The sequence below is a fragment of the Mirounga leonina genome, unplaced genomic scaffold, assembly GCF_011800145.1.
Source record: "Mirounga leonina isolate KUSES-001 unplaced genomic scaffold, KU_Mleo_1.0 Mir_82, whole genome shotgun sequence".
NCBI lineage: Eukaryota > Metazoa > Chordata > Mammalia > Carnivora > Phocidae > Mirounga > Mirounga leonina.
The window spans coordinates 25,352,099-25,459,094 of NW_023270825.1; the positions used below are offsets into that span (position 1 = coordinate 25,352,099).

At 41.3% G+C, this 106,996-nt stretch overlaps 1 protein-coding gene across 3 annotated transcripts; it reads right to left on the reverse strand.

Annotated features, from left to right (window-relative positions):
• Positions 1–23,556: 23,556 nt before the first annotated feature.
• On the reverse strand, positions 23,557–77,959 carry GPATCH2L (G-patch domain containing 2 like). Of its 3 annotated transcripts, none has more exons than XM_034993060.1 (10): positions 77,895–77,959; positions 74,924–75,595; positions 59,751–59,815; positions 56,608–56,784; positions 54,997–55,076; positions 51,631–51,689; positions 48,636–48,690; positions 46,545–46,630; positions 34,343–34,437; positions 23,557–28,296 (listed from the first exon to the last, which is right to left on the reverse strand). In XM_034993060.1, the coding sequence occupies exons 2-10, from the start codon at positions 75,583–75,585 to the stop codon at positions 28,136–28,138; spliced, it is 1,440 nt and encodes a 479-aa protein (XP_034848951.1). In that variant the 5' UTR covers positions 75,586–75,595; positions 77,895–77,959; the 3' UTR covers positions 23,557–28,135. The 3 variants fall into 3 exon arrangements, with proteins under 3 accessions (XP_034848951.1, XP_034848954.1, XP_034848952.1); XM_034993063.1 differs by lacking the exon at positions 48,636–48,690 and adding an exon at positions 48,747–48,786; XM_034993061.1 differs by lacking the exon at positions 77,895–77,959 and adding an exon at positions 77,366–77,469.
• Positions 77,960–106,996: the final 29,037 nt, after the last annotated feature.

The following is a 106,996-nucleotide window of genomic DNA, read 5'->3' on the forward strand; positions in this document are numbered from 1 at the left end:
ACTTTGGACACTGAGGCTTAGGAGAGCTTCCATGGTTGGCCATACTTACTCCACACATGTTGTCACACATTATTGCTGGAAAAGTAATGCTGTTTATGACTCCATGGGAAAAGAACAACTCCATGTCTAGAACTTTCCTGAAATCTCTTCCCATGGCTGTTTTCATCTGTATCTTTTAATTGTAATAAATCATAGCCATGAATATGATAGCTATCAATGAGTTCTGTGAGTCCCTCTAGTGAATTATCAAAATTCAGGGCAGTCTTGGGAACTCCCAAACTTACAAGTGGTGTCACAAGTGAAGGTAGTCTTGTAAACTGTTCCTAACTTTGCAGTTGGAATCAGAAATGAGGGCAGGGGCACCTGGGTGGCTCAGTCAGTTAAGCGTCTGACTTTTGATTTCAGCCCAGGTCGTGATCTCAGGGTTGTGAAATCAAGCCCCACATCGGAATGCACACTGGCTACGGAGCCTGCTTAAGATTCTCTCTCTCTCCCTTTCCCACTGCCCCTCTCCCTCTGCCCTTCCCCCTTGCCCCGCTCTCTCTCTCTCTCTCAAAAAAAAAAAAAAAAAAAAAAGCTTAAAAAGAAATGAGGGCAGTCTTATGGATTGTGCCCCCTCTAACTTTGCATGGGTTATTTACAAAATAAAAAAAATTCCTGGGAACAACAGAATAATAGTTTAATATTAGCAGCACTATGTGTTTCACATATGCAATATTATGCAGGCATTAAATACAGCACTTATAAAGAATTTATATATTGATGGGGGGAGGCTATGTAACATGTCCAGTGCAAAATATTTGATGCATAGTATTATTACTATATGTATGTCAATACTGAAATACATGTAGAATAATGTCTAAATGAATTATACCAAAATGCCAATGAGTAGCTGTTTTGGGGTGCTAAAATTAAAAGAAAAATTGTATATTTCTAAACTTTTCAAATGGTCTACAGTATGCCAATATGTATAACTTACTTTGATAATCAGAAATGTGTGTGTATGTGTGTGTGTGTGTGTGTTTAGTTTCTAAATTTTAGCCATATTAGCAGCGATGGTTCCATAGCATAAGAAAGATAGCTCTTGATTGGACCACTCTCAAAAGCACAGACCTATGAAACTAAAGATGTCACCAAAAGGAAAGGGAGATGAAATGTAAGGAGATCTAAGCAGCTGCAGGTGTTCTGACAAGCACAAATATAGAGGGTGGAGAGAAGAAACACAGAACCAAGGACCTACAGAGCAGGGAGCATGAAGCGCAGAGAACAGTGACAGGCGGTGCTAGGGAAGAGATGTTCATGATAGTAGTTCATGTGAGTCTCTAACAGTTCATATGGCCTGGCAAACCCTTTGGATCACTTCCAGGTTAGTACTAACTAAGGCTTCAGTCCTCGATTGAGGCAAAGGGATCTTGAATTGATAGGGTGCTCAAGACACTTCCCCAAATAATGCACCTATTCTCATGGGATTCTGTTCTTCAAAATCTTGGCAGAGTGGAATGTGAACAAAAACTAATAAACAAGATGGGTTTTGGTTTAAAGAGTGTCAGAAGGATGAAGCCAGCAATGAGTTGAAATTTGCAAAAAAAAGAGCCAAAAGCATCAAAAATGGCTTCTGCTTTTTAAAGTTAAGTTTAGGGCAGTTGGAAAACAAAGATGACAGGAGCCACTGTTTAGGAATGGTGGTGATTTTTATCAGAAAGAAGGCAGAACTTCTATACCCCTAATTTACTTCCATTTTTTTCTGTCAAATAACATCTTCTACCATGAAATGGGTAAAACAAATGTTGATAAGAGTGAATTAAAGCCCTGAGTGAAGAGATTATAAAAAGTGCACCTGTTCCCTAGCTACTCTAATGAATTAAAGTTGCTTACCTCAATGAATTACTTTCCAGGATGCTGATAACCCTTGCAAATGGGATTGCTAAATTATTGTCAGGGATCTTAGAGGCAGCCAGGAGAACAGAAGATTCTAGAAGATGGAGGTTGGGGCTTTTATAACAAACTGCAGCCTAGATATAATGCATTACATTTCACTAAGCATTTTCACACAAATTCTTGTTTGTTCTTTGCAATAAACAGTATGGTTGGATCAAATTAGAGAATAAATGCTAAATGGTAAAGCCCCAAACAGAGGTTTGGACTTATAAGTAGGATAGATTCAATTATTCCATCCATCTTACAGATGAAGACATTAAGATTCAAATAGACTTGCCCAAGGTCCCATTGCTAGTTCATTTTGCAAATACAGGGGCTTATTATTGACACCCACGTAAGAGTTTTAAATTCTAAATAACCTCCAAAAGCACTCAGAAAACAAAATGGCAAACACTAGGATGTTATATGGATTCACTTACAACACACACACACTTGACATCATTTCTATCTTTGCCATGATTATTAGACTCTTGGATATGGTATATCTGTAATTCAGCAAAGGATTTCCAAATCCCCTCCCATCAGGCACAATGTTGGGCTGTTCCTTAATGGATGGAAGAAGGATGTCAGAAGAGGTGCCAACCAGGAAACCCGGAAAATTGTGTTCATGGAGCTAGAACCTGAGTCAGGATAGGCTGGGTCAGAGCCTGGTAACTCTTTTTTTTTTTTTTTTTTAAGATTTTTATTTATTTATTTGAGAGAGAGAGAATGAGAGACAGAGACCATGAGAGGGAGGAGGGTCAGAGGGAGAAGCAGACTCCCTGCTGAGCAGGGAGCCCGATGTGGGACTCGATCCCGGGACTCCAGGATCATGACCTGAGCCGAAGGCAGTCGCTTAACCAACTGAGCCACCCAGGCGCCCCAGAGCCTGGTAACTCTTAAAATTCGTATCTCATTTTTCTTATAGTTATATTGCTATAAGCAATAGACTCTTCATCCATTGATGGGAAACAGTGGACTTTCCTGGGAAAGTATCAGTGAACTCGAAGAACTGACAGGAAGGAGGAGTGGCAGGGCAAGGATGGGCAGGACTTAGCTGGCTAGAAGAACGGTCTTGTCAGGGCACTCCCCCTGGAATGTGTGCATTTGATGTTGTCTCTTGCTGTTGGAGGCTGTCCTAACACCAATCTACTCAAGATTAGAAGTTTGGGACAGTGAATCCTGCTGCTTTTTTATTTTAAAAGCATTATTTTAAAATAAGTCCAAGGGATGTCTTCTGAAGCCAGCAAAATGAGTCTTTGGCTAAGTGGACACAAGTACAGAAAATGGAAGTGGATGCTTCCCACTTATTTCTGAGGTGAAGGGTGGGGGATTGGGCAGGGACAGGGAGGCTACTCAAGGAGTTTGAAAGGGGAAGGGCCACTGGCATGCTTCTAAGCCAGAGCCTTTGATGAATAACCAAATATAAGGGTTAAATCTAAAGGGACTTAACAGGATTGTGAATGGCAGAGAATCAGCAGATGGGAACCAAGTGGAAACTGGGTCTAAGTGAAAGAAGCGGGAGCATATGGAGAGGATACTAGGGTAATGGCCATGAGCACCATAACAGATTTCAGTTAATGTAAGGAAATGCCTTCTAAGAGCTGAGCTTTCTGACAATGGATGAACAATATTGGTAGGCAACAGCATTCAGGCAGCCATTGAGTTTACCGGGAAAATTGTAACAAATTCACACGTCAGATGGGGAATAGGACTGGACCACAGATTTAAGTCCCTGTTAGTTCTGAATTTCTGTGATTCTATTGCAAAACGGTAAATACATAGCCTTCTTTTGCCTGCAAGCATAGCATCCATCATGTTAGGGAACATCAATCCATTATGTAACCCAGAAATTAAAGTTCAGTAAAGCTGCTACTAAGCTGCCATGTTGATAGTTAGCCAAGCTCCTGACACAAGAGTTCAAAGACACTGAAGTCTTGTTTTTTCTTGATGCCCATGGAGAGTTTGCAATCACCTGGCTGTGGGTTGCAGCCCTCTGGATGGAAAGCATGTCTGAGTCCCTGCCTGTGTCAGGAGACAGATGGAAGCTGGCCACATGACCCCTGGTCCCACATCCATTCCACCAAATGGAGAGACATGACAAGCCTTTTATTTTCAGGACAGAACACCATTGATTATTCCCTGTTAATGCTTCCCTGTCGATGGCGGGCAGGGACTAGAGGGAAATGGAAGGATGTGATATCCGGGCCCCCCAAAGGGAAAATCAATGATATGGTTTGTATTTCATCCTAGGATAACCTCTTTCTCTGAGTGCCAACCCACAGGCCACTGTTTCGCTCCCCACCAACTCCTCCAGACATTGTCACATCCTCTTACACTCACCAAAGGACGGGGAGGGAGAAGAGAGGACAGGAGAGAAGGACCAGGTGCTCAGAATTATTAAACTCTGCTTTCATTCTCTTTCAGGAATTTACAGTCACTAACAGGCTACAGCATGCACAGAGACTTCCTCAGCAGGTTCAGATCAGAGGGGAAGAGCCTACTAAGTCAGCCAAAGAAACCCTTGTCTGACTTATTACAGATGCATCCAGCAGTCAGCTCATCTCAAAGGATGACCTTGGAAAACGGACAACCTAGAAACTGCGTGCCCCCTGGCACAATGCTGAAAGTTACAAGTTCAGAGAAAGAGGCAAAGACTTGTATTGCAGGGAGGTGAGAGGCAGGAAGCAACCTTTCTTTGTGTACACACACACACACACACACAAATCAAACACCGGAAGTGTTTATGTTCCTCCCTCCCCAAAAGGAGCCCAACATTTGAAACAAAATGCTTGAGGATCTTGGATTTAACAGAAAGGGGAATTTTTGTTCCCTCTGGGGTCTCAGGATAAAGTTAAAGCAATACTACTTTATTGTCTTAGAAGTGGGGATGCAACCAGTAATATCCTGATACCTAGAGCTATACTCACCTTTTGGTTCCAGATAGGGCATTTTATTAGCATTTAACCTCCTCAGTATTGCAGCCCCATAGACCCACAAAGTGGTGTTGCTTCTGGAAAGCTCTAGGATTATCTATTGCTGTTTTCCCCCTTCACGTAGGAGTTACCCCAGGAGAAGTGAACTGACTTTTCTCCACTTACCTTACTCCCTGGGGCCGAGAATCATGAGCTGAGCTCTCTGCCTGGGAACGGCTGGACCAGGTGACCTCCAGTGGGCTTTCCAACTCTCTGATTCCGTGTCAGGTCCCTGTGGTACAGACCAGAGTGGTGGGACAGAGGGTCTGTTTTCTGCTTGTAGGGAGAATGGAGCAGCTCGTGTTTTGCATACCTACACAATGTGGATAACCAAGTCCACTAGAGTTGTAGCAGTGCATTGCTATATGTATAGGATTGTATGTGTTAAAAACATGAGCTAAAAAAGAAAAAATAAACAAATATATAAAACAAAACAAACAAAACATGAGCTACTTTTTCATAACTTAGAGGAAAAGCTTGTATCCTAGCAGAAATAGGATTAATTCTGTTACTCGTTTCACAAATGACTTATAAACTATGCTACCAGTGAGGCTGGGGAACAGGAACATCCTAGAAGGGTCTTGAGGCAGTGTCTCTATACATTCTTCTCCCCATGAGGGATCTGCTTCATGCCTTGGACTCTACCCCCCTCAGCTGGTCACAGTCATTTGCACCTGGGTCCTTCTCCCTGGCTCCTCTGGGGCTCCATCAGCCTCACTTCCCTGCCACCAGGGCTCATTCCTCCACTCCACATTGATCAGACAAGTGCCCAGGACCTTTGAGTTTGGGGGGAGGGGTGGTAAAGACATCTTTGGGCAGTCAATTAGTCCCATACCAGGGATATCCTGCAGGGAGAGACATACCCTCATCAGAACAGATACTGGCCAGAAGACTCAGGGGCAGGGTCCCACTGCGGCCTTTGCTGTGGAAGTTCCTTTCCAAACAATGTGGCAAATTATATATGGCCCCAATGGCCTATTCTGAAAGCAAATGCCAGGAGTCCTCAAGGATCCCCAAACCGCAGGGAGGGAGGACACTTCAGACAGCCTAGGAGCGAGGGCCTTGTCCAGTACTTCGTGCCCAGGTCCTGAGCTTAATGGGGAAATGAGATCGATACATGCCCTGCTCTGGGCTCTCAGACATACCCCTCAGACACACAAAAACACCTATGTTCACATACATTTTTGTTTGATTGTTTTGTGTTGTTTTTATTGAATACAACATACTTCCAGAGAAATGCACAGTCATAAATATACAGCTCAACGAATCTTCATAAAGAGAACATACCCACTAAACAAAGGCAAGAAGATTACCAAAACTTCCAGGGGCCCTCTGTCTCCTTCAGTTAATCACTCACACCTACAGGCAAGCATGCTCCTTACTTCTAACAGCAAATTTCATTTTGCTTGTTCTTAACCTCATATAAATGGAATCACACAATATGTTCTCATGTATCCGGCTGCTTTGCTCAACCTTATGTTTCTGAGATTCATCCATGTTGTTGCATGTGGTTTGTTAATCCTCATTTCTATACAGCATTCCATTGTATGCATATATCACAATTTATGAATTCATTCTGTTGATGGACACTTGTATATTTTTAGTTTGGTCTGCTGTGTATGGAGCTGCTATGTGCACTCATTTTGGTGCACAGAGGTTTACATTTCTATTGAATATATACCTAAGAGTGAAACTGCTAGGTGGTTGGGTTTGCACCTGTTCAGCTTTAAAGGATAGTGTCAAATAACTTTCCGAGGTGGCTGTACCAATGTACATCTTGCCAGGTTTAGGGGAGTACCTGTTGCTCCACATCCTTACCAGTCCTTGGTTTTGTCAATCTTTTTAATTTTCAGCCATTCTGTTGAGTGTGTCATGGTATGGCATTGTGGTTTCAATCGGCAGTTCACGAATGACTAATGACATTTAACACTTTGTCATACATTTATCGGCCATTTGGATAGCCTCTTCTGTGATGTTTTGTCCAAGTCATTTCCCCATTATTCTGTTGGATTATCTGTTTGTTTTGATTGATTTGTAGCAGTTTTAAAAACAGATTCTGGAGGCAAGTCCCTTGTCAGATCTTTGCATTGCAGGTATAATCTCCTACCCGTGGCTGGCTTTTTTATTCTCAATGGGGTCTTTTGACTTTAATGTAATCCAATGCATCAATCTTTATCTTTCTGGGTAAGACTTTTTATATTTCAAGAAATCTTACCCTACTTCAAGGTATCAGAGATATTTTCCTTTTTTTTTTTCTGGATGTTTTATTGTTTTACCTTTTCACTTTTATTTTTTAAAAAAGATTATTTATTTGAGAGTGAGGAAGAGAGCAGGGTGGAGGGGCAGAAAGAGAGGGAGAGAGAGTCTTAAGCAGACTCCGTACTGAGCACGGAGCCTGATTCGGGCCTTGATCTCACGACCCTGAGATCACAATCTCAGCCAAAACCAAGTCGGTTGCTTAACCGACCGCACCACCCAGGCACCCCACCCTTTCCCCTTTATGATGCAATCTTTATGGAACTGGTTTCATTTAAGTAGTGAAAATAGGGGTTAAGATTTATATTGTAAATGAATATCCAACTGAGTAAGCACCATTTACTGAAAAGGTCATCTACTCCTTACTGCACAATCATGTCACTTTTGTCCTTAGCCAAATGACTATATGTGTATGTGTATGAATCTGCTTCTGATCTATTTTGTGCCATTGGTGTATCTATGTCTGCACCAATAATATGACATAGTACTATAGCTTTATAAGAAATCTTGATACCTAGTGGTGTAAGTCTTCCAGCTTTGTTCCTTCAAGAATGTCTGCTCTATTCTTGGTCTTTAACGTTTTTTTTTTTTAAGTAACCTCTATGCCCAATGTGGGGCTTGAACTCACCACCCCAAGATGAAGAGTCCCATGCTCTACTAACTGAGCCAGCCAGGTGCCCTGGTCTTTAACCTTTTTACATAAATGTTACAACTAGCTTGTTAGTTGCACCCCCCACTACCCCAAAAGAAACCCAAAATGCTGTGATTTTGACTGGGATTGCATTCCTTCTATAGACTAATTTGGAAGGAATTGACATTTGAGCTTTTCAATTCATGAACAGAGCAAATCTCTCCATTTATTTAGGTCTTCTTAATTTTCTCTCAATAATGTTTTCTCTGTAAAGGCCTTGCACATCTTTCATTAGATATATTCTCAGGTGTTTTATAAGCTTTAATGCTATTGTAAATGGTATTTAAAAATTTCATTCTGTTTATTATTTATTCATATTCTGTTCACAGTATTTACAGAATACAGTATTATAGTATATATATATATATATATATATATATATATATATATATATATACCTTGAATTTGGGGACTTTCTATATTTATATATTTCCAATACTCCTAATAAACAGATTCTTCAGGATTTTCTACATAAACAATCATATCATCTGTAAATAAAGACAGTTTATCTTCTCCTTTTCAGTCTTTATAACCTTTTTTCTTGCCTTATTACAACAGCTACAATCTCTAGAACAATACTGAATATAAGTATGATTAGGAGGTATTCCCAATCTCAAGGAGAAAGCTTTCAATATTTTGCTGTAACTATGAGTTTTCTGTAAGATATTTATAGATGGATCTTTACCAGTTTAAGAACATTTCCTTCCATTTAGGTTTGTTGAGTATTTATCATGAATAAGTATTTGATTTTATTAAAGCCTTTTTCTACATCATTCTATTGAGATGATCTCATTATTTTTCTCCTTTATTATGCTAATTTGGTTAAATACACTAATTTTTTTTAAGATTTTATTTATTTATTTGACAGAGAGAGAGAGACAGAGAGGGAACACAAGCAGGAGGAGTGGGAGAGGGAGAAGCAGGCTCCCTGCCAAGCAGGGAGCCTGATGTGGGACTCGATCCCAGGACCCTGAGATCATGATCTGAGCCGAACGCAGATGCTTAACGACTGAGCCACCCAGGCGCCCCTACACTAATTTTTAAATTGAGATATAATTCATATACCATAATGTTCATCCTTTTAAAGTGTGCAATTCAGGGTTTTCAGTATATTCATAAAGCTGTGCAACTGTCATCAGTATCTAATTCCAAAACATTTTAATCATTCCCAGAAACTCACTCCAATCCCATTGTTAGTCACTCCCCATTACCCTCTTTCCCCAGTCTCTGGTAGCCGCTAACCTACTTTCTGTCTACATAGATTTGCCTATTCTGGACACTTCATTTATAAGTGGAATCATATAGTATGTGGCTTTTGTGTCAGACTTCCTTCACTTAGCATAATGTTCTTACAGTTCATCCATGTAGCATGAATCAGCATTTCATTCCTTACCATGGCCGAACAATAGTCCTTCATATGGACATACCACATTTTCTTTATCAATTCATTACTAGGACATCTGAGTTGTTTCCACTTTTTGGCTATTATGAATAATGCTGCTATGAATATAGGGACATATATATATATATATTTTTTTTTTAAGATTTTATTTTTTTTATTTATTCATGAGAGACAGAGAGAGAGACAGAGGCAGAGGGAGAAGCAGGCTCCCCGTGGAGCAGGGAGCCCGATGTGGGACTCGATCCCAGGACCCTGGGATCATGACCTGAGCCGAAGGCAGACGCTTAACCGACTGAGCCACCCAGGCGTCCCTAGGGACATATATTTTTAATTCTTGGGCACATACCTAGTGATAACATTTCTGGGTCATATGATAACCTGCATTTAACTTTTTGAAGAACTATCAAACTGTTTTCCCAAGTGGCTACACCATTTTACATTCCCAACAGCAATTTGTGAAAGCTCCAATTTCTTGACATCCTTGTCAACACTTGTTATTGTCTGTACTTTTTTAAGGATTTTTTTTTTTTAAGTAATCTCTATACCCAATGTGTGGCTCAAATTTATAACCCTGAGATTAAATATTGCATGCTCCACTGACCAAGCCAGACAGGCATCCCTGTATTTTTTCTTGTTTTTTTCAGTTTCCCTTTTTTTTTTTTTTTTAGTTTAAGGGTAGAATGTAATGATTCATCAGTTGTGTATACACCCAGTGCTCATTACATCAAGTGCCCTCCTTAATGCCCATCACCCAGTTACCCCATCCCCCCACTCCCCTCCCCTCCAGCAACCCTAAGTTTGTTTCCTAGAGTTAATAGTCTCTTATGGTTCTATTATTGTCTTCTTTGTGGGTGTGAAGTAGTATTTCATTGTGATTTTGATTTGCATTTCCCTAATGAGTAACGACGTTGAACATCTTTTCATGTGCTTATTGGCCATCTGTATCTCTTCTTTGGAGAAACGTTTATTCAAATCCTTTGCCTACATTTTTAAAAAGATTTATTTAAGAGAGGCAGAGTGCACGCACGTACATATGCATGCATGCATGCATGCGTGCATGCGTGTGCGCGCGGTCAGGAAGAGGGGCAGAGAAAGAGGGAGAGAGAGAATCCTCAAGCAGATGCCCCGCATCTGACATGAGGCTGGATCCCAGGATCCGAAGATCATGACCTGAGCCAAAATTAAGAGTTGTACGCTTAACTGGCTGAGCCACCCAGGCGCTCCTCCCTCTGCCTATTTTTTAGTTGGGTTGTTTATCTTTTTGTTGTTTAGTTCTAAAAATTATTCATATATTCTGGATATTAGACTCTTATCAGGTATATGAGTTACAAATATTTTCTCCTACTCTGTGGGTTGTTTTTTCTTTTTCTCGTTACGGTCTTTTGAAGCACAAAAGTTTACATTTTTGATGAAGTTCAGTTTATCTATTTTTATTTTGGTTGCTTGTGCTTTTGGTGTCATAAGTAAGAAATCATTGCCTAATGAAAGATCATGAAGATTTATACTTGTATTTTCTGATAGTTTTATATTTTAGTTCTTACATTTAGGTTTTTTATCCATTTTAAATTTTTGCATGTGGAATATGAAGAGATCCAACTTCATTTTCTTGCATGTGGATATCCAGCTATCCCAGAACCACCTGTTGAAAACACTGCTTGATTTTGTAATATTAAGCCAACATTGTATTCCTGAAATAAATTACATCATTGGACTCTACTTACTAATATTCTGTTTAGGGTATTTGTTAAGTATGCTCAGGAGAGGTATTGGTCTATAATTTTCATTTCTTGTAATGTACTTGTCACCCTTTGGCATTAAAATTATGGTGGCCTCAACATGAGTTGGGAATTGTTTGTTCTTTTTCTACGATTTGAAAGAGTTTGTGTAAGATTAGTTTCATTCCATTAAATGTTTAGAAGAATTTGCTTAGTGAAGAAATCTGGACCTGGAGATTTCTTTATGGGAAAGTTTTAGTTACAGATTCAATTTCTTAGCTATAAAACATTCAGATTTTCAATTTCCTCTTCAGCTGGGAAACTGTTTTCATAGAAATTCTATTTCATGTAGATTTTCAGATTTATTGGTATAAAGTTCTTCATAATATCTACTTAGAATATTGGTAACTTGTACCTTTTTTCTTATTTTTTTGATCTAGTAGTTTTTTTCTTGCTAGCAGTTTATCAATTTTATTAGTCTTTTCAAAAAAACCCAGCTCTAGATTTGATTTTTCTTATATACTCTTTTCTTTTTCATTAAGTTCTGCTATTACCTTTATTATTTTCTTTACTCTTCTATTTTCAGATTTAATTTCCTATTCTTTCTCTACTTTTTCAGATAGAAACTTAGATTGATTTTTAGCCTTTCTTCTCTTTTATTATATGCAGATTTAAAGAAACAAATTTCCCTTTAAGTATAGCTTTAGCTTTGTTCTTCAAGTTTTGATATATCATTATTTTTATTATATTGTCTGTCAATGTGATTTTTTTTGAATTATTGGTTATATGGAAGTATATTGCTTAATTTCCAAATATTTGAGGAGTTTCTGGTTATCTTTTTGTTATTGATTTCTACCTTAATCCCACTTTGGTCAGAGAACATATTTTGGATGATTTCACTCGTTGGAATGTGTTGGGACTTGTTTTAAGGATTAGCATATGGCAAATTTTGGTAAATGTTCCACAGGCACTTGGAAAGAACACGTATCCTGACAATGCTGGTTGTAGTACGCTATGTGCATCAGTTAGATTAAAGGTATTACTTATGTTTAAATCTTCCATATTGTTAATGATTTTTTCACTGTATTATCAATTAGTTACAGTTCTGTATTTTTGCTGTTTTGAAACTATAGTACTAGGTGCATCAAAATACAAAATTATTATGCCTTCCTGGTAGATTTTTTTATTTTTAGGAACTGTCCTTCTGTATCTTTAGTAATGCTTCTTGACTTACATTTACTTTGACTGATATTGTATAGCTACATCTGCCTCCTTTAGGTTAGCCCTTGGTTGGTGTACATTTTTCCATTCTTTTACTTTCAACCTTTGTCTTTACACTTAAAAAGTGTGCCTCCTTGGGGTACCTGGGTGGCTCAGTCGTTAAGCATCTGCCTTTAGCTCAGGTCATGATCCCAGGATCCTGTGATCGAGCCCGACATCGGGCTCCCCACATTGAGCTCCCCACATTGGGCTCCCTGCCTCAGGCTCCCTGCTCAGGCTCCCTGCTCAGTGGGAAGCCTGCTTCTCCCTCTCCTATTCCCCCTGCTCGTATTCCCTCTCTGTCTCTGTGTCAAATAAATCTTTAAAAATAGATAAAGTGTGCCTCCTGAAAGCAATATATAATTAGGTTTTGAAAAAATTTTTTCCATGTGGTAAGCAGCCTCTTTAAGATGATCCCAAATGATCCCTGCCTTCTGTATTCGAGCCCTTATATAATCTCTTCCCTTGAGTGTACACTGAAACTAACTCACCTCTAGTGAATTCTAATGATCAGCCATGTTCATAGGTCATTTTGTATGTAATACAAGTTTATCTATATGAAAAATTCCTAGGATTGTTGGGTTAAAAGATGTAATGTACCTTTGTAATTTTGATAGATATTGCCAAACTCCACAGTTTGTCCTAATTTGTGCAATATGTGAAAGTGCCTATTTAACCACATGCTCACCATTATAGTGTGTTATCAAGCTTTATTATTTTTGATAGGGGAAAAATTTATCTTATTACAAGTGAGGTTCAGCATATTTTCATATGCTTAAGAGTCATTTGTATTTTCTCTTCTATGAAATGTCTGTTAATTTCTTTTGCCCATTTTTATATTGGATTGCTGATCTATTTCTTTTTTATTTGAGGGGATCCTTTTACATTAGATAAATTAGCCCTTATCTTGATGGAGTTAAACATATCTCACTCAGGTTCTCATTTGCATTTGCTTATGATGCTACTGTCATGAAGAAATTCTTTATCTCTACAAAGTCTCATCTAGCAATCATTTCTTTTAAAGCTTTTGGGTTTTGTGGCAGACTCAGAAAGGCCTTCCCCACTCTTAAGTCATAAGAAGATTTTCCTTTTTTTTCTAGTACAGAGTTTTATTTTTTATGTTTAAGTCTTAGAACTGTCTGCAAGTTATCCGATATAGCAGTGAAGTATGGATCCAACTTAATTTTTTTCCAGAACATTACCTAGTAATCTATCTCTACTTCCTGAATAATCTTTTTCCCATTGATTGAAAAGCCACCTTTATCATACACTCAATTCCCATATGTATTTAGATCTGTTTCTGAACTGCTCTGCTATACTGATCTGACTATTCACATATTATTACCAGTTTTAATTGCTGTAGATTTATAAATTTTAAATATCTATAGTTAATCTCCCTCTAACAACATCCCTTTCTTTCTTATATATTCTTGGTTTTCCATATGAACTTCAGAATCAGTTTGTGTAAATCTTTTTTAAAAATCTGATTATATTTTTATTGGATATCACATTAAATTTATAGATTAACTAGGGAGAGGTGACATCTTTATGATGCTGATTGTTCTTATGTATGAACATGGTATGTCTTTACAATTGTTCACGTCTTGTTTTGTGTCCCTCATTAGTATTTTAGAATTTTCAACAAATAGTATTTGAGTTTATTCCTAAAGATTTTATATCTTATGTTTATAAAGTAGGTCTTTTCTTTCTTTATAGCTGTAATCAGACATTGTGTATATAAAGGCTGTTGATTCTGAAAATTAATTTGGTAGCCATCTAATTTATTAAATTCTTATTTTGTTTCTAAGTTTTTGGTTAGTCCTTTTTAGTTTCTAGGCTGACAATCCAATTATCTTCAGCAAGTTATAATTTTATCCTCTCTTCTTAATTTCTTTACCTTTAATTTCTTTCTCTTGTCTAATTGTTTTGTCTATGTCCTGAAGAACAATTTTAAATAATGGTGATGATTAGTGGACATCCTTGTCTTGTTTCTGACTTTAATGAAATTGTTTCTCTAATTCTCAATTAAGCATGGTGGTGGCTTTGGATTGAGATAAATATATTTTATCATATTAAGGAAACACCCAGCTAGTCTTAATATTAAATGATCCTTGTGTTCCTAAAATAAACCTCACTTAGTCAAGGTAAATTACTCTTTTCTGGAGCAAGCCTGACTGGGTTCAAATCCTAGAACCATAACTGATTAGCATTTGAGTTCAGGCAGAATACTCTCCTTTCGACTCAGTTTCCTTCTCTGAAAAATGGGGATGATAAGAATAACTATCGCATTAGGTTGTTGTGAAAATCAAAAACAAAAAGTTGAGCATCTTTCCACAGTGCTACTGTGCTACTGGTTTAATATCGTACAATTAACCCTCTGATCAATTTAAAAATTATCCTGGTATATAGTGTGAGGAACAAAGCAAATTTGTTTTTTCATATGGCTATCCAGTTATCCCAATACCATTCATTCTGAAAATTAAAAAAAAATTTTTTTAAGTAAACTCTACCTCCAACATGGGGCTCAAACTCCCAACCCCAAGATCAAAAGTCAAATGCTCTTTTGACTGAGCCAGCCAGGTGCCCCTCCACACCATTCATTTTTATAGTCCATCTTCCCCCCCACCGACTTCAGACACTACCTTAATTGTATCCTGAACTTCTGTATGCAGTTGGGCCTATTTCTGAATTTTCTGTTGTGTTCCATTGGTCAGTTTGTCTATTCATGTACCTGTACCACACTTTCAGTAATAAAGGCTATAAGCTGTCATATCCTTTCCCTTCCAGTTTTCTTAGGCTAGTCTTGCTCATTTGGTCTTCCAAATAAACTTTATAAGCCAGAGACATTACCACCATTTTGGTGGGTCACACAAAATCTTCCTACGAAGAATATACAGTCTCAGATTTCAAACTACTGACTAGATGATTACAGGACCAATCGAGTTTTCCATTTCTTCTGATTGAGTTTTGATAAATTATCTTTCTGGAAATGTGTCCATTTTGTTTAAGCTTTCAAATTCACTGGCTAAAGTTTTTCATGGTATTACTTTACTATCTTCTAGATCTCTTCTGTATTTATAACTATGTGTCCCTTTTCTTTCCTAATATTGTTAGTGCCTTCTCCATCTTTTCTTAATGCTGTTAAAGTTTTGCTTATTTTATTTGTCATAATTTTTGTTGATTTTTCAATCGTATGTTTATTTCATTTCATTAAATTTAGATCTTATCACTATTATTTTATTAATTTTGCCTTCTCTGGGTTTATTCTGTTATTATTTTACTAATTGTAAGTACAATGTTTAGCTCATCAATTTTCAGTCCTTTCTTCTTCTCTGACTTAAACATTGCAGACCATATGTTTTCCTCAAATTACCCCTTTAGCTGCATCTCAAGAGGGTTAATGAAAATAGAATTTTCATATAATTCAGTTCTATTTTCCAATATCTGTTAAGACTTTTTCATTGGTTCATTAGTTTAGATATGCTATGAAATTTCCAAATATGTTAGCAAATTCATTTTTTGTTACTGACTTTTAAATTTTTCATCGTGATTACAGAGTGTGGTCTACGTGTCTCTAACCTATGGAATTCACTGAAGTTTGCTTTATGGCTTAAGAGTCAATTTTTGTAATGTTCAATCGGTGCTTGAAAATAATGTATAATTCTTCAAATTGTTGGGTGTGATATTCTTTTCATGTCTGCTAGACCATAAGCTTATTATACTATTTAAATATTCTGTATTCATAACAATTTCTGTCCACTTGTCATTATCAACAACTAAAGTAGAAATTTTAAACTTAGTTTTGCCCATTTTTGTTTATGTATACTGAGGCTCTGTTATCAAGCTTAGTTGAAAATTAGTATGTTTTTCTGGCAAATTGAACCACTTATCAGTTATTGAGCCAACGTTTGTTATTTCGTAGAGATTATCTTTACTTTCTCTGATTAACTTCCTCTTATATTTTTTCCATCCTTTTACTTTCAGTCTTCCTGTGACTAAGTTTTGGATGTATCTCTTATAAACAGCATATAAGTGGATATTTAAAATCTAGCATTATTGACCTTATCTTTCAACTGGAGGGTCTAATTCATTAATGCTTATAACTAATAAATTTGAATTCTTTTACCACCTTATTTTGTGCTTTTTCTCACCTTTCCAGTTTATTGTCTTTTTACCACTTCTTTCCCCCCTTTTAGCTTAAATACTGTATTCTCTATATTTATTCTTTTAATGCTTGCCGCAAATATTTTAACATGTCTACTTACCTAAGGCCCCAAATTAATAAGATTCTTTAACTCCTCCTGAACAACTGAAGGGCAATAGGACACTGTAACTCTCATCACCCCTTTTCAAAGTTATGTGTTTTTGTTGCCTGGTGTTTTGAAGCCTTTCTTTTATTTCTTGAAATATATTTAAAACATTTCGTTTATACTGTGTGCCAATAAGTACAATATCTAATGTGTTTGAGTCTGATTCTCCTGCATGTTGTTTCTAATGATTCTCACTCATAGTTTCTTGTTTCCTTCTTTCGTTTGTGGTTTTGACCTGTGAGCTACCCATATTCTTTATAACTATCTGTGGTAGTTCTTTGATACCGTGACTTAAGTTTCGTTCCTCCTGAGAGAATTTGTGTTTGCATCTGCTAGTCATCTAAGGTTATTACTGACCTGGGTCCACTGTAAATTAAATTCCCACTTGCAGTATTTTGGACCACACCAGTAGAATAAACTTAGGCCATAAGCCTCTATAAGGGACAACTTGTTAAACATTTTTAGGTTAAAACAAACTTTTCCTCCACCCACGGCCAAGGCCAAGAAAGGCCTTGATGTTATTTCTGCTTGGTGGGTTTACTTAGTATTGATGCTTACGCTGTGAGTGTTGCACTTTGAGGGGCCCCACTTTGTGGGAGATCTTAGGCTAAATTCCCTGCATTGAGCAGGCCCAGCTTTATCTGCTACACTCATCACAGTCACCATGACAGAGGCTCAAGGGGGCCAGGTCTCTGCAGATACTTTCAGAGTGAATAATGGCTTTCATCTCACTTGTTGCCCAAAAGTTCACAGCACTTTTGACCTCCATAGGTTCTTTCATTCCTTGTTACTGTTCAGTGCATTTAGAATTTTTTTTTTGCCCTTGAGGATCAATGATAAAACTCACCCAAAAAGTAAAAGAATTCAGTAAGGTAGCAGGATATAAAATTAGTATACAAAAGTCAAAAGTCTTCCTATATAAGAACAATAACCAAGTAGAAGACATAATGGCAGAGAAAACCCCATTAGTAGCAACAAAAAAGATGGAATACTAGGGGATAAACTTAACAAGAAATGCATAATATCTATCCAAGGAAAAATTTGAAACAGTCCTGAAAAAGCACAAAAATAGACATGAACAAATGGAAATATATCCCCCATTCGTGGATAATTTGGATAACTCAACATTGTAAAGATGTCAGTTCTCCCTAAGTGAGCTAGTAAATGTAATGCAATCTCAGTTAGACATATTGATACTAAAGTTTATATGGAAAAACAAACATGTAAGAAGAGCCAGGAAAACACTGGAGAAGAATAACTGTCAGAGGACTAGCTCTATCAGACATTTAAACATACTATAAAGTTTCAGTTATTGAAAACAATGTGCCACTGTGCAGAAGCAAATAGCCAGTGAATAGAATTGAATGCTCAGAAACAGACCCAAGTACACATGGATCCTGGATTGAATCCTTAACCAGAAAAAGGACTTTACAGGGAAAACGGGTGACACTGAACTAAGTAGGTAGTTTAGTTAATAGGATTGTGTCAATGTTAATTTCCTGGTTTTGATAATTGTACCATGGTTATGTAAGCTGTTAACATTAGAAGCTGAGAGAAGGACATATGGCGACTTTCTATACTATTTTTGCAACTTTCCTGTAAGTCTAAACTTATTTCAAACTAAAAGATTTTTTTAAAAAAAGGTTTTAAATCAAGAGCTCCAAAGAATGTGGTGAAGACGCTCTGAGTCACACTAATGTGGAACACCAGAAAAAGGGCCATACATTACCACTGTTGGCCCAAACCACTACATTCGTTCCATTTTACAGAGTTCAGCTACATATAGCATGGTATTAATGAGACCAAAATCATGGGATCAATGCTTCGTATGGGACAGCTGCATTTATCCTATGGACACTTTCTGCAGCATTGAGATTTCAAAGATTGCAAAGTTCCTCCATCTAAAGAGTGTAGATTCATCAACACAAATTTACTGTGGCCACTGAGGAAAAAAAGCCCCAAATGCATATTTTAGAGTGGCAACTTTGGCTACTGAAGAACAGTACTAGGGATTAAGACTACCACAATGTGCATTAAATTCTACCAAGATAAGGCAGTTTAAGGGGAATAACCTCAAACTGGCATCATGATAGAACGCATGAAGAATTCAGTCAGCCATGGTGCAAACTGATGATTTCCAATTCAGCTTAATCTACTCCTAAGCATGTCAGTAGCTCCTACAAAGAGACAGATCTGGTTGTATTTCCCAGGGAGGTGATCGAGGAGCCGGAAACCTGTTCACATCTCAGTTCCAGCTTTGTCTGCAAAATGGGCCAGTTGCAGTAGGCTTTCCAGGACTATACAGCAGAGGAATACCGTGACAGCTCTCCTAATCAACAAGCAAGCCAGTTTACACAGGGTCCTTCACTTTGTCTCCTGCCTACTTTTCCCTGCTCCTATATGCTGTCAGCCATACCAAAAGACTTGCAGTGCCCTGTACAAACCATGCTCTTTATGCTGGGTGGCCTCATCCTCTCTTCTTAACTTCTGTTCATCCTCCAAGACCCGGTCCAGTATTTTTTAACTCCTCCCTCTACCCAGTTTGAGTTGGGGTGCTTTACTCCTTGCTGCCAAGATACCCCGGTATTCTTTCTCAAAGTTTATCATTCTACATTGTAATACTTGCTTTGTCTCTTCCTCAGAAGACCATGAATATCGTGACAACAGGAATGCCCTTCCTCTTTGTACATTCAGCAGCTAGCAGGGTGCTTGACATAAAATGTGTTCTACTCACATCTACTGAGTGAAGGGACATTTATAAAGGTCAAAACCGTTAAGATGGCTATCTTGGCTAGCAGCTCTGTAAGATGTTTAGCAAGATGTTCAGCACAGTTCATCACTAACATTAACAATCCAAAGTACATGTCCTTCTGGCTTAGGGATCCATTTTGTATTGGCCTACAAAGGACCATATCTGTTTATTGCCATAGATTTGGAAGACTTTATTGACTTTTGCTGTGGTCACCTCCAAAACCAAGAATAGGTCATTTTAAGAAGATGCCACAGAAACTGCCGATCTTTCAGTGATGTAGGCACAGAAAAGAGATGAGCCCATTCATAGTTGCTTTGATAGAGAAACAGCTCACCAGGAGCTACAGGTAAATGGAGTAAAAGGGTGTCACAAGACACCCAGTTCCAGGCCCAGTGGCACCCAGTTTATTTCAGATATAGATGGCCACCAACAGTTCATTTATATTGTGAAAAGGGCAGCACAGGGTGTTACTAGGAACAGAAAGTCTAGCACCAAACAGACTTGGATTTTGAATGCTGGCTTACACTGATTAGCTTTGTAACTTTGAGCAAGTTAATCTCTAACTATAAGCATATTTCATTGCTTTAAAACATATAAATTTACCTACCTTAGAGTTGTTGAAGATTGAGATGCTGTTGACAAATGGCATATAATAATCACTCAGTTTAGTCATTATTACTGTCATTAGGGGCTCTGGAAAGGGTCAGACTGGTTTCGTGCAGAGTATATCTAAGGACCTTAGGCAGCGGCCACCTTCCCCAAAACGTCCCTGAGGAAGACTGGCTTAGTGAGTGCTTAATACACGTTTGTTGAATCAGTAAATAGGACAATGGCCCTCATGGACCTTTGTTATTCTTATCAGCTGTCCAGCACCTGAACTGTTCTTCTATGTTTGAGGAATTCCTCCAACCCCATCAGAAGCTACACATTCCAGATAACCTCATTCTCACTTCCTGCAGCTCGGACATAAGCACATGAGTACTAATCAGATCCATTCATCCCAGACTCTGAAACAGAAATTAGTGATTCAGGGAAGTCAGGAACACACAGGATCCCTTCTGGTGAGGGTGGAACCCCTACATATAGTTCCAGAGGTACCATGTAATGATAGTAATAAAGTAGAAAATCAAGTTCCACCTTAGTATTAGAGCTAGGGCTTGAAACCCCAGTAAATATTCTCTAATAAAGTAAGATCCAACATGGTACCAAAGGTCAAAAATTGGTGAGGAAATGAGTCTGTCTCACCCCCTAAACCCAAACTAAACTCTTACAGCAGCAGAAAGTAAAAAACTGAAGTGAGCACTAGATGGGGGTAGCCTCCTTGTATGAAGAAGTGGGCCCAGGTCTCCTTACCAGTCCAAGATCCTGGATAGGAGAAAGCAGAAGAGGGACCACAGTTCAAGCCTGACTTCTTATGAATGGCAACCCCAAGAGTACATAGGGGTGATCCATCTTAGAATCTAATGTGGTTAGCAACCTTCCTACCTCAGTGGGCCTAGAGGAGGGACAAACAGACACAAAGAGAAACAAAGGAAGAAGCAGAGACCTTGAGCATGTTTTCCCGTACGTCTACAATGATTAAGGAATGTAAATGCTTCACTCTAAGTCCAGGCTTTAAGTCAGTGCATTAGGTGGTATGGCAAAGGAACTCATTAGTACATAGGTGTTAACTGAAGTACTGGAGGTGAAGAAAGGGACATTCAGTCTGTGTTGGGACTGCCCACCTGTGGAGACTGAAAAAGCAAAGAAGTGGAGGAAAAAATCAGGAGAGCAGGGTCAGAACAGGCAGAATTCCAAAAAGGAAGTGGTTATATAGTATGAAGTCATAAGCATCAACCAAAGGGCTGAATTTTGACAACTGGAAATCACTGGTGAACCCAGCAAAAACAACTTTAATGGTGATGAGTATAGCAACCAGGTTTTGGCATGGTGGTTCTCAGCCCCAGCTGCACCACTGTTTTAAAAAGAATGAAGCCTGTCCCACCTCCCCATTCTGATGTAATTGGTCTGTAGTTCAGTTGAGGGAATTAGGATTCTTTAAAATCTCCCCAGGTGGTCCTCATGTGCAGCCAGGGCTAAAAACCAATGCTTCAGTGGACTGAGAATTAATGAACAGGAAGTGTAAGTGAGGGCAGTATTTTAGTGGTAGTCAAAAGAGTATTTTCGTTTCAAGAGGGAATCTTTAAACATGTTCAAATGCAGAGCTGTACGTGCCAGGAGTGAGAAGCTGTAGCTAGACTGAGCAAGGCATCTGATCAGAGAGGGACTGAGGGCATTGAAGGGATTTGTGTTGGGCAGGACAAGCACAAGAAAGGTGAGGAAGCGTTGTATGTAAGGGTGTGCAATGGGGGACTCCTGTCTAATGCTTTATTACCTGTTAGGGGATGGGGGAGATTAGCTGCTGAGGCTGAGAGAAGGTGGGGGTAAAGAGTTTGAAATGGCCACAGTCTGCGATAGCTACTGACTACAAAACTGGGATATATACTGAGAGCAGTTTAAAGTGTTGCCATGATTTTGGGGTGCCAGAAGTTTGCATAATCATGACATTGTTCATGGAGAAATACATGGCCCACTGGGAGGAGCAAGAGGTAGAATCTACACAAAGTGAAATGGGTTGATTTCAGTCCAAGCCACCAAGGCCACTTGTAAGTTCTGGTATTTTATTCTTTTTCAATTAAAAACATTTAAATGAGAGATCTGCAAGGGTCAGAACTCACTTCTAGAGAAAGAAAACATTAATTTTCATAATTTCCATCTTAAAAATCTTTTTATATTCCCATACCTTGAAAGCATCTAGTAACAACATTTTTGGCCAGAGGTGTTTTTTAACTGGTTTCCAAGATGGAAAAGAAAAATTACATGGGGGCGCCTGGGTGGCTCAGTCATTAAACATCTGCCTTCGGCTCAGGTCATGGTCTCAGAGTCCTGGGATCAAGCCCTGCATCGGGCTCTCTGCTCGGCAGGAAGCCTGCTTCTCCCTCTCCCACTCCCCCTGCTTGTGTTCCTGCTCTCACTATCTCTCTCTGTCAAATAAATAAAATCTTAAAAAAGTTTAAAAAAAAAAAAAGAAAAATTACATGGTGTTTTAAAAAGACTGCAAAAATTGAAAGGAGAGCTTAACAGCTTACACATGTGTGTTAATCATGTTTTTTGCTTTCTGTAATAATTACGATGTTTTAACAGATTAAAAAACCTTTCTGGCTGGGAAAAAACTACCTCTCCCAGGGCTGGCTGATTCTTAGAAAGATAGCAAAGGACTCAGCCAGCAGTATGTTTTCGATGTGCAAACCAACCAGGTTCGATGGAGCCATACCCCCTCCATCTGACCTGTTACACTCCAGGAAGCAATCATCCCAGGGCCAGGTACTAGGCAACCAGAGACTAGATTATAGCCCAAAGGCCCCAGAATTAGTTGAACTAGCCATTTCTAGACTGTTCACCCTGCCCTGCTTTGCCTTCTTAGAGGAAACCCCAATAAAGGCTCTGGCCTAAACTTACTGCTTGCTTCAGTCTTCTGCCTCCTGACCCAAACCTGGTGCCGTCCTGTGGTCCTGCGCGGCAAGCCGTGCCTCATTTCCAGGGGAACTGTAACTACAAACTTTTCTTTCAGTGACACAGACCTCTCCGTGCCCTCACTTTATCACCTTTATAAATCAAGCCCCGGGCACAAAACAAGATGAACACCTGAGAAATGATACCAGAGAACTCCTCTTTGGCCACACGAATTCCCAGAGAAAATTTGGGTTTGTGGGCTTAAGTCATAAATTAGAGCCTAGCCCAATTCATACAAATAAAACCTAAAGAAAAAGTGGTTGTGATTTCATTTCAAAGCTTTAGGATTAGAGTACCGTATTCTGAAACACTGAATCCAGGAGTCGGACAAAAAAATAGAACATGCTGTTGCTATTGGCCACCAAGCCCTGCAGAATCACTGAAATGTAAAACAAAGACAATAGGGTGTGATTGAGTGGATCACTGAAAATTGATTTTTACATGCTCTGAAGTACCGAGATTAAGTCCTAGCAAAAGATCACCAATAACGCAACAAGTATTTATTATACAATACTAGGTACTCAGGGTGGTTTTTTCTTCCAATTATTTTCATTTTTGTGAGCCATACCTTAAAGACTTCATCATTATTATGCTGGAAAATACACGACATTTTCCCAGGAAACGAAAATGTAATGAACAAATATCATGAAATCATGGATAGCAGTATCTTACACAAATGTTTTACTGTCTATTGTGAAAAATGACTATCACTCACAGACTAAAAACTCATTGTTATATTTTAATCCACTTTAAAGGTTGTTTCCATCCATCTAAATATGGCCTTGATGGCAATTTTCTCCACATCATTCTTTCTCAACATTTCCAGATCTTTTAGGGGCTTTAGGGAAAAAGTATGGGAAATAAAAACATTAACAGTTTCTGCAAAGAATCATATACAAAACATGTCTATACTTATGGAGGGAAATATAAGTGCACCTCAGAGCTTAGGGGGATGCCAATATATTAAAATGCTTAGGTACAGCAAAGCCTGTGGTTCTCAAATGTCCACGTGCATCAGAGTCCTCCGGAGGCCTTGTGAGACTGCCCGGCCCACCCTCAGTTTCCGATTCGGGTGGGTCTGGTGGGGACAAGTATGTGTTGCTGCTGGTGGTCAAGGAGCCCCAGCACCCCTGTTCTAAGCATCTCCCCTTCTCTTCCTCATGCCTTCTCATTTCTGGACTTTGCCAAGATTGCTTTCCCTGGTCAACATCTTCGGGATCTGCCTCATTCTTCAATACTGTACTTGAAAAGTTTCTATCCCCAAAACTTGGCAATTTTAGTGTTTATCATGTCTATTTGCAGAGGCAGAAAAATTTCTCCTTTTGGCCATAAGTTTATCTTGCCGGACTTGTTAAGAACCTTTCAATCCACACTGTTCAGCGGGATCATTCATTTTCCTTGCTTCTTTCCGATGTTGCTGTTTCCAGGCATTTGACATTCATCTGTTTGGGGATCTTAATAATAGTTTCGTGAAGGCATCTCTGGGCCGCTATAGTAGAACCCACCAATTCCCTCACCTTCTCCCTGTGTGCCATTTCTGGATGGGGTAGGAACCCATTCTGACTGCTGCCACCATCTGTAACTCTACTAGCTGGCACGACCAGAGCAGGAGATAAGGAAATACTGACAAGTAAGACAGCTCAAGCATTAACAAAGGAAGCAGGTGACACCAAGAGCAAACTGCTTTTACCATCCCTGCCGCCACCCCGTGAATCATGACATATCCCGTAAACTGTGCCCTGGACCAGACCGCATCCACAGCCGCTAGAGTGAGCACTCTGTTCTCACACCGGCTCACAGAAGGTGCACCGGACCTACAGAACACTGACTGCAGTTCCTAATGCTGAGATTTCCACAAAGCCTTCTCCCCGGGAAATACAAAGTATATGGCCCACACCACGGTAATGAAGCCAAACTGAAGAAAAGACCTGAAATGAATCAAACACCCCCGGAGCCCAAGTGGAGAGGCCACCCCATGAGCAATGACACTGTGAGCCTAGCTCCTTCTCTTGTTCAACTCCAAGTGACCTCTGTGCTGGCTCTGCTCCTGAGGCTCCAGAACTTCCAATGCTGTGGTCTAGACTGCGTTTCTGATGCCGAAATGCAAAGATAGATCACAGCCCTCTATGTGGGATTCATAAGTAGTTTAATTACCTATCGTCAGTGTGGAGCTTTACTCATTAGCAAAGGATGCCACAAGCATCACGGAACAAGAAATTTTGTTTCAGCTTTTGGTCATTTTGCTGCCAAAATGGCCTTGTTTGCAGCCTGTTTCACAGCCCAGCAAAACAAAATTTTCAATTGCATTTGATTTCAAAAGAATTCAAGGTTAAATGTGCCTTATTGATCAAGCACGCACCACTCAATAAAAATCACACTCTGCCTCTCCTAAATTTGGCACCATGTAAACAGCTAATTCCCTCTTCTGCACGTTCTTACCAAAAAGCAACCCAAGAGTTTTGATGCAAATGAACTTGTTCACTTTAAAATGCTGCATCTGAAAAATAATCTCAAATTCCCTTAAACTCATAAGCAAAACTAATTTCTATGAATGATGCTCATGTAAGTGGATAATGTCTTGACTTTTGCTCCTTGTGGAAAATACAGAAGATTAGGATTCAGACAGACTGTGTAGCCAGCTAGGATAAATCAGAAGCCGAAATAAGTAAGAACGGTGGAACTCAGCTTCAGTTACTACTTTTAGGCAGATCAAATAAACACGAGCTCAATGATTATCCTCAAAGGAAGTCACGCTATCAGTTTCTTCAAGAGACTACAAAACCTGATTTTGAAATTGTATCTTTTGTTGAAAGGTAACAGACTTTACTCAATGTATGACATCATACACTTTGCTATATAAAAAAGAAATTTAAAATTTATGATTCAAAAAACACTCAATTCCAAGGTTATTCCTCTGGAATTGACTCATATAGAAAACAAGCAAAGTAAGTTGGTTAATAATTCTGTCAGCATGCTCATGCAGCAGCTTAAAATGAGCAGCACAATTTACAACCCTGTGTTGCAAAGTATTAATAGCTATTTCTTAGGCAATTAATTTTCTTCCCCACTTATTACAGGCAGATATGGCATTTTTGGATAATCCCCATGGGATGTATTCAAAATATGTAGAAAAGCATGCCCAAGAAAGATGATAAACACTCATGACACACTGTTTCAAAATTATGGGTCTCCGAGTGACTCAGGTCTACCAAGGAAAAACAAAAGATTATAACCCAGGGCAGAGGAAGTCCGAAAGTCTGGGATTTTAGTCTTGGCTTGATCATGTGACTTTTGGGCAAGTCGCTAAACTCTGTGACCATTCTTGTCTCTCTAAAATAGCAGTACATCATCCTAGAGATGTTTAAAATGTAAATAAAGTCATATATATAAATTATTTGTAATCACAGGTAGAAAGGAGAATTGCCAGGCAACAAGATTCTATCTGAACTGTGGAGATCTGAATAGGCCATGATCACAGGACCCATCTCTGCAAGAGCCAGAGCTTAGTGCAAAGAAAATAAAATTATGTCCATGGATTTTTTTTTCCCCTTGAGTCCAACAAATATGTTAGAAATGTGTCTTAGGACATGATGGGAACTAGGTAAGAATGCACATATGACAATAAAACCCCCCTTCATCAATAAAACAATTTAGTAGTGCCATTTTATATTCAACAGGCATTTTCATTTTCTATACTGCTCTGGATGTAGCCCCAATGGACAAAAGGAGAACTAGGGTGGCTCCCAGGGATGCTGGTTTGGCTTTAATGCTACTCCTCACTTCATAATCTCCATGTGCCCCTCCCTCCACCAGACTCCTCGTTATGGACAATTGACGTGTTCTCCCTCTTAAAGAAAGTGCCATTTTAAATTAGCTTCAAGTCCCCCCTTCCTACTAGATTCACACCCACCCATCAACAAGGAAATCCTGGAGTTAGCACGGATAGGTAAGGACTATCATTTTTAAAGGGAACACGACAGAGCAGCCGACCCTCACATTGTGTGTGAGGAAAAGGGACAGCTGCACTTCAGGGATAGGAGGCTCTGTCCCACTCGGCACCTAATTCAAGCACAGAAGATATCCAGGGGCAGGGCTGGGAGTTCCTCTGGAACCTTACCAGAGAAGTGGGCACTTAGAGAACAGTTTCTCTGTATTTCAGAGCAAATGTACTCAATTCGTACAAAAAAGAACCCTTCTGTCAACCAGGCCACAAATGACAGACACTCTGGATAATACTTTTTTAGAAAGGGTGGCTTTTCTCCAGCAGCTCCAGGCAGTCACTTATTCCTCATTTTGACAAAGTAGCATCCAACTTCAGGCATGGCCGTATATATAACTCCACATGCAGCTGAGCCGTCATAAACACACCAAGTATAAAGGCGTGTCAAAAAGACATTTTTCTCCCCGAAGTATGTCCCCGAGAAGCCATTATTATAATAGAGTGTGAATTTCTGCTGCAGGTTATTCACCTATAAGCTAACAATAAAAGTCCCATTTCATACATAAAAGCTTATACTGTGACATGAAGTACTAAGACACAATCCACTGACTATTTTAAGTTTGCTGAACAACGAAACCATTTCTTCATTATATTATGAATGTACATATCCTCCTGCGGGAGAACACCAACTCTGGAGATGAGGCAAAGTACAGTCCAGCTGCCGGAGATCCCATTAGGCCATCCAGAAAAATGGAAGAAGCTTCCTTCCACTGTCCGTGTTGCTGGTGTCTCCTCTGAGGCTCCCAAATGAGAACTTGGTGAATTTGGCTTATTGGCACTCTCAGTGAATCAAGACCAGGCTCAAAGGCAAACTCTATCTCCTGTAAACACAATTCCACACACAGGTCTCAACTCAGTGTTTACATCTGTCTAGAACTGGCTACAAATTTGGGACTTCCTCAAATGATGTTAAAAGCTACACATGTAAAGTATGCAAAAGGAGTTACTAGTTTTTCAAGAAAAGAGACATACCTGCAAAAAGCAACAGCTCTGTGAAAGGAACTGTAGGTAGCTGTTGGGACAATGACAGCAATGTAACAAATATAGCATAGGATGACCTTTTTTTAAAAAAACTGCTGCTGCAATACTTTACTAACTTTAAAAAAACAAAACAGAACAAAACAAAAACAGATTTCCACAACATGATTTTCTAAGAGAAAGAGTCCACTGCTTTGTTTGAAAGAAGGGTCACCCCGGCGATGAAAGGATTGGGAATGTCAATTACGATATGCAAGACTCCGCGGTACCACGTCTGGGATGCGTTTCACAACACCCAGTAGCTCCTGGTGGGTGGAATCCTGCTCTCTAACTGTATCCAGGGCTCTTTTCTGGTGGCATTTTAAAAAACGTCGCTGCAGCTGAGTCAGTGGCTTTCTCTGCGGCAGAGGTCCTGACCAACCACTCAGGGTTTGGAGGTTTCTGGACCTGCGATGCTGGTGTAGTTGTTTCCACTACATCCACATGAACTGGTAAGGTGGTTACAATAAAAGGAAGGAAGAAAAGATCAAGGGGAGACAAATTAGAATCAGAGACACTTCACTGCACAATTCTCTGAATGCTTTTATTTTATAACCTATGAACCCAAGGAGCCACATAAGGTTTTTTTTTGTCCTTTCCAAAAAAAAAAAAAAGAGGCAAGATTTCAGTGAGAGTATTTCTCTACCTGAGAAAGTGTGTTTAACTGAACAAATAAATAAATTCAATTGTACAAATTCATAATGCAGTCATGATCACTTACTGAGCACTTATGATCACTTACTGAGCACTTATGAGCTAGGCACTATGCTATGTAAATACTGTCCAACCAGAATCTGTTTTCCTAATGCAAACCCTTGCAAGTAGGAACCGTCATCTCTATATTCTGGATCAAAAAAGTGAGGCAGAGAGACAGCGGATACACTGCTCAGGGACACAACAGAGCTGATTAAGTAGCAAGATTCAAGCTGAGATACTGGACTTCAAGCCCTAGGCTCTGTTACACTCCATGCCTCCAGTAACACAGTACTTCCAATAAACAGCATATCATAAGAAAAATCACACAATCAGGCCCAGTGTTTTTCAACAAGGACACCAAAGACATTCTGGACATGATCATCATTGCTTGTGCAGGGCTGTCCTGTGTATTTTAGGACACGTACCATTCTGGACCCCATCCAGTGAATGCCAAAAGCATCCTCAGTCATTGTGATGACCAAACACTGTCCTCCCATTTCCAAATGCCCCCTGAGCAGAGTGGTACAAACCACCATCATGCCCACTCTGTTGAGAGTGAACGAATATACACCAAAATACAGCAAAATCTAGACAATTTTCATTTTTACCTTGTCACTCAATTAATTCCACTCCTAGGAATGTAACCAGAATAGTAATTTTCAAGTTGTGGGTCACAAATCAATTTAGTAGGCCATGACCAGTACTTTTTTTCTTAATGGAAAGGAACAGGATATATCAGAGTGAATGCAAGAATTTATTTCAGATTTATATGTACACTCACATACATATTCGAACATGAATTTCTTACTGTGAGTTACTGCAAAAAAAAAACAATCTGTAGGCTATTACTCTATGGCACGTATACAAGAGCTTCTTGAGGGCAACAGTTTTCAAGCATTTTGGAACCTCAACCCCAGCAGCAAAAAATACATTTGACACCACAACCCAAATCTCTGTCTCTCCCTCTCACACAAACACGTGCACAAGCACTCACTCACTCATATTTAGCTGAAAATAAATTTCATAAAACTGTATTTACCATTACTATACGGTATTCAACCGCAGCGGGGAAAATCCCTTATCCTAGGAAAACTGGGGTTTTTTTGCTCTGTATTTTTTACTATGGTAAAACACACGTAACACAAAATTTACCAATTTAATAATTTTTATGTGTACAGTTCCATGGCATTAAGTACATTCACACTGCTGTACAAGCATCAGCACCATCCATATCCAGAACTTCTTCACTCTCCCAAATGGAAATACTGTACCTGTTAAGTAGTAACTGCCACTCTCCTCCTTCCCCAGCCCCTGGCAACCATTATTCTACTTTCTGTCTCCACATATTTGACCATTTGAGGTACCTCCTATAACTGGAATCATACAGGATTTATCCTTCTGTGTCTGGCTTATTTCACCTAGTACTATGTCTTCATCCATGCTGTAGCATGTCAAAGTTTCCTTCCTTTTCAAGGCCAAATACTCCTCCCCTGAATGTATAAACCACATTTTGTTTATTGATTTATCCAGCAATGGACACTTGCGTCGCTTCCACTTTTTAGCTCTTGTGAATAATGCTGCTAGGAACATGGATGTACAAATATCTGTTTGAATCTATGCTTTCAATTCTTTTGGGTATACACTTAGAAGCGGAATTGCTGGCTCATACGGTAGTTTTATGTTTACAATGGTGAGGAGCCACCACCCTGCATCCCATAGCGGCTGCACTATTTCATGTTCCCACCGCCAATGCCCAAGGGTTCCGATTTCTCTCCATCTTTCCTAACATTTGTTGTTTCCTGGTCCTTGATATAGCCATCCTAAGGACTGTGAAATGGCCCAGAAACACTTTTGCACATGTTCTCCCAAAGACCAATGCAGTATTTTTCACAGTAGCATAAAATGGGATATAATCCAAATGTCCATCAGGAATGTTTAATTATAATATACTCAGCATAGTCATTCAATGGAATACCATTTGCATATGGTGGCGTAAAAAAAAAAAGGATTTTGGCAGGACAAAAACGAATAATCTCAAAACATAACTGGGTGAAACTTATAAAGTAAGACATTCCATTTACACAAGCCTCCAAAAAATGCTAACTAAACAATGTATTGCTTAGAGAGCTATATGTCTGTTAAAGCTAGCTGAAAAAATTCCCAAAGAATGATAAATGATTAACAAAAAACCATATTCACGTAACCAAAAAACTGTATGAGGACAATGGTTACCTACGAGGACAGTGGGAAAATTTTAAAGGCGATGTTCATGTTCTTAAAGTGGAGGTAGGTACATGGATATTTGCTATATTGTTTTTCTTGACACCTTATCCATCTTCTATAAATGTTCTTTTATAACCATTCAGTATTTACTAAAAAACATTTTTAACTTTAAAAACCATTTGAGGGCGCCTGGGTGGCTCAGTTGGTTAAGCGACTGCCTTCGGCTCAGGTCATGATCCTGGAGTCCCGGGATCGAGTCCCGCATCGGGCTCCCTGCTCGGCGGGGAGTCTGCTTCTCCCTCTGACCCTCCCCCTCTCATGTGCTTGCTCTCTCTCATTCTCTCTCTCTCAAATAAAATCTTTAAAAAAATAAAAATAAAATAAAAACTATTTGAATTTTAAAAAGGGGCAGTAAGAAAAAAGTAAAAAGGGGCAGTAAGAATCTGCCTTATGATACCTGAGGCAAGGGCTAACCTACAATGGAACTACTAAATCCGATCACAGGGTTAGAATAATTTTTAGAGTAACTGTTTCAACTTTAAGATTCCATTCACTTATTCAAACAAGAAATACCTAGTGAGATCATTCTCTGTGCTGAGTACTATTTTAGATGCTCAGGGTACAGAAGTGAGCAAAACAGATAAAAATTTCGGCTCTCACAAATACATCTCTAGCATCACTGGCCTGGTATTTGGAATTTGATGTAACTAGTTAACAGATTAACAGCTGAGTACCCTTCCAACTGATGCTCTAAGGACACATATCCTATCCCAGAGACAGGAAGGTCAGAAGAGGCTCGGGGGATGCCCAAAATAGTAAGGGCTCTGAATACAATGTCTTATCATCCCCCAATTCTCCTTTACCTAAAAGCCATGGGTTTAATTTTTGAAGGAATGGGATTTGTACACCAAAGGCTCCATTCTTGTCATTCTAATCAAGAAAAATCATCTCACGGAAATGAAATCTGGCTTTCATTGAGTTTCTTACGCTTCTTATAGCCACTTCATCTCAAATCTTAGAGAAAATACCCCGTTTTTTCTTTTCCAACCACATTTTTAAAGAGCATATAGAGCCAATTCACTTCAGCAGGAGGTATAGACTTTCCCTGTTCTGGGGCTTTTGAAACAGAAGCAGGTTCTTACATGGTTACTCGCTAAAATCCAAGGGTGGCTCTGTGTACCAGGTAACTGTAGGTTATAAAGTCATAAAGGGAAGGGGAGTGGAGATAAAAAGAAGAAAATAAAGGTGCTACACTTCAAGAAGGATCTACTTAACGACCCTAATGAAAAGGTCTTTTTCCCTGGCCTTTCCTGAGTGTTAATATAAAAAGACAAGGAAGACAAGCTACTCCTTTCTGCTCTTCACCTCTCTAGCCTTATTAATACCTTTAAATTCAGTCAATCTCAACTCAAAACTTTCCACCGGCGGGGGAGGGGAAAAGGGAAAAGATTTGTGGCTGCATGTTTAAGAAAGAAGCTGAATTCATCACAGTGACAGGGGAGAGTGTTGGCAGAGATCTGAGCTATTTATTCTTTTAGGAAAATCCTATAAAGAATGACACAAGGAAGCCTCTATCTGCAGTCTTGTTCATCACGCCGGTGAAGAGTCAGATAACAGATGTACGCAGCAGCGTGATTTAGTGCCAGGAGCTGGCCCCCGATGTGTATTAATACAGCGGCAAAGCGGAACGCACCTCTCTTCATCACTCATTTCTATAAAAGAGGTGGAATCCGAGATGGCCCGATGTGAGGCAGAGCAAGCCCATTTGTTCTACTGACTGATGGTGCGGGCTCGGGCTATGTCCTTCACCTCCACGGGGCACTCAGGTTGTGGATAGGAAAAAAAGAAAATGTTCAGTGAAGCAGACCTTAGTCAACAAGTGAGAGGAGGAGCTGGGCTCAGGAGGAGAAGTGCTGAATGCCCAAACCTCGTTTAATCCCTCCCAGTAACATTTCCTGCTTTGAGTGTGGAACAAGGTTTTTAAACTCTTCTCAACAGTTCTTGTCTTAGGAACAATTAAAAGCTAAAAATAGAAGCTAGATATTGAGGGGGGGAAAAGAACAAAAGATACAAGAGGGGAGACTGTTGTAATGCTTCCAATACCATAAGGCTGGATTTTGATGCAGTCAGTTTGGAACCAATGCTACCTTATACAACACAGAACACCTGAAGTGTGTAACAGCGCAGCTCTCGAAGTCAGAGGGAAACCGATTTGACCTTGGCTCTGCAATTTATCATCCACGGGACCTTGGAGAAGTGATTTAACCTCTGTAAGCCTCAATTTTCTCATGTGTAAACTGGGAATAAAAACAGCATCTACCTTTTAAAGTTGTTGCAAAGATTAAGTGAAATAATGCACGCAAAGTAATCAGCTCAGGCCATGTCCATGTAGAAATCACTGGAAAAAATTTACTATAATTATCAGACCTGTGATTAAGATTGTCCAGTAAGAACCATTATCAAGCAGTCACCCCAAACAGAAGCTGAAAGAAGTCGATTTTAAAGTATGCTGAAACTTACTAAGTTAAGGGAGAGAGATAGAGTTCCCTTCTCTCTGAGGTCTATTCTTCACTCATCAACTGCTCTGATCTATATAATATATAGTATTTTCTGAAGAAAATAAAATAATCTATGATATACTCAATTTCCTCAGAGTGAATTCACTATCATCAAGAAAATAACTGTACTTCTGATAGGTCCTACACACAGATATGATCTTTTTATCCAGAGCAATTTATCCTCAACTGTACTGAAATAACACAAAAATTTCCTGATTACCGATTATGTTTAACTGTCTTCTCCAAACTCCAAAGAAAAATACCTACAAACATCCAATATTCTTTCTGATATAAATAATGACTACCCCCCATTTTTTAAGGATAACATATGTAAAGGGCATAAATCATAAGCATACAGCTCAATGAATTTTTACATATGCATATACCCATGTAATTCCTACCCAGTTGATGACAAAGAGCATTTCCCAGAAGACTTCTGATTATGTCGTCTCCTGGTCACTACCCCTCACCAAAGATAACCACTATTTCGGTTTCCAACCAACTGGTTTTGGCCAGAAAACTGCAAGGTTTTAACTTGAAAAATAGTTTTTAATTAGAAATTTCATGACTAGTAGAGTATTAGTACTCCACTACACATAGTAACAGTGAGAATGTATTGTACTATGTGCCAAGTAAAAAAGTAAATAAACCCATGTGGCTCCTTGGCTACTGACTAAAACTGCCACCCTAACTGGATTTTCATGACCACAGACCTAATTTCTTCTCTGTGCTAGAACAAAAGCACAGATGACTGAAGATTGCTAACTGTAGAATACCGGGATTCAAACCCAAAAAAGCCACATGACACTGTGAAAAAACACAGACTTCAAGGTTAGAGGGAACTAGGTTTGGATTCTTAAAATGTGTGTGACCTTGGGCAAATTACATCTCACATTCTTATTTTCCCAAGTAAAATGGGAATAAAATGACCTACCTTATCATAAAGGTTATATATAAAACATAATTTAGTGCCTGACACACAGTAGGTGCTCAATAAATGATAACTACATACAGTTACCTGCATTTGGGCTGGACAGAGATGCTGTGGCCACAGGTTTCCGTTTCCTCTTGATGTCACGTGAACATGGGGGTCCCAAGTGTATGTTTGCCTGTCTGCAGATACAAGAAAGAAAAAACATTGTTTTCATTTTTAATTCTTATTGTAAGACATTATGTTCAGCCCAGATAAAATCCTTGACCCATTATAGACATACACTAACAAGACAGGCATCGTTCTTTGTCATCAAGTGTCAAGTACAAGATTATTCAGGATTAATCATAACTCATTCTTTATGCACAGTATATACCCATTTTAAACCTTTTACCTAATTTCAGAATAGCAGACACTCAAAGATTAATTTCAATAAATGTATTTCATTACATGCTGATTTTTGTACAATTATTTTTCATAAAAACTTTAACTGCTATTGTTCTAAACTCACTAATGAAATACCTATTCCCAAGTGGTAATATATTGAAAAGTTTAATGCTGCATGAATACCGATATTTGCATGGAATTTTAATAGGAATTTAACCCTTCTATCACTATAAATCTGAATTTTTAACAGTGTCTGTATCACCAGTTAAGTAAGTTTGATTTCTGTGATTTTTAAAAGTATTAATTACTTGCTAATAATATATTCCCTCATCTGAATATTCAACTTATTTTAAAAACAGTGGGTGTTCCAAAGCTGGAAAAAAGCAACAGATTGCCTGAAAGACAATGGACTTTACTCTGCAACAACAGCTGGTACGCTTTTTTAGTTGCCCACTTCCTCCTTCCTCAAACTACACAGATCCTACCCCTGATTAAGGACCAAGTTGACTCTCACCTTTACACAAAGCTTTCCTTGAACAGTCAAGGCCTTACTGACCATGAATCATTATTTAACTGGTATACATATATCTTGTTTCCCTAATGAGGCTTACTCCCCTTGAGAACAGGGACCATGTTTATACTTCTTTCACAATTTTCCAGTGATCCACCAACCTCAGCTCAAGAGGCACTTAACTGACAACCATTAAGTATCTGTTGACAAGAACTGATACGAATGAAAGTTCTAAAAACCAAATAGTCAACTGTACACTTAAAAGTGGTTAAAATGGCAAATTCTATGTCATGTATATTTTACCACAATTTTTTAAAAATAGTGAGAGTATGTACATATAAAAAAGAATCTAGTAAAATTATACCAGATGAACTCCTAATTGGTAGTCTTAGCTGGGGATTAAGTCTCACGGCTTAATGATCTTAAAACTAGAACCTCAGTCAAATCTAAGAGCACCTAGTTAGTTAACAAAGCACCAAGACAACCGCTGAATGGACAAATTTTCCTATTCAGAGGGCCCCCAATCTGGCAACTTCCACAGTTTAAAAGCATACATGTATATACATTATTTTCTCTACATGCAAAAGCTTAAGAATCAATTCACTTTATAAATGAGAAAAGATAAGAATTTAACTGAAATCATAAGATTTCTGGAATGCACAGAACGCTACAATAGGCAGAGATTTACAGTATATAAAGCCCGTGTTTTGGAAAATTCCATCCAAGTCACTCTGTATTGATATCCCTCTCTTCTATATGGAAAAAGAGTTAACTTTTGAGTATCCCATGAATAGTTAATTCTGAACACCCAAAGTGAAATGTAAATATAAATGTATAAAGTAGGGGAAAACAATTCATTTTTCATACCTTACCGAAGTCCTGGGAATAAATCAGCATGTTGATTTAATAATAAGAAACACTGATGACAGAATATCAAAGGTAGAGAGGCCTTCAGTCTAAATGGAGAGAAGGTAATTCCCTTTGAAGTCAAAGACACAGAAAAGAGAGTGACCCTACAAAATTTTGGTTTCTGTCAAAACAGAGGAATGTACAGAATAGGGCTTCCATCTTTTCCACAAATAAGGCACTTGAGTACACATAGATCCAAACTCAAAAGCTGGCCACTTTGCTCTATTCCAATCATGCTTCTCCTGAAGTACTTCAGAAAGACAAACAAGCCAAATAAAGGGTAACAGTATATATTCATGCTTCTTTCTTCTTTACCTTAAGCTTATATAATAACAGTATATATTCATGCTTCTTTCTTCTTTACCTTATAAAGGACTCTCCAAAACTTTTTAGATTAAATGTTAACATCCTTTCTTCAAACTAAACTATGTTATTAGATGTCAGGATAGTGCTTACCCTTGAGCTGTGGGGTAGAGGGGAGGAGGAACAGTGGCTAAACAAAGCACCAGGAGCTTTTGGGCTTGTTTCTGGATCTAGATGCGGGTTACTTGAATGTGACTTCATTATCCTTCGTTAAGAAGTTTCATTAAGGGGGGCGCCTGGGTGGCTCAGTCGTTGGGCGTCTGCCTTCGGCTCGGGTCATGATCCCGGGGTCCTGGGATCGAGCCCCGCGTCAGGCTCCCTGCTCGGCGGGAAGCCTGCTTCTCCTTCTCCCACTCCCCCTGTTTGTGTTCCTGCCCTTGCTATCTCTCTCTGTGTCAAATGAATAAAATCTTTAAAAAAAAAAAAAAAGTTTAATTAAGGGGCACCTGGGTGGCTAGTCAGTTAAGCATCTGCCTTTGGCTCAGGTCACGATCCTGGGATCATGAGATTGAGCCCTGCTTTGGGCTCCCTGCTCAGTGGGGAGTCTGCTTCTCCCCCTCCCTCTTCCCCTCCCTCTGCACTCGTGCTCCCGCTCTCTCCCAAATAAAATCTTTAAAAAAAGTTTAATTTTAAAAAATGCAAAACAAAAAAACAAAAACATTGCTTCTTCAAGATCAATGCAAAATGCTGAATTTTATGAGACAGATGCAAATGAAAAGTATAAGAACAGTACTCAAAGGAGTTTTAAGATATTAATTCTTGGAGTATCCACTTGGGCTGAACGAAATAAATACTGCCTTTTATTTATACACCATCCATCATTTTCACAGCTTTGCATGTTTGATATAGGTCAGTAAGACGGTTAAGGGCCCTATTATTATCCCTCCTTTACTGACCTAGTCAGTAACATTTATCTCACATTTTCAAGAAATGGCACATTTGGGAATAAAAAGATGAAATCATTTATGTACGAAAATATTAAAATTTTTAATCATTTTAAATGGAAATATGGTGCTTTTTAAAATGCTTATTTTAGTAAAATGGAAGTAAATATTAATTACCTACCATGAGGCATACAGATTATTACACTGCACTCACTACATCCTGCAGCGTCCTTAGGGGGCTACTATGAACGCAAAGGCTCAGGTGATCCTTCCCAGGCCCCACCCCTCTGGGCCATGGTTCTCAGATCCCCACTCTGCCCTGCCCAGTGATGGTAAGGGCTTCAGGGTTAATTGTCCCTACATTAAATGACCCCTGACTGCTAAGTCTCCAGCCTGTTACTTGTTCCTGCGGTAAATGATCTACTTCTACCACCCTATTCCCACTCTTAATTGTTGGCCTGAACATTCTAAATCCTTCAAATTTTGTAAATTCCTCTGGTGATAACTTAGGAAAGAACTGAAGGCTTTCTAAGGAACCCAGGTAATAAAGCTTATGAAGTCAACCGCCTTATTTTGTCGTAAAAGTATGTATTTTTGTGTGGACTATTTCCTTTCTACTCAAAGAGCTTTTTTGCTTCTTTCATTGTTCACTGCTTTTACTGAGGTGTTGAACAAAAGAGACAGTCTCTTCCCTAAAGGACCTCGTAGCCTAGTCCTATTTCCAGCCACACAGCTTTTCTAGTTACAGAATCTGGATAATAGAGAAACTGAGGCAAGGATAAAGAGAAGCCACGTTCATTCCTAAAACTCAGCTTAATGCTCCTTCCCTCTTAACACATTTCTCTTAGGACCATTTCCAGATTGGAGAGCTATTTCATAAGAAGTTACATAACATCACACCTTAGGTCTGAGTACAGAAAGGATATTTGTCTCTCCCTACGTACCTTCCTAGCAAAGATCTGGGAAAGGAAGAAGAGAAACAGTCAAATTATAAAGGACAGTAAGACATTTTCCTTCTTTTTGGTTTTAAGTGAACACTAGTAATGGTAGAGTTCACAGCTTAGGAAAATCTATTTTTCCCTTTGAGGGCTCTGTCTGCCTGGGAAGAACCTTGGAGGACAGAGAGGGAAGAAGACCCAGAAGCCTGGAGACCCAGAGCCTGGGGAAAGCACAGAGGAAGCTGAGTGCTTGAAGCAAGAGGATTTAAAGGAGACAGGAAATGGACCCTGCCACACTGTATAGCACATTCTGAGCATGAGGACACCCTGCTCAGGAGTGGAGAATAATCCATGCGGCGTTGGAAGGGTCCCTTGTGTTATTTTGGGGAACATGAGCATGGGAGTATGCACCTGCTGCAGCCAGAGCTTCCTACTTGAGAGGCTGTTCCAATTTTTGTGTGTCCCCAAATAATTGCATAACAATAACTACAGACATAAAGAGTGAAAGGGAAATAAAAATAAAAAATTGACCTCCCCCACCCTCATTTTCACTTAGTAGTTGGCTCCCCTTCTTCCCAGTGTGTTGTTTCTTTAATTTGTGTTATTTTACTCAGACAGTATCTGTCTACTCTCACAAGACAGAAACTGAAGAGGGTCAACACACAAGCAGTTGTCACAAAGGGCAGGGGAAGTCGGAGCCTCCCCTTCTCACCAACACACAGTGGGTAGAAAGGGTAGAAGATTTAATTCGATTTTTAAAAATTCTTTGTCAAGAACAGTATATAGTCGTTCCTGCACTGCAAATCATGTGCTGTGTGTGGAGGGCAGGGATCTTTCAATTGCGCAGGGAGCAGAAAGGCTAAGTATCAGTTAAGCTGAAATTTCTACCAAGTTAAAACTTCTTCTCAATTTGAGTGGCAATGGTTATCAGAATCCCGTAAGGAGATTTTTACGAAATATGCATGCCCAACCATGCTGGGGTGAGAAAAGAACCAGTATTATGCTTACTCTGAAATTTCTCCTCAGGGAATTCCGAGAAGCTTCTACCTGCTGTGAAAATTACTGAGTTAAAAAAAAAAAAAAGCCAAATTCCCAAAGCCAACCTAGTTAATAAAAAAGATCTAAAAATTTAACCTAAAGAATAACAGAATGATTAAATGAAAATTAATTTAAATAAAAATGCTATTCCCTAGTATACAAGCAATTACCCTAGAGAAAAGACAGGCTACCCTGGTTCTGTTTCATCTGATCTGGGCCTCGGGGTCCTTGGGACACTCCTCCTGTCACAGCCTAAGTACTTCCCTTAAACACACCACATTCTGCAGCACTGGCCGAAAGGAACTGAAGAGGGGTGTGGGTGGGGGGTGGTGAGTGAGCATTAAAAGCAAAAAAATACATTCTTTAAAAATTCTTACTTCAGGAAAAGTAACTATATTCACAAATGTGAAGGTGAATGCTGAAGATTAGCAATTAATTGAAAGAGTATTCTGTATAACTACACATAAACACAACATTTCTATTTCACTTTTTAGTGCACGTAACTGAAAGATCAGGTGAGTTGTTATAAAACTGCAGTGTTACTTAGGAAACTGGGCAGATCACTATGTCCCTGGGGCAGGAATGTACTTTTAGGGGAAAAAAAAATTACTTTGAGAAATACATGCATGTTTAATAGAACCAATGTTGGCAAAAAATAACTGAAGTGGCTGCTTTAGATTTAGAACAAAGATGTTTAGAGTCACTCCTAAGGAGTGGAAAGTCTTTACCTGCCAATGGCAAGCCAATTTAAGGAACAGTTCACCTTCAAAAACTTACTCATTTTAAAAACCCATTGAGGGCGCCTAGGTGGCTCAGTTGGTTAAGCGACTGCCTTCGGCTCAGGTCGTGATCCTGGAGTCCCGGGATCAAGTCCCGCATCGGGCTCCCTGCTCAGCGGGGAGCCTGCCTCTCCCTCTGACCCTCCCCCCTCTCATGTGCTCTCTCATTCTCTCTCTCTCAAATAAATAAATAAAATCTTTAAAAAAAAAACCATTGAAAAGTTCACTTTTTTAATATGGGAAATAAAAATAAAATCTATTGTGAGAAGGTACTTATTTGCTGGTTTTTTTTCTTAAGCACATACAAACAAGTAATAACAGGAAAAAAATTATTGATATTTCTAAGGACCAAAGGTCATATATATCATATATTCCAATTATTCTCCTTAATTACTAATCTATTCCCCTCAACTATTGTTAACACAAATTTATGGAAGCCTACCCTGCGTAAAGCACTCTGCTGGATGTGAAGAGGGACACAAAAGATGACCGAGCCGAGGGCCCATCCACCCAGAGCTCACAACATAGTGAAGAAGGCCGATGTGTAAAGAACGAACAGATACAAGACACTGAGCTCTAATCAAAGAACAAAGTGCTAGGGTAAAAATGAATGAAAATAGGATTAAATCTAGGGAAGTAGAGAGGCCCCCCTCCTCACATGTGATTTTATCTTCGGGGTTGATGGACATTTATGAAACACCCGGTAGGGGAACTATTTTCTCAGACTGGCACACAGAGGAAAGGGTCCAGGCCTGACACTAGCTGCAGCTAGCGACAGAAAACCACCTCACAATCAGAGGACACAGAGGAGGCTTATCTAACAGGAAGAGATCCCAGCAATTCCAGTAGTGTTTTCACTCAAACCTAACCCTCAGCAGTCGGTGACGAACAGCTCACTAGCACCTGAAAATTCCCGGCACTCTTCTTCCCTTGGCCCGGCCGAGGTTGACAGACCATGGAGTGGTGTCGTGCCACCCGCAGGAGCACAAAAGTTCTCCGTCGACTGGAAAGCTGGGTCTATTCCAGTGGCCAGAGAGGGAAAATGCTTTCTTCACTCTGCTTAGGCAGCAAGATGCCAGCCAGCTGAGAGGTGGTGTCGACAAGCCCATCCAGGGCAGGACAAAAGATTCAAGAGCTGTGCACTTCTCTGGAAAGGAAGTTCCAGTAGGACTGGGCAGCTTTAGGGACAATCTCCCAGCAGAAACATTTCCTCCCACATGGCCCAAACTAAGGCGCTACAGAGGGGGGCAGGGCTGCTGTGCATCAGAGTAGCCCCAGCAGGTCCAGGACTAATAACAGGTTCTTCCGCCTAAGCCCTGAGGTGAAACCCGAGGCTGTTTACTAGGGCTCCAAAGGTCAAAATTCATAGCGCGAAGGGAGTCTTCTTCTCGCTCTTTGAAACTCCTTGTCAAGTGGCACAGCCAGCTGGGCACACAACTCTGATATGCAGATCGTAACGTTTGTGAACAGATTAAATGAATTACAATGAGCACAGCCTATCATATTTCAACTCTCTGATGGGCAGGAAGGTCTCTCTTTTTTACCCCGACACTGTCCAAATGCCTCCGCTTATAGTCCATTTGAGGCTATTTAAGCACCTCAAGAATCTATACGACATCTCATTAGCAAATGACTCTGGAAGCCAACCTGAAGTTTATAAAACTGCAGCTATCCTAAGGACAGGGCAGGGGTAGTGGGAATGTAACAAAAATAATCATATTAGCTTCCAGTATGCTAAGTAGTCAAATATATGATTTCATTTTGATCCCCACTAGGCCAATAAAAATGAGTATTTCCATTTTAAAGGTAAGAAAATCAAGGTATAGGGGTGTTAAGTCATTTGCCCAGATAAAGCCAAGAGTCTTACTGGGGACTGCCTCACACTAATACCCCCTAACGTGAGATTAAAAACTTAAAGAAGGAATAAATGGAAGTGGTGATACATTACCATATCACCACCCGTGATAGAGGAAAGGTCAGGAAAGTGGAGAAAACTCAACACTGCCACGAGACACTCAAAAACCACAACTGGTGACTTGTGCATCATACAGAGAGATGTAACGTTTGATAAGTTCTAGCAATGGTTTTCTACAGCAATCATGGTAAGAAAAGCTATCCTTCATAATCAATAGATCTCTCATTTTGGGAAAAGCTGCCTCCAGCACTAGCTCCTTATTACCATTCTAGAACGGTGTCCTTGACAGCAATACCACTGCAGCTACCCAAACACCAATCACACCATCTGCTGCTTGAGCAGCAGCAATTCCTAAGGCCGGGAACAAGTATTACTACTTTAATACAACATCCCAATACCAGCAACCAAAACAACCAAACCAAAACAGCTGGTTTACGAAGTTCATCCATGCACCCTGCCAACTATCCCAACACCGACCCAGCAAGTCCGCCCATCAGTGAATCACTAAGTGCCGGGCACTGTGCTAGACAGTGACGTTCTCTTCTTCACTTCAGAAGCCCTCCAAACTGAAGTCCAGCATTCCACGTCCCATAAGAACTCACGCACCCAATACCAAATCACAGAGCTCATGCTGATTACAAAACAGGATTTCCTATTAAGAAAATTACAAAGCACCAGCCATAAAATCATATGCATTTAGGGCAACAGTTCGTAACCATGGCTGTGTATTAGAGTCACCTGGGAACTTAAAAATAATGCCAGTGCTTGGGCCTCATCCCAGATCAGTTAAGTCAGAATCTTTGGAGTGGGGCTCAGTATGGCTATATTTTTATAGCTTCTCAGGTGATTCAAAAGTGCAGTGAAAGTTGAAAAACACCAAATTTAAGTATTTCTAGAGTGGTAGTTCTGAAAACCTCATAACCCACAAATCTATTAGGTGGTACAAAGACCACAAAGACTCCCTTGCCCATCCATTGCACCTGCCATCTGGGGCTGTATTAAAATGATACATCAATAAAGTGTTCTCTTAAAATCACGGTCCCATCATTTCCTTGTTTATAGCAATTAAACACTAAACATGAGAGTCCTTGAGGTCACTCATGCCCCCCCAGTGAGCCCCAGGCCTCACTGTGAGAACCAGAGCTGACTGGCTCCAGCAGTGAGAGAGTGGATGAGAGGTCCTCAGTCTCCTGCAGCTGAGTGTTCCGGTCACCGGAACAGGGATGTCCAGGCAGGAAGCAGCCTCAGCTCAGTAACCCGTCAAGAGGAAACCTTCACAGTTCAGGCATGATTATCAAACTCTTTGTGCTCTTAAAGGAGAGTAATTATAGGCATGTGAAAAAAGGGAAGCACTCCCTGAGGAACTCTTCCTCACATGCTTCCCAAGAGGCACCAGGGCCATTAAAAATTCCATGATGAAGAGGAAAAACAGCCTGGGAACAGCCAGGAGGCAATACAGCAAATTAATACACCAGCCCTCCTCGGGGAAAGCTGTGATAAAACAGGAAACACTTCTCTCTTCGCAAAATAAAATTATACCACTAATGATAACATAGTCACCACACACACACACACACACACACACACACACACACACACACCCCGTTCTAATGATAGGTGTGAAATTCCCAAGGCTGCCCAGACGCTTTGAAAGAAATTTTTTCCTACTACAAATAAAATGGAACAAGAAAAAGATAAAATTTCCATTCGAAACGGTTTTTAATACAGTCATTCACCTGCCTTTTCCCTGCCATCATGGCTCTTTAACATTCCTTGCTAGACACCAGGCTTTGTTAAACAGTGTCCACTCTGTTCGAAGCCAACCATCCAGCTCCAAAGCCCATCTTATCCTTCAGCCACACCCGAGCTAAATGGCTCCTTCTCAACTGACCCCTTGCTGGGCAGGGACCACCCCCCTCCCCAACTTCAAAGGAGTGGGAGGATGCCCTGAGGGCTCAGGGTTTCAGCACCCACATTTTCTAAAAATTGCTTAGAGGTCGCTTGTGCGGACCATTTCCCACAGAGCCATGGTTGCCAAACTTTACTGACTGCTCCCTCATGAGTAAAACATTTGCACAAACACCCTTTATGTATGTAATACATATACATAAAACAAAAATATGTGCTACTGGATGTCTCTTTATACAATTACAACAAAAAACCATTTTTTAAGGATCAGATAAACTGAAATTTAAAAAATGGCTTCCCCGGGGCGCCTGGGTGGCTCAGTCGGTTAAGCGGCTGCCTTCGGCTCAGGTCGTGATCCCAGGGTCCTGGGATGGAGCCCCGCATCGGGCTCCCTGTTCAGCAGAGAGCCTGCTTCTCCCTCTCCCTCTGCCTGCCGCTCTGCCTATCCATGCTCTCGCTCTAGGTCTCTGTCAAATAAATAAATACATAAATACATAAATAAAACCTTAAAAAAAAAAAAGTAATCCCCTACCCCCAAAGAATGCAACCCACTCTGTATCCACTGCCCTGGGAATGACATCTAGAAGGACAAAGATGAGCTAGAATTGTCCACATTCTCTCACCTGGTTTGTAGCAATGGTCTAAAGCAATAAGCAGTATTTCCCTAGAGCTGACTGCACTAGAAGCACAGCCTAGACCTTCTTATATTTCCAAGTCTGACCACAAGCCCCACCAGCAGGAGAACGAAGACAATGACGTGGATAGTAAGATACATAACGAAACAAAAAGCTGACGCCCACTCCAGTCAGGATGAGGCTTTAGAAGCAACAGGAAACCTGATAAAAAGCATGGATACTGATCTCAGCACAGTAAAGGCACAGCTTTAGGTAACAGAGGTAAAGAGAGGAGGGCAAAGAATCCACTTTCTGCATCTGACAGGATATGGTGCTACTCATATAATCTTCCCAAAGAGTATACATAGCCATTATTTCATGTGGGATTAAGACAAAAAGCTGGAGGACTGCTTTCCAATGCATTGAAATCTTGGGTCTTTCAAGACAGCTTGAGAATCACCACCTCTAAGAAAATTTCCCTGAGCCTCTCTCTGGGCTTTGTATCATTCTAGTGTACATTTTTACACACGTGTCACTTTACACTGTACTGCTGATTTCCATGCCTGGCTTTCTCAAGAGAATGGAAGCTCCTGAGAGTAGTAGCTGAACAAAGAGTCTGGTGCACAGTATGGAGTCAGCAAGTGCTGAGTGAGTGAATGATGAACAAACAGCACACGACTGAAGAGAAGGCCTTATAATTACTTTATTACTACTTGTCCAGTAGAAGGTCTGGCAGTTGGCAACAGGTTATGGGGCAGAATTTATTATTACAGCCCACAGTGGAAGTTCTCATTGGATCTGTGAAAGGATAATTTCCTGTGCTTGCACACCAATCTATGAACATACCCACTTAAGAATGAATTAACAAAAGGAAAACAAAAAACAAAAAAACCCCCACCATATCAGAACCTTGGAAAGAAATCCTTTGTGCCCCTAGAAATAATAAAAGTTCTATGGTTCAGCCTATCAGCTCCTCCTTTGTGCACAATAACCCTGCTAGGGGATGCTACCAATAACACCATGTTTACTTCCCATGTCATCGAACTCCAGAGAATTTCTATTGAAAAATGCAGGATTCACTCTGCCACACTGGCAAAGGATTCATCTAACAAATACATACCGAATGTCCAGTAAGTGCCAGACACTATGTTAGGTGCTGGGGATATTATCAGGGAACAAGACAAAACAAAGTCCCCACACTATGAAGCTTATATCCTAGTGAGACAGGAGAAAAAAGTTGTGGGGGGGGAACCCAACAAGCATATTCATTATAGACTGTGATAAAGTTTTAGGGGAAAGAAATCGATGACCAGAGAGAGCAGTGGAGGTGGCCCCTTTAGATAGGATGGTCTGAGAGGTCCTCTCTGAGTTGAGGTGAGAAGTAGCCAACTGTGAGAAGAGGCTTAGCATGGGACTCCAGACAAAGGGAACAAGTGTGAAGGTTCAGGGGCAGAAAAGGGTTGCTATTTTTGATGAACAAAATGGAGCTGAGCTCCCTGGCACAGCTGGACCTCTACCCTAGTGAGGAGTAAGAAGTATAGGAAAGGAGGCTGGACATGCAGGCAGAAGGCAAATTACGCAGAATTTTGCAGGTCAAGGCAAGGACCATTAGTAATGTTCTCTGAAGATGGGGCTTTTAGCCAAAGAAATAGGAAATACAAGTCAGAAGACATAGGGGCACTTGGGTGGCTCAGCTGGTTAAGCATCTCACTCTTGATTTCAGCTCAGGTCTTGATCTCAGGGTTGTGAATTCAAGCCCCATGTTGTCAAAAAAACAAAAAAAAACAAAAAAACAATCCATGCTCTAATACAAGTCAGAAGACTTAGGTCACAGTTGCGACTTAAATCACATACCAGCCATGTGATCATAGGAAAGATACTTCAACACTGCCTTGGTTTCTGTATCTGTAAAACATCTACTGGTCTCTAAAGGTTGTTGAAAGATCAAATTGGATATTATATACAAATATACTTTATAACTTTAAGAGTGTTATAAAGGAAAGGGCATTGTGTGGAAGAAAACCGCCACCAGAAGACAATTACCTGGCAGAGCAGTGTGCTGGTGAACATCTTCGGTGAGAAGCATCAGTGAGAACATCCAAGGAGTAAAGGGGAGACAGGGGATTAAACTGCAGGAATAAATGAGATTATTTTAGAAAAGCTTATATGAAAAAGACCTGATCCTAGAGTGGCCTGCTGTTTGATTCCTTTGCCCCTTTGACTGTTTGACTCTTTTACCATACCGCAGACACCATTCAGTAAAGTTGCAACCATGAATATAGCATACTGATCCCACACACCTCAAAAAAGGCTATTCCTTGGTAAATAACAATTTTTAAAAACTTCTAATACATGACAATTACTTAAATGGCAGAAGATAGTACTTTCTATTTGACATAACAGGAACTTACGCTATTGATTATTAGCCCTTGTTTCTAAGAAAACTAGCATGAAATTACTTTTTTATTTCCTTATCCTGGTCAGTATTTCCAGTAAATAACTGGTTAACACATACCAGCAGCCGTTGTTAGTAGAAACAGAACTAGATTAAGAATACCTAACATTTAATTCCAGTCTATCCCTGAGTTGCCATACATTAAAAAATACTACTTTCTTTGAGCTTTACTATCCTCATCTGTATAATGGATGCACTGCTTATCTTACCTATTTTACAGGATTGCTGTGGGGGCTAAATTAAATACTGCTTTCAGTTTATAATTCCAATTTCTCTTCTGTAAAACTTCTATTTATCTCAAAAGGTGGTTGTGAGGATCAAACTCGGATACAATAGAGAAGAAATACCTTACTTTCTGTTTTCTAGCTTTCTATGGACTTCTCCCAGAATAAATAATCCTTCCCCCAAATTTCAGTACTAAATATATCTTAAGACCGGAACTCTAAATGGTAATTTCAAAAGAACTTACAAAGAAGTCTGACTTTGGGCAAATCGTTTAACTCTTATTTGTAAGTAACAGATCTGGACTAGATGATCACCATAGGCCCTCTTCTGCCTCTCGATCCTCTGATGCAAACATAATCAGTACCCTGGCTTCCTGTCTCTCACATACCACCTTAATGACTTTGTATCTGCCCACCACCTGCACTATATTTACTCAATATTTTTCTTCATACCAATTATTTTTACTCAACCTTGTCCTTACTCTTTCTATGGAACAACAAGATTGATAGAATGATTTTTTTTTTCTAATACAAATTATAACTTAAAGTAATAATCAATCATATGTCCACACACCATCTAAAATCATCTCATAAGCACACACCAGTTAGATGTGCCACTGCTCTAGTTCATTTTGAAATAGTAACTTCGGGCGCCTGGGTAGCTCCGTTGGTTAAGCGACTGCCTTCGGCTCAGGTCATGATCCTGGAGTCCCTGGATCGAGTCCCGCATCAGGCTCCCTGCTCGGCAGGGAGTCTGCTTCTCCCTCTGACCCTCCCCCTTCTCATGTGCTCTCTCTCATTCTCTCTCTCTCAAATAAATAAATAAAATCTTTAAAAAAAAAAAGAAATAGTAACTTCAAAAGGAAGGTTCCAAGTCTAAACTGTACATCAATTTAGTAAGTCCTAAGGAGTCAAAACACAAAATAAAAACCGCTGAGCAACAGGGCGCCTGAGATTTCTACCTACCAGTCTTCACCTATTTTATACCTAATCGAGATAAAGCAACCTCTATCCCCACAAAAATCAAAAGCTTCAAACATTAAAGGAACATACTGATAGCCACCGTCAGTAATTTTTAAATTATGACCCCTATAAAGGCCTAGATTTGCCAAGGGCCCTCTCCAGCCAGGGAAGAGACTAAGAGACTAAGAGGGCAAGGCTCACTCCCAGCAGCCCTCCCTCCTGTTTCTTATGCTCAGATCTCACCATTGTACTTCTCAGTATACGATGCTGGTGCTGAACTGAACCATAAACCCAACGAGGTTCATTCTGATTTCTTACTGCAAAGTTCAAAACTAAAATAAAAATAGGATCCCTATGAAATATGCATTACAAGTAATAAACACAAAAAAAACACCACAGTTGAACCTAAAAAAGGGAATTAGCTACAGTTCTTATAGTATCAGATAATCTTAGACAACAGTCCTCTAAAAAAACCATAACATAGGACCTTACCTCATGTGCACAAGCAGAAATGTGAGGAAAATCAGAAGCCAATGCTTTATTCTTTCTAAAGAAAAGGAGATCAAATGATAAAATAAAGATGACAAAGAAAAGCGATCTTACCTGATTTCGTTCTCTTTTCCCAGCTGACGGTAACCAGAAACTAAAGAGAAGGAGAGAACAACAGAAAGAAAACAATAAAAGAAGCAATTGGAAATTATAGGGGAGGAGCAGAAAAAAAGATGCTGGGGTAACCAAGTGAAGACGAAGAAAGAACTGGGGAAAAGAAGGAACTGGAGGAGAAAAGGAGAGGGATGGTAAATGTACACAAACTTTTTTGTGAAAAATAACTCTTCAAAGGAAAAAGCCTTATAATGAAATGTAAAACACTGGACTCTCTAAAAACAAACCCACCAAAATACTCTCACCTGTGTAGTGACAACAGGATCCCCAAATTCAACAAGAACACAAAACATACTCACAAACGACAAATTTGACCAGGCTAACGAGTATAGGATCACAACTAGATATTAACCATGAAGCACAAAGGAGACATCAAATAGCCAATCATGTTAGGGGACAAGGCTGTCACAAGAAAGGGGGGGCAATACTTTTCCTATAACACAGGCTTTCCAGTTGCATGTCCACAGTAGTGAAGACAAAAAGATATTATCTTTAGACAGAGGTCTAAAAATGGGAAAAGCAGCCTATAGGAGAATACAGAGGCATTTTGAACAAAAAAATTTTAAGAGACAGAAAAATTAGCTTAAAATATAACATTCTGTAAAGGAAGAAGTAAAACTATCAGTTTGCAGATGACATGATGCCATACATAGAAAACCCTAAGGACTCCATCAAAAAACTGTTAGAACTGATAAACGAATTCAGCAAAGCTGTAGGATACAAAATCAACGTACAGAATCTGTTGTGTTTCTCTACACTAATAATGAACTATCAGAAAGAGAAATGAGAAAATAGGCCCATTTACAATTATATTAAAAAGAATAAAATACCCATGAATAAATTTAACCGAGGAGGTGAAAGACCTGGACACTGCAAACTACAAGACACTGATGAAAGAAACTGAAGACACAAATAAACGGAAAGATATTCCGTGCTCATGGACTGGAAGAATTAACACTGTTAAACTGTCCATACTACCCAAAGCAACCTATAGATTCAAGTCCCAATGGCATACTTCACAGGACTAGAACAAATAATTCTAAAAATCTGTATGGAACCACAAAAGACCCCGAATACCCACAGCAATCTTGAGAAAGAACAAAGCTGGAGGTATCATGCTCCCTGGTTTCCAATTATACTACAAAGCTATAGTAACCAAAATACTAGGGTATGGGCATAAAAACAGAAACACAGATTAATGGAACAGAAGAGAGAGCCCATGCAAATATGGTCAATTAATTTACAAAAGAGGCCAGAATATACAATGGGGAAAAGACAGTCTCTTCAATAAGTGATGTTGGGAAAACTGAACAGTCACATACAAAAGAAGAAAACTAGATCACTATCTTATACCATACACAAAAAGTAATTCAAAATAAATGGATTAAGGACTTGAATGTAGAACTTGAAAGCATAAAATTCCTAGAACACATAGGTGGTAAGCTCCTTGTCACGGGTCTCTTTTGATTTTTTTTTTTGGCGCGGGGGGGGGCTTGTCTGACTCCAAAGGCAAGGGAAACAAAACAAAAATAAATGGGACATCAGACTAAAAAACTTCTGTGCAGCAAATTATCAATAAAACAAAAATGCAACCTACTGAATGGGAGAAGATATTGCAAATCATATGTCAGATAAAGGATTAACATCCAAAATATATAAAGAACTCATATAACTCAACAATAAAAAACCCCAAACAATCCAATTAAAATATGGGCAGAGGGCATGAAGGACATTTCCCCAAAGACATACAGGCCCACAGGCACATGAAAAGATGCTCAATATCACTAATTTCAGAGAAATGAAAATCAAAACCACAATGAGGTATCACCTCACACCTGTTAAAATGGCTATTATCAACAAAACAAGAAATAACAAGTGTTGTTGAGGATGTGAAGAAAAGGGAATCTTAGTACACTGTTGGTGGGAATGTAAACTGGTGCAGCCACTCTGGAAAATAGTATGGAGATTCCTCAAAAAATTAAAAATAGATCTATCATATGATCCAGCTATTCCACTTCTGCATATTTATCCAAGGAATATGAAAACACCAACTTGAAAAGATATATACACCTCTATGTTCACTGAAGCATTATTTACAATGGCCATGATATGGAAACAACCTAAGTGTCCATCAATGGATAAAGAACATGTGGTGTATACATAAATATACATACACACAACGGAATACTACTCCATCATAAAAGAGAAGGAAATCTTCCCATTTGTGACAACATGGATGAACCCTGAGGGATTAGGTTAAATGAATAAGTCAGAGAGAGAAGACAAATACTGTATGATATCATTTATATGTGGAAGCTAAAAACAAAACAAATGAAAGAATAAAACAAAACAAAACAAAACAAACTCATAGATACAAGGAATGGATTGGTGGTCCCAGAGAGAAGGGGGTTGAGGGGTGGGTGAAAGGGCTCCATTTCAAACTGAAGTATGGCACCTAGATTTATGGTGATGATCACTTTGTAGTGGACACAAATATTGAATTACAATGTTCTACACCTGAAACTTATGTAAAGTTATACATCAATCCCAATCAATATAAATAAATAAATAGTAACATCCTGATTGGAGGCTACTTTTATAAAGCAGCATCTATACATATAAACAGCAAAGAAATAAAAATTAGTCTAGAAAGGAAAAAAAAATCACTCTCATGAGATTAGAGCATTAGCCATGTTAACTGTTGTAAAGTACAAATCTTCAAGATCTCATTCAGCTCAGAATTCTAGGTTCCTTCGTAAAACTTCCCTCTGCCTCCTACTCCAAGGAATGGGCTAGGATAATGAGTAAATATATAAGCACTTACTCCTTCTGCCGAGGGTCACTAATGATGTGGCCTATTCTCTCAGTACTTATGCTGGTCTCCTGCAAAGGCAAGGAAGACAAGAGTGTCATCTAACCACAGAAACAAATAAAGTATGATCTGATATCAAGTTCACTTTCCCATAACTGTGCCAGCAACCTCAAAGGCACATGTCAAATGTCAACCTTAAAATCCAAGAGCAAGTTTATTTCTTTTTATGGGAATCTATCTTAAAAGTGTTACATTATTCTAGGCTTATTTTTCTCTAGTGTTCCAAAAAAGTCATTACAAACCTTGTTTACTATAGATAGCATTTTAATAGTGAGTTTTTTGGGTTTTTTTTTTAAAGATTTTATTTATTTATTTGAGAGAGAGAATGAGATAGAGAGCATGAGAGGGGGGAGGGTCAGAGAGAGAGGCAGACTCCCTGCTGAGCAGGGAGCCCAACGTGGGACTCGATCCTGAGACTCCAGGATCATGACCTGAGCCGAAGGCAGTCGCTTAACCAACTGAGCCACTCAGGCACCCAATAGTGAGTTATTAAAGTATATAGAACTTAACAGGCTGCATACCAACCTCCCCAGATCATATGATTACAGCCCCAATAGCCTTCATAATGGGAAATTTACCCAGTCCTCACTGGTAACACCTAACATCTGCTGACTAAATGTACACATATTAAAGGAATTTTGTAACTTACAAAAACTGTTACCCTGTCTTATCTCTTAAGCATCATCTCTTAAAGTAAAACAGAAGTTTATACAAATTGGTTCTTAAATTTAGGGTTCTTAAGACTGTAATATGAAATCTTACCCATAACACCACAAGCAATTCAGAAACTAACTAATCATCTCCAAAAAATTGAAAAATGGCACAAGGCACTCACCCTTTACTTAACTTGAGTACATTTACAATGAATGTCTATCACAGTACCTGGGGAAGCGCACCAATGGTACATGAATAAGAGTTACGCACATCAGAGTAAATGTTAAGATGAGCGCGTGTAAGTCATGGGCATGAATGTCAAGAACGTGAAGCCTGTTACTCAAACACATTTGTTACTGGGCAAATATTATGATCGGTATTCATTTGTGTGTGGATTAGCCTAAAATATTAGGGTACAATTGACTATAGAAAAATTAATTTGAGGTCAGATTCTGGGCGGGAGTGGCACTAAATGAAAAGGTTTCACATACTGTATTCCTCACATTCTTCATCCATTACGCACATGCCTCCTGGTCACAGACACAGCCATAATAGTGGGACCAAGGGAAAGGACAGGTGAAAAATGAGCTATTTGTTACTGCAGAAAAATTATTAACTTAAAGTGCCGTAATGTTTAAATTTACAGTTTATTACTGTGTAAATTACAAGCAGTACTTTGCGTAATTAGCAGCTCGCTGGCAGGGAGCTGTGAATGAAACTCATTATTTATGATTACAATTTAGAAAAAGAGAAGAGAGGTGGGGGAGGGGAAAGAAGGGGGGCAGAACATTGACCTCTGCTAAAATGACAAATATCCCTTTAAGGTGATGAAGATGAATTAAACAAGTAAATATTATCCTATTCATTTGAAATTCTTAGTCACACATCCAATAGGCCCTAGAGTTTCCTTCCAGGCAAGCTAAAGGGAGCCTTCAAGACAAACTGATTTACTTCCATGGAAGTGGAAGGCTCTTATTTTACAGGAGCTGAAACAAAGTAAGGTAGATAGTAGGTAGAACATTATCTTTCAAGTCTAACTGACAAAGAGAAAAAGTAAAACCATCTCTCTGTTCCCTATTTCCAACCTCCTGCCTCCCTCCACCTTACGTATTCCTACCCTATTAGCTGTCCTGTTAACTAAGAATAAGCTCCCAGAACAGTGAAAGCAGCATTTTAATGTCTGTGAAATCAATGAGGCAAAAGAAAAAGGTATCATTCTTCCAATAATCAAATGTCTTTCTAATTAAGAGATTTGAAATTGAATTTAAAGATTAAAAATATTTAAGTTCACCTGGAAATAAATAGCTTCATTTCTTTTACATAGCTAAAATTTCAGAAAACGGCTCCTTATTTCAACTACAAAACAGTAGCCCCCTGAGGGTAGCCAGGCTGTGGCTGTGATCACTATGTACCTGGCCTGGCACAGAGCCTGACACATAGCAGGCATTCTAAATGTTTATGCAATGAACGCATTAATGCTCTGAAATTGCCCTTTGCCCACCACCATCCTCTCTAACTAGGTATGAGCCCCAGTCTTAACCTACCTTCAATCTCAAAGCTAGAGTAAAAAATTAAAGTAATTTTTAGGGGCACCTGGGTGAGTCAGTTAAGTGTCTGCCTTTGGCTCAAGTCATGATCCCAGAATCCTGGGATCGAGTGGTTCCCTGCTCAGGAGGAGTCTGCTCATCCCTCTCCCTTTACCCCTCCCCCCGACTTGTGCTCTCTCTCAAACTAATAAATAATCTTCAAAAAAATTAATAATTTTAAAAGATAAAAGAGAAGTACAGCTGGGTTCAATCCTCTCTTCTGCAACTTCTATCTGGGTAATATTAGACATTACCTAGCTTCTTTGAACCCAAGTTTTCCTCATCTGCTAAGTGGGAATATCACCTGTTCTATAAGGTTGTTAAGAGGACTAAATGAACTGAGTGCCCAGTACAGTCTCTGACAAAGGCAGAACTGAACATGGAGAGTCCTCCCATGTGGCCAAGGAGAAGTTTTTGAAATCTGATAACAGGTTTTCTTTTTCTTTTTTTTTTTTTTTTAAAGATTTTATTTATTTATTTGAGAGAGAGAGAATGAGAGAGAGCACATGAGAGGGGGGAAGGTCAGAGGGAGAAGCAGACTCCCTGCTGAGCAGGGAGCCCGATGTGGGACTCGATCCAGGGACTCCAGGATCATGACCTGAGCCGAAGGCAGTCGCTTAACCAACTGAGCCACCCAGGCGCCCAATAACAGGTTTTCTTTCCAGTTTTTTACTTTTTAATGAATTCTAGAATAAAAGACCAAAGTGAGGACAGAAGAAGCATTCATGAATTTAGGAGTTAATAAAGAAGCCAAGAGTATTTTAACTTCTACAATAATAATATAAGGTTAATCAAAAGAATAGAAGGGAAAAGAGCAGGCCTGTAGATTTATAGACAGTCATAACAGTATTTGCTTTGTCAAAACTTCTGTACGAGTTAAGCTTCATCTTTTATGTGTGTATCCATTTATAGCCTCCATTAAGGTTCACTCTTGTGAATTTGCAAAATATTTCAGTTGGCTTAATTTACTCCAAGGAATTCTGCAGCACCTTTGCTTATCAACAGGGTACACAAATCCCACAGGGAATCCTGTCCTCCCAGTCTCCCAGTGAGCCCAGTAGACAGTAAGAGTGGTTACCTTCCCAACAAGCCTTCTTCGGCCCTTTCTGAGGCATCGAGCTGCAGCTCCAGGCAGACGATTCAAGCGGGCATGGTACCCTAAAAAAAAGAAGAAAGTCCTCAGAAACGGAATGCAGAAGATTCATTAGCAATGGTAGGCTTCTAGTACACCAAAGGCCCTCCTCCCCAGGATCTTACTAGACTGACTCTGAAACTATTATCACTAGTCTTTTTGCCAAGGATTTATTATTCTCATGTCTTTGCAGTATGATCTTAAGTGTGTGTCTTTACCTCTGACCTAGGCATCTTCACCTAGAAAGGAGGGATAATCACTCGCTCAGTCCTATCATCCAGGGCTGATGTGAAGACTCAGTGAAATAGCACAGCAAAGGTACTTTATAAACTGAAAACACTACAAAAATAAAAGGCATTATCAACAATTTCTAATTATAAATTAAATGCTTATTTCAAAAACATTTAAGTCATAGAATAATAGTAAAAATAGCCTGTATAGTATAATCCCATTTTTCTAATTGCTGTATATATTCTATACATAAAAAACACAACTGGAAGAATCCACACCCAAGTGTTATCAATGACACTGTCTCTGGGTATGGAATTACAGGCCATTTTAAATTGTTCTCTTCCTGTTCTTATTTGTGTGCATTTTAAGTGGTCCATAAAGAACTTTCAGAAATTGTTGCTGAAATGTTTGATGCACGTTATTAAGATAGCAAATATGTGCTTCAGCCAGGCAATAATCTTTACCAAGAGCCAACTGTTTTGAGAAAGACTTTCAATCACCCAAATTTATCATAACAAAATGCTATAGGAGTTTACAGCTCTGGGCATAATTCTGTCCACCAAGAGATGCCCAACAAATACTTGATAACTGACTGATTGATTACTGGGCACCCCAGAATCATAAATTTATAGAGCTAAAAGAAACCTCTGAAACAGTTTGCTCAAAGCCGCAATTATTTTAAGTGATGACCCCCATGTCCCAAGGAAATGAAGTGACTCTGTCATAGTCAGAGCTAGAAGACAGTACCTGAGAGTATTATCACCCCAGTTCCTTCCCCCTGTCCTAGGCTCTTTCCACTCTACCCTGCTATATCATAAGTAAAGGAAAAGCAAAGGGAAAGGATGTACTTGCGTTTAAGTCCACAATAATAGAATAAAATAAAATTATTTAATGAATTATTTTAAAATCATCCAATTAAAAAAATGTCATTATACCCTGTATGTGAATGTTCTTACTGAAATGTGTTCTCTTCCAAGATCCAATACTTCAGGCTCCCACTGAGCACTCCATAGCCCATCGGTTTCACAGCAGGTAAGCAGCAGTGACACGCTGCTAGGCTTCCTAAATCTGGCACAAATGGCAATAGCAAGCTGAAGGAATGTCCTGCTAACAGATATCCCAAGAGTCTCCATGGGTTGCTTTAGGTACGAATGGAGAACCTCAAGCTTTTGAGACTCACCCTTTAATCTTCTAGAAAAATCCCTGGACTAGCTCCAAAATTCAGAGTTAATGCATGCGTAGAGGCATGAGTATGCTTGCCATGGGATGATTCTCTCCAAAGAGAACCATAAAAATGTGAAGTGTATTTTGGTCTCCAGAACTTACCTCTTTGAGCTGGTCGAGAAGGTAAAAGGAATGTGGAATCGGAAAGTTTATCCAGTCCAGAATCCATTCTTTCTACTTCAGGGCAATGATCAGGAGCCCACTTCGGCAGAAGATTAGGGACAGTGAATCCTGGGACACATTCTCCCTCATAGAACCAATCACTCTGCTCATCATCCCCTAAAGTAAAAAGATGGTATCGTAAGTTGGAATTTTAACATGTTCTGTGGAATACCAAATGGGACAATGATTTCTCAGAGCTATAGATTTGATCATACTTTTTAAATAAAATCAAAGTACAAAAAAAATTGTTTTGAACCTTCTTTTTTATCTATATTATGATGAAAACTAGAGTATGAAACTAGTTTCACATAAATGTCATACTGTGGTACACTGGACTTTTTTTGAGAGTAAAAAACTAATAAAGCTACCATTTACTAAACCCTTACCACCTGTGAGGGTCCATGCTAAAAATCTGTCAGTATGCTATCTCTTCTAAACCCTACACTAATTCCAACTTATAAATGAGGCAATTAAAGCCCAGAGAAGGCAAGATCGAGTTAGTAAATGATGAAGCCAAGATGTGAACCCAAAGCCTGACTAACTCCAAAGCCTTTGACACAAAAATAAGTTGCCTCTTATGTACCATTCTGTGATATAAATGGACTTGGGGGTTCACAGCCCACAAATGTTTCTCGATTCAAAACTAGCTATTCCAGAGGGATGTTATATTTGCATTTCTCATAATAGGTGAATTAAAAATGTATACCCATACCTCAATTCTTCCTTGGTACCCCATTAATGGGACAGAAAAATCATCTTGACATTAGCAATCCAAGCAACCAGGAAAAACCTAACCACAGGGACAAGCAATAAAATCCCCCAAGGCTTGTCATAAAGTTACACCATTTGCCCAAGGCCAGACTCTTCATCAATGACAAAGTCAAGACTAGACCCATATAGCCAGACTCTTGGCTCAAACCTCTTTCTACTGGCTAGGATGACAGCATCTCAGTTTGCAACGGAACTTGTTCCTGCCCACAAAAAGTAGTACGACAGATAACTTTAGGTCTGCCACTCCATACTCCTTTCAAAATAGCAAGGATGAAGGGAATTACTACAAGAACATCTAAAGAGTTCATGGTGCATTCATTCTCTAATGTTTGGTGGATCCCAAGGAAAACTGCTCAGGCCATGTTAAGCACATGAAGTATCAGATTCATGGGCCACTAACATGGGCCAGGATAATGATAACTCTTAACTCACGCTGGAGATCTCTAAAAGGGAAAATGAAAATGCCCGTAAAAAAGTTACTCAAAGTGTTCCCTTATAAAAACACGCCACCAACAGCTGTTTCTCTAGAACAGTGGTTCTCAAACTTCAGTGTACATCAAAAGGAGCAGAAAGTGTCATCAGAACACAGACTGCTGGGCCCCACCCCCAAAAGTTTCTGATTCTGGTCCAGGAAGGATCAAAAATTTACGTTTCTAACAAGTTCCCTAAGTGATGCTGAGCTGACTTCAGGACCACATTTTGAGAATCACTACCCTCACCAAACCATGTACACAAGATGAACTAAAGACAGGCTTTAGAATTAACAATGTTTAGTTTCTCTGCATGTCGATATATTAATTCCTTTCTTATTCGTAAGCATTCCTTAGGCCATTTATTAAAACAGTATAGTTAGCTAGATCATACTTCCTGAAGACTAATGGCATCCCATAATGGCATTTTTTTGGTTCTTAAGCATTCACTCAAGATTTCTGGCAATATAAAAAGGGACTCACTGAATTGGAGGAAACCTTGTGAAGTCATCTAGACCAGTAGTCCCCAACCCTGGGTTCACTAGGATGCATGATGCAGTAGCTCCCCCAAAAGACTACTGCCAGAGAATAAGGAATAGGCTGATGAGTCAGGCTCCGGACTTCCTGCTCCTCCTGCTTTAACCAAAATAGGGTTAGCTGTTTTATAATCTGAGGTTCTATGTCTAATTCTGTTTGAGGGAAAAAAAGGAGAATTTCCCCCTTATCTGGCCTTCCCAGTAACTAATTATTAAAGAGTCTACCATATGCCAGGCAATGTGTTACCCACTGTAGTTTCAAATAATAAAAAAAAATTCCTGCCTTGGAAAGCTTCAATGGAAAAGACACACATCTATAAACAATAACATCATATGGTAAGTGATAAGAAAGCACTAAGTATAGAGAAAGAAAGAGTAAGGGTTCTAGGAGATGAGACCTACACTGAGTGTTTATCAGTCGGAATCCTCAGGAAACGCACACACGTTTAAATGGGATGACTGAGACTTTAATGAAGTGACTCTTTACAAAAGTGTAGACGGTATTAACAGAAACCAACAAGGGACGGTGAAGCACCCTGGAGCCAGCGCAGTGGGGATTCTTTACCCTTCCTAAACCTGAAGCAGCAAGGAGAAAGAATGGTTATCAGAGACCAGAGAGAAAACGGAGGTTACAGAAGGCTGCCCAACAGAAAGGGAGCCAGGGAAAGCTACAATGATGTATAATTATCCAGAGGTTTAAGAAAGTGTGGACAGATTAAGTGTTGGGCCTTAGGAAAATGACAGATTAAATGTTAAATGTTAAATGACAGATTAAGTGTTTTTGGTTCTAATAAAATTAGCAACTTCCTAAAGTCCCATCCTTGAACACTATATTCCCCTAATCACTGATTCTCAAAGCCTGAACTACCTGCATAAAAATCACTGCAGGGGGCACCTGGGTGGCTCAGTTGGTTGGGCGACTGCCTTCGGCTCAGGTCATGATCCTGGAGCCCCGGGATCGAGTCCCGCATCGGGCTCCCTGCTCAGCAGGGAGTCTGCTTCTCCCTCTGACCCTCACCCCTCTCATGCTCTCTCTCTCATTCTTTCTCTCAAATAAATAAATAAAATCTTTAAAAAAAAAAAAAATCACTGTGGGTACTTATGAAAAATTCAGATGCCAGGGGCCAACTTAGACCTATTTGATTTCTAGGAGCTCAGGAATTTTAAGAGGTGGCCTTTAAATGCTCTAAAGTTTGAGAACCACTGCCATAAACCACCACCGTATTCTCAAGTGAGTCACTCCTCTGATCATTAAAACCTCCCCAGAAATACCGAACCAACAGCCCAAAGCTGGGATCAAGATTACCTTGCCGTCCTTCGTCGTTGGTAAAGAGCCCTGTGTCACTGCTGCTACATACACTGCTGGTTTCACTGGAAAAAGAGTCAAACACAAGAGAACACATCAGCTCCTGTGCAGAACACAGCAGTGCCCGTTCTGATCTTCAAATCTAACACCCCAAGTTTCCCTGATTTCACTCCAGCTCATTAGCCAGTCACAAATGTACATTTCATAATCAGGCCAAAGAGGAGAGCTTATTTTCCCATAAAAATAAAAGGAAAACTCTAAAACCTTTGCTTATATTTTAAAGTACTTTATAAACATCTAAAGTCACCCTGTTAGGTTAGCATTAGAAAGCTATTTATTAAGGCTCACAGAAGTAATCTCAACCGGTCTGGGTATATCAAACACCACAAATTTTCACATTTATCAACCCATTTTATTTATAAATACTGTCAACTATCAGTTTCAAATGAAGCTATCCAACTTTAAGACATCTAACATCTATCAAGTTTTCTCCCCATTTACACAACAGCTAACAAAAATCCATGAACAGAAAAATAATCAGTATGACCGAATATATGTTTTCTAAATTTAATGTCTTGCTGATATGAAGTGGGTACAACAACACTCATTTTCAAAACAGAAGGTTAAAAATAAAAATATAAGAACAAACTCCATTTGAACCCACTGAAATAAAACTTTTGCCCTATAGAATTCTGTTCAACTGGCTGCATTTCCCGAGCTATCACTAACAACTGATTCTGCCTCTTCCGATGCTGCATTTCTTTTGCCTAATCTTCATTAAATTTGACTGATCTGGTTCAAGAAAAATTTCTCTATTCTTTACAGTATGAACTATTTTCTTAAGTGGGAGTGTTTCCTTCCACGCTAGCCAATTTTTTTCACCTACTCTACAAGATGGAAGAAACCAAAGCAAGGAAGAAACATTCTCATCGTATTGCATAAGGAATAGGCTTGGCAAAATCACAGTCTACATTTCTGGATCAAAAATCTGAAAATATTTTGTATTTTGCAACATTTCCAAATATCTTGCCAACACTAAATCCTTAAAATGCTGATTAAATTAAGTAGCAATGCCTTCTTCACTTAAGTTTATCTCTGAATAGATCCAAGAAATTTGCTGTAGCAAGAGCCATAAAATGTACTCGATTTCTTTAAAGGTTCTTCCATTTTATTTTCTTCTGTACTTGTAAGTGGGAACTTTCTCAGGTGTCATTCCAAGAAATGTCTCACAAAACTATGACTGGATTCTGATGGATTTAGAATCTTCAAAGAGCTCTGTAGTTAAATCCAGAAGATATCCCCACTGAGTTCTGCACTCTTCCTACTGCTGAGTTCAAGGAACTGTGCCTGCTGAATGTAATGGTGTTATTTTTGTGCTTTTAGCAAATTCCTAAGGGTATCAGTGGTCTAACTCCCTTGAGTCTTACTACACATTCTCTCTCTTATTACTACTTTATTATCCTCATCTGGCCTCAAAGATAAAGCAAATTTGACATTTTTTAACTCTTCTTGAGTGGAGTAAGGAGTGCTTAAAAAGCACATTAGGCCATGGAACAGATACTTTAGCCCACCATCATGTCATATACTTTATTAGTTAGTAGTATCACTAACTGAGATTTAGGGATCAGCAAACAACAGCCTGCCACTTATTTTTGCAATAACCTGTGAGCTAAGAAGGATTTTTATGGTTTAAATGACTGGAGGTAAAAAAAAAAAAAAATCATTTTGTGACATGTGGGAATGATATGAAATTCAAATTTCAGTGTCCATAAATAAAGTTTTATTGGAACACAGCCACAGTTATTCATTTACATATCATCGATGGCTGCTTTCACACTACAACTGCAAAGTTGAGTAGCTCCAACACTGAACATATCGCACACAAATCCCTAGAATATTTACTATCTGGCCTTTACAGAGGAAGTTTGCTGATCCCTGCTCTGCATGTATTACAAGTTCTACTCTTGAGTATTTAGAATTAAAAAATTAAAACTGTTTGCTTTATTACAAAATCTATCAGTTCTTTTCCCCATCCATTTCCAGTCACCTATCAGTACTACAAGATACAGTGCTTCCTTGATCCTTTTTTGCATGGATTCCACTCTCTCCTCATATTCTAAACAAAGGGGGCAAACTCAAAGAAATCTGTTGGATCAAGAAAGGCGTCGGTAACCTAAAGCCTCACACACATTTCCTATTTTTGTCAACAGCATTTAAGAAGACTCACTGTTTTTGAAAAAACTTCGATTAGACTTGTCTAAGCTTTCCATACAGAGTTAATTTGAGGAATGGCAATGTCACAGAAATATCAGCAGGATTTTAAGACTATGATCAAGGGAGATAGATATTTTCTTCATAAAGAAAATCTGTCTTACAGAATGCTTATTACACAAAAGTATCACCAGTCTACCGGTATCTGGAAATGACTATTTCATCAGATAGCATCTGCTAATTCTATTTACTCTCTCAGAAGGACTTGCATTGTGGAAATCTAATCATATGTAAAAAATCGTTAGCATAATTTGGTGAAAACAAAAGTGGGAACTTTGTGGCATGTCTGCACATAAACACTATGATACAGCATGCCAAAATGTAGTGCTAGCTAGAAAGTAGAAGCAAATATTTCCCCTTCCAAGTTACAGGCCAAAGTTGTCCAGTCCTGCAGACTTCATTCACTTCTGGCTCAAAGGTCATGACTTCTTTGAAAAAAATCAGATTGGTGGGACTTTAATAACGATTTAGTCAACTATAAACTGTTAAGTTAGCTAATTAAACAGAATGTTTAGTATTTCATTAAAACTAAGCTCATATCTTTGAATAAACACAAGTCTCTTTTAGCACCTTTGTAGTTAAAAGATGTCAGAATCCTACATGTTTTTCTTATTCCAAAACCTTCAAATTGGTTTATAACTTTTTTGCTATGAGTATTTTTACCAGGCAAGGAGAAAAAGCTCTGCTCCTCACTTTTGTAAGAAAAAAGTATGATCCTACCTTTAGCGTCCACTCTACTTGTGGTGCTCCGAAGCTTAGTTAGGAAGACAGAAACTCAGCCTTTATTAATCTTCAGAAAAAGTAACTAGACAAAACCCACAAAGATAGCAGGTGTGAAATCTTGTCTTTTCCTAAAATGGCAGCAATAGAGGCATCAATGCCTCCTGTCTTTGCCTTGGGAGCTGTTCTGTACTCCCTGTTCTCACATGATTCTAACTATAAATAGTTCGCATACAAAAAAAAAATCTTCCTAGAATATCTCTAAAATTTCTAAAAATGTATTAACCCTACAAATAATTTATACATCATTCAAAAAATTCAATCCCAAATTGGGGCAATAAGAAATTTCTCACAGAAAAAGGAGGACGAATTCCTACCCCCATTTCTCCTAAGCTTTCACTCATTCACTTAGTAAGCATTTATTATTTACCATATACCAGAAACCACTCTACCCAGTACTAAAACTAACAAAGAAACATGTCAGTAACAACATAAAGGTGTACATTTTATTAAAAACCTAGTCCAGACTACGGGAGAAGGCTGTGAAAACAGAGAAAGAAGAATGCTTTCCAATGAATAATACTCTGCAAATAAGGGGGTGGGCAAGCCTACAACCTTATGACACTGAGGAAACCACCCCATTTCAGAAGCCAGAAAACACCTCAAAAGCACTCCTCTGTGAGTAAAAATAGTAATAATATATAACACTTCTCTACAGTGGTTTTCACTAAAAAATGTCCCACACTTAATTCAGCAGCATAGCCACCATTTTAAGTAAGACACAAATAAAATTAAAGCCTGGGTTTTAGACCACCAATTGTGTTACCTAATTATTATAATATTGTCAGAAAAGCAACTGAACCACATCCAACTGAAATAACGGATAGGTAAAGGAAGTCACCCTACCCTGCAGTTCCAGAGGCTTTCCTCCGCCACCATTTTATAATGAAAACTTCTGAACATATGAAAAAGTTGAAAGAAGTTCCAGTTACCACTCACACTCCATCACATCTACTGACATCACACACTGCAATTAACATTTTGCTTTTTCTGTTTTATCACACATCTATATATCTAAACTTCCCACCTGGGCATCTGTAATTCAAGGCACTCTTGGTAGACCAGATGACTGGGCATGGCATCTACTCTCAGAGAAGTAGACTATCATAGGAATCAAGCTTAACAAAACACTACTGATACCCCTCAGTGACTTGAATAATTAATTCCAGGGCAAACACTCTTAGCCAAACACTGTATATGCCTTGGTATAAACTTTAAAATGCTATCATCTGAACTGCTCTTCTTTCCAAATTCTGAAAATGAACTGTTTGCCCTTTAGAGGAGCAATTAAAGGGTATTTTTTCAAGTTAGCAAAAGCTCTCAGTTAAAAAGTTTTAAAAACTACAGTATTTTTATTCTACAGAAGAGATCAGTGTTTTGGTCTTAATAAGTTCTCTAACTTTGAAACTCATGCCTGTTGGTAAAAGCAAAGTCAGTGAAGTGAAAACCCTATCTCAGCACTTAGAAACATCAGCAGTAGCTCTCAACTCAAAGCAATTTTACCCCCTTCATCGCCCCCACCCACCCTCACCCCCACCCTGCACCCACAGGGTCATTTGACAATGTCTGGAGAAACATTTTGTCAGGACTTGGGAGCACTGGAGGGAGAGCTGGTATCCTACTGGCATCTGTTGGGTAGAGGCCAGGATGCTGCTAAACATCCTACAATGCACAGGACAGCCCTCACAACAGAGAATTATCTGGCTCAAAGTTGAGAACCCTCATGATAGTGATGAACAAGCTACAAGATGGAGTGGGCAGGGCATCATGTTAAAGGAAACACCACTTCAGAGGAGGAGAGGAGGCTGTGCACTTCTGCTGGATAAAACCAGCCTTCAGGGAGAGAGGTCAACAACCCATAGCAACAACAATGTCATTCTCTTGCCAGGGCCTCAGAGAGCCTGAGGCCTCTGGATCCCAGGAATCATGAGAAGGTAGCTGGACCTTCAAGCCAACTGGTAAACTGAAACTACTCAAGCAGTACAGATGGCCCCTCCCTGCCTAGCCCAGGCAGAAAGAAGAGCCCATAGAGAGAAGAGATAGATCCAGGCGGAGTAAGAGGGAAGATATTGCTCATTTCAATGTCCCCAATGCCTAGCAGAGCAGCTAGCACAAAACAGGCATTCAGCAAATGCTACATAAATGGAATGAACTCCTTCAGATCAACTCTGCTGCCTCCCCTTCTATAGCTTTCGTGGCATGTCACTTCAATCTCTAATCCTATTTCCCGCATGTAAGACGTGGATGGGCTGTTTTGAGGATGTGATGACATGAGGCATGTGAACCCACGTTGTGAATTCTAGAGCATTATACAGAGGCAAAGGATGAAAGATTCAAAAGCTACATCTAGGGTGCTAATTCTTGTATGTGTCCCGATATTATTATTTTAGAAGTTAACAGTAGTAACTTCCTGAGAGTCTTTTTATTAAAATAGTAATGTCAATTCTATAGGACTCTCAATTATGCTTCCATAAAGAAAAAAAATTCTACGGGACTCGAATCTATTTTCATTCTGGAATGGAAAAACAAATGTGGCCTATGAAATCTAGTATTTTCCCTGGGATTCATCCAAGAGAGGCAGACACAGCCCTGAGCAGATATCCAAACCACAAGTGTCTCAAGAAGGAGTTTGGTACTTGAATTGAGTTTAAGAAAATTATTAATATAGAAGGCTACTGTTAATTATTGATACGAGTTAAGTCTACTACAGGCCCAGCAAAGTACTAAGTACTTTATATTTGTCATTACATTTCCTCTCCCCAAAACTCTCCGAGGTAACTATGTCAATCTCATATTACAAATAAAGGAGTGAGGCTTAGAGAGGTCAAGCAACTTGCCCAACATTGCACAGCAAATAAGCATCAGAGCCAGGGTGGTGTATCTCCAAAGCCCATGTGCTCACTGAACGGTTATGAAAACACAGATGGTACAGAGAGATTCATTTACCAAGTAATTCCACGTTTCCCTCTTCATGAGATACTTTGCAACTCAGCATTTCTCATTTTCATTCTCCTGAAAATGCTAACAAATTAATTGAACTTGGGAAAGAGTGTTTCTTTGCTTTTTGCTACTTAAAACATTCAGACACAGAGGAAGCTCTAGCTGTGCTTTGACTATACTGCGTATCAGCTAAAAATGCATCAAACATGCCGATACCAAGAAAACTAATCAGGAACTCACTTTGAAAAAGCTCTCCCTCTTGAGGCACCTTGGTGGCACAGCCGGTTAAGCATCCCACTCTTGGTTTCGGCTCAGGCTGTGATCTCAGGGTCCTGAGACTGAGCCCCACGTGGGGTTCCAGGCTCCATGCTCAGCACGGCATATGCTTGGGTTTCTCTCTCCCTCCCCCTCTCCCCCCTGCACTCTTTCCCTCGCTCTAAAATAATCTTAAAAAAAAGAAAACAAAACAAAAAAAAGCTCTCCCTCTTAATGCCATATCGTGAATTTTATTTTATTTATTTTATTTTTTTAAAGATTTTATTTATTTATTTGAGAGAGAGAATGAGAGAGAGCACATGAGAGGGGGGAGGGTCAGAGGGAGAAGCAGACTCCCTGCCGAGCAGGGAGCCCGATGTGGGACTCGATCCAGGGACTCCAGGATCATGACCTGGGCCAAAGTCAGTCGCTTAACCAACTGAGCCACCCAGGCGCCCCCATATCGTGAATTTTAAAAATAAATATTCATCTTCAGTATACATACTTAAGATACAACAAAATATAATCTCAGTGATCTATACCCTTGCTTGCCATTTGAGTTCCTCCTAAATGCTCTTCCTTTGAAATCAAAGTAAAAACATTCCCCCAAATTCTGGGTAAATATTACTCTGAGAATACCATTCCTCAAACTAGCTTCATATTAACTCAGAAAAAAATATCAGAAGATGGGGAGACATCTGTGGTAACAAGACTGTCAGATGACTCCCAGTGATCCCAGATGACTTCCAATGATCCCAGTCGCCTGGTATTTCCCACCCTGGTTGATCTGTGTAACCAACAGCATAGGCAGAAGTAATGGTAGGTCACTTCCCTGAGATTAGGTTAGAAAAGACTGTGGCTTCCATCCTGGGCCACTCAGTGAGGGCTGGCAGACTCTCTCACTCTCTCCTGCTCTCTCCAATCATTCCCTCTAGGGAAAAGCCAACTCCCGTGTCTTGAGGACACTAAGAGCTCTGTGGAGGGGCCCACATGGAAAGAAACTGAGACTCTCAGTCCAATAGCTTAGAAGGAATTGAAATCTGCCAACAGCCCTCTGAGCTTGGAAGTGGATCCTTCAGCCCCATTTGTGCCTTGAAACAAGTGTAGCCAGGGCCAACAATTTGCAACAATATAAAAGAGTCTGAACCTGAACCACCCAGCTATGCTGTTCCCAGATTCCTGACTTCAGGAATTGGAAATGTTTGTTGCTTAAAGCTACTAAACTGTAGGGCAGTTTTTTCTGCAGCAATAAATAATACAGCATTTTTATGAATTCTTTTTTGAAAATAACTCCTTACTTAGATTCTAGCCCTAACAAGAAGCTTCTAGTTTCAAATAAGACAAATCTCTCTGAATTCTCATAATTGGAAGGAAAAAACATAGTTTGTCCTCTGACCTGCTAGCTTGCTGGTTCTTTCATATTCCTAATCACAGAGAACTGTAAATTTAGAACTGAATGAGAGTAGTTTATACCTGTCTCAATTAAAATAAAGAGGTACAGAATTAGTTTATCACCTATAATCAAAAAGCTGGTATCAGTAAGTTAACCACCTGGGTTCCTTACCCATTGATTTTTTTTTTTTTTAATAGCCCAAAAACATCTTTGCTCAATTTTTTTCCTGGGTCAAGGTGATATTATTTATAACCATATATAATCAGACTTCAGAGTCTAAAAGTAAACATGACTGAGGGAAAGGTTTTTCAGAAAAATATCTCACATCAACTGCAAAATTATTCTCACAATAAGTTATAAGAATGTATAATGAAGGAGTTTGTTTTTTGGTTTCAATTAGAGGACACCATGAAAGAGAACCACCTCACTGGTTTCACAGGCTCATTAATGCAGCCCCTGCAATCAGGTATACTTTGTAAAGGTAATGATTTTCCTCAGGGCTCTGCTATTGCGCTGGTGGGCTATGCCTTAGAGAAACCCACCCATCCTTTTAAGACTTAACCTTTTCTTAGCGCTAAGAGAGATTCATCTTTAGTTAGATGAAATGTCTTTTCAGAGTAAAATTTAAGAGCATATATTCTGAGACCTGAATGTCTGAGAATGTCTTTCTGCTGCCTTTCCATATGAAATCTATCTAAGCTATATATAAAATTCAGGGAGGAGTGGGAGGGCAACCTCTCCCCCACTCAAAATTCTAAAAGGCAACTGTAGCCCCTCACATTTAGTACTGTAGGGACAAATGCTGGCCTTCTTTTCATCCCTTTTAAGACTGTTCTTTTTTTTTAAAGATTTTATTTATTTGTCAGAGAGGGAGGGAGAACACAAGCAGGGGGAGTGGCAGGCAGAGGGAGAAGCAAGCTCCCCGCGGAGCAAGGAAAGATTGTTCTTTATACCTGTTCTGCCCCCACCACCAATACAGAATGCAAAATTTTGCCAGGATATGTCTAGGTAGATGTGTCTTTTCATTTGTTTTTCCCTTTTAATCTTTATACTTAATTTTTTTCGACCCAGGAACACTTTTTCTCTTTAGTCGTATTCTTTTTTTTTTTAATTTTTTTATTCTTATGTTAATCCCCATACATTACATCATTAGTTTTAGATGTAGTGTTCCATGATTCATTGTTTGTGCATAACACCCAGTGCTCCATGCAGAATGTGCCGTCCTCAATACCCATCACCAGGCTAACCCATCCTCCCACCCTCTTTAGTTGTATTCTTAAGATCATTATTCTATTGCAATGCTTCAATTTCTTTCTTTGGAGTATTTACTCAGACTGGGCCTCTATCCTCTGTCCTCCAGATATATCAACTTCTCTCTCATTTTTATCTCCTCTCTCCTTTTGGGAGGGCTTCCAAAGTTTTCCACATCAACTCAATTTTCAGCAAAATGAACCGTCCTGTTTTAACACTGCAATTACATTTCAAATTTCCCGACAATTCTCCCCCCATACTACTGGGTTTTCAAATAGTCACCTTGCCCTTATGACTTACTGCTCCTGTTTCAAAGTGAAATAAGTCAGTCAGAGAAAGACAAGTATCATATGATTTCACTCATAGATGGAATTCAAGAAACCGAACAGATGAACATAGGGCAAGGGGCAGAAAAAAAGAGAGGGAGGCAAACCATAAGAGCCTCTTAACTATGAAGAACTGAGGGTTGCTGGAGGGGAGGTGGGTAGGAAGTGGGCTAAATGGTGATGGGTATTAAGGAGGGCACTTGTGTTATATGTAATTGATGAGTCACTTCCTGAAACCAATATTACACTTTATGTTAACTAGAATTTAAATAAAAATTTTAAAACAAACCAACAAAAACCAACCAAACAAAAACAAAGTGGCTATGTCTTCTTGCATCCTAAAGAAGATTTTCTAAAATGTTCTTCTGGTTTCTACTGGCAATCATTTCCTCTGAATTTTCAGGATGATGTTCCTTTTCCCTTATTCTGCAGAACTTGCTCAAAGGCCTCTTGCTGAGAACTGGTTTACCTAGAATCTGGTTATTTGTCAATAGAAAGGGTGTGTAAATTACCCCTGGTCCCATTCTCTGTTCCCTTGGACATGGGAAACCTGCTCGTCTCACATCTGCAACTGGCCAAGACAATGTGCAGAGCCGCTGGCCTAATGCCCAGTGTCACTGGTAGGTTTTTCTCTCATACAGCTATGTTGGACTAAGACAGGATCTTCTTCTAACTCTCACTGCTTTATTCTGACCCCATTCCAAGAGTCTGAAATATATAAAGGTATATAAAACATTACAATTTCTAGAATGCACCACTAAGAGTGATTTTTTTCCTTCTCTGCCCATGCCAACAGTAAACTTTATTCTCGGAGAATATATTTCCCAGGATTCAATTTGCCATGACTGCCTCCTACCCCAAACACAAATGCACACACAGAAAACACTAATTCCCTATCCAAGTGTATTCTGGGAGTTAGAGCCTCCAAATAAAGACAGAAAGATACCGACTGGGAAGTACAGTAGCTCCCCCTTATCCACGGCAGATACTTTCTAAGACTCCCAGTAGATGCCTGAGACTATATAGTATTTAACCCTATATAGACCATGTTTTTTCCTATACATACATATCTGTGATTAAGCTTTATTTATAAATTAAGCAGAGTAAAAGATAAGCAATAACTAATAATAAAATAGCACAAGAGAGTATAATATAAGTTTTATGAATGCAGTCTCTTTCTCTCAAAATATCTTACTATTCTCACCCTTCTTCTTAGGATCATGTGAGAGGATAAAATGCCTACGTCATGAGATGAAGTGAAGTGGATGACGCAGGCGCTGAGAGGTTGTTAGGCTACTACGACTACTTCTGATATGGCAGGAGGAGGATCATCTGCTTCCAGACTGCACCTTACTGCAGGTAACTGAAACCACAGAAAGAAACTGTGGATAAGAGGGGACTACTGTAAAGGATGGAACAACACTCTAGCTCAAGCTGCAGCTGCCTGATTTTCTGACTGAAATGGACCTTGCATTTGTGAACAAAGATCTGACTACAGAGCAAGGAGGAAGGCTCTCGCTACCTACCTTCAGCGTCGGTTCGGCACTGCTGATGTGGGCTTCCAATCGCACATCTATCAGCCTTGTGGTTTGAGGAAATCTTGACAAGAGGCCAACTCTAGGTCCTAGGTTCTGATGATGTGAGTTTACAATGTTTTATGTCTTTGTAAGTATTTTAGTGGGCAGCTAATGCTGCTTATCAGATGCTTTTTAAAATATGAAGTTGCAGGGCGCCTGGGTGGCTCAGTCGGTTGAGCGACTGCCTTCGGCTCAGGTCATGATCCCAGGGTCCTGGGATCGAGTCCCACATCGGGCTCCCTGCTCTGCGGGGAGCCTGCTTCTCCCTCTCCCACTCCCCCTGCTTGTGTTCCCTCTCTCGCTGTGTCTCTCTCTGTCAAATAAATAAATAAAATCTTTAAAAAAAAAAAAATATGAAGTTGCAATGATGCACTGGAATGGGGCTGTGGCTGAAAAGAATGACAGAATCTCAGTGTCGGAGGGACCTGAAAGATCATGGAATGCAACCTCTCCAACTCTACACTAACCCAGTACGTGGTCAGCAAGGCCCAGGCTTGAACCCCTTCAGTGACCTAGAACTCATCACCTCGTGAAACAATTCATTTTTAGAGTGGAAATTTTTGGAATGTTACTGAGACAATATTTAACTCTCTGTCCTTCTATACTTTCCTACCACTGTCCCCGAGAGTCACACAAAATAATCCGAACACATTTCTTTCAAGAGACAGATCTTCACATACAGTAGTATCAAATCCACCTTCCAAGCTGTCTTTCTTAGTTGTTCCTAAGGATATATACCAGCAGAACGTTGAGTAAATCTATGTAAGCACACCACGTACCTATTTAATACTCTCAAATGCAACAGTACCATTTGCAACAATGGTAAATGTACTCTTGGTCAGCATCCCCAGTTATGGAATGGAAAACAAAACCACCTCAACCTACCACATATATTCTTTCCCACAGTTCCAGTAGCCCCTGATTAATGAGCTCCACTTGCAAAGGAAGCTACTTACCTTAACCATGAAATAATGAATGCTATTGATCCAACAAGCTCCTGCTATAGAGTGTTACTGATCACCCAATCTTTGGTTAAAATGGTCCTCATTTAGCAATTTCACTGTCACAAACACCTGGAGCAAAGCATGCTCATAATTAAAGAGTTTGGGGGAGTTAAAGTGAAAGGTGATGGACAGAGATCTCAGCTTCCTCCCATTTATTCTTCTTCTGAGCTATTGTTTGTGTCAGAAGGGATATTGATTTTCTATAAAAATAAGAAAACAAGAGGCACCAAGGGGCCGCAGAAGGTCAGCCTGGGCAGGAGAAGGAGGGGGGAGGTTTAGCACTCTATCTCTGTCACTTGCCTTCCAAGAGAAGGGAATATTTTTTTCCTGTGAGATCGGCCTCTAATACATCACCTTAGGAAGGCTCCTGACTGAGACTTCAGACCAACACCAAACCAATTCACTTATAAAAGAACAGAAGCTAAACTATATTCAAAGGGAACAAACAAATGATATGTTAGTGGAGAATAGAGCAAAATTAGGCTATGAATCACCTAATAGCTGCTATATAGACTATATGAATAAAGACAAAAAGTAATTTTACAAAAGAACTGCTCCATTTTAGAATGTAACACACACACACACAGGAAAATATTAAAATAACAACTGATCTTTTTGTAGGTATAAAATACTATTACATCATAACCACTTTCAGTTCCTCAGAACTCCTAAGGGATTGGTTGGTGTAGAACTGAACGAAGAACACAAAAAGAGAAGTAAAAAGAATTACTGGTCAAGCTTAAAACTATTCCATGGTTAATTAGTAAAACGAGTTTAAGGAAATTAGAAATAAAGCTCTCCGGTTGAGACATATACTTTCAAACCTAAAACATATGACACACATTTTTTTAAAAGAATTCTATCTACTGACGAGGCTTAATTTAGCTTAATGATCACCTTTATCCTAATAATTTTACAAGTTGAATCATACAGGCTGACAATCTTTAATACCACTGATAAAAAGCAAAGTTCTAGGGGCGCCTGGGTGGCTCAGATGGTTGAGCGTCTGCCTTCGGCTCAGGTCATGATCCTGGAGTCCAGGATCAAGTCCTGCATCAGGCTCCCTGCTCAGCGGGGAGTCTGCTTCTCCCTCTGCCCCTCACCTGGCTCGTGTTCTCTCCCTCTCAAATAAATAAACAAAATCTTTAAATAATAGTAATAATTGAGGGAAGAAGATTTTAGTTCCATCTTACTTGAGAGACTGAATATAACTTGCAGTCACCTCTCTTTCTCCACAGAGTAAATTTAGGGGGAAAAAATACAAAGCACTTCTGCTCATAACTACAGATGAATCAACGTAAGTCGAGGCATATTTAAAACTCCTAAATAATTAGATTCTAAAGAAGAATTATTCTCATTTTAGGTCTGCTACTACTCAACCTATTATTCCCTCATAGCTACAAGGACTTGGGCATCCATGTTATTAAAGAACTCTGAAGTCATGGACCAGGCAGATAGCACAAATGGGGGGGGAACAAGGTCTTCTCAATTTGAAAAGAGTAAGAATTTCCTAAGAATTGCTGCCTACTTCAACTTATTAAGGCTCTCATATAACTAGAATGTTTATTATTACAACCTAACTATAACATGCAATAGATGTGTCTGGGGTAAGAAGGAACTGGAAAGACTGAAGTGCCTCACTGCTAGATTACTTACAGACTCTGTATCTGGAACCATTCTTGGACTGTTACCTTAAGAGTAGACAGAATTAGTCTCTTCACCTACAATTATTTCATAATTTAACAAGAAATTCTGGGGAGAAAATATACACAAGCTATCATCGCAAAAAACAATTTTTAAAAATCACTATTTTCAACAGTAAATTATTTGGTATATAGGTTTGATACCAAAACAAACTTAAATGCCTCAAATGAGGATTTTGATATTGTAAAAGGCTGTAAGTTGACTAAACATTTATTTGATTAAAAATAACAACAAACAAACCCTTTATAACCCCAAATCATACATATAAATTGGGCAAATAGGTCTCAGGATATACATTAAAGGAAAATTAGGGAAGCCAAATTATAAGCCTATCTGGTTGTTCAGACTGGCAAATATACAGTTAGTCAGAAAAACTGTTAAAACTGGATTAAAAATCATCCATGAAAGGTACAGGGATAAACACCTAAGCAGCTTTCCCTATTACTGACATAGCTTCACCTCATAGTTCCTAAGATTTATGTCTTTGTTTTTCAGACAAACTTCAAAAGGAAAGTCCTAAGAAAGGCCACACATTCTACAGGTGTAAAAGCTACGATGAGACGGAAAAAGAGCCATGGAAAAGGCACACTAAAGGGCAGCAAAACATGGTGGTTAAGTATGAACTTCGGAATCAGGTTCAGTTCCCAGTTTTGCCACTGGGTGACCTTAGGCAAATTATCTAAATGCTATTAACCTCCATCTCCTCTTCTATAAAATATGAATAGCAGTGCCTACCATACAGTGGAGTTCTGAACATTCAATTGGGAAAAGGCAGCACCCACAGAGGCATTTGCTTTGATACTATGAAGGGGATGGGAACAATGTAGGGATGCCAAATATCCTGTAAAGCATGGGACAGTCCCTCACCACAAAGAATCGCCCCATCCAAAACACCAAGAGCATCTTCCTTGAGAAACAGATATCATGCTGATATTAAGAATAATACTAAAGTATCAAGGTGGGGATTATCAATGTTTCTAGGACTATCTGAGATATAAAAAACAAAGTCACTGAAAACTACACTGCCATTTTAAACATACACCCAACAGACCCAAATGTTTCTGGCTCGATGACATTTGTTATAAGACTAATGGGATTCAGTACCGTTACTTTCAAAGCCCACCATGTGTTCAGACAACTTGAATGCCAGCCATAAAAAATAAGCTCCATACAGTCAAACTGAAAGTAGCAGACAAAAGAATTATAGCCCAGTATCTAAAGCCATGACTCTTGATGGGGAAAGGCAGCTTACCAGGAAAACACACAAACTCCATGTGCCTGGCACCAGCATTTTCTCACGTACACAAACACACACCCCAGCCTCTGCTGAGACCCTCGTTCTAACAACATCTACGTATGATCTACATGGCATAAACAGCAGTAAATTGTTTTTAAAATAAAATTCATGGTTACGCATGTGAAGTACACATTTTAAACCATTTTTAGAAACAAACTGTTTCATTATATGTAGCCTCTTTGACATAGGGAAATAGAATGATGAATGTACTGTAAAAAATTAGAGATAAACCCTAGCTGATTGCTTAAAGGAGGGCTACAAAGTAAACATTACAGTGGCTGCTTTGGAAAGAAAGTTGAACTCATCAAGACTGTGGATTTGTACTTGGGGTAAAAATAACTAGGAAAATCTTTGACTGAGTAAGGGAGTTCTCACCATTCTGACATGTTCTCATCAGAGCCCTGTTTTGCTTCATCTGCTTCACACTCCATCCTTTCTTTCCTTCCTGTTTTGCTTAGGAAAGTCCTATTTTCTGCTGACTCACACAACCCATGACCTGAGGAGGTCCAGGGAGTATTCTCCTTCCAGCGGGACAGACGCTGCTTCTTAGCAGACTTGAACCTGCAGCCTCTCTCATAGCTCCAATCTGACACCTTGAGCTTCTGCTGGAGGCTGGCAGCCACCTCTGATGTCACCCGCTTCACCTTCCGCCGGCGCCGCAGCGGTCGACATGGTGCATTTTCGGTAAAGGAGTCAGATTCGTGCCAAGAGTGCTGCTTACTCTTAACCATGGCATTGAGAGCTGGGTGCCGTTTGGCTACCATCGTGTCATCAGAGTCACTAAAATTGGCAACAGGGGCCATTTCTCGACAGTCCTTAATGGCCTCATCGAGACTGGACTCAGAGGCCTCACTGTAGCAGCAGGTATGCTCTGCCAGGTGAGTGAAGTCTGAACGGCGCTTCCGGCCTCTCCGTTTGCGAAGCTGCCGCCTCTGCTGGCGAGGGCTCAGGGCCATCTCCTCCCACAGCTCACCAAGCTTATTCTGCTCAGATGTCTGCTCCAAGGCTGAGGCTAAGTCATGTACCAGCTCATCCATGAGGCCACATCTGCCAAAAGAAAGTTCAGGAAAAAAGAAAAAAGAAAGCCTGAATAGGATTCTGTTGTTTAGAATAATTTTATAAAATAGACCATTGCACTGCAGAATCCACCCTATCTACAGAAAATAAAGTCACCTTTCATCTGGCTACACTTAAGACTCTGTTCCTCCCATCCATGTACCTTTAAGCCACCAAAAATAGGTGTTTGGCCCTTGTTAGGTACCTCAAGTCAACATGTTCTTAAAGCACACACAAAAAAAATCACTCATCAGATCACAACTAAGATATTAGCAAAAATGAGCAAACCCAGGGAAATAAATCTTTCCCCCACTTTTCCCCAATTAAACTTGTCACTAAATTATCTGATGATAAAATCCAAAAAGATTAGAGAAAGTCTCATTAGACAGGAGCAGAAAAACACAAAACTTCAAAACCATGGATAAAGAACTATTCCATGGTCTGGGGTTACTGATAAGAATGCCTGCTTGTGTTCCCTCTCTTGCTGTGTCTCTCTCTGTCAAATAAATAATAAAAATCTTAAAAAAAAAAATTTTTTTTAATTTAAAAAAAAGAATGCTTGTGCAAGGGAGGAGAAAGACAACTTGGTGACACGCCTTAAGGACCACTGCTTGCAGTTTTAGTGATCTAAGAAATTGTAGTGACCCAGATGTGTACCCTGAATGGAAAAAAGGGACTACGTCTGCACCCATTCTGGTCCCAACTACCACCTGGAAGCTGGCAGGGAAAGAAATTTACCAGGTATGTCATGTATTTTTTAACAATTAGCAACTTCTTAGCTCTTCTCCCATCCTTCAGAAAATTAAGTGATTATAATTATGTGCTTTAGTACCAATCACACAAAAGCAGGATATAACTGAGGCTGAAATGAAGGGACAGATGGAGCCTCTAAGATTTCTAGCTAACCACTTTCTAAATTTTTCTATTCATTCTTGTCAAACCCTCTTACTTCAGGGGTCACCTCAGAGGCAAACCTTCTAAGGGATGAGAGCAGTAGGAGCAATTTTCAAAACGCCCTTTTAAAGGGAAACGTCTAATATAATTTGTACAACTCCTTATTAAATACATATTAATTTAGCATCTTTTCCCTAGCCCTTAAGCCCAATTTCAAGGCCATAATTAGAATTTAAAACTGTGTGGCGCCACTCTTAGACCGTATTTCCATTCATGCTGTTTACATTCTGCAAAGGACTTTCTAAAACCTATTTTCACGCTGTCCTATGCCAACGAATTCAAAGGCAAGAAAACAGTAGGCTGGCTTATCTGCCACATGGGTGGGAGCAATGGGGACACCTAGTTCCAAAACTACCAACCAAACAAAACGTCTCAAAGTTTCAAAAGCCACACAACATAAAATGACCACGTCCCTTTAAGCAATACGAAGTAGTTTAAAACGCCCTGACTGGGGTTTGGGAGACAACTGCCCCTAAGACAAAAACAGATGTGGGGACAGCACGTCTAAACCTACTTCCTTAATAAAGAACTACTGCTTTAAAACTCAGGCAGAACTGTACACTTTAACGTGGAACAACGTTACAGAACAACTTGCAGCTATTTGTGCAGAATCCTTTCCTATCGAAAGGACTGCAATTCGAACAGTTGGCGACAGAACCCTGAGCTTCCCACACCGTCAGTCTCGGGTGCACACTCTGAGAGGACCCCCTTGTCCAGCAAGCACTCGAGGAGAGGAAAGGTAAGTCACGCAAAGAAAAGAACGGGAAACGGATAGAAGTTAAAAAAAAAAAAAAAAGGCAGGCGTACGGTCGGAGCGAAAGACGGGGTTGCGAGAAGCTGGGACGGAGGCAGGCGGCAGGAAGCAACTTCTCATTTGGGCTCACCAGGGCAGGGAGTCAGCCCTTCTCGGGCAGAAACTGCAAAAAAAAAAAAAAGGAAGTCCTGGCGACTAAACTCCCTCCGTGATCAGGGGTCGCAACATGGCCACAGATGTGAGAAAGAGCTTGTCTGGAAGGACTCTCCTCCACGCCCCGGCCCGCCCCGAAGACTAGGGCGAACACGGCTCGGGACACCAAGCCCTTCCGCCGTCGTCTGCCCAAAAGAGCCAGAAAGAAGAAAGGAGAAGGGGTGACTGTAGCCCCGGAGACGCCCGAATCTGGTTCCCCGGGATAGGGTCGATGGGCCCTGAAAAACAAGGCCCAGCCACCCTCGCCCCTCCCGCCAACCTCCGCAGCCCGGTGGCAGCTATGGCCCCTCGGCCTTGGCCGATAGCCCCGATCCCCGCTGGCGCCGGCCCCCGGGACCCCGACCCTCTCAACCCACTCCTCCCCCTCACCAGCTGCCGCAGCCACCTCCAATGGCCGCCGCTTTTGGGGCCGAGTCTCCCCGCCGGGGTTTCCCTTTCTGACCTCATTTCCTGTCTGGGCCGGAGGGGTGGGGCAGTGGTGGAGTGGGAGGGGCTATCTGATCGAGAAGGCCCGCCCCTGCCCAGCGCTTCCGGTCCGTGGCCGCGCCCACTTCCGTCCCACGGAGGGCGGGGCCTTGGAGAAGCCGGGAACAGGGGCAGGGGGCCCTAGAGGGTGGTGGTTAAGGGCGGGCGGGGTAAGGGATGATGTCCACATCTGGGAAAGGACACCCCTCCCCAGTCTGGCCTCGTCTACCTTGGGAACGTCAAGAAATTGGGCATTAGGGAGGGACCTCCACCTCGCCCTTGTTTGCTGACCTCCTTTTATAAAGGGTGTGTGAAATTGAGGGGAAATGCATCCTCATTCTTGACTGTGAGAGTTGGCACAACTATTGGCCGGGTACCTTTGAAGTGAATTACTCAGAGTCTTGCAAATACAAATGCCTTGAGCAACAAAACAAGTAAAGTACTATTGGATTAAAACTCTATAAAATTAATACCCATGAGTCTATAGTGACATAAGTAAACTAATGATATGAATACTGACATGAATAAAGTAATAAACAGGGAAAAGAAGATAAATCTCTGGAGCAGAAAAATTCTGAAGCATTTCTGTAGATAATTCATCCTGAAGTATAACTCCCAACTCCTTGAATGTGGGCTATGTGTAGTGACTTCCTTCTAAAGAGTACAGCATGGAAAGAGGGAAAATGAGTGTAGTGGAGACACTAGGCAAGCTCTATCTCAGCCAGGTGATCAAGGTTAACATGAACAGTGATAAATCATGTGGATCCTATGTAGGCTAGCTATGATATGATGAAAGTGGCATTTTATCTCTATGATACTTTCCTTCCAAACCCCATAAACCCAGTCTAATCAAGAGAAAAAAATCAGACAAACCCCAGTTGAGGGACGTTCCACAGAATGCTTGACCAGTATTCCTCAAAATTGTTAAGGGCAAAAAAAGTCAAGGAAAGTCTGAGAAATTGTCACAGCCAAGAAGAGTCTAAGGAAATGTGACAACTAAATGTAGTGTGGTATCCTAGGTGGGATACTGGAACAGAAAAAGGACCTTAGGTAAAAACTAAAGAAACCTGGATAAACCATGGACTTTAGTTAATAATAATGCCTCCATGTTGGTTCATTAATTGTGACAAATGTTCTATATTAATGTAAGATGTTAATAATAGGGGAACTGAGTATGCGGTGTACAGGAACTGTCTGTAGTACCTTTGTAATTTTTCTGCATGCTAACAGTAGTCTAAAATAAAAAGGTTATTTTTTTTAATGCACATGCCTTTTGACCCAGAAATTCTGCCTCTAAGGAATTTTATTCTGAAGAAAAATTGGAAATTGGTACAAAAATTTTAAATTGTGGAGAGAGGGATGAGAAGATTAGAAAAAAAAAATCCTACAACAGGGATTAGTTATCTAAATTATGGTACATCTATGGGATGGAATACCTCTGAAGCCTTTTAAAATTGATGTGGAAGAATATTTAATAAATGAAAAGTCATCAGTTTCTGATTGTGTACATTTCTGCATGACTGTTTTACTTCAATAAAAAGGTTATTCTAAAAATGTAGAGTATGGCTGTATTCATGTGTAAAGGAAATTAAATCTGTACTTGCCTAGGAATATAACTAAAATGATACACTAGACATCATTGAAAATAGTTCCATTATAAATGACTATATCTTCTACCTGTTATTTTTATGGATTTTCAGAATTTTCTTTCTTTTTTTTTAAAGATTTTATTTATTTGAGAGAGAAAGTGTGAGAGAGAGAGGAAGCACGAGCAGGGGGAAGAGGCAGAGGGAGAAGCAGACTCCCGGCTGAGCAGGAAGCCCAACACGGGACTCGATCCCAGGACCCTGGGATCATGACCTGAGCCAAAGGCAGATGCTTAACCAACGGAGCCACCCAGGAGCCCCTTTTCAGAATTTTCTATAGATGAAACTTACTATGTAAAGAATTAAGGGAAGAGGCAAGGAAGACTGAGGTTTGGAGCCAGCATGACTAAGAGAGTGGTCAGTACCATTTGCACAGCTAGAGAAGTCAAGAAAAGAAACAGATTTGGTGAGAAATTGAGTAATTCCATTTTGCACACACTGAATTTGTAACTCTCACAGGAGAGAAAGAAATGTTCAAAAGTTGTCCACAGCCATCAGCCCTCTTTTCTGCTTAAGTGAAGTTCTCTCCCACAAGCGACCTAAGTGTCCACTGATAAATAGATTTTTTAAAAAGATGTGGTGTACACACAAACACACACACACACACAGATACACACAATGGAATATTAGGCAGCCTTTAAAAAGTATGAGATGGTGCCATTTGCAACAACATGGGTGGACATAGAGGGTATTAGGCTAAGTGAGGTAAGTCAGACTGAGAAAGACAAATACCATATGATTTCACTCCAATGTGGAATCTAAAAAAAAAAAAGAATAAACAAACAAAAAGCAGAATCAGACCTATAAATACAGAGAACAAACTGATGGTTGCCTAGGGGAAAGGAAAAAATGGGTTAAGGGGAGTGGGAGATACAGATCTCCAGCTATGGAATGAATGAGTCATGGGAATAAAAGGCACAGCAAAGAGAATATAATCAATAATATTGTAATAGTGTTGTATGGTGACAGATGGTAGCTGCACTTGGGGTGAGCATAGCATAACATATAGAGAAGTTGAATCATTACATTGTACACCTGAAACTAATATAATATTGTGTGTCAACTATATTCAAATAAAAAATTTAATAAATAAAACTATGAACAAAAATTCTCTCTCACACATCATAGCATCGCCCATGATGTCAGTTACAATCAGCTCTGAAAGCTCCTGTATTTCTTGAAATCCAGCTTTTATTTTCAGCTTTCTGCTAGCTATCTCCCCTGCTTTACTCCACGAGCATCTCCAGTTGAGGACATCAAGACAAAGCTTAGTTTCTTCCATAGTCCCTACCAAATCTTCCCCTTCTTCACCGTTCCCTGTTTGGGAAATGTTACCACCATCATGCAGTCACCCAGGTGGGATGCCTCAAAGTCATTTTTAGTTCCTGCTTCTTTCTTATATCCCTTTATCTAGTTAAATGCCAAGGCTCATAGATTTTACTTTTATAGTACTCTTGCGTTCACTCTCCCTGTTTTGCTTTCTCTGTGCCATTGACCTGGGTAGGCAACCACTCTTCTGGATGGTCTGTCCCCAAACAAGCCATTCTCTACACTGGCAGTAGAGTGAGATTCCCAAAACACAATTTCACCTCATCCATCTTTCACTACCTCCTGCATCATACTTGAGCACACCAGATCACTTGCTATTTCTTTTTCAGGTTTTATTTATTTTTTTATTTGAGAGAGAGAGAGAGAACATGAGTGGGGCAGGGGCAGAGAGACAGGGAGAGGTTCCCAAGCAGACTCCATGCTGAGCACAAAGCCTGATGTGGGACTTGATCTCACGACCCGGGATCATGACCTGAGCTGAAATCAAGAGTCAGATGCTTGGGGCGCCTGCGTGGCTCAGTCGGTTAAGCGGCTGCCTTCGGCTCAGGTCATGATCCCAGGGTCCTGGGGTCGAGCCCTGCATCAGGCTCCCTGCTCAGCAGAGAGCCTGCTTCTCCCTTTCCCTCTGCCTGCCGCTCTGCCTACTTGTGCTATCTCTCTGTCAAATAAATAAATTAAAAAATAATAATAAAATGATAGGTACACAAACGTCTGAAGAAATTAAAAAAAAAAAAAAAGAGTCAGATGCTTAACCGACTGAGCCAACCAGTCACGCCTCACTTGCTATTTCTTGAACACTGCTAAGATTTAGGATGATTTAGAGGCTGAATGCCTATGTCACCTCCATGAAGCCTTCCCCTTGCTTGCCTACTCTGTTGGGCTCTCTCAGCACCTTCTGGCATCTTAACTAGAGCATTTGCTCCATTCAACCTTGAATTAGAGCCAGTTATGTGCAAGTTTGCCTCCCCAACTAAATTACTCATTCAACAAATATATTCCGAGCATCTATGACAAGCTCCAGCAATAGAGCTGTGTGAACAAAAATGAAGCCAATCCCATTGCCCCAGAGGTCCTGTCCTAGCCATTGTATTCTCATCAATGCCTAGAACAAAGCTTTGCATGTGGTAGGTGCCCACTAACTATTGTCAATTAAAAAAAAACACAAATATTTGCTTACTAAATGCTGGAACAGGAAATTAGAAGCGATTGCCTCCATCTTAAGAGAAAATTTAAATAAAAGCTCCCACCTTCAAGTGATGATGGTTGTCAGAGGCAAGACCACGCAAAGAAAGAGTATGGCAAGAGAAGCCTGTGGGGTTGAAGGAGACAGCTCAAAAAGAACGAGAGCATCTGAAGAGAACCAGTGTACAGAAGCCAGAAAAGGGAGAAATTTAAGAAAAAAGAGAACCAAAAGGAAAATTGGTGAGGAATAGTTCTAAGGAAAGGCCATCACACTTGGTGACTAAAATCATTGATGACATGGAGTTTTGGGCAGACACAAGCAGATGACAGTAGAGGCAGGAGGGAAGCCAAGGGTAAAGCTCCAGAACTGACTAGCTGCGTCCAGAGCCAACTGCTTAACTTCTTTGAGCGCTTGCTTCCCCATCTGTGAAATGGAGACAAGAATAGAATGTACACATCTCTCCAGTGGAGATTAAATGACATGATGAATGCAAACCATTTAACACAGAACCCAACACAAATTAAGTGTTCCAAAAAATTAGTAGTTACTGAGAAGAGGAAGAGAGTCTAGTCAACAAGTTTCCCTCAATTGACCATTAAAGCAAAACTGTTGGTTGAATGAGAAAATCACCAGCTAAAAAGGATCTACACATAGGAAAAATAATAGGTTTCTCCCTCCTGTGTCCCTGTGTCCTTCCTATAAGACAAACACACACACATACACACACACACACATCATGGGAAAAGCACCTCTGCTGCTGGTTCATTAGATTCCCTGCAGTTATAATAAACTGAGAATTCTCACCATGGCCTCAACAGCCTATGATCTGGCCCCTGCCTATGTCTCGGCTTCATCTTGACCCCCTTCCCCATGCTCACAGAACCAGCCCACCAGGTGCTCTCTCCCTGCACCCCCCAGGGCCTTGGCAAATGCTGTCCTGCAACCAAGAATACCTGTCTATGGGGCTTTGCAGGCATGGGTCAGGGGATCTCCTCATCTTCGAAGTCTCAGCTAAAATGTCACCTTCACATAAAGAACTTTCCTAACACCATCCAAAGGAATTCTATTCCCCTAGCCATTTTCTATCTCATCATCCTCCTTATTCCCTTGTGGCTTGTATCATAATCCAACATTACCTTGTTTATTTGACGTGTACTTGGTTATCTTGTGTCACCTCCCACTAGAACATAAATATCATAAGAAAGGGGACGTTGTCTTTCTTTTTGCCTTTCTATCCCTTGGGCACAGTTTGATGAAGGCAGGAATTCCTCATCCTCTCATCTCCACAATGTTTTTCCATGTCCCCTTTTCCTTGCTTTAATCATCCCTGAACTGATCCAAGACATTCCAGAATCTTTCCAGAATTGTTTTCCAACAGCCACTGGAGAGATGTTACTAATACAAGCAGTGTCCACCAAGGACAGCAGGAAGTGTCAGCATTCACTTGAAAAATGAATGACTCCCAGCAACTGGCCCTCCTCTCTGGGCCCAGCACTCTTTCTGCTTTGTATTTCAAGAAACCTCCCTGGATGCTGGGATGGGAGTGTGGGGCAGGTGTCCACAACTCCGTGGCAGCAATGGCAACAGAAACAGAACTCCCATAGAGCATACCAGGTGAGGGGACAGTGGAAGAGACTGTTCTGTATCCAGAGCAGGTAGCCACAGGCCATTAGGTGGCAGAGGTTTGCCAAATTCCTCCTATGCCATGCCTTTCATACTTTCTCATGTACCCTTCTCAATTACAGAATTTTGAGATTCTGTTGAGGTAACATTCACTGAAGGCTTACTATAGATGTTTGTATTAGTTTCCTATTGCTGCTATAACAAATTGCCACAAGCTTAAAATAATGTACCCACATGGATAATCCAGGACGGTCATCCCATCTCAAAGTCTTTAACTTTAATCATAACTGCACAGTTCACATATTTATCCAGTATATTATCCCCATTTCAGAGATGAGGAAACTGAATTGTTTAGAGGCTAATGAGTTTACCTAAACCCACACATCTAGAAAATGATAGAGCCAAGACCCATCTATGCAGGTAACAAGGGACTGAAGCAACCAAACACAGATTACTCACTCCCTATGCTTGGCTGAGTTTGTTCTTATGTGGAATGCATTGGAAGGAAAGAAAAGCAAGAAGCCGGAGTGCTCAGATGACTGGGCCAAGGCAGTTGAAATTGGTTCTGGTCTAGCTGGGTTCCTGTGGTGGTGGGAACTACAGTTTAGAATATTGACATTTAATATGATTATTTGTATGGTTAATGTGTTAGTTTGCTAGGGCTGTCATAACAAAGTACCACAGTCTTGGTGGCTTAAACAACAGAAATTTATTTTCTCCCAGTTCCGGAGACTTGAAATCTAAGATCAAGCTATTGGTAGGTTTGGTTTCTCTCGAACCCTCTCTCCTTGGTTTATAGATGGCTGTCTTCTCTCTGTGCCTTCACATTGTCTTCCTTCTCTATTTATGTATCAAATTCCAAATTCTTTTTATAAGGACACCAGGCAAAGTGGATGGGGGCCCATACTTAACAACCTAATTTTAACTTAATTGCCTCTTAAAGACCCGTTCACCAAATACAGTCACATTCTAAGGTACATCAACACATGAATTTGCAATGAGGACATCAACACATGAATTTGCATGAGCTACAACAGCCGGTAAGAGTTAGGTTTAAACCTACCACCTTGCTTTTTATTTTCTATTTGTCCCATCTGTTCTTTTGTTCTTTTTTCCCTCCTTTTCCTCCTTCTTTTGGATTGGGTGTATTTTATTGTTTCATTTTATTTCCATTGTTAGCTTATTAGTTATACTTCTGTTTTATATTTTTAGTGGTTGCTTTAGGGTTTCTAATATACATCTTTAGCTCATCTTGGTATGTCTTCAAGTAATACTGTAACACTTTATGCCTAGTACAAAAAGCTTACAACAGTATCCTTCCATTTCCTCTCTTCCAGCCTTTGTGCTATTGTCATATATTTTACTGCTACATATGGCAGAAATCCCACAATACGTTGTTATTTGTTTGCCTTAAACAGTCAGTTATTATTTAAAGAGATTTTCAAAATAAGAAAAGTGATAATTTTACAAATACCATTTTTGGTGCCAAATACCATTCCTCTGCAGAGATCCAGATTTCTGTGTGGTATCATTTCCCTCTTGCCTGAAGTATTTCATTAACATTTCTTGTAGCTCTGGTATGTTGGTGGTGATTCTTCAGGTTTGCCTGAGAAAGTCTTTATATTGTCTTCATTTTGGGGGAACATGTTTGCTGAGTATAGAATCCTAGCCTAATGGCATTTTTCTTTCATTACCTTAATGTTATTGCTTCATTGTCTTTTGGCTCACATTATTTCTGAGATAAAGTCTACTGTCAGTCTTATCATTTTCCCCTCTATGTGTTACATGTCTTTATTCTGTTGCTGCTGTTAAGATTTTCTCTAGCACTTGTTTTAAGTAATTTGACTATGATGGGTCTTAGTGTCATCATGTTTCTTGTCCTTGGGATTCATGGAGCTTCTTGGATCTATGGGTTTATAATTTTCATTGAATTTGGAAACTTTGGGGCCATTATCTATTCAAATATTTTTCTCCTCTCACTTCCTTTCTACTTCTGAGACTCCAATTACATGTATTTGAGGTCACTTTAAGTTGTTCTTTTGTTCTTTTTTGTTTCTTTGTTTCCTTCTTCTGTTTTTTTTTCCTGTTTTATTTTGAATGGTTTATATTCCTATGTTTTCAAAGTCATAATGTTTCCTTCTGAAGTGTCTAACATGTTGTTAATTCTACCCAATATATTTTTTTAATCTCAGATTCTGTATTTTTATAGAAGTTAGGCTTTGAAAAAAATCTTCCATGTCTCTCTTTAATATGCTCATGTTTCTCTCTACTTTGTTAAACACACAAAATGTAGTATGTAGTAATTTTTATTTTTATTTTTTTATTGTTTTTCTTATTGATTTTTAATATTTATTGAAAGATTTTTATTGATTGCTTTTCTTTACATTATTGTTATATTCTTCTGCTTCTTTGTGCTTGGTAATTTTTTACTGTTTTCCAGACATGACTAATTTTACCTTGTTGGGTACTAGAAATTTTTGTATTCCTTAAATTATTTAGGACGGGAGAGTAAAAATGCAAGAAGCAGAAGTCCTAGGCCTTGTATTACGTTGAGAATTTTTTTTTTTTTGCACCAGAATGTTTTTAAATTAAAATTGTATATATTTAAGATGTACAACATGATTTGATGTACATATTCATAGTGGAATGATTACTACAATCAAGCTAATTAACATATCATCTCCTCTCATAGTTACCAATTTTTTGCATGATAAGTACACCTAAAATCTCTCTAGCGCATTTCCAGTGTTCAATACAGTATTACTAAAGTATAGTCATCGTGCTTCTATATTATATCTGTAGACTTATTCATCCTATATAACTGCAACTTTGCACCCTTTGACCACCATAATTTCCCCAGTCCTCGCCACCTCCCAAAAGTCCCTAGCAACCATCATTTTAGTTTCTGATTCTATGAGTTCAAAATTTTTCTTTATTCCACTTATAACTGAGATCATACATTATTTGTCTTTCTCTATCTGGCTTATTTCACTTAGCATAATGGCCTCCAGTTTCATCCATGTTGCTACAAATGGCAGGATTTCTTTCTTTCTAATGGCTAAAAATATTCCATTTTTATGTATATATGAGATCTTTTTACTCACTTCATCTGTCAATAGGCACTTGGATTGTTTCCTGTCTTGGCTACTATGAATAATACTGCAATGAACATGGATATGCAAATAAGTCTTCTTATAAGATCCTGATTTCATTTCTTTTGAACATTTATCCAAAAGTGGGATTGCAGGATCATATGGAAGTTCTATTTTCGCTCTTTCAGGAAACTCCCTACTGTTTTCTTCAATGGCTGTGCCAATTTACATTCTCACCAATAATGTATAAAGGTTCTCTTTTCTCCACATCTTCACTGACATGTGTTATCCCTTGTCTTTTTGATAGTAGACATCCTAACAGATGTGAGGTGATATCTCATTGTGCTTTTGATTTGCATTTCCCTGATGATTTGTGATGTAAGCAAAAAACATATCTGTTTGACCTTTGTATGTTTTCTTTTGAGAACTGTCTATGCAGTTTCTTTGCTCATTTTTTAATCAGGTTGTTTGTTTTTTTTTGCTACTGAGTTGAGTTCCTTACATATTTTCTATATTACTCTTTATCAAATGTATGATTTACAAATATTTCCTCCCATTGTATAGATTGTCTCCTTACTCTGTTGACTGTGTCCTTCATTTTGCAGAAGCTTTTTGGTTTGATGCACTCCCATTGGTCTATTTTTGCTTTTGTTGACTGTGGTGTTTGGGGTGATATCCAAAGTATTATTGCCCAGACTAATGTCAAGAAGTTTTGTCCCTGGTTTTTGGTTTTTTCTAATAGTTTTATGGTTTCAGTTTTTACATTTAAGTCTTTAATCCATTTTGAGTTTAATCTTGTTGTTGATGTTTTTTAAGATTTTATTTTTAAGTAATCTCCACACTCAACACGGGGCACAAACTCCCAACCATGTGATCAAGAGTCACATGCTCTACCAACTGAGCCAGCCAGGCACCCTGAGTTTAATTTTGTATATGGAATGAGATAATGGTTCAGTTTCATCCTTCTGCATGTGAAAAACCAGTATCCCCAGCACCATTTGTTGAAGACCCTTCTTTTGCCATCATGGTTTCTTGGCACCTTTGTTGAAGACTGATTGCCCGTGAGTGTGTGGATTTATTTCTGAGCTCTCTATTCTGTTCCTTTGATCTATGTGTCTCTTTTTATGCTAGTACCATGCTGCTTTGATTACTATACCTTGTAGTATATTTTGAAATTAGATAATGTGATGCCTCAAACTTTGTTCTTTCTGCTCAAGAGTACTTTGAACATTCATGGTCTTTTGTGGTTCCATATGATACAATGAGAATCTTGAGACTGGAGATGAGAAATAGTTTTATCTTTCAATTCAGCAAGTTCTGGGACCTTTATATTCTCTACACATTCTGTTGACAAACAATTGTTTTCTTTTTTTAGTTCATCTTTCTCATATTTGCTTAGTAAGAGCCAGCTGATCCTTTCAACATTCCACGTGGAAATCTCATTACTTAAATCCATAAGTTCATTAAGTACTTTTTCTACCTTCCAAATTACCTCAGACAACAGTTCTATTGATTGATTCACCATACATAATACAGGTCACCTTTTGTCCAACCTGCTCTAGTAGTTTATCATCTTTTCTGGACTCCATTTGCTTTCCGATCCCAAAGCCATTGCTATGTATCTTAGGGTTAGGTCTTGTTTTGATTTGGGTTTTGGCAGCATCAGACTTCCAGGCACCCATTTGTGTATTGGTTATCTACTTTGCCCTGATGCTGCCTCACGAGCCACCCCAATCGTTTAGTTGCTTAAAACAACATCTACTGATTATTTCTCACAAGTCCATAAGCTTTCTAGAAAGCCTTGCCCATCCGGGCTAGGACTGGCAGATTGGCTAGGTTTGCTCATGTATTTTCAGTCAACTGGAGGGCTGACTGTTTTAGTATATCCTTGTCTAGGACAACTCGGCACTCCTCAGCATGTCTCCCACATGCCTCCAGCAGGCTGTCACAGTCACACTTGCATGACCAGAGGGAAGTCATGGCATGTTCTTAGGACTATGGTAATGTCCCAAGAAAGGTACACAGAGAGGTACATATTCTGAGATAGAAACGCACAGTGCTTTTTCATGCCTTTGCTTAAACCAAGCTGGCCAAAGCTAGTGATGTGGCTGGGCCCGGAGTCCGTGTGGAAAGGTAGTAACAGTGGGTGTAGAACAGGGAGGCATGAAAAACCAAGGAAAGTTATGCAATCAGTCTATCCTACCCTGCAAAGTAGGTATCAGTATATGATCATTGTCCCCATTTTACAGATAGGAAACTAAGGCACAGAGAGGTTAAGTAACTTGCCCAAGGTCTCAGCTAATGTGTGGTGGAGTCTGGGTTTGAACACAGGTGATTTGGCTGTGGAGTCCCTCTGCACAATGCTGGGCTGCCCTCTCGGAATAGGTCAGGGCATTAGAGGAACTTCTAACCCATCTGGATAATGGGTCATCCAGCCTCCTCCTGGGGTCTTCCAAGGATGGCAAGCTCATTCCTCCCTAGCTCAGCCATGAACCCCCCCCCCGCCGCCCCGGCCCGGGGATCAGCCAAAAGCCCCAAACCTCCAAGGTCTGGCTGCCAGGGGTCAAAGGGGGAGGCTCCTGCCGGTCCCCACTTGCCGGCCTCCAGCGCCTGTGGCCACAGTGAAGTCTGTCAGGGGTTAAAGGCAAGGAAGGGAGAAACAAAAGAAGGAATAAAGTCAAGAAATGTGCCACGAAGCTTCTGGCAGCGCAGAGCAGAGAAAGTCATTTCCAACTTCTTTCATCTCCTAGATGAAGCCACTAAATAAAGGGGCAAAGCGGCGAACACAAGGGCTTTTAATCTGTCTCATCTCCTTCATAATAACTGCAAATTTTCCCTGGGCCCCTGGGAGTGAGCCTCTTCCCTGCGCTCGGCCTTATCTCCCCCTCCACATTTCGCCCGCGCCGCGCCGCTCCCCGCGCGCGCTGCCCGGGCCGTCCCGCCGAGGCCGGGGGGAGCCGGCGCTCCCCGCCGCATTGTTCGGGCGGCCCGGGGCTCGCAGGAGGGATGAAGGCCAGTCAAAGGGAAGCGGGCTCGCCGCGGCTTCATTAACGGCGGCCTTTCAGCGGCGCGCGTATCGGAGCCAGGCCTTTTCAGAGGCGCTAATTAGCAATCTGGAGCCTTGCCCCCTCTGGAGAGGCGCCTTCAATCTAACAAGTGGGACCGGCGCTGGCGCTCCCTTTTTCTTGCACTTAATATTTATTGTTTTCCCTTGCTCCCTCTCCGTCTCTCCTCCTCCCCGCCCGCCGCCGCATTGTCCCTCTCACCGCCGCCAGATAAGGCCTATGGGCGGGGGGACACGCCATTAATCACTCTTTTAATTCTCTGCTAATGATAACTTCCTCTCTCGCAGCGAGAGAAGTTAATCTTTCTTGGATGTTGAGAGAAAGGGGAGAGTTGGGACCGAGTGGGGGTCGGGGGAACTCCGAGGGCTACGGGGATGACTGGGGGGAGGGGGGCGACTCGGATGCCCCCCTCCCCCTCAGTTCCCCAACTTTCCCGCCTGACCTGTTGGCGTTACACCGAGAGGCTCTCATTCTTCCGCCCCCTCTGCCCAGCAGCGACGTTTCCCAACCTATAGAAAGAATTCAACTTATTCTTCAAAGTTGGGCTCAGAGGCCACCTCCTCAGTAAAGTCCACCCCGATGGTCCTGTCCTGCCTGAATTTCCTTCCTTCTTCCTTCTGAAATCCCATAGCACCTCACGCACCACTCTTCTGGTGAATTCTGCCCGTATCATCGTGGTCCATATTATAGCTGGAGTGTAGAGACCACCAAATCTTTAAAATGCGTCTGTCCTCCATAGGACAGTAAATGTTTGTTGATGAATGGATCAACACGTTCCTGACTGCCACAGGGGCCTATAACCTTTTTTTCTTTTCTTTTTTTTTTTTTTACTTCTTTACAGAACATATGATTAACACTTGCTACCTACCAAGTACTATTCTAAGTACTTAGTAATATTCATTCATCTCATCCTCCTAACAACCCTTTGAGGCAAGTGATCACCATTTTCCAGATGAGGGAACCAAGGCACAGAGAAGCGAGGTAACTTGCCCGTGGTCACAGAGCTGTTTAAGTAGCACAGCTGCATTCAAACCCAGGCTGGCTGGCTCCAGAGTCTGTGTTCTCATACCCACTTTGCTAGGATATGATCTTGGCTTCCCCGAAGGCGCCTGCCTCCCTACCTGGATGGAGGAATGGGCTGGGAAGGAGGCCCAACACAAAAGTCTAGGCAGGCGCAGAAGGTAGGGTAAAGGCAAATAAGCCAGGCCCACACAACAGCCAGATCTGACTCCTCATGTTTTGCTTTTAGCCACAAAGCGAGCACTATCCGTGGTGGCCTCAGACAATGGCCGTAACCCACCCCACCCCCCAGCCTGTTCTCCTTCTCACCCACAGCCCACTCCACTCACTGAGGCAGCAAGAGCAAAATTCCCAACAAACTCTGTGTTCTGCTATACAGAAGAAGTCGAGTGGAGTGCCCTGGAGAGGGAGGGAGGGCAGGCGAGCCCCTGAAAATCCCCTCCGAATTATAAACATATCCTCTTTAAGTACATTTCTAAGGATAACATTTGTATTACTCTGTCCTGTGCCTGCAGATAGGGCCGTGCGTATCTGCTCCATCTCCCCTCCTTTCTCCCCACTCTGCTGGGAGCGGTCCCTATCTGGAGCGACGCTGGCAATCCGCTTCCCTGCAATTGTTTTGATCGAAGGGAAAAATTAATTTCTGCCTATCGTTAATTGAGAGAATTGTGTGGAGGGCGAGGGAAGGGGAGGGGGGAGGAGAGGAAGGAAGAAGGCGGAGGGGAGCAATCGTGTTATGAACCGTGTCCCTTTCATAAGCAAATATTCTGATTGCCATCAGTGAGATGAGAGGCTCATTAATGCAGGAAGCAGAGAGGTGATTAGAGAACTTTCAAGAGCTATTGAGCTAAATGGGAGGGAGGGTAGCGGGGATCTGGAGGCCAGGGGAATTTGGGGAGGACTGGGCTGGAGGGAAAGCCACCGGCCTTTTCAGTTCGGTGGGCTTTCCTCCTCTTAGGTCCCTCTCAGCCCCTTTCCTCAGTACTCATTTCCAAAGGAGTCCCGAAGCCATCTGCTTCAGTTGCAAAGAATGCACAAAAAAAAGTGAGTAAAAACTTCACAAAAGTCACATCTTCTTTAAAGACTCCATCCGCCCTGATGCTAAACCGGTAGCCTGCAGTCAAATTTCCTAGCCCCCAAAGAGGTCTGTCTAATAGCACATGTTTTTAAAATTATGTCATTATCCTTACAAGATCATCTCTACTCTCTTATTTGCCAGTCCCCACAGTTCCTATCTATTGACCTCATCCTGCCTCATTTGTTTATGTCCCCGCCTGGTCTGTGCTGCCATTTGTGTTGGCAGCCCCTGGACAGAGCTGAGAGCTGCTGGTGGCCCTGGGGGGGCGGGGGTTGAGAGGGAGGGATGGGGGAGGAGGCAGGCACGTGGGGTGGTGGCAGGAGTAGCCCACCTCTGATTTCAGCCATAGCTGAGCCGCTCAGGTCCGTGTGAACCCATCCCAAGCAAACCCACCTCAAGAAGCACTATGTTTCTCTCCAGTTTTCTGCTCTGGAAACTTCTCCAAGAAGAAGGTGCTCAGCAGTACCCCTCACGTGATGCACAAGTGCAGTGGAGAAGCATGGGAGAGCTTATACCCTCAGGGGCAGCCCTTAGTCAATGGGGGGGGGGGGGGGGCAAGAACCTCTGGACAAACACCCCAGGCTTTCCAGGCGCCTGATTCTGGGAGGTGTTCTGTACCCAGCCCAGAAGGCCTGGGGGAGTCAAGCCCCACTCCTGTAATAGTCCTCGGGATAACACACTCTTTAACTGTTTTTTTTTCTTTTTATTGGCCTCACTTTCTCCACCCCTCACCCCTGTTTCCTGGGGTCAGCTCTCACACTATCTGTGCCCAAATCTGCTCAAGCTCCGCTCTAGGTGGAGCTCAGGTGCTGGGACAAAGCCACGGGGGGAGCCAGAGACGACAACACCTGAAACTGACACTGTGTGCTGTGGTCAGGGACAGCCAGGTGTGTGGCCCTTCGGCAGCACACAGTGCCATGGCTCACTTCCCAGGCTGTGGCCGGCCACCACACCAGGGCTCAGGGTGTTTCAGACACTGCAAAGCCATTTCGGGGTGCTTCCGAACCCCTCCCAACTTTCTTTCCCACATGTGGACATGATAAAGTCCCCATGACAAACAGGAACCCTGCCCAGTCCTTCCTCACTCTGGGGGCCTTTAGCTCCCAGAATCGATCCCAGTGCCTGGTTTCAAATTAGATGCTCCCAACTGGAGGCACAAAGAGGGGCCTGGCTGCCTCTGGAAAAGGAATCTCGGGGAGAGACAACTGACTCAGGGCTCAGGGGACTCCCAGGGAGCTCTGCTTGCTCTATCCCCAACCCCCACACCCAAAGGGATTCTCTTCTGGGACCCAAATGCTCCCTCCCACCCTTATTCTGCCCCTGAAAGTGGGAGAACCACCAGCAAAGAGACCAAAGCCAAAAAGAGGCCAAGGAAAGAACTGGAAAGAGGAAAAGAAGAAAAGAAAAAGGAGAGAGAGAGAGAAAAGAGAGAGAGAGGCACTTGGAGATTTTCAGAACAATCTCCATTCTGTACGGTGCTTTCTGTTTAAAAAAATGAAAAAGGAATGATGGAGAAGGGGAGAGAGTCAGACAAGTTTAATGATGTGTGTTCAAAGCTCAGATTGGAAAAATGACAGAGAAAAGCAGCCTGTTTCGGCACTAATAAATTGTTCTCTGCCGTAAGAGGCGCCTGTCGCGGCATTAATACAGGCCCCTAATACACGGGTCAGGGTTAAGTAATTCTCTCCGGCAACTTAAGCGAATAATGAAGCTGGCAGCGGCTGGTGGTGCGGTGGGAGAGATGGTCTATGCCTCCGGCACTTTGTCTTCATTTATTATGCCAGCGGCGGCACGGACGGGAAGCCTCCGCCGAGGAGATATCGCTTCATTTCGGCAAGGTAATGAAAGCCGGGTTGGGGGGAGGATAAACCAATTTGCCGGCTGACACTGGAAGGAGTGATTTGCAGACTCAAGAAGGGGAGAGGTGGGCCCAGGCACAAGGAGGCACAAGGCTAAATAAACCGGATGGGCCTGGGCCCTTCCGCTGTGCAGAGACCTGCCAGGGGCAGGGGCACCGAGTGGGGACAGGTGGGTCAAGCTGGGGGAAGAACAAAACTGAGGACCCACGTGAGTGGGCAGGTGGGTGGAAGGACCCGCTAGGAGTGAGGGGAAGGAACAGAGACTGGGCCAAGGAAAGAAAGGTCACAGAGGTATTGGACCAAGGCTTGGGAATGAAGCATTGCAGGGAAGAAAAGAAAGCGAGACAGAAGTATGGGCCACAGTTAAAGGTCAAGGCTCGCCTGGCAGAGAATGGTGGACGGGAATTACAGGAGGAAAGTGTATGTTGGCTGCTAACCAACTCGAAATATCTGGAACTAAACTGTCTTTGAATGGAGAGTCTGAAGTTCCCCCAGGACACTCTGATGGTCAGACAGTTTGGTGATTTCTTCCTCTATGGACAGCATGGGCCAGTTTGGTCATCAGAATCACTTCTGGCAGCTTCTGTCCTCCAGTGATATCCTCAGGCAGCAATCTGAATTTAAGGGCAGAAGGTCGGAGGTTGACATTGGGGAGTAAGTTGAGGTGCTATCCCAAGCCTGGAGTATCTCTTCTCTCCAAATCACTGCAAGAGCACCCCCCCACACACACACCGAGTTCTGCCTTAAAATTAGGGGGACACCCTCTTCTAGGTCAGATGCTCAGTTGAGTCTCCCTTGCAGTTGAGTACTCCCTCCAGGAATCTGGCTCAGTTACAAATTATCATTCTTCTCTGCCAGATGGGAGTAGGTAGGAGAGCGGGACAGAATAGGTGAAGGGACCTACTTCTGCCAGTTCTCACAGAATGTTGGTAACTATGTCTTGTATGTACTTCAAGGTCACACCTGAACCAGATAGAATACTCATAGGAGCAGGTATAACCCCAGGGATCTAGACAGGGTTAGGAAAAGGAACATTGCTCCGTTACTTTCCCAAACACTGTCTCCTTCCTTTCAGAACCAAGACCTTTGGACAGCTCCAGCCAGCTAAACAAGATTTCTTCCCCTATTATCATGTTTTCAAGTTCCCAAAGATCCATTCTTACCCCTCCCCCCAACATCAAGGCAAGGAGATCTTCAGCAGTCAATAAGTGGAGAGGAGTCTCAACTTCCCCACCCTCCTCTTGCCAATAAGCACTTCTTTCCCTGTTGCCCTACACCCAATCCTCCTCCTCATCCCCCCCCCCCCCCCCCCCCCCCCAACTCCCAAGTAATGCTGCCACTTTTCTCCCCTGATGTGGGTTAAGGATTTCCAATAAGGACCAAGTATTTGAAGCTTAACACTGCAGTCTCTGGAGGAGCCAGGCCAATTTCACACTAATCTAACCCATGAAGGGAGAGAGCATCGGAAGCAAAAATTACATCAAAGAGAAGTTAATGCCGAGAAGCAGGCGACATAAAAAGGAGCTGCTTTCAGTTTCAAATGACTATACCAATCTGGATTAAGAGATCAGCCTGCCGAATGCCTGTATCACCATTTCTGTGCCCGGGCACCAGGCAGAATGAAGCCTTGTTCTCAGGGGACACTCTGATTGGGGGTCAGAAGAGAAAATGAAGCTTCCACCCTAACTTCACACTCAGTGACAGAGGACATGCCCTGGGCTATGGGCTTTTGAGAAAAAGAAAAAAAAAGTTAAAGAGCTATAAGAAAAAAGACAAGAAGGAAGCATATCAAAATGATAGCTTTGTCTTTCGGTGATTTTTCCCCTCCCTATTGCTCCAAATTTTCTGTAATAAAGTTATATTACTTCCATAGTAACAAAAATAAAATAGATGTTTAAACAGCAATGGAAACTCAATGTTTTTCTCTCCATCTGGAATTTATATTTCCAGGCATTTTCCTTGGCAGAGCACTTAGCACAGTTATGTTTATGTGTGAAAAAGCACTTTATAAATGTGCTGAGGATTATGGAGGGATGGGGGCTATAGATTCATACACCAATTCTGTGATAGAAACGTCAGCCTGAGAAGTTCGTAACACTTTAAGTCCTCCTTTCTCGCAGGATATGGGGGCCCGGTACTGTGGGACTCAGCCCTTTGCATAGAGCCTCGCTGAAAACCACTGACTGAATGAGTAAAGGAATGCATAAAAAGCAAAACAAATTCATTTGACCACATTTCATTTGACCACACATAGAACTGCTCCAAAGTAGTCAATTTAAATCTATCCCTCTTCCCCATAGGGCCCCACTGCTCCCTTCTAAGCACATGCCCCCACTGGTGCCCAGGACAGGATCCCTTTTCCCTTCATATGCTCCCATTGTGGCAAGGGTTGCCTGGGCAGTCAGTACACCCGGCCCTGAGACCAACCATCTTTCCCAATCTGCCTACTGCTGGGCTTCCTCCTGTTCCTTGAGCCTGAAACCCACTGACCTGAAAGTCCCCTGACCCTGAGGAATGACCCACAGAATAAAGAAGAGGAGGGGCAGCAAAAGCAAGTGGATCTAGCCTGCAGCGCCCCTGGAGAGAAGCCGCCAGTCAACCAGTTTTAAGTGGAGCTGGAGTGAAACCAGCCTGCCCACCCCTCCTCCTGTCCACCCCCAGGCGGCAGCCTGACAAGTGTAAATCCCAGAATGAATGAAGGCGCCCGGCCTCATGGAGCCGGTGTCTCCGTGCGCATCTCCACATTGATTGACTTGTAGCCTCTGCGAGGCTGACTCTATCAGCTCCTCGGTGCCTCCAATTCCAGGTGTGATTTAGTTTGGAGATGAGAGGTGACAGTTAACATTGGTACTCGTCACTGTAGATCAGACGCAGTCACGCTGTCTTCCCCCTCCCCTCATCCCCGGCCCTCCTCGGTCCTCCTCCGAGACAGACACACCATGGTCAGCGCACTGGCTCGGGCCACCACCCAGCAAGCGCAGTCCACGCCTTTTCTTCCCCCCTCCTTTCTGCCCTCCGCATTCCCGAGGGTTTCCTCCAAGCCCAGTGCCTTCCTCTGGCCTGACCCCAAATGGCCCTAGCGCCCTTGTCTTTCCAGGGAAGGCTGAGAGGTTTTTATTTTCACCACCTCTCCATCTTCTCTCTGCTGGTTAGCTCAGCCTCTGGGAACCCTCGGTCCCTGCTGGCCTTTGACTCAGGATCCCCTGCAGGTGATGGAGGCATGCTCCCTGGGCTAGCCCCTTCCTCAACAGGGGGACAATTTTCGTTTCCTTTCTTTTACTTTTTCATTGAGATATAACTCACACAAAATGCACAATTAGGTGTAGGGTGCAGTTACTTTTTACAGACACAAGCACTCCTGTGGCCATCACCCAGATCAAGCTATAGAGCAATTCTAGCATGCCGACTGCCTCCCTCATGTGTCCATCCTCCAGGCAAGGAGACGTTTAAGAACAAAAACCCTCGTTAAAAGGAGGCCTGGATTAGATGTGAGTGAAATCCCCTGGGCCTGGACGATCCAGAAGAGTCTAGAAGGTTGTGTGTGCGGAGGGAGTGGCTCTGTGCCAGATCCGGGAAGTACACAGCCTGGGAAAGCCAACATGGCAGAGTGACTTCTGCCTTGGTGCTCATATCCACAGCCATGTCCTGTGCTTTGAATAGTGAGGTTGCAGAAGTGGAGATCTCAAAGGCTACTTGGTCAGACCCCACCACCAAGCAGGACCACATCCCAAACCACGTTGGCCTTTCCAGTTTCTAAGGAGTCACCTGTGTTTGGGCAATTATGGGACCTTGTTCAGTGGGGTAGTTTCTTCTTCCTCCAGACCCAATCTCTCTTTCTTCTCCTGAAGCCCATTTCATTCATTCGACAGGCCTCTAGTAAGGGTCTGGTGCATGTAAGCCCCGCTGGCTTATCCATGCAGAGACCAGGAAGATGTGGTCCTTCTTAAACAGCCTCTAGCCTTGCAGGAGGAATGGACATGACCCCCAATTCAACAGAGCAAACAAGGTAAGTGCTCTGTTTGGAGACCGTCAAAGAACCAGAAAGGAAACAGTAGTTAATTCTATCTATAGAGGATGGAAGAGGACTGGAAAAGGTAAATATGGCAAATATTTCAATTATGGCAGGGTAGTGGGGACAAGAAACCTTGCCAATCTTGCAGTTCTTAATTGCCTGGACACCCATCCCAAGGGCGTGCCTCTCTGCGACGTGCCTAGGTTTATGCTGCTGAGGATAAGTGGAGATCTCAAAGGCTACTTGGCATAAACCTAGGCAGGTCACAGATAAGCACACCCTTGGGATGGCCCAATCTACACTGGCACCATGGAAATTCTTTTTTTCATGCAGCCCCTAATTACTGGATGATGAACAAAGCAGATGAGGTCCTTGCCCTCACAGAAGTTACAGGAAGAAGACAGATAATCAGTCCAATAATTTTAGGTTGCACTCATGGAACCAGCGGACTGGAGACCCCAGATCTTTTTATTGAGGTATAACGCTCATGCAGTAAAATGCACAGATTTTGGTGCATAGCTCAATGAATATTTATATATGTATACATTCAGCAGTGTGCTGGTAAATGTTTAACTGGCTCTTCAGGAGAAAAAAAGCCCTGATGGTAACTTTGCCAATTACCATGGTGTAAATCCCATCATGGCCAATTTCAAGTCACTAATGTGATGTCACTGCGTGCAGAGCTGGGAAGAAATTCACACAACTGGCTCTTACGAGCAGGTGGGAGCCAGTTTTGAGTCGGATCCACAGGCCCTCTGTATACTATATGTATAGTATTTGAATCAAGATATGAACGAGTTCTAGTGCTCTAGAAGAATCTATCATGCCCCCTCACCATCAAGGGGAGATGTTTTTAATTATATATTTTTAAATAAAAAGTGTATTTAAGGTGTTCAACATGATCTGATATTCACATACACAGTGATTGCTACAGTCAAGCTAATTAACACGTCATCTCCTCACACAGTTACCATTTTGTGTGTGATGAGTACACCTGATATCTCCTCTCTTGGCAAATTTCCAGTGTTCAATACAGTATTATTAGGTACAGTTATCATGTCTGTACATTAGATCACTAGACTTATTCATCCCATGTAACTGCAACTTTGTACCCTTTGACCAACATCTCCCAAAGAGAAGTTCTTAAGAGTAAAAATCTTGTTGGAAGAAGACCTGGATGAGATTTGGACAAAGTCCCTCAGGCCATGGAGGACCCAGAAGAATCTAGAAGGTCAGTAAGGGGGTGGTTCCTTGGATAAGTAACCATTCCTTTCTAGGCTTCTAGAAAGTGCAATGTGGAACAAGAGGAAGGATTTTTAACCCTGCAACCCTCAGAGTTCTAAGGGATGCCCAGTGTTGATTCAGGGACCACTGATAAGGGGGCTCCAGGAGGGGGCGTGGGCAGGCCTCTGGACACCCTGCTCCTCTGTTCAGCTTCACTGGCTCTGCTGATGTCTGTTTCATGTACTGGATTTCTGTACAGGATTTCACATGAGGAAAAAGTTCTGCAAGTATAGTCTGTGCTCCCCTTGATGCTCTAAGTTGTCTCTGTAGCACTAACATGCCCTGATTCTCTGACCCTAGGACCTTCTTCACTTCCTCCACCTTCCCTGAGCCCTGCACTGGGCTGGGAACAGTGTTCCTACCTTCTCAACAGGAAACACCCCTATCTTCCCCCCTTCCCCCCCCCCCCACTCCTATTCTGACTTCATGCCTATCTGCCTTTGCAGCTGCTGAGAATGCAGACTCCTGACCTTTGGGTCCCCTATCGCCTTGGATACTGCTTGGGGGCAGAGAAGCCTTTGGAGTGCTCCAGGGTAAAGGTGGAAGAACAGTGCTAACGTCATCCTCTTCCTCCAACCCAAGCCAAGGACCCTAAAATACTGTTGTTCACACACGAGGAGAAGAGCTGCTCTAACATCAGAGAGCTGGCCTGGCCCTCGCAGGCAGACTGTGGTGCTTCCTGATAACTGTAAACAATTTCACGGAACACCAACATCAGACAAAGCCACTCTGTGACTGTGATGAATCAAGGTGAAAACAAGACTGCTTCAAGATCATGTCTGAACATAGACAAAAACAAGAACATTATCCAAAGCATAAAATGACCAACTACTCCCCTATGTGGGCTAACTGGATGATGGCTGCTTCTTTACCAATTATAGCTTTAACCTAGAGCTGTTCCTGTCTTCTTCTAGATAAGCATCATTAAGATACCCAACCATAGCATTGCTCCAACTTCCTGATGGCATCCCGCCCAGAGCTTATTCTGTGAACTTAGGCAAATCTCCCATCCTGGAGACCCTCCTGCCTCCCTCTGTCAAAATGCAGACAGGGTCCCCCCGAGGATTAAAGCAATAACACCTGCGAAAACCCTGCATACAGTGGAGGCCCAAGAAAACCTTACCGTGCTTCCTTCTTTGGGCCTTTGAGCCAGTTCCAAATTCAACCTCCTCCCAATTCTCCCTTCTTGAAGCTCGCATGGTCACCAGGAAGACCTAGGACCAGTGACATTCCAAGGGTGGGGCAATGAGCACAGTCTGCTCCAGGTGCAAGCAATAACGGGTGCACTGTCTTAAAGAATTTAAAAACAATCATGAGAATGATTGGAAGTCAGTCTGCTTTTTATCACTAACATGCCCTAGCAATTCTAAACCATGCCAGTGATAAAAACACTCTTCCCTGAAAAACTTTTATTGGTCTAAGTCCTAAATGCCTGCATTCAGGATGGGCCATTTCCCCACCCTACCCTTGGTACCCCTCTGGGTAGGAATTCTAGTTGGTACAAGTGTATCTGCTCCACTAAGGGGTCTTTCCTTGGGCTTTGGGGAGGGGGGCTAGCAGGAAGCAGGGAGCAGAGGGAGATAAGAGAGTCATCTATTACTGCATAACAAAGCATCCCAAAGTAACATGGCTTAAAACAACAACCACTTTATGGCTTATGATGTTGGGGGTTGACTGAGCAGCTCTCAGCCAGGAGAGCACAGCTCTGCTCTATGAGCTTTGGCTGGACTTGGCCTATGGCTGCAATGTGGGCTAGAGGATCCAAAGTGACCTCCTTCTCATGACTGGCCCCTGAGGTGGGATGGCGGGAACACTGGGACTTTCTCTCCTCCCGGTCTTTCATTCTCTAGGCCTTTCTTTGCATGTAACTTTTCTTTTCTTCTTTCCTTTTTTCTTTTCTTCTCTTTTTCTGCACATAACTTTTCTGAGAGGATGACGACCCAGACTTCTTTCAAGGTGGCTCAGAAACCCCAAGAGAGCAAAAGTGGAAGTCAGAAGGCATTTTCAGCCCCAGGCCGAGAACCTGCGCAGCCTCGCTTCTGCTACAAGTCACAGGCCAGGCCAGATTCAATACGGGAGGGAACCCAGGAGCGTGCGAATCCAGAGGGGCCTGATGCCTGACTCAGCCAGGCGCCATCTTGAAGCTGGGACTCTCCTGCATTTAGGGAGTCGCCGACCCTAGGTGACCTGGCTGTGCAGCTGAGGATTCTCTCTGATGCCTTCCACAGCCTCACCCCAGCACACAGACTTTGGGCAAGGCCTGGCTTCCCCAGGGCCCTTTCGAGCCCACCTTCCAGAATAACCTTTTCTGACCTTTTCTAACTCCCATTAGAACTCACCGTCAGGACTGACTGACCATACTGAGCTGCGCTCGCTGTCATTCAGGGTGCGGAGTCCCAGCCAGTCCGGGGCCTGTCCCTCCCACTCACAGGCAGCCGGAGGGGTCTTCTGGGATGGCTGTCTTGGTGAAACTTCCAGGCATTACAGCAAGTGGGGGAGGGAGAGGCTTTGGAGCAGGTGGGGGCTTGACATCTCCTGAGTCACCACCCATGTGGCTCGGTGCCCCTGACTGACGATACGCCAGTGGGAAGTGCCACACCGTCCAGGCAACTAGTGAACCCTCAGCCCCAGACATTTTGGGGAGTTTTCTTTTCAGTTACCTCCTCAGCGGGCTCTCTCTGTACCTTTCCTCCATACTTTCTGGCAAAGTGAGTAACAATCACGCAGGCAAGTAGGGCTTCCTCTGTCCCAGGCGTCGCGCCTCGGGCTTGGGGAACTGTCTCACTGCAGGGAGGGGCTGCCATCCAGGGGACCCTCAGGTGTACGCCTGCCCTTGTGCGGGAAGCTCACCTGTGAGGCCCACTGCATGCAGCTCGTTCCGGCAGGTCCCTCCAGCCCCTCTTAGCGTTGCCACCCTCCCCCTCTCTGAGCTGCACCCAAGTGTGTATATCTATTACAGGAAGGGGGAGAGCCAGCCAGCAGTATGTCATGGGAGTGATAATTACATCCCCAACTCCCATCCTGCCGTCTGCTGCTGACCTCTCACCCCTCCTTTCCTTCAATCACCCCCCGGCATCACTCACTCTGACAGAGCAGTGGCACAGGCCCTGTGACCTGTCAGCCTGGGGACATGACTTATAGGGCCTCGCAGGTGGACAAAGGGAAGGGAGATAGGCCACATAAATCTCCCTAGTGAATAAAAGAGAGTAATGGAGTGCGCTCCCCAGGACTGCGCTAGCAGATTCCCGTGGTCTTGTTATTTGGTGCATAGTTATGGTGATGAGGAAGTGGCCCAGGCTGACGTGTGGGTCCCAATCAACCTTGCCAAAGCCAGCAGCCTCCACACAAGTCCCAAGGTCACAGCCACCCTGATGTCCCTGGGGAGAATGGGACGAGCGAGGGCAGCAGGCCTGCGGATGTCAGCTCCCAGGCTGGTTTACTGCATCACAAGGGGAGGGAAGGAAGGAGGAAGAACCAGGCTCAAACCAAGCAACCCCTGGCCTGGCCCCTCCTAGATGGGGTTCTCTGAGCAGCTCCATCAGGAGCTTCATGCCAGGCAGTAGAAAGGACAGGAGCATCACCCGGACTGCAGATCTCCCCAGTTTCTAGAGAAAGCCTGGAGTGGTGCTTCTAGTCACCTGGACAGTAGGCATTGAAGGGAAGACTTCATGAGTTGTGCGCAGGACTTATCAGGGCCTTTCCAAGCTTCACTGATTAGCATGAGGGGACCTGTCCCCACTAAGGCATCTGAGAATGAATGGGAATCTGATAGCCTAAAACCCTGAGCTAGGCAGGCATGTCCCCCTTCCACAGATGGATCCTTGAGTTGGTATGAATTGATACTTCTGAAACACACTCGTTCGTAAGACACCAGCCAGCTTCCAAGTCCTTCTTTACCTATTCATCTAGCCATGGGGCTGCAAACTGGGCCCCATAAGCCAAATATGGCCCCACAGATGTCTTTTATGTGTTCTGCAGTTGTTTTTGTCAAATTAGAACTTGCATTTCTTCAGACAGGGCAGGCTCCTTCCAGGACACACTCACAGACACCTGCCATCTCGCTCTGTCCCAGGTCCATCATTTACATCACCTGCCTCTTCCCCATAGGGAGCCTGACCCCTGAGGATGCCCCTGCTACCCAGGCACGGCTCCTGGGTGGTCCTGCTCAGACCCTCCATCCTGCTTGCAGCCCTTCCCCGCTTCACCACCCACTGCCAACCTCTTCCATCTATCTGGATGTTGCATTCATTTCCTCAAACCCTTTGTAGCTTTTACTGTACCTGAGCCTCAGGATAACTCCCTGAGAGAGCAGATAGCATCATCCCCACTTGGGAAGATGGAGAACATGAATCAGAGGGGCTAACTGGCTTGCTTTGGGCCATACAGCTGGTCAATGAGAGATGAGGACCCAAAGATTCTGATTCCAGATGTCTCTTTCCACCAGACCATAATTCTACTGAATTGTTGCCTCTACCACACCCAAATATACATTTAAAGTTGAATCATCATATTTCAGAGTTCAAGGCTATTTGGTCCAATTCTCTACCCTATGAACAAAGAGCCTTCATGATAACCTCAACATAGGTGTTCCTACAGCCCCTGCTGGCACCTTCTAGGGCCAAAGAGCTTACTACCTCAGAGGGATGGCTTGTTCCATCCTTGGGCAGCACCTGCCCTTAGAAAATTCTTATCTTCCTGGAGCCCAGATCCATGAGGTCCTCTTACTACCACCACTGGCTCTTCTGCTCTTCTCAGGACCCACATGGAAAAGTCTCATTGACTTTAAGAATTTGAAAACCCTTTGTCAGGCCAAACAGACTCAGTTGCTATGTCAGTCAGAAGCACAAAGGACAAAATCCTAACCCCAAAGGGAACTGATTGGTTCATGAAACTGGCAAAATCCAGTGTAAGGCACTATGGATCCCAAGGGTTCAAACAACATTTTCAGGAACCTGTCCCCCTTTCTTGCCTCTGCCTTCCTCCTCATGGACACTGTTCTTCGGCAGACACTCCCCACGTGGCAGCCCTTGGCAGACTCAGCCTAGGTCCCGCCAGCTCAGCAAATGTGGCAGAAAAAGAGCTCTTCTTTCCCAATAGTTCCATAAAAGGCCATAGACAGGGCTCTCTTTGACTGGGCTTGGATCACATGTCCACTCCTGACCCAGTCCGTGTGTCCAGGAAGATGCAAATCTTGGAATGGTCAGGCCCGAGTCATATACCCACCACTGGCAGTTGGTTCCACCTACCTGATGTGCGCAGTGAAGTGGGGTGGGTATCCTAAGGGAAATCATAGCGCTCTTTCTAGAACAAGGGAGAATGGAGGTTGGACCAAAGCAACCACTGTCACGGTTTGGAGGCCCATCCCATCCCGATCACCCTCTCTGTGTGCTTCCTCGTGTGTTGCTATTTCTCTGTGGGGTGTAGTTCAAAGAGGAGAAACCAATCTTCCATGTGTGGTATCAACTGTGAAAAGTGGACCGCAGGTATGCCCCATTTCCATCACACATGAAGGGTCTCATTTGCTATTACGTGACACACTGCAGTTCTGGCTCCCTGAGCCTGGAGGCCACCTGTCACAGGTACTGCCATTTAGCTTCCAATCTCCCCGTGTGTTAGTACCACAGAGGTTTTTAAACAAAGGTGCATGGTTTCCTATGTCATCCTATTCAATCTCAGCTGGATAGTTTCAGCCCCATGATTGCAGCCCGTTGCAATCACCTAACATAGGATCGCTTCGGCCATCCTAAACTATGTGTATGGCTATGTGTTTCCTACCCAAGTCTTAGATTTAAAAAAACTTAATAAGACAGGACTAAGAGCAGAGCCCTGTGGCCTGCCCCTAGACACTCCCTCTAGGCTGACATCAATCCAATGACAGAATAGCAACAGCACCTATCTCCTAAGATTGCCGTGATGATTAAATGAGTTGATATTTGTAAAGCTCTTAGCACAGGGCCTGGCACATGGTAAATAATAGATAGGAAAGTGTTTGCTAAACAAACAAACAGCTGGGACTTGATCGATCAAAAAAGGTGGACTAAAGCTGTGCTATTCTTCAACCCACATTTCTGTATCAGGCCCCAAGTCTCTTGTGATAGGTTTTCTCGAACACCTTGCAATATAAGAATGTGATATCTCTGGTTTTCCTCTCATCAATCTCACAAAACAGGGAAAGTGAGTTTGTCTGGTATGAGCAACGCTGGCCCCTTGTGACCCACACACCTTTCTAGGAGCTCCAAATCCATCTATTTGATAAGCACACTGTTCTAAAACTATCTGGGCAGTATCAATCTTACTAATAAAGAATGTGTAGCACCACCTATTGGAAGTTTGAAACAACATGGTATTAGTGTCTCCTTAGAGTCAAAGTTATACTCAATCAAGAAGAGTAAATTCAGTCAGTTGAGTGTCTGACTCTTGATTTTGGCTCAGGTTGTGTTCTCAGGGTCGTGGGATCAAGCCCCACATCAGGCTCCATGCTCAGCGAGGAATCTGCTCAGCATTCTCTCTCTCCATTCCTCTGCCTTTCCCCTACTCCTGCTCTCTCTCTCCTAAAATAAATGAATAAGATCTCAAAAAAAAAAAAAAAAGAGTAAATTTAGTTTTCTTGAGGCCCAAAACAACAATCCCCAACCAAAGTCAGAACCCTTCTCTTGATCACTTTCCAAGCTAAGCCATGGCCTCTAGCATTAAAAGAATACTCCTGAATCAGTTAAAAATGCTGTGACCTACAAGTAACAGAACATTCAGCCAAAAGCCTGCATACCAAGAAGTCCAGATGCAGATCTTAGTGTTGGTTTAGCAGCTTAACCATATATCAAGGACCCGACTCTTTTTGTTTCTGTTTTGCTGTCATTGGCTGTTGGTTTATGCCTCACGGTCACAAGATTGCTACTACAGTTCCAGACATTGTGGCCTTCTTTGAGGCACAAAGAAAGGGGAAAGATCAGCACCAATGAATTCTCTTCTCTAACTTTTTCCTATGGGGAAGCAAATATATATTTTATAGAAGTCCCTAGTACACTTCCCCTTTGTACATCATTAGCCAGAAAAAGGTCACATGTCTACTCCTAGGTACAAACGAGGCTAGGAACAAGATTATCTATACTGTGTAGTGAGTGGTGGCAAGGGGTAAGTGCGTTAGGAATGGTTGCTAGGTGGCCAACAAACAAATCTGTGGCAAGATTGTAGTCCTATCTATCCAACCCTCACCGCCCAGATGTTAGCACTGATAGTAGTAAGCTTGAATTCATCTTGTCCAGCTCCCATATCATTTGGCTATGATAAAACAGGTGCCCGGAGAGAAAAAGACTTGCCCAAGGCCACATAGCTAGTTAGTAGCTGAACAGTGTCTTCATCCATAAATGAGAACAATACATTTTAGTCAAGACTAGTGTTCTCCAGAGAAATGATACAGATATATAGATAGGTATGGATACAGATATTGATACAAGTATGGATATCTTATCTATCTATCTATCTATCTATCTATCTATCTATCTATCTATCTATCTAAGAGATTAAGAAACTGATTTTAAGGAATTGGCTTATACAATCATGGGGTCTGGCAAGTCCGAAATCTATAGAGCAGGCCAGCAGCCTGGAAATTCAGAGCAGAGTGGATGTTGCAGACTTGAGTCCCAGTTCTTCAGGGCAGCAGGCTGGAAACTCAGGCAGGATTTCTTCCTTCCTTCCTTTCTTTCTTTCTTTCTTTCTTTCTTTCTTTCTTTCTTTCTTTCTTTCTTTCTTTCTTTCTTTCTTTCTTTCTTTCCTTCCTTCCTTCCTTCCTTCCTTCCTTCCTTCCTTCCTTCCTTC

Coding starts and splice junctions, on each gene's coding strand:
- GPATCH2L (XM_034993060.1), bottom strand. CDS start 75,585: ATGGATGAGCTGGTACATGACTTAGCCTCAGCCTTGGAGCAGACATCT. Junction 48,691..51,630: donor AGTGACCCTCGGCAGAAGGA/GTAAGTGCTTAT, acceptor CCTTTTCTTTAG/AAAGAATAAAGCATTGGCTT. Junction 46,631..48,635: donor TTTCTGCTTGTGCACATGAG/GTAAGGTCCTAT, acceptor TTATTCCTGCAG/TTTAATCCCCTGTCTCCCCT.